At 43.4% G+C, this 144,179-nt stretch overlaps 1 protein-coding gene across 2 annotated transcripts; it reads right to left on the reverse strand.

The window, feature by feature from the left end:
* Window positions 1–25,745: 25,745 nt before the first annotated feature.
* CHRNA4 (cholinergic receptor nicotinic alpha 4 subunit) lies at window positions 25,746–95,315 on the reverse strand. 2 transcript variants are annotated; one of them, XM_039335797.1, is made up of 6 exons: window positions 94,838–95,026; window positions 83,096–83,247; window positions 61,598–61,642; window positions 59,397–59,506; window positions 48,875–50,255; window positions 25,746–26,041 (listed from the first exon to the last, which is right to left on the reverse strand). In XM_039335797.1, the coding sequence occupies exons 1-6, from the start codon at window positions 94,923–94,925 to the stop codon at window positions 25,916–25,918; spliced, it is 1,902 nt and encodes a 633-aa protein (XP_039191731.1). In that variant the 5' UTR covers window positions 94,926–95,026; the 3' UTR covers window positions 25,746–25,915. The 2 variants fall into 2 exon arrangements, with proteins under 2 accessions (XP_039191731.1, XP_039191732.1); XM_039335798.1 differs by lacking the exon at window positions 83,096–83,247 and having other exon boundaries at window positions 94,838–95,315.
* Window positions 95,316–144,179: the final 48,864 nt, after the last annotated feature.

Here is a 144,179-nt window from a genome sequence, read left to right on the forward strand (position 1 = left end):
CTTTTAGGAAAATAAATGCCTGGAAGTTCTTTGAAGTGTTTAATTAGCCGGAACCATAACAGAATGGTTGTAACTCAAGGACTACCTGTACTGGAAGATATAAGATAAGGCAAAGCAAGATAAGATAAGATGACCTTTATTGTCATTTTTTTTTTTACTGTGGTCAGAATGGCACACATAAAAAATGAAATTTAGTTGCCCGCTCTCAAAGTAAAACACATACATGACACACACCTAAAACATACTATATACAATATATGTATAGACCCACACCCCTACATATACTTAACAAATATTAAATACTGTCCATCTTGAATATATAATGGAAGGAGGACATGATTTCTAGACATGATTTGTTGGTGCAAATTTTACTTTGTTTCCTTTGGAACCCTATAATTGAAAACCTGGAGATTCATTCGGTTCCAAAATGCATTTTGTTTGTTCCACAGGAAGTCAGACTTGGTGATGCTAAACCCTAATTTACCTGTTATTAATTTTAGAACTGAGTCAGATGCTTGGAGAATATGGATGTTCCCAGCTTACACTTCACATTTACAATCACTGCTTAGCCTGCAGGAATTTTAAAATGTCATTGGAGGATTTTTCCCTTGTTCTCTTTCTCCCCTGTTCTTAGTAAATCTTCTCCGATGAAATGTTGTCGTGAGCTCAAAAGCTTGCGTAGCTGTTTGTGTTATTTTGGTGAGGCTTAATAAAGATTAATCTTGCAATGAATTTTGGTTTTTCTTCTTCTGGGGATGGGCAGAGTTTTAATGGATTTTTATGTCCCTTGGGAGCTATAATGTTAACTGCCTGGGGGCCACTAAGGAATACTGTACAAAATTATTTGACTTTATGTTGAGCAAAAGGTAATGGTCTCCCTGTCAGTTGTGTCTGAGTCTACGACACAGTGCTCCTCTCCATTTCTTTCTCCACACTAAAAAAGATGTTGAGACTCTAGAACAGTGGTGGCGAACTTATGGCACGGTTGCCAAAGGCGGCACTCAGAGCCCTCTCTGTGGGCACACGTGCCATTGCCCCAGTCCTAGACCTTCAGCTGGATTTTATAAAACCTTTTCGCTTTAGGCCTCCGCCACCGTATGCAAAAAAAAAAAAAGGTTCAATCAATCAGTCAATTTCAACTTCTTGCAAAAAAAAGATCTTGTAAAATTGGAATTGATTGATTGAACTTTTTAGTCCCACCCAGTCTGCCGTTACCACCGGCCACATCCACCCAATGGGCCACGCCCACCCAGCACCCAACGATGCATAAGTGGATTTTGGGTTGCAGTTTGGGCACTCGGTCTTTAAGAGGTTTGCCATCACTGCTCTAGAAAAAGTGCAGAGAAAAGCAACAAAGAGGATTATGGGACCGGAGGCTAAAACATATAAGGAACGGTTGCTGGAATTGGGTATGTCTAGTTTAATGAAGAGAAGGATGAGGGGGGACATGATAGTGTTCCAGTATCTCAGGGGCTGCCACAAAGAAGAGGGAGTCAAGCTATTCTCCAAAGCGCCTGAAGACAGGACAAGAAGCAATAGATGGAAACTGATCAAGGAGAGAAGCAACCTAGAAATAAGGAGAAACTTCCTGACAGTTAGAACAATTAACCAGTGGAACAACCTGCCTTCAGAAGTGGTGAATGCTCCAACACTGGAAGTTTTTAAGAAGAGACTGGACAGCCATTTGTCTGAAATGGTATAGGGTTTCTTGCCTGAGTAGGGGGTTGGACTAGATGACCTACAAAGTCTCTTCCAACTCTTGTTATTCTAAATTCTAAAGGATTTGACCGGGGGAGTCAACCTTGTCTGACAACAATTTTCTTGATCATGTGACCAGCATGGCTACATGCCAAAGGTGCACAGAATGCTCTTACCTTCTCACCAAAGTGGTACTTATTTGTCTATTTGCACTTGCATGCTTTGAAACTGCTAAGTAGGCAGGAGCTGAGGCAAGTTATGGGAGCTCAACCCATTGTGCGGAGATCAGGTCTCGAACCCGGGTTGTCGGCTCTCCAGCTGAGAAGCTCAGCATCTTAATCCCTGAGCCAATGTACCCCTACATTTAGCAAATTGACCAGATTTTTGTCTGGCCTGGTTAACATAGAAACTAATGCATTATTGCCCTGTTTGTGATAAGCAAAGATGCTTGTGTGCATCAATCCAATCGCCTATGGCAGATATGTCAAACACAAGGCCCGGGGGCCAGATGTGGCCCGCAAAGTGGTTTCATATGGCCCGTGAAGCCATCCTCGAAACAGTGAGGGAACGGCCCCCGCTGCCTTGGCCCTGGCCCAGGCCAGCCGGGGGCCATTTGTGGTGGCCATCTATGCTGAAACACTTTCAGTCTTAGCTGCACAAGGCCATCCAGAAACAATGAGGAATCAGCCCCTGCCGCATCGGCCCTGCCCCCTGGGTGCATGCTGGGGAGGTGTCACCCTTTGTGAGGAATGAAGAAATGCACCATCGCCTGGAAGTGGCCAGAAAATGGCCCTCGCCTACTTCACATATCCGGCTTGATGGGCTATAGGGGAGGGGTTTTGGCAGGCAGTGAGGCTCCTCCAGTGGACCATGCCTTGGCGCTTGCCCCGGTCCCACCCTCTTCTGCCAAAGACCCTCAGATCTGTCCCACTTCTGCCCAGCCCCCACAGGCACCCTTGACGCGAACGATGTAGAGCTGGCCACGCCCACCCAGTAGGCCACACCTACTCCATCCACACTCACTCAGTAGGCTGCACCCAGCCGGCCCCCCGAGGGCAACCGCAATGCTGATGCATCCCTCAATAAAATTGAGTTTGACACCCCTGGCCTATGGTCTTTGTGCTTCCCAGGATAAGGAACGTAACCATTTCTCCATCCATGAAAAAAGATGGCATCTAAAGTCAACACCCAAGTTATTTCAACTCTATCTTGGATTGACATTCACTTAAGGACTTCATAGCTTTAAACCTTGACCCAGTGTTAAGGACTTCTCTGCACCTTTCTCCAATTCTTCCTTTTGGAGAACTCAAACACTTTTTTTTTATAACAAGTTTTTATTGGTTTTCCAGTTTTACATTTAAGTATTTGGAAAGCAACATGGTGATTGGGTAGTCAATAGTACAATAACAAAATCTTTAGTACATATTTTAGGTTACATCATCAAAAATCCCTTCTCTATTTCCCTTAACATTGCTATGTCCTATTTAAGTTAGTAAATTTCTGCTTATAACAAGCTCAGTTAATACATTTATCAATATATTTTTCGCTTATACATATCCATGTCCTGCTTTAAATTTTACCTTAATTTTAATTACAATATTCCAATTTAACCTTTAATGTCCATAGTATTTAAATTTGGGGCAACCCAAATTTCCTTTATTTCACTACATAAAAATTATAATATCTAAAATACACATATTACTTACTTAGATATATTCTTTAAACATTTTCTATTTCTTATCTTAATACATCACCACTTACTAATGGAGTATCCTTTATTGTCTCAAATCCATCATCTGTATTCTCTGGGCTAAACAGTAGTTCGAAGCTATTTCCTAAAAGTTAATTTTCATTTCCCTTATAAATCTAAATCTTCAATATTAAGCCAATTAATCCCTTGTTTTTTTATCATTTTCCAACAGTAGTTAGGTCCAATAATCTTAATTCCCTTCATCTTAAAATCTCCCTTTAGCCCATTAGTTAAGACTTTAAGATCCTCTATAATAGGTCAAAAGACCCCATTTTTTAAATCTAACTCTAGCTTTCTTTTTATGCCAGCCAGGCTTCCATACCAATGCCTTTAGATCATCAGATAATCTCCCTTCATTCTTGTGCATGTTACTTGAATCAAGGGAGACCATCTAGTCACCAATTTTCCAGAGGAACTGGCACATTTGTAGTTGTTAAGTTGTCGCCCTGGTGGCTCAGATCCCCATATTCGCTCTAGTATATTCATCTTCAATTCAATCTGGTCTTCTTCCTCAGGTTTCTTCTGGTTAAAGTAGAAGGTCATGTCTAGTTTTATGGTGGTTGTTTGGTTGCCTAGGTTTTCAGTAAGCTGTACTTTTTGATCTTTCGCTCCCTCCATCTTGGTCTTACTTTCTTCCACTTCTGTTGTTTTTTGGGTTGTAGGTTCTTTAGTTGCAATCAGGGTTTGCTTGTCTGGATTTTCAGTACATTGTACTTGTTGGAGAATGACCATTTATATTCATTTTATTGGTCTTCATAGCCAAATCTATAATTCTATTGATGAGGACCTTTTTCCACTGTTGAAAGAAAAATCTTCATCATGGTCCAGTCCAAGCCGGGAATAAACAACATGGAGACTCCTTTAGAAAGAAGGTTGTAGTTTATTGAAGAGGAGAGCCAGGCAGAAAGATGGCTCTGGAAAAAAGTGACCACACGGAGCAGAGTGGTGGGCTTTTATACCTTCTGGGGTTCTTGAGGTTGTTTCCTGTTCCTGTTTGAGGCTTTATATTTCCTGTGTCATGTACTTTGACCTGAGTCTGAGTATGCCCTTTTGGTATTGGTGGTGGGTTAATCGTATTATGTCCTGTTTTAGAGTTTGGGTGGGGTATGTAGATTTTAATGGTCTTTGTCTTCCTAATTTCTTCAGTTTCTAGCTGGAAAGCTCCAACCTTCCTGAAAGGATTATTGAATTTGCATTTCTAAAAGCTGGCTTCTGCCTAGGGGCTGGGCTGATTTTGGGGGGCTGGTTTCTGTCCTTTTTTAAAGATCTTCTCCATCATTCCTTTGGTGAAATATATTGTTGAAGAAAAGTCTTCATCATGGTTCAGTCCAAGCCTGGAATAAATAACATGACAACTGCTTTAGAAAGAAGGTTGCAGTTTATTGAAGAGGAGAGCCAGACAGAAAGATGGCTCTGGAAGAAAAAGAAAAAAGGGGTTAGCACATGTAGGGAGTGGGTTTTTATACCCTCTGGAGCCTCTTGTTTGGAGTTCTTTCCTGTTCCTGTTTGAGGCATGAACTTTGACCTGAGTCTGAGTGTGCCCTTTGGCATCTGTGAGTTAATCCTATTATGTCCTGTCTTAGAGTTTGGGTGGGGTATGTAGATTTTAGGTGTCTTTGTCTTCTTAATCTTCTAGCTTCAACTTTCCTGAATGGTTTACATCTGCATTGCTATAGAGCTGGTTTCTGCTTGGGACAGAGACACTTGGGGCTATTAAGAAAAATTGGGCATGTTTTTCTGCCTCTTTAAGAACCTTTGAAGAAATATATTTTTCTGCCCTTTTAATATTTCCTTCTCTTGGGGGGGGTGACTTCCCACAATATTCTGCCTTTTTAATATTTCCCAAAATATTTATGCATGGGCATGGTGGTGTGGATTCTTCCCACACCACCATGCCCTCCAAAAAAGTTTGCCCTGTTTTTCCCTGGTAGTTTCTCCAAACCGCATCCTAGTTAGTCCCTTCATAAAATGCATTGTTGAAGTCCACCCATCTTAAAATTCCCAAGGTTGAGAAACACGCATCTATGCCATTATCTGCCAGAAACATCTGGAATGTACTAGGGGAAAAATTTGCACAAAAGAATGAATGGAAATAGGTTTTTGACATCCAACTCAAAACAAGGACTAAGTAACATCAAAGCCTTTCACTCTCCCAGGACTCTCCATGGCAAACCTCAAAGTGATTGTTTTGGAAAAGCAAGATGTTACCGGTCCCATTGAGTGAGAAACTGCTTCACTCACATACATCAAAAGGTTTGAGCAATCTCTGAAGGTGTCAACAAACACAAGGGATTTTAACACATTCTAGTTTTGATAAGATAGTTGTAAGGTAACCTGCATCTGATGAAGGGACTTGCAGTCACAAAGGTTAAAAGGAAAAGTTTTCCCCTGCCCAGTCATGTCCAATTCTAGGGGGTGCTGCTCATCTCCGTTTCCTGGCCGAGGAAGGCAGTATTTTCCATGGTCATGTGGCCAGCGTGACACATTTCGGTGGTATTGGAAGAAAAGTCTTCATCATGGTTCAGTCCAAGCCGGGGATAAACAACATGGCGACTGCTTCAGAAACAAGGTTGCAGTTTATTGAAGAGGAGAGCCAGACAGAAAGATGGCCCTGGAAGAAAAGAGAGTGAGCACATGTAGGGATTGGGTTTTTATACCCTCTGGAGCCTTTTGTTTGGAGTTGTTTCCTGTTCCTGTTTGAGGCTATTTCCTGTGTCATGTATTCTGACCTGAGTTTGGGTGTGCCTTTCTGGTATTCTGATGGTGATGGGTTAATCCTATTATGTCCCAAAGATCATATCCTGCTTCCCTGGGGCTGGGGCTGATGACTCTTAAGTTGGGTGAGGTATGTAGATTTTAGGTGTCTTTTGTCTTCTTAATCTTCTAGCTTCAACCTTCCTGAATGGTTTACATCTGCATTTCTACAGACCTGGCCTCTGCCTGGGGAAGGGAGACCTGGGACTATTAAGAAAACTGGGCATGCTTTTCTGCCTCTTTAAGATCCTTTGAGGAAATATATTTTTCTGCCCTTTTAATATTTCCTTCTCTGGGGGGCTGACTTCCCACAGTGGTCATGTAACCAGCATGACTGTCTACTGAGGTGCACGGTTACTGTTGCTTGCCCACCGAAATGATACCCCTTCATAATGGCTTCACAGTCACAAACAAGCCTTTTAATAGAATATTTTAGTTGGAAAAGATGCTCGGCATCTACAATATCTGTGTTTCTTTCAGAGCCATGGGAAGACACGGGGCAGAAAATAATACCATTAGTAGCATTTTCGCAACCAAAATCTTCCAAATAACACCAGAAAGACAGAAACCAAATCATAGAGCTTAGGCTATTTCACATATTCTTTGAATAAAGAAACCAACTAATGTACTATCAACATTCTGTGACAGGGAGAACAACTAATCAGTGGAACAGCTTGCCTCCACTAGTTGTGGGTGCTCCATCACTGGAAGTTTTCAAGAAGAGATTGGACAGCCATTTGTCTGAAATAGTATAGGGCAGGGGTAGGCAACCTTGGCTCTTTTATGAATCGTGGACTCAAACTCCCAGAATTCCTGAGCCAGCTATGCTGAGGGGAAAGGGAGAGGTTTCCAAGCTGAGCCAGCTGGCTCAGGAATTCTGGGAGTTGAAGTCCACGAGTCATAAAAGAGCCAAGGTTGCCTACCCCTGGTATAGGGTATCTTGACTGAGCAGGGTTATAGACTAGATAGAAGACCTCCAAGGTCCCTTCTATTGTTTTCTCACATTCATACATTTTTTCTCTTTTATCTTCAATGTCAATCTGTCCATTTCTGCACAATCTAAGATTTTCTTAATTAATTCTTCCTCCATTGGTAGATTTTCATTTTTCCAATATTGAGCAAATACTATTCTTGCTGCAGTTAACACCTGAAAAATGTTTTACAGATGGCATTTAACATTGGTGAGATTAGCAAAAATGTTTAAAAATATGTCTGGTAAGTGTTGGAAATGTAAACAAAAACCAGGTACTTACTATCATATCTGGTGGACATGCCCTAGAGCTAAAAGATTTTGGTCAAAAATACACATATGGTTAGAGAAAATAATTAAAAAACATATTGACTTTAAGCCAGAATTGTTTTTGTTAGGCATAATAGTAGGAAACTATGAGAAAGAATGCATATACTTAATTTTACATTCATACATTTCTCAAGGATTTGTCAAGTACAGACAATGGGGAAGCCAGAAGGAAGTTGAAAATAACAATCATGTGACCGCAGGACACTATCCCAGGGTAGAATTTGCTTAATAAACATTACTGGAAGATAGATAGATAGATAGATAGATAGATAGATAGATAGATAGATAGATAGATAGATAGATAGATAGATAGATAGATATAGATAGATGATAGAGACAGATAGATGATAGAGATAGAGAGATGATAGAAAGATAGAGAGAGAGAGAGAGAGAGGGAGAAGGATATATATATATATATATATATATATATATATATATATATATATATATATATGATAGATAAATTTGGTGTGCAATCCACAATTATACCAGATCCTTCACACAACTATGAATCCAAAGCATTTGGCTGCTGGGTATTAAATGGAAAGCTATGTGCTATTCTCCTTTAAATTTCATGCTGTGACTTTCAGTCCATTTCTGCAACTATCAAGATGATTGGGGGTTTCCTTCGGTCTTCTAGGAGAACATTTCTTTTCTTTTCTTTCTTTTTTTTATTAAATACAAAGAAAAAAAAGGATTAAAAACATTGAACATGGTAAATCATCTTTGACTGATATCTCAGTCCATATTGTACATTAATTACATATAATATATCTATATACCACTATACATTTCTGGTCTCTATCTCAACTTATCTCTTTACTGTGACCTCCATTTTTTTCCCCTCCATCTATAAAATTTATTCCATATTTGATAAAATTCTGTTTCTTCCTGATTTTTTAATCTTTTAGTTATCCTATCTAGTTCTGCACAATACATAATTTTCTTTATTAGTGCTTCCCCACTCGGTACTTCCACTGCTTTCCACTTTTGAGCAAATAGTATCCTTGCTGCTGTAACCACATGGATAATTAAATATATGTCCTCTTTATTTATATTTTTCTCTAGTATTCCTAATAGTAATGTCTCAGGTTTGTATTGAATGTTTTGCCTAGTCATTTCTATTGCCCATTCCCAGACCATATGCCAGTACACCTGTGCTTCTCTACATGTCCACCATACATGAAAAAAGGTGCCCTTTTCTTTTTTACATTTCTAACACATAGATGGATATCCGTTATACATTTTGGCTAATCTGGCCCGAGGGAGATGCCATCTGTAAACCATCTTATACAGGTTTTCTTTATATGATATTGCCACTGTGATTTTGTTATTTCACTCCCATTCTTGCTGCCATTGATCCATATTTATATTATATCCTAAATCTATTGCCCATGTCACCATTGTTTCTTTAACCTGCTCCTCATATAGTATATGTTCCAACAGGTGTTTATAAATATTCTTTATTTGTTTTTTCTCTGGGCCTAGCAGTATTTTATCTAACCCCATACTTGTCTGTTAATTCCCCATTCTTGCTTATCCTTCATGTATCTTGCTTGTATCTGGAGATAAGACCACCACTCCATGTCTATTCCTTGTTGTTTTAGCTCTCGTTTTTGTTTTAAATAACCTTCTTCTGTCAAGATGTCTTTATATATAATAGCTTTGTCTATCCTGTACAAATTGGGGTATGTGACTACCTAGGAGAACATTTCTGAAAGGGTGGCTTACAGTTCACAAGGGGTCAGATGGCAACAGATGGGCCACAAAATGCCACCTTTACAAATCGTTTCCAAATGGGTTTATTTATTTGCAAATTATGCTAATTCCAGAGCCACTTGGCAGTTTCTGAAGGTCTATGGAGCCCAGCTGTTATTTTTAGCTCTTTTTAATGGACTTGGCGTGCAGAGGTGTCACTGGAGATGTCACCATGTCTGAGTTCCCTTCAAATTAGCCATTCAAACATGACAATGCCATTTCCCCTCTTTCTTGACTCACAATCTGTCCAATTATGCACAAATGCAAAGAACAAATGCAACAATGTTAAGCTCCAGAAAATTAAACAAGATTAAAGCTGAAGAATGCAGGTAAGTCCTTGAGTTACTACTATTTGTTTAGCGACCTATCGAAGTTATAACAGCCCTGCAAAAGGGAGGACTTGGGACTGGTTCTCACATTTCCAGCTGTAACAGCATCCCCACGATACCATGATCAAAATTCAGGTATTTGGCAACCGCCGTGTATTTACAATAGAGAGAATCGACTTACGACCTCAACTGAGCCCAAAATTTCTGTGGCTAAGTGAATAGAATAGAATAGAATAGAATAGAATAGAATAGAATAGAATAGAATAGAGCTGGAAGGGACTTTTGAGGTCTTCTAGTCCAGCCCCCTGCCCAAGCAGAAGACCTATACTGTCTCAGATAGGTGAATGCCTAGTTTCTTCTTAAAAATCTCCCATGATGGAGTGCCTACGATTTCTGGTGGCAAGCTGTTCCACTGGTTGATTGTCTTCATTGTTAGGAAGTTTCTCCTTAGTTCCAGGCTGCTTCTCTCTTTGATCAGTTTCCAACCATTTTTTTCTCATCCATCCCTCTGGTGCTCTGGTGAACAACCTGGCCCCCTCTGCCTTGTGGCAGCCCCTCAGATACTGGAATACAATTTTGCCCTATTTTACGACCTTTAGTTAAGTGAATCGCTGCAGTTGTTAAGCTAATAACTTCCCGATGGACTTTGCTTGTCAGAAGGTCGCAAAAGGGGATCACATGACCCCCGGGAACATTGCAACTTCGTAACTATGAATCAGTGGTCAAGCATCGGAATTTTGATCACGTGACCAGGGGGATGCTACAACGGTCGCTAAATGTGAAAAACGATCATAAGTCTTTTTTTCAGGGCCGTTGTAACTGGGAACGGTCACTAAATGAACTGTTGGAAGTCGAGGGCTACCTGTACTTGCAGAATCCCGGGGTCATTTGATCACCATTTGTGACCTTCTCAGCCAGCTTCCAACCAGCAAAGTCAACGGGGGAAGCTGTGGATTCACTCCAAGACTGCATGGTTCACTTAACAATTGCAAGGATTCACCTAAAAACCAGGGCAAAAAGGTCCTAAAATTAGATGCAACTCACTGAACAACTGCCTTACTTAGCAATGGAAATTTTGCTCCCAGTTGTGGTCGTAAGCTGAGGACTATCTGTAATGCTGTGTGTTGTGATTCCTTGTCAACCAGTGGACCCGGCAGCTGAGTCTGAGGAATCAGAGGAGGAGGAGGAGGAGCCTGGAGTGACATCAGAGTCAGAGGAAGGCTCTGAGGAGCTCCAAGACCTGCAGTCTAACCAGGAGCCTGGCCCCTCTACTCGCGCTCAGGCTGAGACACAGCTGTGCTGGGAGCCTGAGTTGGACAGTGATGAAGAACAGCTGGGACAAATCCAGGATGCACAAAAGCGCAGGCAAGAGAAGCGAGTAGGACAGAGGAATGCAATGGGGCGGCTCCAGAGGCAAAGGAGAAGGCATTAGGAAGCCACGCCTTGGCTGCATAATAAAAGGGAAGGTGTGGGAGGTGCTGGTTGCTGAAGGCAACTGTTCATGTTGAGGATTGAGTTTCTGTGAACTGTATTTGTTTGCCTTGGACATTGGCTCAAGTCTGTGAATAATAAAAGGGGATTGTTTTTTTCCTGTGGTTCCAGCCTGATTGTTGGAAGAGGGGTTTCTCCCTGTGAGCTTAACAAGGACTCACGTAGGCTGGGACAGAACACTGTGTTTAAATGCTGCCACCAAGATCCTAGCGGTAGAGTCCAGCCACAGGTTTATCGCTTTAGTGAAAACCATCCTGCGGCCGTTATACTTGTTTCCAGCTTGGCACACGGAAATAGTATCACACAATCCACCTGGAGAAAAAAAACCCACAGATTGTTTGTTATGCTTTAGAGGGACGTTTTGATTTCCGGAACCTTTTCTTTAGATGTTATTAAGTGAGCTCATCCATATTCATGGGTCTCCCTGCTGCCTCAGCAACGGCCCACTTTGTTGAGTTTGTCCGCTGCAGGATGCTGAGCTAATATTTGCAGTGCTCCCCAGTAGCTCTGGGCCAGCTCGTTGTGTTGTGTTTGCTGTTACGTTGGACAAATTTCAGCAGATTGCAAAGCGAGTCTTGCCTCGCAGGGTTTAAGGACCCCATTTCGCACATCGCGTTTCTTCTCGTTTTCCACAGAACTACAAAGTTTTACTACAGTGCCATAAGAGCACTTTGGAGGCTGTTATTCCCTGGGTCTGTGTTGGGTTTATTTGCATTTAACGTATTTAATTAAAACAATTTATATGCCCCTCCCTTCCACCTCACAGCAGGGATACAGATTTCTTATCTACAGGGCAAACTAAACGGAGAAAAAGTGGGCTGCTTAATCAAGAAATCAAGTAATATCAAGAGTTGCTTTTGCTGATGAAAGCCAGGTCAGCTCCTTAAAAAATTCTTAGCGGGGTTAGTGGGTATCTTTGCTCAGCAAAAAAAAAAAAAAATGCAGTGGGAGATAAACAGGAGAGCAGTTTCTTAACCTAAGCATCCTTATGATGTGGCCTTCAGCTCCCAGAATTCCCCAGGTGCATGCCCATTTTAAAGCAGCTGAGGTTGAGGAACACACAGCAAGGAGTACAACTGTTGTGAGAAAGAATTGTTGAAGCGGGATATTGCATGAAAGCAAATAATATTTATATCGGAAATAACATAATGACCAGAAAGCTAGTCTATTAAGTCTCAGTTACTTCATCATTATCATCATCAAGTTGGAAGGGACCTTGGAGGTCATCTAGTCCAACCCCCTGCTCAGGCAGGAAACCCTATACCATTTCAGACAAATAGTTGTCCAATCTCTTCTTAAAAACTTCCAGTGTTGGAGCACCCACAACTTCTGGAGGCAGGTTGTTCCACTGATTAATTGTTCTCACTGTCAGGAAGTTTCTCCTTAGTTCTTGGTTGCTTCTCTCCTTGATTAGTAATAGTAATAGTAGTAAAGTTGGAAGGGACCTTGGAGGTCATCTAGTCCAACCCCCTGCTCAGGCAGAAAACCCTATACCACTTCGGACAAACAGCTGACCAGTCTCTTCTTAAAAACTTCCAGTGTTGGAGCATTCACCGCTTCTGGAGGCAGGTTGTTCCACTGGTTAATTGTTCTAATTGTCAGGAAGTTTCTCCTTAGTTCTAGGTTGCTTCTCTCTTTGGTTAGTTTCCATCTGTTGCTTCTTGTCCTGCCTTCAGGCGCTTTGGAGAATAGCTTGACTCCCTCTTCTCTGTGGCAGTCCCTCGGATATTGGAAGACAGCTATCATGTCCCCCTCGTCCTTCTCTTCATTAAACTAGACATACCCAATTCCAACAACCGTTTCTTATAAGCGATTGCAGATTCTGAGTGGCTTCCTTCTGTTTTGTTTCCCAAATTCATACACACGCAGAGTACATGCTCCTATATTCTGCTCCTGGTAGGATGCAGTTGCTGGATGGCTAGGCTTTGTTGTTGTTGTTAGTTGCGAAATCGTGTCCGACCCATCGCGACCCCATGGACAATGTTCCTCCAGTCCTTCCTGTCCTCTACCATCTTCTGGAGTCCATTTAAGCTCACGCCTACTGTTTCAGTGACTCCATCCAGCCACCTCGTTCTCTGTCGTCCCCTTCTTCTATCAAACTGGTCAGTCCTAGAGGAGATCAACCCCGACTGCTCTTTAGAAGGCCAGATTCTGAAGTTGAAACTCAAGTACTTTGGCCACCTAATGAGAAGGAGAGACTCACTGGCTAGGCTTAGAACAGAACAATGTGTAACCTTATCTGAATAAAGTAAAAGACTCTGAAGTCTTTTACTTCAAGTCAAAGTAAAGACTCTGAATAAAGTGACTCTCTTGCATATTTCTTTCAAAGTGTCTTCAAGTCAGTCTTGGCTCCTGGCCAGCCCACGGACAAATCACTGCAATTTTCTTGGCAATATTTTTTGGGAACAGTCTGGCATTGCTTTCTCTTCCTGAAGACTGGCCCAAAGTCACTTGTTCCTAAGGCAGGACTAGAATGCTTAGTCGCCTGGATTTTAGCCCATTGTGTTCAACCTCCGTGCAACTAAATTGGCTCACCCTGTAAATCCACACCCCCATTTCCGCTAAAGCAGTGGTTCTCAACCTGTGGGTCGGGACCCCATTTGGGGTCGAACAACCATTTCACAGGGGTCGCCAAACAACGCAGTCCGCCATTTTTTCCCCTTTTCCTTAGCTGTGCTTGTTGTTGTTGTTGTTGTTAATTGCGAAGTCGTGTCCGACCCATCGCGACCCCATGGACAACATTCCTCCAGGTCTTCCTGTCCTCTACCATCTTCTGGAGTCCATTTAAATTCACACCTACTGCTTCAGTGACTCCATCCAGCCATCTCATTCTCTGTCGTCCCCTTCTTCTATTGCCCTCAATCTTTCCCAGCATTAGGCTCTTCTCCAGTGAATCCTTCCTTCTCATTAGGTAGCCAAAGTACTTGAGTTTCAACTTCAGGATCTGGCCTTCTAAAGAGCAGACAGGGTTGATCTCTTCTAGGACTGACCGGTTTGAACGCCTTGCAGTCCAAGGGACTCGCAGGAGTCTTCTCCAGCACCATAGTTCAAAGGCCTCAATTCTTTTGCGCTCAGCCTTTCTTATGGTCCAACTTTCACAGCCATACATTGCAACTGGGAAAACCATGGCCTGGACTATACGTACTTTTGTTGGCAGGGTGATGTCTCTGCTTTTTTAGCTGTGCTACTCCCTTTTATTCTATTGGCTTTTGAAAGCCAAAAGAATAGACACTCTTGAATAGAGTCTAATTCTATTGGCTTTCAAAAGCCAATAGGAATTGTCCAGGGTTTCTCTGCCCTGCTGACCCCGCCAAAAGTCCCATTCTGCAAACGGTGCTGCACCAGTTGAGTAGTCCTCGACTTACGACCGGTTGAGTAGTCCTCGACTTATAACCGGTTGGGGGTCACAGCATTAAAAAGGTTGAGAACCACTGCGCTAAAGCAACATTGCATAGTGCACGGAATTATATCAAATGGGATAAGGAAGGGTTGGCATCTTGTGCCAAGCTAGTTGATTTGATGACTTGGTTCAGCATAAAGTGCCCGTCTAGAAAATACAGGAAGTCCTCAACTTTATGTCCTTACAACTTATGTCTGAAATGGTATAGAGTTTCCTGCTCAAGCAGGAGGGGGGTTGGACTAGAAGACCTCTAAGGTTCCTCCCAACTCTGTTATTCTATTCTGTCCATTCGTTTAGCGACCTTTCAAAGTCACAGTTGCACTGAAAAAAGTGACTTATGACTGGTCCTCACTGTTATGACCATTGCAACATTCCCATGGTCACAGGATCAAAATTTAGGCACTTGGCAACTGGCATAATTCAAGTACATGATTCAATTAGCAACTGCAGTGATTCACTTAACAGCCACGCCAAAAATGGCAGAATCAGGCCTGAGTCATTTAACAATCACCTTCTTTAGCAATGGAAAAATCTAATCCCAACTGTGGTCATAAATTGAGGACTGTCTCTAAATGAATTCCATGATTAGATTAAGTGTAATCCTTAAAATAGCAGTCAGTAATTTGGGGGGATGCTTAAAAAGTCAAGATGGCAGAAGTGGCATTTTCATCCTCTTTGTTGTGGTACATGTATAATAATAATAATAATAACAATAAAATTGGAAGGGACCTTGGAGGTCATCTACTCCAACCACCTGCTCAGGCAGGAAACCCTATACCATTTCCGACAAATGGCCGTCCAGTCTCTTCTTAAAAACTTCCAGTGTTGGTGCATTCACTGCTTCTGGAGGCAGGTTGTTCCATTGGTTAATTGTTCTAACTGTCAGGAAGTTTCTCCTTAGTTCTAGATTGCTTCTCTCTTTGGTTAGTTTCCATCCGTTGTTTCTTGTCCTACCTTCAGGCGCTTTGGAGGATAGCTTGACTCCCTCTTCTTTGGGGCAGCCCCTGAGATACTGGAAGACTGCTATCATGTCCCCCCTCATCCTTCTCCTCATGAAACTAGACATACCCAATTCCAGCAGCCATTCCTTATATATATTTAGCCTCCAGTCCCCTAATCATCTTTGTTGCTCTTCTCTGTACTTTTTCTAGAGTCTCAACATCTTTTTTAAATCATGGTGACCAAAACTGGATGCAGTATTCCAAGTGTGGCCTTACCAAGGCATTGTAAAGTGGTATTAACACTTCATGTGATCTTGATTCTATCTCTCTGTTAATGCAGCCTAGCACTGTATTGACTTTTTTTGCAGCTGCAGCACACGGCTGGCTCATATTTAAGTGATTGTCCACTAGGACTCCGAGGTCCCTCTCACAGTTACTACTATTGAGTAAATGTACTATATCTGTACATTTGGTTTTTCTTGCCTAAATGTAGAAAAGGGCTATGTGTGACCCTCCACATCATCCATTTGCCTTCCCCCCCCCCTTTCTATGCACACCATGCAAGTACACAGGTTGCATAAATGGATGTATAACTCTGAAACCTTGATTTATTCGATCTGATACAAGGAATTGCATGGCATGGAGCCCATTTTTACAATGCTTTAAGAATCTCATTATGCAAATGACATCATTTGCAAGCTGACACCATTGTACAGTTCACATAATGATGTACATTTCAATATAATTGGGAGTTAAAAATAATGGAAACCTCTCTCGGCATTAGTTGTTAAGGTAACATTTCAGATGTACATTAACTGTGGACGACCTAACCCAATTCTGGTTTTTAGCTTGTGGAAGAGTGGCCCAAAGTCTTCCTGCTTGCCTACCTGCCTACGAGTCTGTCATTCTGTCTGTCTGTCCTTCCGTCCGTATCTATCTATCTATCTATCTATCTATCTATCTATCTATCTATCTATCTATCTATCTATCTATCTATCATCTGTCATCTCTCTCTCCCTCTCTCCCTCTCCTTCTCCCTCTCATATTTATCTATCTATCTATCTATCTATCTATCTATCTATCTATCTATCTATCTATCTATCTATCTATCTATCTATCTATCATCTGTCATCTCTCTCCCTCTCCCTCCCTCTCCTTCTCCCTCTCATATCTATCTATCTATCTATCTATCTATCTATCTATCTATCTATCTATCTATCTATCTATCTATCTGACTAACTATCTAATCAAGGAGAACCAATCAAGGAAACTAATCAAGGAGAGAAGCAACCTGGAATTAAGGAGAAACTTCCTAATCATGAGAAAGATTAATCAGCGGAACAACCTGCCTCCAGAAGTTGTGGGTGCTCCAACACTGGAGGTTTTTAAGAAACGATTGGACAGCCACTTGTCTGAAATGGTATAGGGTTATGTATGTTCGCTGCCTTGAGTTACTTATCAAGTAATAAAAGACGGGATAAAAAATGAAATAAATAAAGGCAACCTCAAAGGTGGCCATGATATGATCAGGTTCTACCCTTAATTGTGTAAGCCTCCTGGAGTCACCAGGAATGAATTGGGTGGCCATATACATTTGTTTAATAAACCAAAATAAATATATCTTAGCCAAAAAGCTGAGCTGTTGGGCAAGCAGAAAAATTTTGTCCAGCAGTGTTCCAAATCTAATAATGTTATAAAGAAAAAAAAATGCTAACTTCAGCACGATAAGCCCCAGTGCATTTTGCTTAGACTCTACGAAATGTGAAATATCCAACTCTGACTTGAGATTGCAAGAAAGGGACCCATCCTCTAACAAGCAGGATGATATTTAAAGTAGGTTAATATTCAAATACTTTATTTAATATTTTGCGCATCTTAGCTCAGCATTTTCATAACCCATCATCTTAGTCATTTCGTGGCTTAAGCAACAATAGTTCGGCATCTTATTATCCTAGTATATATTCTCCCTAGTTCAGCAATTTAGTAATTCAGCTTTTAAGTACCTTAATTTGGCTCTAATATGTCCATTTATATTGTATTGTAGTTTCTTGCAGATTGCATTATACAATTTGTTTGGCAATTCTTTTTTATTTATTTTTTTCCGAACTCTTCAACATCTGCTGTGTAATTGTCTTATCATTTTGACCAAACAGCATAATAAAAGTGATTAACATCAGATTATTTGATTTTCTTGACTTTTTAAGGGATTAATGGAACTATCCCGCACACCCCAGGATAAGGAATCCTGGGAAATTACACTCTAATACAGATAGTCCTCGAGTTACAACCACAAGTAAGCCCAAAATTTCTTTGTTAAGTGAGACAGAGGTTAAGTGAATTTTGCCCCGTTTTACGACTTTTCTTGCCGCAGATGTTAAAGTAAATGACTGCAGTTGTAAAGTCAGTCGCATGGTTGTTAAATGACTTTGCTTGTTAGAAGGGGGCAAAAGGTGATCACGTTGACCCGGGGACACTGCAACAGTCATAAATATGAATCAGTTTCTAAGCAGCCCAATTTTGATCATGTGACCATGAGGATGCTGCAATGGTTGTAAGTGTGAAAAACAGTCATAAGTCTCTTTTTAACAGTGCTTTTATAACTTTGAACAGTTACTAAATGAACAGTTGTAAGTCAATGACTTATCTGTGCAGTGTTCCCCAGGTTTGGCAACTTGAAGAGGTGTGGACTTCAACTCCCAGAATTCCCCTGGCTGAGGAATTCTGGAACTTGAAGTCCATACCCTTTCAAGTTGCCAAGCCTGAGAAACGCTAGTCTAATATACCTAGATCAGGGGTAGGCAACCTTGGCTCTTCTATGACTGGTGGACTTCAACTCCCAGAATTCCTGAGCCAGCATGGCTCAGCTTGGAAACCACTCACTTTCTCCTCAGCATGGCTGGTTCAGGAATTCTGGGAGTTGAAGTCCACGAGTCCTAAAAGAGCCAAGGTTGCCTACCCCTGCACTAGATAGAATAGGGCTCTTCAAACTTGGCCCTTTTATGACTCGTGGACTTCAACTCCCAGAATTCCTGAGCCAGCATGAGGGAACTATGGCCCCCTCATGACTCATGGACTTCAACTCCCAGAATTCCTGAGCCAGCCATGGCTCAGCTTGGAAACCACTCCCTTTCCCCTCAGCGTGGCTAGCTCAGGAATTCTGGGAGTTGAAGTCCAGGAGTCATAAAAGAGCCACGGTTGCCTACCCCTGTCCTAAACTAATACAAAATGGGGGTCCCTTGCTTTCTGGGGATCCTAAATTGAGAAGCTGGGTTGATATGGACGGCAGCCCTCTCCTTTTTTAAAAAAACACACTTTCCTTTCTGGATAGGATGCAGAAAGGGGAACCCCTTGCTTATCTGAATGCTGAGGAAGGTTAATTTAAGCTGCACCCCGTTTTTGACCTCAGCGACAAATAAGGAGGCAACCTAACTTGAAGGGATCCAACACAGCAACTAGGCCAGGGGTAGGCCACCTTGGCTCTTTTATGACTCGTGGACTTCAACTCCCAGAATTCCTGAGCCAGCATGGCTCAGCTTGGAAACCTCTCCCTTTCCCCTCAGCATGGCTGGCTCAGGAATTCTGGGAAATGAAGTCCATGAGTCATAAAAGAGCCAAGGTTGCCTACCCCTGACCTAGAAGGATGTTAGGTTGGGTAGCAACACTACCCACAGAATCTCAAGATTTCATCAATAGGTTGACCCATGCATGATGATGTAAAGCAAGCTCCAGCCCTTACAGATATTTGTATAATGTTGCAACACACATGAAAAAAAAAAGGACAGAACCTGTTTAGGAGGGTGCAATCCATGTCTCGCCATTTGCCTCCTATTGATGCCCATCTCCAGAAGTCTAGGCTGGGTGTCCTGCCATGAATATCTGGTAAAGGTCTTCCACTTAAATGCAGGATTTGAACTCATGGTTGCCTGGTTTCTAGCCTGGTGCCTTAATCACTGAGACGAGGCTGACGTAGTACGGAGTTTATGCTCCATATTTCAAAGGCATCAAGATAAGACAAATGAATCCACAAAGCACAAATGGGAATTGTGCTTACCTTATTGTGTGAATAGGAGAACCAGCTTAGATTAACCAAACAATTCACCTTAATGGGTTAGATGTAGTCCCAACTAGATCAAGCCTGTTTGCAGTGAATAAGCTGTCCTCCCATCAGCCATAGTAATACAGGCAGTCCTTGACTTACAACCACAATTCAGCCGTAAGCAAGACAGTTGTTAAGTGAGTTTTGCCTGTTTTACAATATTTCCTGCAACAGTTCTTAAGTGAATCACTGCAGTTGTTAAGTTGGTAACTTATAAATATAAATAAACTCATAAATATGAGCCAGTTGCACGTGACCCTGGGGATGCTGCAACGGTCGTGTGAAAAATGATCATAAGTCACTTTTTTCAGTGCCATTGTAACTTTGAATGGTCACTAAACAATTGGTTGTAAGTCAAGGACTACCTCTAGCTGGCCACAGAGTTAAGTAAGGCAATCCCTGACCTATGATCAGTTGCTTAGCCATTGATCAAAGTTATCATAGATCCTCACAACTGGCCTGCATTTACAGAAGTGTCCTGGGATCCTTTGAAATGTATAATCTCTTTGTCAAGGTAATAATTTAAAGGCTAACCAGCTGATGTAATGTGGATGATGCAATAATAGGATTGACTCAGCAGGTGTGTGCATCCCTTTAAGAGTCTGAGTACAAAAGGAAAGTTTTTTGCTGGAGTCTTTTTCTCTTGTCCTTTCGACTGCTGTAATTGCTGTGTATTGGAGTTTGCTGAATGACCACGGGTATGCATCTTGTTCTAGTGTATATTTGTAGATAGTGTAATATAAACCATCATTTAATACAAACCACTGTGTACTGTATTTACTCCTGGGTTACCTCAGCGCAATAAAACTGTGCACACTTGGAATTGTTAAGTCTTTTTTTAAAAAAAAAAAAAAATAGATCTGCCAAGATTTAAATTTATTTATGTCTGAGATTCTGGAAAAGTTTTGGAAATCTTTGCAGGTGTAGAAGGATAGGCAGAAGCTGGGGATGAAGTCAAGAGAGGAATCAGCTTGGAGTCCTTACATTCCCACAAGCTAACTCTAACCCTTCTTGAATTCCCTTAACTCTTATCTAGGGCCAATTTAACACTGGCCATTCGTTGGCTAGATTTCACCTGTATAGGTTTGAGCAGTAAATCTTCTTAACTGGAACTTAATGTGTGGTCCTGATTCCTTCCACCTGACAGCAAGGCAGGTGAGATTACCTAAAGCAGTGGTGGCGAACCTATGGCACGGGTGCCAGAGGCGGCACTCAGAGCCCTCTCTGTGGGCACGCACGCCATCGCCCCAGCCCCGCCACTCCCTGTGGCCCCCTCCTTACCAGCAGCCCCCCCAGAGAAAAGTCACCCCAGGCACAGTCTGTGCAGAACAGCGCAGCCAAGTACATGGCAGCCGGGCAGTGGGGACAAGACTCCGCCCTTGCGCCCATCGTGTACAGATGCTGCGGGACATGGACAGAGGGTATGGCCGCCATGATGCTGCTGGGCCACCTGGGCGATCTGCTGTGGCGAGCCATGGAGGTGGTGGGTGGCCCTGCGAGCAGGAGAGGCGGGGGCAGGGCAGGGGTGAGGTGGTTTTGGGGCACTCAGTCTCTAAAAGGTTCACCATCACTGACCTAAAGATAAGATATACTGCATATTGAAATGGACCTCTGTTTTTCAATCATATCATCCATCTATCTTCCCTACTCGCCTTAATTGATTTCCTAAAAACTCACAATATTATGTGAGTTTGGGGAGCATCGTGTTCAAGGAAGACAATAAAGAATGACAGGAGATTAAGATTTCTCAGAAATCCTTTATTTTAATATTGTTTATGGAGCTTCTCTTAACTGAGAAAGGATTGGCCAAGAGTTATGAGGAATAAAAATCTGTGGGAGTCATCTTTTATTTCGGTCCCCCCCCCTTTGAAGAATCTATTTTCCATCGGGCTAACGAAATTCAACAAAAATGTAAAAGTTCACCTGAGGCTTATGCAACAAGTCTGAGCTGGCAAAACCAGGGTTGGGCATGGGAATCACAGGGAATCGTACCCATCTATAAATGTTGGGACTTTTTTTTCCCCACCAGTAAAAGTGCTTTTTAATAGAAAGGTTGTGAGGTGTTATAATAATAATAATAATCATCACCATCATCATCATCCAGTCTGAACATCTGGCTGACTGTGCGATGATCCATAATAATAATAAAGTTGGAAGGGACCTTGGAGGTCATCTAGTCCAACCCCCTGCTCAGGCAGGAAACCCTATACCATTTCAGACACATGGTTGTACAAGTTAAAAACTTCCAGTGTTGGAGCATTCACCGCTTCTGGAGGCAAGTTGTTCCACTGCTTCTCTCCTTGATTAGTTTCCATCCTTGCTTCTTGTCCTGCCGTCAGGAGCTTTGGAGAATAGCTTGACTCCCTCTTCTTTGTGGCAACCCCTGAGATACTGCTATTATGTCCCCCTCGTCCTTCTCTTCATTAAACTAGACATACCTAATTCCAGCAACCATTCTTTTGTATGTTTTAGCTTCCAGTCCCTAATCATCTTTGTTGCTCTTCTCTATATTCTTTCTAGAGACTCAACACCTTTTTTTACATCGTGGTGACCAAAACTGGATGCAGTATTCCAAGTGTGGCCTTACCAAGGCGTTGTAAAATGGTATTAATACTTCACGTGATCTTGATTCTCTCCCTCTATTAATGCAGCCTAGCACTGTGTTGGCCTTTTTGGCAGCTGCAGCACACAGCCGGCTCATATCTAAGTGATTGTCCACTAGGACTCCGAGATCCCTCTCACAGTTACTACTATTGAGCAAGGTACCCCCTATACTATACCTGTGCATTTGGTTTTTCTTTCCTAAATGTAGAGCTTTACTTTTTTCACTATTGAATTTCATTTTGTTGTCTTCAACACCTACTTCTCAAATACAACTCGATCAAAAAGTAGAAGCTGCAGCTTTGTAGCTGTAAAGATCCTGATAATAGATAAGATGACTTACTAGCATTGGGTAAGACAGTGGTTCTCAACCTGTGGGTCGGGACCCCATTTGGGGTCGAACGACCATTTCACGGGGGTCGCCAAACAACGCAGTCCGCCATTTTTCCCCCTTTTCCTTAGCTGTGCTACACCCTTTTATTCTATTGGCTTTTGAAAGCCAATAGAATAGACTCTCTTGAATAGAGTCTAATTCTATTGGCTTTCAAAAGCCAATAGGAATTGTCCAGGCTGTCTCTGCCCTGCTGAGCCCGCCAAAAGTCCCATTCTGCAAACGGTGCTGCACCAGTTGAGTAGTCCTCGACTTACGATCAGTTGGGGGGCGCGGCACTAAAAAGGTTGAGAACCACTGAGGTAAGATGATGCAGTTTTGCCAAAAAAAAAAAAAAAAAAACCCACCTGGCCTGCTTGGGAAAAGGTGACATCTACAACTATAAGAGATTATGCCAGATAGTATGAAAACGTGGAATGGGATGTCACCAGATTCTATGCCAAATTCTGGGTTGGATACCTTTTTATATTATAACTATGGGAATTCCCAATCATTCAGGTCATGGTTGTCCCAAAAGTGCTTTTTCAAAAGGCAACTGGACTTTCTTGTTTGTTGTTTTTCCTTGAAAACCTTTCGCTTCTTATCCAAGAAGCTTCTTTAGTTCTGACTGAATGGGGAGGGGGAATAAAAACCAAGAAAGTCCAGTTGCCTTTTGAAAAAGCACCGTTGGGACTTTTGTTATATCCACTATATTGATTCATTATCAACATCTCTTGTGACATGGTTCTTTATTAGTTATTCAGAGGACAGGATTATCTTTATTATTCTTATCTGGCCTCCAAAAATTCTGGATGCTCTAACACTGGAGGTTTTTAAGAGGTTAGACAAACATTTATCTGAAACACTAAAGGATTTCCTACTTGAGCAGGGGATTGGTTTAGACCAGGGCTTTTCAACCAGTGGTACGGGTACCACCTATGGTACATTGGCACCTGACAGGTGGTACACGAGCATCCTAGAAAAGTGGTAGTGGGGGAGGGGAATAAGCTAACTGGTGGCAACACCGCACAAGCCTGAGCGAGAGATGGCTGGAGCTGCAGGGCTGTCAGGGCTCAGTGGAAGCGCCAGGATCAGTGCCAAGCTCCAGCTGGAGCTCGGTGCTGATTCTGGCACATCTGCTGAGCCCAGAAGAAGCGCCGATCAGCTGGAATGTTGCAGCATCTCCAGGGTCTTGTGATTTACATTCAGATGCTTGGCAACTGATTCATATTTATGACGGTCACAGTGTCCCAGGGTCATGTGAAGTGACCAAAACCTGCTGCAACCACCCAGCAGTCGGGGGGAATAAAAACCAAACACCCCCTACCCCACCCCCGCTGCCAATCCTCAACAGAAATGCTCACAACAATGAAAACCTCGGAGTGGAGGAAGAGCGCCGCCTGGTGGGCAGGCAGGTGTCTTGCTCGGCTATGCCTTGGGGGACACTTTTTTCAGTGCTGTTGCAACTTAGAATAGTTACTAAATGAACTGTTGTAAGCTGAGGACTACCTGTACTTCATCAAGTTTTTGACACCTTGCTAGGCGACTGGTGGTACTCGGATGTTGCCATATTCTAAAAGTGGTACAATGGGTGAAAAGGTTGAAAAGCCCTGGTCTAGATCAGGGGTCCTCAACCCTGGCAACTTTAAGACTTGTGGACTTCAACTCCCAGAATTCCTCAGCCAGCTTTGCTGGCTGAGGAATTCTGGGAGTTGAAGTCCACAAGTCTTAAAGTTGCCAAGGTTGAGGACCCCTGGTCTAGAAGACCTCCAAGGTCCCTTCCAGCTCTGATATTCTATTATTCAAAGCTCACAAATTGGACCCAAATGCAATAACACTCTTCAACCCATGCTTCCCGGTAGCCTAGTACCTATTGCAGCTTGTCTATGGAGATTCTCAGTCATCCAGGTCATCGTTATCCCAAAGATGCTTTTTCACGAGGCAACTGGACTTTCTTGTTTTTCTTTGGTCGGTGCTAAAGAAGCTTCTTGGATGAGAAGCGGGACGTCTTCAAAGAAAAACAAAGAAGTCTAGTTTGCCTCTTGAAAAAGCATCTTTGGGATACCTACGGCAGCTTGCTACTCCTAAAACGTGCCAAGTTGGTTCTTATACAGCATTACTAGTCCAAGGAAAGGCATTGTTGGGATCACTTTTGATCTCTGTTTGCTGCTGAATCAACTTGACAAAGGCCTTTAGCCCACTCTGCAGAAGGGTTCTTTTACTATTGGTAGGCTCAAGTTGTGATTTGGCGCCTTCAAGTTACTCTTGATTCCTGGCAAGGCTCTGGATGATTCTACGCAGTTTTTGTGGCAACATTCTTTGGGAAGTTGTTTGACGCTGTGTTCTTCTTCCTGGGGCTGAGAGAGGATGATGGTCCTCAAGTCATCCAGTTGGCTTTGGATCTAAGGCAGGACTAAAACTCATGGTCTTCTGGTGTCTAGTCCAGTGCCTTCAGCCTCACCATCAAATTGGCTCTCACCGTAAAGATGCCCTTCAAATGTTCAGAACTTCCTCTGATGCCACCATATGTTTATGAGCTACTGTCTGCAGCTCTCTCTTGAGCTGGATGTCCCTTGCATCAGAGATGCATTTGCTGGACTGTCCCTTTCAAGCTGCAAAGAAAGCTTCTTCTGTTGGAACATTTCTGTACCTCAAAAGCTTCCTGCAAATTCAGAGTGAGCAGGTCTGCTAGAAGCATCCTAATCCTATCTTTCTTCCTGATGGATTCGTGTCTATGTACAACTTCGTCACTACCCATAATCTCATGAGGTAAGGATCTGAAAAACCTGAGCCATGTGACTCCTCTGCTCAAGGCTTCAGTGGACAGATGAGCTATTCCCTGGACACAACCCATCAGGGAACCGACCTACAAAATTTATTTTCTCTACTTTCTTCCATTACTAGAAGTTTGGGATGTTTTTCTCCTGAATCCTCAGCTTTTCATTTTCCACCGCAAAATCGCAATAATCAAAATGCATCACCTCAGTTGGCAACTCACCTTATGTTTAGTGCAAGGATGCACGCCCCAGGACATTTAGTTTAGACCCAGTACAGTTCTGGAGAACCTCAACCCGATGCCACTATTTCTTCATGGTGTTATTGGACTCTTGAGTGCCTTTATGGTTGTAGTTCCTTAAGGGAACCTCGTTGGGTTCTCAGGATTATATAGGACAACTAATGCCATCATGCAATTAGAACCAGCCCTTCCCCCCCCACCCCGACCCCCTCAAAGAGATATAGATGATGACCATGGTTTAGGCAAATGACACAATCTTGGAAGGCAATTCCGGAGCTTCTAGGAAAATAGTCATGCGCTGATGTGATGGTAAATTATGAATAGCAGCCAGCCCGAGATGAAAGCTTGGGCTTTCCAGGGTGGACTTAGACCTCTGAACTTAATCAATTCCTTTTCCAGGCTGGACTGTTCCTAAATCATCCCTGCCAGCCAAGGTGGAAGGAAAAGTCCCACTGTTCCCAGGAGGCAGACTAAGATAAACACCCAGAGGAATATTCTGTCAATGACCATTGCCACATATTTCCAGTCTTCTTTCACCTGTAGAGACAGAGAGAGAGAAAAGGAGAATCAGAAGCAAGACATTAATCAAAGATAAAGGTACTGTCCAGGCGTGACTGACTCAAGAGGGTGATGCTCATCTCTGCTTCTGAAGCCGAGGGACCAGCACTGTCCAAAGATGCTTCCGTGGTGGCCGGCATGACTATCTGCCCGGATGCACAGAAAGCTGTTACCTTCCCATCAAAGTGGTACCTATTTACTACTCGCATTTGCATGTTTCTGAACTGCTAGTTGAGCAGGAGCTGGAGCAAGGAACAGGAGGAACCCCGTCATGCTGCACTCAGTTCTCGAACGCAGGCTGCCAGCTTTCCTGCTGACACGGCACAGTTTCTTTAACCGCTGAGCCGTCGCAGCTCTAAGACATTCATAACATGGGAGAAATCATCGATCAGCTTTTTGTGACAATACTTTCAAAAGGTGTTGGATCTGTAAATCCCAGAATAGCCTTCTGCCACAGATGGCTAAACTGAATATGAGCCAGCGCTGTGATGTAATTGCAAAAAAAAGGCAAATGCAATGCAGCAATTGATGACTAAATTGGTGGACGAGCGAAATGCTGTGGACATAGCACACTTGGACTTCAGTAAAGCATTTGACAAAGTAGACCACAACCTACTTCAGGGGTGGCGAACCTATGGCATGTGTGCCAGAGGCGGCACTCAGAGATCTCTCTGTTCGTACACGTGCTACCGCCGCCAGCAGCAGGTCCATCAGGCCGCGAACCTTTTAGAGACCGAGTATCCAAAAACCGTCCCCACCCACCTTCCCTGCTCCGCAGAGCCCTCTCTGTTGGCACGCGTGCCACTGCCGCCCAGAGTAGGAGCCCCGCCCAGCACAAAGGAGGCGAAGTGGCCAACTAGCAAGCTCGAGTAGAAGTAGTAGAGCAGAGGTCACCAACCATTGTTGATTGGTGGACTGGAAGAAAAGGGAGGGGGAAGCATTTTACATGTGTGCATGTGCACATAGGACCACGAGCATGCACGCACTGCAAATGGGGCAGGGCTAGTGCCTGCATGATACTCACTATTCCTGCCCTGTTCTTGCATGATGTAGCGCCTTGTATCTGCACCTTGCGGCACAGTGGTGGCCATTTTTGCCCCTTGCAGCACAGTGGCCCATTTTTGCACCCCCAGTTTTTGTGTGCCAGAGGCAGCACTCAGAGGCGCCTCCCTCCCCCCCGAGGGCACCACAACTCTGATGTGGTCCTGGCACTTTGCAATAAATAAGTGGGTTTGGGGTTGCAGTTTGGGCACTCGGTCTCTAAAAGGTTCGCCATCACTGACCTACTTCTTGGTAAGATAGAAAAAATGTGAGATGGACAACAGGGCCATTGGACGAATTCATAACTGGGTGACCAACCACACTCAACATGTAGTCTGCAATGGAACTACATCTGGAAGGAAGGAAGGAAGGAAGGAAGGAAGGAAGGAAGGAAGGAAGGAAGGAAGGAAGGAAGGAAGGAAGGAAGGAAGGAAGGAAGGAAGGAAGCAGTGAGGTACCCCAAGGTTCTGTCTTAGGCTCTGTATTCTTCAATATCTTCATAAGCAAATTAGAGAAGAGGATAGAAGGGGAACTCATCAAATTTGCAGATGACACCCAGCTGGGGGGCACACACAACATTTGATAGAGTTTAGGCTCAAGATCAAAAGGATCTTGATAGACTTCGACACCAGACCCCATTGAATAAAATGAAATTCAGTGCTAGAAAAAGTAAATTTTACACGTAGGCAAGAAAAAAACCAAATGCCAAGGTACAGAATAGGTGTTACCTGGCTCAACAGCAGTAACTGTAAGAGGGATCTACCCCAGTTGTCCCCTCAGGAAAGTAAGACTCTTGAATCCATTGAGTTGGATCAAAAGAACTTTTACTGAGATAAATTGATGAGGACCCAGATTGTTGGGGGCAATGTAAATATATATATATATACATTGCTTACTGGTGTACACCACTTAGAGAGTGCTTGCACTTAAAGTTGTATATAAGTCTCCTAAATAAATAAATAAACAAATAAACAAATAAATAAATAAACTGGATGCAGTACAGTCAGGTGAAATCTGAAGATCCCGCGCAAAGCGTAAAGCATCTTGGTTGATTTCCCAGACCCAACCCTCCCTGACCAGTCCTCTGGCAACCAATGTGATGTTTTGAGAACACTGAGGTGCTAGGCAGGTAACAGTTCACACTCAGGGCATGGCGGCCTTGGAATCTGGCAAAAACTGACTGAGGAGGAACCCATCTCATCTTCGAAGACAGTCCCCCTCCCTATTTCCCCAGAGAGCAGAAGAAGCGGGAAAATTCCAAATATGCCATCCCCCTCCCCCCTTAGCACGATGGCAGGACACCAAACTACGATGGTGGACCTGACGGGATCTAGGAATCCTATTGGACAAGCACTCAAGTGCTGCAGCTACCAAAAAGGCCAATGCGGTCCTAGGCTGCAATAACAGAGGGATAGTATCAAAATCACATGAAGGATTAGTGCCATTATATATTCTTTTACTAAGACTACACTTGGAGTACTGCATCCAATTTGGGTCACCATGGTATGTTATAGAAAAGATATTGAGACTCTAGAACAGGGGTAGGCAACCGTGGCTCTTTTATGACTCGTGAACTTCAAATCCCAGAATTCCTGAGCCAGCCATGCTGAGGGGAAAGGGAGAGGTTTCCATGCTGAGCCCTGCTGGCTCAGGAATTCTGGGAGTTGAAGTCCACGAGTCATAAAAGAGCCAAGGTTGCCTACCCCTGCTCTAGAAAAACTGCAGAGAAGAACAACAAAGATTATTAGAGGACTGGAGGTTAAAACATATGAAGAACGGTTGTAGGAATTGGGCATGTCTAGTTTAATGAAAAGGGGGACTAGGGGTGACATGATAACAGTCTTCCAATATTTGAGGGGCTGTCACAAAAAAGAGGGGGTCAGCCTGTTCTCTAAAGCAGTGGTTCTCAACCTGTGGGTCGGGACCCCATTTGGGGTTGAACGACCATTTCACGGGGGTCGCTAAACAACGCAGTCTGCCATTTTTTTCCCCTTTTCCTTAGCTGTGCTACTCCCTTTTATTCTATTGGCTTTCAAAAGCCAATAGGAATTGTCCAGGCTGTCTCTGCCCTGCTGAGCCCGCCAAAAGTCCCATTCTGCAAACGGTGCTGCACCAGTTGAGTAGTCCTCGACTGACGACCAGTTGAGTAGTCCTCAACGTATGACCAGTTGGGGGTCGCTGCATTAAAAAGGTTGAGAACCACTGCTCTAAAGCCTCTGAAGATAGAACAAGAAGCAACGGATGGAAACCAATCAAGGAGAGAAGCAACCTAGAACTAAGGAGAAACTTCCTGATAGTTAGAACAATTAACCAGTGGAAGGACTTGCTTCCAAAAGTGGTGAATGCTCCAACATGGGAGGTTTTTAAGAAGAAATTGGACAACCATTTGTCTGAAATGGTATACGGTCTCCTGCCTGAGCAGGGGGTTGGACTAGATGACCTCCAAGCTCCCTTCCCACTCTGCTACTCTGTTCTTCTATTAATTCAGTATCAACGGAAGTGTAATTCAGAAGTCATGTCACTGTTCTATTTATTCTATTTTGGTCAGACCTGATTTTGAGAAGGAACTATGCTATAAATAATAGTCTTTCAAGATGCATCAGATGAAGAAATACAGGTAGGCTTCGACTTACAACCAGTGGTGGGATTCAGCCAGTTCACACCACTTCGGCAGAACCGATAGCTAATTTTTTGTTGCCCAGGCCCAGAATGGACTTCCGGAAGCAGCATCCACACAGAGAACCGATTGTTCACATATTTGAATCCCACTACTGCTTATGACCACAGCTGAGCCCAAATTTTCTTTCTTTCTTTTTTTTTAATAAATTTTATTTATAATATAATTAAACACAAACAAACATTGGATTTGACGTGACATTCCTGTATATACATTCTTATCAGATTATTCCACTTTTTACAATCAATTCTTCATCTCTACATATACATCTAAGTTTTATATACAATACTTGTTCTAAAATAACATATATTTCTATCTTAACATTCATCTTTAATCCCGACTGTCCTCTTCAAATTCCTCCAGCGGTAAAATTTATCCCCGGTTTCATAATAAACTGATCCACATTTATCTTTTAATATCATTGTGAGCCTGTCCATTTCCGCACATGCTAATATTTTATGTATTAACTCTTCCTCTGTGGGAATTTCCTTGCTCTTCCATTTTTGCGCTAAAGCAAGCCTAGCTACAGTCAGGATGTGTAGCAGCAGGTAGATTGTTCTCTTGTCGTATTTTTCTGTGGTTATTCCCAACAAGAAGAGTTTCCTTGCAGCTGAGCCCAAATTTTCTGTTGCTGAGACATTTGCTCCATTTTATGACTATCTTGTTAAATGAATCACTGCAGTTGTTAGTCACAGGGTTGTTAAGTGAATTCTGGCTTCCCCCGTCGACTTTGCTTGTCAGAAAGTTGCAAAAAGGGATCCCATGACCCCGGGACAACCTGCGACCGTCATAAATATGAATCCAGATGCCCAGCATCTGAATGGATCACGTGATCCCGGAGATGCTGCAATGGGTCATAAGTGTGGAAAACATTTGTAAGTCACTTTTTGAGGGCCGCTGTTATTTCAAATGGTCACAGAATGTACTATTATAAGTCAAGAACTAGCTGTAATGAAAATTTGGGGCTTATTGTGGTCATAAATCAAAGACTACTTTGTTCCTGGTGAAATTTAGGAGCAGGGAACAAACGCGAAATCATGTTGCCATAAGATATTAACAACAGCAACAAACGAATAGCCAGCCAGGGGCAATGAGCCTTTGCTTAATTTAACACATCTGTGTTACTTAACTTTCCCGAACTACCACAAGCCAATGAAACAGAGCTAATTTTTCCCTTGACTCCCACAGTGATGTTACCATGGCTCTCCCTTGCCCTCTGCATCGTTTGGAGGCTGAGAAACTATATTTAAAAAGTGGCCTCCAGCTGTTAAAACCTTAAGCTTATGAAATTCGTTGTCTCTGGTTCTCCTCCCAGCATTTGTAAATCAGGAGCAAACTAAGAGCACGCTGCATGCATTTTAGCAGGGTAATGACTTACATCACTTGGGAGGTCTGCCCCATCCTAATGTCGCAGGTCTCTCCCCTGGAATGTGTAATTATGTTTTGAAAGAAGAAAAATTGCATCTTGCTGGAATTGGGTATGTCTAGTTTAATGAAGAGAAGGACGAGGGGGGACATAATAGCAGTCTTCCAGTATCTCAGGGGCTGCCCCGAAGAAGAGGGAGTCAAGCTATTCTCCAAAGCGTCTGAAGGCAGGACAAGAAGCAACGGATTGAAACTAATCAAGGAGAGAAGCAACCTAGAACTAAGGAGAAACTTCCTGATAGACAGAACAATTAACCAGTGGAACAACCTGCTTCCAGAAGTGGTGAATGCTCCAACACTGGAAGTTTTAAAGAAGAGACTGGACAGCCATTTGTCTGAAATGGCATAGGGCAGTGGTTCTCAACCTTTTTAATGCCGCGACCCCCAACCGGTCGTAAGTCGAGGACTACTCAACTGGTCATAAGTCATGGACTACTCAACTAGTACAGCACCGTTTGCAGAATGGGACTTTTGGCGAGCTTTTGGCAGGGCAGAGACAGCCTGGACAATTCCTATTGGCTTTTGAAAGCCAATAGAATTAGACTCTATTCAAGAGAGTCTATCCTATTGGCTTTCAAAAGCCAATAGAATAAAAGGGAGTAGCACAGCTAAGGAAAAGGGGGGAAAAAATGGCGGACTGCGTTGTTTGGCGACCCCCGTGAAATGGTCGTTCGACCCCAAATGGGGTCCCGACCCACAGGTTGAGAACCACTGGCATAGGGTTTCCTGCCTGAGCAGGGGGTTGGACTAGATGACCTCCAAGGTCCCTTCCAACTTTTATTATTATTATTATTATTATTATTATTATTATTATTATTATTATTATTATTATGTCACCATCTCCTGGTGATTGGCCCAAAGTCACCCAGCCAGCTTTCATGCCTAAGGCAGAACTAGAACTCACCATCTCCTGATTTCTAGATCAGCACTTTCACCACTACACCAAACTGGTTCTCCCCTTGTAAGTATCCCAGAATTCCCCCTGTGTTTCACCTCCTGATAATCGAATAATGAAATTCATTATCACCTCATCCCATGGGCATTCCATGAAGTGCTACTGAATTGTGTGCAAATTCAGCTAACGTAATCCCTTCATTAACTACTTCTAGCCGTCTTGTAAAAACTGTAACGTGAGTACGGCCCTTAAAACCCACGCAACACTGTTTAAAAACCTTCCCTTTTTTAAAATGTCAAATGACTGAGCGATTCTACAGTTGCTATCTATTCTCAGAAAGCGGCTGATTTTTTTTTTCACCAGCAAATTCGGTATTTGCTGGAGGCCACAAGAGCTCCTGTTTTCAGGCTTCAGCTGTCTAAATCCAAAGTAGAATTTTACTTCTCCAGTTTCTCTCCAACTTATTGGGCTTTATCAGTCTCTATGTTTTTTCCCCGAGAGCCATATTAAATTAATATCAAATGATCTCTGGAGAGCAATTAAAAATCACACTGTAGTTGAAGGGAAGGGGAAAATCAGATGAGAGAAAAAAACAAAGAGCTGCTTTGAGTTCACAAGGACAGCTTAAAATTAAATTGGAGATACACAACAACTTGGTCTTTCTTCACAAACTCTAAGCCAGTGTTGAAGGAAAAGTTTTCATCATGGTTCAGTCCAAGCTGGGAATAAACAACATGGAGACTGCTTTAGAAAGAAGGTTGCAGTTTATTGAAGAGGAGAGCCAAACAGAAAGATGGCTCTGGAAGAAAAGAAGAGAGAGAGCACATGTAGGGAGTGAGTTTTTATACCCTCTGGAGCCTTTTGTTTGGAGTTGTTTCCTGTTCCTGTTTGAGGCTTTGCATTTCCTGTGTCATGTATTCTGACCTGAGTCTGGGTGTGCCCTTTGGCATCTGTGAGTTAATCCTATTATGTTTTGTCTTAAGAGTTTGGGTGGGATATGTAGATTTTAGGTGTCTTTGTCTTCTTAATCTTCTAGCTGGGGGCATGTAGAGAATGGGTTTTTATACCCTCTGGAAAGTCTTCATCACCAGTATTTCTCAATCTTGGCAACTTTAAAAAATATGGACTTCAACTCCCAGAATACCCTAGCCAGCTTTGAAGTCCATACCTTTTAAAGTTGCCAAGATTGAGAAAAACTGGGTCAGACATGTCTCATTCTATCCTACCAAATGACAGATTAACTCTTCTCTTGGATGGTTCCCAACATGTTTCTGCAGGGAGCCCCAAGGGTGCTTTTTGCAGGAGGTAACTGGACTTTCTTGTTTTATTTTGAAAATAAAGAAAGTCCAGTTGGCTCGTGAAAAAGCACCTTTGGGACAACCATGACTTGGATGACTGAGAATCTCCATAGACATCTCTGCAGGGAGCTACTCTATGGCTGACCTGTTTGGACTAGAAAGCTATGCAAGGTCTGGCATGGTTAGTACTTGAATGGGAAGCCTTCAGGTCAAGAAGCAGACACCGCAGGAATTCCAAGACAGCTACTTTATTGAAGTATTAATACCACTTTACAATGCCTTGGTAAGGCCACACTTGGAATATTGCATCCAGTTTTGGTCACATTTGTTAAGTGAATCCCTGTGTCATGGTTCCGACAGATGAAACTCTTCAAAGAACTTCAAGGCATTGTTTATCTTGAAGAATCTTTATTCGAGAAGCATAGCATTGGCACTAACATAGCCAAAGCCAAAATCTGAATTCCCCTCCCCTAAACACATAGTATCAAAACTCAATTCCCTCCTCTAATTTACAGTCATAAATCACATTCTCCAATTAGTTTGAAATGCAGACTTTCCCTCCAGTTCTCCAACTGCCAATTCTTATCATCTCTTATTTCATTAACCTTGGTTCACACACTAGGTCAACTATTGTTATATCTATCTAAACCAGTGGTTCTCAACCTTTTTAATGCCGCGACCCCCAACTGGTCATAAGTCGAGAACTAAACCGGTCGTAAGTCGAGGACTACTCAACTGGTGCAGCACCATTTGCAGAATGGGACTTTTGGAGGGCTCAGCAGGGCAGAGACAGCCTGGACAATTCCTATTGGCTTTTGAAAGCCAATAGAATTAGGCTCTATTCAAGAGAGTCTATTCTATTGGCTTTCAAAAGCCAATAGAATAAAAGGGAGTAGCTTAGCTAAGGAAAAGGGGGAAAAAATGGCGGACTGCGTTGTTTGGCGACCCCCGTGAAATGGTCGTTCGACCCCAAATGGAGTCCCGACCCACAGGTTGAGAACCACTGATCTAAACTCTCATGCACATTCCTCCCCCCAGCATCTAACTCTAAAAATAAAACATAAGAAGAAAATGGTTGCTTCTCTAAGTGTTGTCAAAGCAAAAACATCCGATGTTAGCAGGGTTGACACTCTGCAGTTGATGAATTAGTAACACAGTTATTAAGTGATTCTGGCTTCCCCTATTGACTCTGTTCATCAGAAGGTCGCAAAAGTGGATCACATGAGTCCAGAACACCGCAACTGTCATAAATGTGAGTCAGGTGTCAAGCATTTGAATGTAAATCATAGGACCAGGGGGATGCTACAACGGTTGTAAGGGTAAAAATTGCTCACAAATCACTTTTTTCAGTGCCATTGTAACTTTGAACAGTAACTAAACTAACTTTTGTAAGTTAAGGATTACCTGTATCAGGTCTATGCAACCACACAGACAGATCTTCTCCATGACGATTCACCCTTAACACCAGATTTTCCAATAGTGGATCTATTGCTACTATAACTGGATCCATCCTGCCTGCTGCTGGTCATCTTCTTCTCTTTCCCTTCACCTCCACCAAGTAGATACTAGTCCAACAAAAGTACGTATAGTCAAGGCCATGGTTTTCCCAGTTGCAATGTATGGCTGTGAAAGTTGGACCATAAGAAAGGCTGAGCGCCAAAGAATTGAGGCCTTTGAACTCTGGTGCTGGAGAAGACTCCCGCGAGTCCCCTGGACTGCAAGGCACTCAAACAGGTCAGTCCTAGAGGAGATCAACCCTGACTGCTCTTTAGAAGGCCAGATCCTGAAGTTGAAACTCAAGTACTTTGGCCACCTAATGAGAAGGAAGGATTCACTGGAGAAGAGCCTAATGCTGGGAAAGATTGAGGGCAATAGAAGAAGGGGATGACAGAGAATGAGGTGGCTGGATGGAGTCACTTGAAGCAGTAGGCGTGAGCTTCAATGGACTCCAGAAGATGGTAGAGGACAGGAAGGCCTGGAGAAACGTTGTCCATGGGGTCATGATGGGTCGGACACAACTTTGCAACTAACAATAACAACAGAATCTCCTCAGGATGGACCACTATTCTTTTAGGTGTCAACGCTGCTAATATTGAATATTCTTGCTTTGACAATATATGAAAAACTGTCTGGTATTTTTAGAGTTAAATCAGGTGACAGCGAAAGGGGAGGAGAATATAAGGAAAGCCCAGGGAAAAAGAAATGGATCTTTGCCCTCCAAGTTAATTGGAGGATGTGAATCATGACCCCCAAATAGGGGAAGGGAAATGCCTGGAATGTTATGTGCAAAGGAAGGGAAATTCAGATCTTAGCATTCCACCATGCCGTGCTGACATCTCTGTAACACTGATAAAGGCTTTTTAGGTTAAAAAAAAATGCCTGAAAGTTCTTTGAAGTATTTCGTTAATCAGACACATGGCATTAGCTTTCTTCTCCCTGAAGTTGATATTATCAGCATCATCATTTACTATGTATGCACGAGACAGCTTGGTTTCATCTTGATGAAGTGCTTTATGCCACAGGAGCCATGGAATGCTTTGTCAACACACAGCAGAGACATGATTTGTCTCAACAAGATGTTGCACATCATTCTGCCTGCCTTGACAGCCCTTCGTAATTATAGATGTGCAAATCTCGCTGTTCTGAAAATGGAATAATCTTGCGCTGCTGACACATTCTTTGACTTCCAGAGAAAATGGTTAGTTTTCCAAAGGTTCTTCCGTTATTATTGGGAAGATGGGCTGGATCTAAGCCGGTGGCTACAATGTCCAAGCAATCCCCATGGAATAAGGCAAGGAAACCTACATGCATACTCTTTTTGTAGCTATTTTTGGCATCAAATGATCATATCACCAAATGATCAGATATTAAAAAAAAAGTTATTGAGATTCTAGGCAAAGAAGAGCCACTGGATGATTAGGGAACTGGAGGCTAAAACATATGAAGAACAGTTGCAGGAACTGGATATGTCTGCTCTAATGAAGAACAGGGATGACATGATAGCAGTGTTTCCAATATTTGAGGGGCTGCCACAAGGAAGAGGGCAGTAATCTACAGTATTCTCCAAAGCACCAGAAAGCAAAACAGGAACCAATGGATGGAAACTCAGCTAGGAGAGAAGTAACCTAAAACTAAAGAGAAATTTCCTAACAATGAGAACAATTAACCTGTGGAATAGTCAGATACTAGTAGCCAAATAAAACTAGTTTAAATCTAGAAGCCCAGAGACATTCGGGTTGGGAACTGTAAAAATCTGCAGTTCACTGGTACCTGGGAAATTTAATTTGCATGAGAACATTTTTGGACTAGTTACCTTCCAGCTTTATTGTTTAGCCCCCCCCCCTCCAAAATCAATTCTTTACTTAAAGGACCTTTAATAGGCAAACTTTTTCCCTACGGCAGCCATATTTCAGTGGTATACTGATCGGGAGTGTGAAGAGATCATTTGTTAAACACATTAAAGGTTTCCAGATCAATTTTTTTAATGCCTTTTTATTCGCAAGTCCGTTTTGTAAAATTGATTGGGAATCAAGGCTAAGGGATGACAGGAAAAGGGCGAATTCCTAAATTTCTAAAAAAAAAAAAAAAAAGTACATGCAGGGAAAGGGACAGGAGTTTATCTGGGCCCCTAAGAGTTTGGAGCAAGCTTGAAAAATAAAGTCTATGAGCAGAAGATGATGTGGAAGGTTATAAAGAAAGAATGCATTTTCTTCCTCCATTAATTCAACTCAAGAGTTAATAATAAAGTTGGAAGGGACCTTGGAGGTCATCTAGTCCAACCCCCTGCTCAGGCAGGAAACCCTATACCATTTCGGACAAATGGCTGTCCAGTCTCTTCTTAAAAACTTCCAGTGTTGGAGCATTCACCGCTTCTGGAAGCAGGTTGTTCCACTGATTGATTATTCTAACTGTCAGGAAGTTTCTCCTTAGTTCCAGGTTGCTTCTCTCTTTGGTTAGTTTCCATCCATTGCTTCTTGTCCTGCCTTCAGGCAGTTTGGAGAAGAGCTTGACTCCCTCTTCTTTGGGGCAGCCCCTGAGATATTGGAAGGCTGCTATCATGTCCCCCATCGTCCTTCTCTTCGTTAAACTAGACATACCCGATTCCAGCAACTGTTTCTTATATGTTTTAGCTAAGGTGACCAACTTTTTTACAATGAAAAGGAGGACACAAATAAATTGAAGAAAAAAATATCGTTAAATAAAAGAAACATTTTATTCATTGCAACAATAATACAGACAACTTGCATGTGCAAAGTTTGCCAGCCGGGTGTTTTGGCACGCTCAGCAGCAATTCCTATTGGCTTTCGAAAGCCAATAGTGGGAATAACACAGCTCATGCAAAAGTTGAAAAAAACCCCATCAAAAAAAGGTGCCGGAACGCCATTCTGAGCATTCTATGAGGGGAAAAAAAAGCCCTGCCGATTAGTCTTCAAATATCGAAAAGAAGGACATGAAGGAGGACACTTTTTGAGGGAGGACAGAACTTACAAAAGGAGGACTGTCCTCCCTAAAGGAGGACGGTTGGTCACCTTATTTTAGCCTCCAGTCCCCTGATCATCTTTGTTGCTCTTCTCTGTACTCTTTCTAGAGTCTCAACATCTTTTTTACATCGTGGTGACCAAAACTGGATGCAGTATTCCAAGTGTGGCCTTACCAAGGCATTGTAAAGTGGTATTAACACTTCATGTGATCTTGATTCTATCTCTCTGTTAATACAGCCACTATATACTAGTGGCTTACCCTGTCAGTGTTGGCTGGTTGCAGAGAAAGCGGCATTTTGGTCTTCTGTTTCCTTTTTAGTATTTTATTGTCTGTTTTGAATGGTTATGTCAATGTGTATCTCTATATGCCTGTTGATGGCTCATTTGTCTGAGTGTCAGATTTCCAGGAATTCTCTAGCAGCTCTCCTCCCCAGCAATCAACACCCAGATAAGCAGAGATTAGCACTAGGATTAATAACAGACCAACAATCAAGCAGTAAATAATACCCCAATCAAGGACTTATCAACTCAGACAAATAACTAAGAAGACCTACCAGGAGAAAATAACACACCCACCCACACTGACAAGGCAAGCTCTGGTATATAAACAGAGAGGAAATCCCACCCTCTTCTAGCACTGGTGATGTTACCTACTGGGGTAATGAGACGTCTGCAGGCAAACAACCAAACTTAGAGAGCACTCAGGACCCTACAGTTCTCTTCCTCCTCCTCCTCCTCCTCTTCCTCCTCCTCCTCCAATCCCACTCCCCTGTAGCACTGATACCTAGTTTGGTAATGAATCATCAGCAAGAACATTATCAAGCTCAGAGACCACCAAGGATATCACAGTCCTCCCCCTCCCCCTCCCCCCCTCTTCCTCCTCCTCCTCCTCCTCCTCCTCCTCCTCCTCCTCCTCCTCCTCACAAACCCCACTCTCTTCTACAACTGATAAAGTTACCTAGTATGGCTAGAAAACCACCAAGAGAGCACCAAGGGCTCTGCAAACTGGCCATTTGTTTGATCATCACTAGCAGAAGATCTGCGAGACACTCCTTCTTTTTCTGCTCATAAACCTGAAGGTAAGGTGTGAACGTGATCTTCAGTGAAGCCTGCCTCCCTAACCACATCATCCACATATTTTTGACAGGAGCGTGGAAGAAATTTGCCAGGACCACCTTCTTCAAGGTCTTTGGTCAGAAAAGTCACATACAGAACCTGTATATGTTTACCTCATAATATTTATGTTCCAGTGGTATTCTACAGCCTCACTCCGCTGCCTACTTGTGATCTCCCGAAAAAGGATTTTGTATAGATAATCCAGTAGTTCTACAGAAGCTTTTCCTGGATTTTGCAAAAGACAGAGAGGGCTGCAAAGAGGGGATTATTAGAAGGCTATTAAAAGCCTAGGAAGGATTAAAGAGAATTATTCCAGCAAAGAGGAATAGTGGTGCCTTTGCACCACAAAGCTCTCTGTCATGGTGAGGCTAAGCCACCTACAGAGGCCTATTAAAAATACAGCAATAATATATACTTTTATTATACAGTCCCCAGGATCTATAAAATCAGGCAGAATAAAATGCAACGATAATAGCAATAATCAAGATTTAAAATATGAATAGGGCCGTATACTTACACACCAACCAGCTGGAAAATAATCAACATCTGAAATTAAAAGACAAGGGAACTAAGCATACTACCAGGCTTTTGCAAATCTTTGGAGGAGATAAGAAACAAAAACGCCAATAAAAAAAAATACACTTTGTCTTTTTACGATAGCAAATCTCTGGCACCTGAAGCAAGTTCTATTCTACCCCTAGTGACTGCTACAAGCTTTTTAAAGCTCAGATTTCACCCCTAAATTACCTCTGGGTTTCTTTTCAAGCTATTCAATTAAATCAAGAAGCAAACAACACCCCAATCAAGAAACTACCAACTCAGTTGGTAGCAAGCAAACAGTAAACAACAATCTAGGAACCATCAAGTCCACTTTTGATAGGACAAGTATATAAAATGAGAGCAAACCCCACTCCCTTCTAATATTGATGATATTACCTAGTTGGGTAATGAAACGTCTGCAAGAAAACAACCCAGCTCAGACAGCACCAAAGACCCCACAGTCTTCCTCCTCCTCCTCCTCCTCCTCCTCCTCCTCCTCCTCCTCCTCCTCCTCCTCCTCCTCCTCTTCTCCCATGCCACCCACTCCCTTCTAACACTGATGATGTTCCCTAGTTGGGTAATGAGACATCTGCAGGCAAACAACCAAGCTCAGAGAACACCAAGGACCCCACAGTCCTCCTCCTCTTCCTCCCAAACACCCTCCTTTCTAGCACTGATGATGTTACCTAGTTGGGTAATGAAACGTCTGCAGGAAAACAACCAAGCTCAGAGAGAACCAAGGACCCCACAGTTCAACCATGAGCTACAGATATTCTCTTCTATCTTCAGCTAAAGCCTTTCTCCACTCAGATCTGCCATAAAGCTGGGAGATTCTTGGCAAAGAATCAAAGAGGCCATCCAGTCTGATTTTCTGATCAGTGAAGGATGGATTCTTCCCAGTAGCGTTTTTCAAACGGGTTACACGGAAATTTTAATGGGACTCTGTGAAAGACCAGGAGGAAAATGTTCTCTTGAATGTACCTCTTTTTTTAAATCACTATAACCTTGAGGAAGGCGTTGGACTAAAAGACCTCCAAGGTCCCTTCCAACTCTATTATTCTGATTTTCTTGATTGGGGTTCCAAGATTTATTTATTTTGGTAATTAACAAGCTCCAAAGCCTGCAAAAGGTAAAAACTCTTTTGCACTAAAACCAGGGGTAGGCAACCTTGGCTCTTTTATGACTCGTGGACTTCAACTCCCAGAATTCCTGAGCCAGCCACGCTGAGGGAAAAGGGAGAGGTTTCCAAGCTGAGCCATGCTGGCTCAGGAATTCTGGGAGTTGAAGTCCACGAGTCATGAAGGGGCCATAATTCCCCCATGCTGGCTCAGGAATTCTGGGAGTTGTAGTCCATGAGTCATGAGGGGGCCATAGTTCCCCCATGCTGGCTCAGGAATTCTGGGAGTTGAAGTCCACGAGTCATGAGGGGGCCATAGTTCCCCCATGCTAGCTCAGGAATTCTGGGAGTTGTAGTCCACGAGTCATGAGGGGGCCATAGTTCCCCCATGCTGGCTCAGGAATTCTGGGAGTTGAAGTCCACGAGTCATAAAAGAGCCAAGGTTGCCTACCCCTGCCCTAAACCATCCAGTGTCTGTTTGAAGGAGAACTCATCGCTTCATGTGGAAGCTTGTTCGATATCAGACAGGCGATATAGATCAGGGGTGTCAAACTGCCAGCCTGCAGGCCGGTTGCATCATATGGAGGCTGCGCCCGCCCCACCTCCGTCAATGCCCCAAAATTCACGATACGTCACGACACGTCACATGAGGTGGCGAGTTTTGAGACCCGCAATATAGATAGTCCTTAACAACCCAAGTTGGGTCCGACAACGCTACGCAACGTGCTAGTTGAGCAAGACATCTTGTGACTCTAATTTGCAATTTCATTGCTGGCTGTCAGGCGCAAGAAGCCAGGAGTCACGTTAAGAGTTCAAAAGCACTGCCAGCTTACTTCATGCCAGCTGTACAGGTAGTCCTTGACTTACGGCCAAAATGGAGCCCAACATTTCTGTTGCTAATCGAGACAGGGGTCAAATGGGCCTTGCTCCATTTTACGAGCTTTCTGGCCACAGTTCTTAAGTGTAGTTATTACATTAGTCACACCGTTGGTAAGTGAATCTGGCTTTCCCACTGACTTTGTGGGTCAGACGTTCGCAAAAGGGGATCACATGACCCCAGGGCAGTGCAACCGTCATAAGCGTGAGTCAGTTGCCAAGCATCCAAATTTTGATCCAGTGACCATGGGGATGCTGCAATTGTTATAAGTGTGAAAAATGGTTGCAAGTCACATTTTTCAGTGGTGTTGCAACTTCAGCTGGTCCCTAAATGAGGACTACCTGTATACAACAATCTGAACTACTAAGAGTCAAGGCTGCCACAAAGAAGAGGGAGTCAAGCTATTCTCCAAAGAGCCTTAAGGCCGGACAAGAAGCAACAGGTGGAAACTAATCAAGGAGAGAAGCAACCTAGAACTAAGGAGAAATTTCCTGGCAGTGAGAACAATTAACCAGTGGAACAACCTGTCTCCAGAAGCAGTGAATGCTCCAACACTGGAAGTTTTTAAGAAGAGACTGGACAGCCATTTGTCTGAAATGGTGTAGGGTTTCCTGCTTAAGCAGGGAGTTGGACTAGATGAGGGCTTTTCAACCTTTTCACCCATTGTACCTGTCAACGAACCTGACAATGAACCTGTCATTGAACCATGACAATGACTTTTAGGATATGGCAATATCCGAGTACCACTAGTCGCCTAGCAAGGTGTCAAAAACCTGATGACCGAAAAAAAAGGAAAAAAGTGATGAAGTACAGGTAGTTCTCGACTTACAACAGTTCGCTTAGTGACTGTTCAAAGTTACAATGGCACTGAAAAAAGTGCCCCCCAAGCCACAGCCGAGCAAGACACCTGCCTGCCCACCCAGTGGCGCTCTTCCTCCTGTCCGAGATTTTCATTGTTGTGAGCATTTCTGTTGAGGATTGGCAGCAGGGGTGGGGTGGGGGGTGTTTGGTTTTTATTCCCTCCATCTGCTGGGTGGTTACAGCAGGTTTTGGTCACTTCACATGACCCTGGGACACTGTGACCGTCATAAACATGAATCAGTTGCCAAGCATCTGAATGTAAATCACAAGACCCTGGAGATGCTGCAACATTCCAGCTGATCGGCGCTTCTTCTGGGTTCACCAGAAGCACCAGGATCAGTGCTGTTTTCCAGTTGATTGATGCTTCTTCAGGATTCAGCAGAAGCACCAGGATCAGCTCCGAGCTCCAGCTGGAGCCTGGTGCTGATCCTGGTGCTTCCGCTGAGCCCTGACAGCCCTGCAGCTCCTGCCGTCTCTCGCTCAGGCTTGTGCGGTGCTGCCACCGGTTCAGCTCTTTCCCCTCCCCCGCTACCACTTTTCTAGGATGGTCGCGTACCACCTGCCAGGTGCCAATGTACCACAGGTGGTATCCGTACCACTGGTTGAAAAGCCATGGACTAGAGGACCTCTGAGGTCCCTTCCAACTCTATTTTTCTGTTATTTTGTTTTTCTGATTGACCCACATTTTTCAGGATCTGCATAATCAAGTTTTGCTCCTCCTGCTTACGCGAACAAGTTGTGAGGTGTCAAGCTTCCCATTCTAATTACAGTTAGATCATTATTTCCCACACGGGTCCCCCATACATGCCAGACACATAAGCAGTGTAGTTAATCCTCACTAAACATGTAATCTTTCCTTGTTGATGCCTATATTAAGCAAGTCCATGGGTGGTGGGGGAAAGAGAGAGACTCAAGAGCCATAAGAGTCACCAAACAACAGCAATCCCTTTGTGAGTCATTTCCAAACAAGGAATGACATTTACCATATTTGTCTGGGGACAGAGCATTTGAAGTTTTAAAATCAGTCTTTATTCACTGTAGGCAACCTGGCGCCTTCCTTCAGGTGAGAATAACAGAGTTGGAAGGGATCTCAGAGGTCTTCTAGTCCAGCCCCCTGCTCAGGCAGGAGAACCTATACCATTCCTGACAAGTGGCAGTCCCGTCTCTTCTTAAAAACCTCCAGTGTTGATGCACTTGCAACTTCTGGAGACACAAGTCGTTCCACCTTTTTTTTTTGGTATCCAACCCACAAATGCACTAGCCAGCAACATAGCTCTTCTCTAACTTGCTCCAATATGTCCTTTGGGAATACTGATCTGGATTCTGTCTCCTCTTAATGTACTCCAAAGTAGCGTTTTTCCTGTTAGCAGCATTTGAGTTCATATTAAACTAGTGAGTCAGCTAGAACCAGTTAAGGTGTTGACCTAGAAAACAGAATTCCTTCCTTCCTTCCTTCCTTCCTTCCTTCCTTCCTTCCTTCCTTCCTTCCTTCCTTCCTTCCTTCCTTCCTTCCTTCCTTCCTTCCTCCCTCCCTCCCTCCCTCCCTCATTTTTCTCCTTCCATCCTTCTTTCCTTCCTTCTCTCATCTCCCTCCCTCCCTCCCTCCTTCATCTCTCTCCTTCCTTCCCCATCTTTCTCCTTTCATCCCTTTCCTTCCATCTCTCATCTTTCTTTCTTTCTTTCTTTCTTTCTTTCTTTCTTTCTTTCTTTCTTTCTTTCTTTCTTTCTTTCTTTTTCTTTCTTTCTTTCTTTTTCCTTCCTTCCTTCCTTCCTTCCTTTCCTTCCTCCATCTTTCTCCTTTCCATCAGCTTTCCTCCCTTCTCTCATCTCCCTCCCTCCCTCCCTTCCATCTTTCTCCTTCTTTCCTCCCTTCTCTCATCTCCCTCTTTCCCTATTTCTTCTTCCCATGTCCCCCCCCCTCTCTCTTTTTTTTTACCAAGACTTCACAGGATGGTACAGCACCACCACCACAACAGAGTTTTTGTTGAAGCTCAAACTCAAAAGAAAGATCAGATTTCGAGGCATCTGTTCCACCTCAGTCAAATGAAAAGGTTTTGAACTATCTCCCTCCAGCTCATGATCAGGGCTTGGCTGACTCCCCTGCACATCACTTGCCTGGCTTTCCTGAATTTTGAAATGGCTTTTTATCTCCTCCTCCTCCTCGTCCTCCTCTCCACCTGCCAGAAAACCTGAAAGGCTGCTGTCCCCTTGCATTTTCCACTGCTGCATCGCTCTTTTCAAATTCTAGAGTCGGTTTTGTAAATTGTAGACACGAGGCATCATCAGGCTGCCTGGTTTTGTCCGCAGCTTATCTAGTAAGATAAATCCAATTAAACTCTTTAGAAAAATGAGCGGTGACGCCTGGCCTTTTCGATCCCTTCTTGGGCTTTTTCTTGGCCGCTTGCAAGGGCCACTCTCTCTGCCTCAATATATCAGTTTTATGGACAGGTTATTAGACTCAGCCGTGTTTGATACTCACTCCCTTGAGAGGATGTACTACTAGCAACAGGAACTATTAAAACGCCCTGATTTACTATGCAGCAGACCATAACCTGTGATGTTCAATTCTCATGCCAATCCCAGGTGAGTCTATAGGTATTATCCACCTACAGGTGGTCCACACTTTGTTTCAAGATCGTTCGAAATTACAACGGCATGGGAAAAGTGACGTATGATGGTTTTCTCCACTTACGACCCTTGCAGTATCCCCATGGTCACATGATCGAAATCTAGACACTTGGCAATTGGCATGTATGTAAGACACTTGCAATATCCCGGGGTCAACAACTTCTGAAGGCAAGCTATCCCATTGGTTGATTGGTCTCAACCAATTGGGAAATTTCTCCCTAGTTCTGGGTTGCTTCTCTCCTTGGTTAGTTTCCATCTGTTGCTTCTTGTCTTCCAAAGCACCAAAAGGCAAGACAAGAAATAATGGTTGGAAACGAACCAAGGAGAGAAGCAACCTAAAGCTAAGGATAAATTTCCTAATGGTATACCCACTTCACTTTGTGTTTTCCTTGCTCCCCTCTGGGAGGAGGTTTCAAAGTAATAATAATAATAATAGTAAAGTTGGAAGGGACCTTGGAGGTCATCTAGTCTAACCCCCTGCTCGGGCAGGAAACCCTACACCATTTTGGACAAATGGCTGTCCAGTCTCTTCTTAAAAACTTCCAGTGTTGGAGCATTTACTGCTTCTGGAGGCAGGCTGTTCCACTGATTAATTGTTCTCACTGTCAGGAAGTTCTCCTTAGTTCTAGGTTGCTTCTCTCCTTGATTAGTTTCCACCCGTTGCTTCTTGTCCTGCCTTCAGGTGCTTTGGAAAATAGCTTAATTCCCTCTTCTTTATGGCAGCCCCTGAGATATTGGAATACTGCTATCATGTCCCCCCTTGTCCTTCTCTTCGTTAAACTAGACATACCCAATTCTAGCAACCGTTCCTTATATGTTTTAGCCTCCAGTCCCCTAATCATCTTTGTTGCTCTTCTCTGTACTCTTTCTAGAGTCTCAACATCTTTTTTACATCGTGGTGACCAAAACTGGATGCAGTATTCCAAGTGTGGCCTTACCAAGGCATTGAAGAGTGGTATTAATACTTCACGTGATCTTGATTCTATCTCTCTGTTAATGCAGCCTAGCACTGTGTTGGCCTTTTTGGCAGCTGCAGCACACTGCTGGCTCATATTTAAGTGATTGTCTACTAGGACTCCGAGGTCCCTCTCACAGTTACTACTATTGAGCATGGTGCCACCTATGCTGTACTTGTGCATTTGGTTTTTCTTGCCTAAATGTAGAACCTTGCTTTTTTCACCATTGAATTTCATTTTGTTAGTTAGTGCCCAGTGTTCAAGTCTGTCCAGATCCTTCTGTACCTGAAGCCTGTCTTCTGGAGTGTTGGCTATTCCTGCCAGCTTGGTGTCATCTGCAAATTTGATGAGTTCCCCATCTATCCCTTCATCCAAATCGTTGATGAAGATGTTGAAGAGTACTGGGCCCAGAACAGAGCCCTGGGGCACCCCACTACACACTTCCCTCCATATAGATGCAGTTCCATTGAGGACCACTCGCTGAGTACGGCCGGTCAGCCAGCTACGGATCCATCTGGTGGTGGTTCTGTCTACCCCACATTTTTCTATCTTGTCAAGTAGTAGGTTGTGATCTACTTTATCAAATGCCTTACTGAAGTCCAAGTAAATTATGTCCACAGCATTCCTCTGATCCACTAATTTTGTCACTTGGTCAAAGAATGCAATAAGATTTGTCTGGCATGATCTATTTTTGACAAACCCTAGCAGAACTACAAATTCTGCAATAGTTTTGTTCCTTATGCCATCCGTCTTGTAAATTTGCAGGATTCTTTTTTTTCGCCATATATATGTATACATTCGAACTAGACTGTGATGTTTCTCTGTGTTATAACTGTGTATGTATGAGGGTATATGCATAATGATATTTTTTGAGAGCTGAATGCAACAAAATTTCATTTTAATGTATGCTGATTAGTGTACATTTAAAGTGACAATAAAGTTTCTATTCCATTGTATTGTATTGTATTGTATTCCATTCCATTCCATTCCATTCCATTCTATTCTATTCCATATTTTGTATTGTATTGTATTGTATTGTATTGTATTGTATTGTATTGTATTGTATTCTATTCTATTCTATTCTATTCTATTCTATTCTATTCCATTCTATTCTATTCTATGATCCCCTTTTGCGATCTTCTGACAAGCAAGGTCAATGGGGAAGCCAGATTCACTTAACAGCTGTGTTACTAACTTAACAACTGCAGTAATTCATTTAACAACTGTGGCCAGAAAGGTCCTAAAATGGGCCAAAATTCACCTAACAACTGTCTCGCTTAGCAATGGAAATTTTGGGCTCCGTTGTGGTCCTATGTTGAGGGCTCCCTGTACTCTCGGCTTTTAGAGTGCTCTTACGATCTTTTCTAGCCTCTCCTGGCGCTTTTCTCCTGCTGAAAGTCTAAACCCTGAGGTGTCCTAAGGGTCAGTTTCAGCAGCTGGAAAGACTGGGAGGCTCACCAAGAAAACGGAGCAGGACCCAAAGCTAGAAAAAATAAATCAGAAGCAGGAGGAGGCAAAGAGGTCCTTGGGCCAGGAGGCAAACATCAGCAAGGAAGCTGGCTCAGAAGGTGAAAATAGCAGCCCCATTGCCGTATTTCCAGCAGAGAGAGGGCAAAAGGCGGCTGAAAGGGCAGGCAGATGGAACCAGGCCGTCTTTGTATCACCTGCTGCCTTCGTGCGTCAAACGCTCTACCCTCATCCTGCTTCCTAAGAAATCTTCCACAGAAGAGCTGTATGTTTTGCGCTGAGAAGATATCTGGAGACCCTCACATCCTGTACATAACCTGCTTCAGCTCCTCCCCTCCGGATGGCGCAATGCAGGGCACTGCAGGCCAAAACAACTAGATACAGGCATAGGTACTTCCCTTGCACCATCGCTCTGCTAAATATCTAATTCTTGTAGATCTGTATAACATCTATATGTATCATTTACCCATGGAGTCTGGCTGTAGTATTATCACTTATCCTTCTTCTTATCTTCTTTATTGCCCTCCTCCTATTGGTGTTATTATGTTGGTTATTATTATTCGCTCCGTTGCTTTGCATGTACACTGAAAGTTTCTGTATTAAACCTATGTATAAAAAGTACAGACAGACTCGGACCAAATGTGCATGGAAGTGTTGAGCAAGCTAATGTAGAAATACAATTAATCAGCCGTGCTGGCTGGGGAATTCTGGGAGATGAAGTCCAGGTATCTTAAAGTTGTCAGGGTTTATACAGTTTCCTTCCTTCCTTCCTTCCTTCCTTCCTTCCTTCCTTCCTTCCTTCCTTCCTTCCTTCCTTCCTTCCTTCCTTTCTTGTTCCCTTCCTGTCTTCTTCTCTCCCTCATTTCTTTTTCCCATGTCTTCCTTCCTTCCTTCCTTCCTTCCTTCCTTCCTTCCTTCCTTCCTTCTTTCTCTCTCTCTCTCTCTCTCTCTCTCTCTCTCTCTCTCTCTCTCTCTCTCTTCTTTTTTCTCTAATTTATATGCTGCCCATCTCACTATCACATGACTCTTATATAAGTTTGTTTGTTTCATTATTGAACTAATTGCTGCGGGGGTCTCGTGTACACATCCCCACATTGCCATAACTTCTTTGGGGACCATATTTGAGCACAGAGAACACACACACACACCCTGACAGGATTGTGTACAACATTTCCATCACCAAAATTCATCTCCTGAAATGCATTATTCCCAACTCAGAACCTGCTGCAATTAACTAGAGTTAAAAAAAAAACAAAACATTTGCCCCCTTTCCCCCCACCTCCACCAAACATAACTTAATTTTATGTTTTGCGTTCCACCTAAGACATGAATCCTACAAGCGCTACTAAATGGTATCAAAGGCCCCGTCCATTCAGTTTTTGGCTTGCCAGGAGCAAGCGATGAGGGGGGGAAAGGAGTTCATTTTTACTTACTGAAAAATCAGCATCTTCCGCTCTCAAGTGGTCTGCGATATAATGCACGCCTTCCACGGCTAACTTCAAGGCAGGTGACATCAGCAAAAACTGTTGCTCTTTAAGCGTTTTGCTCCCTTGTCCAGAGGTGCTGGCTGATTCCTTCTTTTTACATTTACATTTACAGTGGGTGGCTTTGACTTTCGGCTGGTCCGCGTTCAGATGGCATTGTGGGGACGCTGGTGACCCACTAGATTGGCCGTTGGTCTGGGAAGCTTCTTCTTGCAAATAGCAATATTGGATGCTCTTGGATCGGTAACGTATGGTGCCTTCTTCTGCTTTTCCTGGACTGCTGTACATCTGCTGGACGCTTAGGGATCGGCCTTTGCCAATGGAGCTCGACTGAAGGTCTCCAAGGGGGTGACTGGGAGGTTGGAGGGAGGTGCAACTGGCTCGGATGGGTTCTGGGCGCAGCATTGAATACTGGCCCGAGGGTGACTTACGCGCTGGCTGAGGACTTTTTTGGTCCTCGAGGTGGGTTCCAAAGGATGATGTAGGGGACTGCTCATTGCTCTGAGGGCTGTTGGATGACGAGGTGATAAAGTTGGGTTCCACTTCCATCTCCGACCAAAACGGTTGCGAGTTGTTGGCAATTTTGTGCATGGATTCTATGAGCTTCTTGCAGTGGTCCTTGACCGTCGAAGGGCGTTTCATGAAGAGAAGACGTGGGACGATATCAAGGAAGACCCGTCGCACCCAAGCAGGCATGGTGTGGGTCCGAGGGGAACGGTGGTGGACATTCAGCACGAAGACGGTGATGATGATGGACAACGTGACAAAGATCATGGTGAAGAGAAGGTACTCTCCGATCAAGGGGATGACCAAAGAGGTTGAGGGGATGATCTCGGTAATGAGAAGAAGGAAGACCGTCAAGGACAGCAGGACAGAGATGCATAGGGTGATCTTCTCCCCACACTCAGAAGGCAAGTAGAAGACCAAGACGGTCAAGCACGAGATCAGAAGACAAGGAATAATCAAGTTGATGGTGTAGAACAGAGGGAGACGCCTGATGATGAAGGAATAGGTGATGTCTGGGTAGATCTCCGAACAGCATTCATACTTCTTGATGTTGTAGTTGCCCACAGCATTGATGATCACCCATTCTCCACTCTCCCAGTAGTCCAGCTGATCCACGTGGCGATGCATGCTCTCTAAGTCAATCTTGGCCTTGTCGTAAGTCCAGGAACCAAATTTCATGGTGCAGTTCTGCTGGTCAAAGGGGAAGAAGGTGACGTCAATGCTGCAGGAGCTTTTGTAGATGGCGGGAGGCATCCATTTAATCCGACCGTCGTAGAAGAGGTGGGCTTTAGTCAGATGGGTGACTGCAAAATCCCCGTCGGCACTGTGGGAGGTAAGGAGAAGAGAACGCAAAGTGGATTTTTTTTAGATTTTCACAAGCGCTGGAAAGCAAGACAAGAAACAATGGATGGAAATGAATCAAGGAGAGAAGCAACCTGGAATTAAGAAGAAATTTTCCTAACAGTGAGGACAATTAAATAGCTTGCCTTCTGAAGTTGTGGGTGTTTTCATCCCTGGAGGTTTTTAAGAAGAGATTGGACAACCATTTGCCTCAAATGGTATAGGGCAGGGGTCTTCAAACTTGGCCCTTTTAGGACTTGTGGACTTCAACCCCCAGAATTCCTCAGCTAGCCTCCATTTTCTTTGTTAGATTTAAGACAGGGGTCTTCAAACTTGGTCCTTTTAGGACTTGTGGACTTCAACTCCCAGAATTCCTCAGTCAGCCTCCGTTTTGTTTGTTAGATTTAAGACAGGGGTCTTCAAACTTGGCCCTTTTAGGACTTTTGGACTTCAACTCCCAGAATTCCTCAGCCAGCTTGCCTTGAAGGTAGCAAGGGAATATGTAAACAATGGGCTGTCCATCCGTAGCCCATTTTTTTCAGCCTGTCTGCCTGTTTATTTTCTGGGTCAGTCCTAAGTAAATCAAAGCACACGAGAAACCCTCTTTCTGATGATCCAGTCAATCAGAATAGAGCTGGAAGGGACCTTGGAGGTCTTCTAGTCCAACCACCTGCTCAAGTAGGAGACCCTATACCAGAGGTCTTCAAACTTGGCCCTTTTATGACTTGTGGACTTCAACTCCCAGAATTTCTCAGCCAGCTCTATTCTGATTGACTGGATCATCAGAAAGAGGGTTTCTCATGTGCTTTGATTTACTTACGACTGACCCAGCAAATAAACAGGCAGACAGGCTGAAAAAAAATGGGCTAGGGATGGACAGCTCATTGTTTACATTTCCCTTGCTACCTTCAAGCTGCCTCGGTCCAGTCAACATTCTTTACTGAGATATTCATCAAAGCCATAACTATGCTGAATTATCCTGACTGCCACCATCACTTTCAGCTTTTGTGTTTCCAGTGAGTTACAGCCATGGCCACATCTTCCCTTAACAGGAGAAATATTGGTCAGCTAAAAACAAAAGAGATCAAAACGCTGACTAAGCTGATCGCTGGGGAAGCCACAAAATTGGTGGTGATTTTTTTTCCCCCTGGGTCGGAAGCACTGTAATGCTGTGGAAATTTTCATAATTTATTCCCAACCATAGTGGGAAATTACTGCCAAAGCAAAGCACAAGCACAAAACACAAACACACACACATGCACACACTTCAAGTTTTGCACAGCCCTAGCTCACAATTATTTTGTTCGTGCTATGTGTGATGTTGAGGCAAATTTTCCTAATTTATTCTCATCAACAGTGGGAAAGCTCTGTGAAAACAAAGCACAAACACATAATGGGAAATTACTGCCAAAGCAAAGGACAAACACAACACACACACACACACACACACACACACACACACACAGACTTCAAGTTTTGTACAGCCCTAGCTCACAATTATTTTGTTTGTGCTATGTGTGATGTTGGGACAAATTTTCATGATTTGTTCCCATCAACAGTGAGAAAGCTCTGTGAAAACAAAGTGCACACACACAGTGGGAAATCTCTGCCAAAGCAAAGCACACATACATACAAACACAAATACACACAAACATACACACCAACACAAACAGTTTCCTGGCCTGTTTTCGCTTCGGCTTTGTATGATGCTGCGGTGCAAAGTTTCATAATTTATTCCCATCCACAATGGGGACCCAAAACCTCCACAAGTGCCGGTCTAATTACCCACCCTTGACAGAGGCGGCAGATTTCCACTTCAAGTGACAGGCGCGTCATGCTTCTAGACCTGTGGATGCTTGCTTTTTTTTTTTTTTTTTTAAGTCACTGCCTTTTGAGATAAAAAGGGAAAGCCTTCCAAGAGATGGGGATGGCGCCATGTTGCAAACTGCACCCTCACAACGGAACATTTTAATATATTTATGGGGCATAAAAGCCATCAAATATTTCTGAAAACATTTCACAGACGGCACCACGCTTCTTCTACAGCTGACCTTCTAAAGGTCTTCTTAACCTATGGGGGATTCAACAGCAGCTGCTGCTTACAAACCCATTTGTAAATGACTGCAAAGGATAAAATGTATATTAAGCTCTTCCTGATAATTAAATTCCCCCCCCCCCAGTCCGCCCATCACCACGACGCTGACACGTTTTCAGAAAAGGCCGGATCGGCCAGCTTATTACTTATATGTCACACCAAATTTATTGATTGACAAATTGTGTTCATTTTCATCGCTTCCAAATGCCACACGCAGTGCCTACAACCTGGGCGAGTTAATTATTCAGTCTGTTTATAAGTAAACGAAATGTCTGCCTAGTCACTTGCTTAGGAGAAATTAAATCCTGTTCGTTATGCGGGGAGGAGGACCTTTTTCTGGACAAGTTTGTGAAACGGAACCACAACTGTCCTTTTTAAAGGGATGGTAGAATGGCCGCAAAAGAGATGTGTCAGAAAATGCGACTTATAACAATGTCTGAGGTAATCCTTGAGTTACAAACATAACTGAGGCAAAAATTTCCATTGATAAACAAGACAATTATTAAGGGAGCTTTGCCTCATTTTACGACCTTTCTTGCCACAGTTGTTAAGTGAATCACTGCATAACTTAATAACTGCAGTGATTCCCTTAACAACTGTCAAATATAGTATAATGGGCAAAACTCATTTAACAAATGTTTCGCTTAGCAACAGAAATGTTGAGCTGAATTGTGGTCATAAGTCGAGGACTACCTGTATCGTAGTTAAATTAAGGCTTCCCAAAGAAACAAAATTATTTTTGTGAGCACAGTACCAAAAGTTCACAGATTTGTATGGAAGAGGCAAAAAAGGATTGATCCATTTGGTTATTGGGTATTTAAACAGCCAGATCTGGGCAACTTCACCACTTTCTGATTTTGTGAGGTTTACCATATAGCCAAATGTTTTAGGCAAATATATATTCAGCATGATAAATAAAAAGAAACACAGTGCGGCAAGTGGATTTAGAAGCTGTTTTTAAAAATTGGCAGAAAAATATTCTGCAGCTGAATATATACAGAATGCTGACTTCTGAGCCAGTTAACGCCAACTGGATATCTTTCTTGGTTTAGGAATTTATTCTCAGGATAGCAAATATTGCTTCAATGTACTGAAAAAAAATATTTTTTTCTCCAGAATGCCTATATTTTACAGGGGTGTCCAATCTTAGCAACTTTAAGATCGGTCAACTTCAACTCCCAGAATTCCTCAGCCAGCCAGGATAGCTGGGGAATTCTGGGAGTTGAAGTCTTAAAATTACCCAAGTTGGACCCTCTTGTGTTAGAACAGGGGTGTCAAACTGCCGGCCCGCGGGCTGGAATGCATCATAGCGAAAACGTGCCCACCCCATTGCCGGCAATGGCAAAAAAATCGTGATACGTCGCAACATGTCACGTGACATTGCGAGTTTGACACCCCTATATTAGAACATTTAAATCTGGCCATGGTTAATTGATAGGGTCAACTTATGGGTAAGAGGGGCAGCATGGAAATGTAATAATCAGGCCCACAGAGTGAAGAAGAAGAAGAAGAAGAAGAAGAAGAAGAAGAAGAAGAAGAAGAAGAAGAAGAAGAAGAAGAAGAAGAAGAAGAAGAAGAAGAAGAAGAAGAAGAAGAAGAAGAAGAAGAAGAAGAAGAAGAAGAAGAAGAAGAAGAAAAGAAGAAGAAGAAGAAGAAGAAGAAGAAGAAGAAGAAGAAGAAGAAGAAGACAAGGGGGACATGATAGCAGTATTCCAATATCTCAGGGGCTGCCATAAAGAAGAGGGAATTAAGCTATTCTCCAAAGCACCTGAAGGCAGGACAAGAAGCAACGGGTGGAAACTAATCAAGGAGAGAAGCAACTTAGAACTAAGGAGAAACTTCCTGACAGTGAGAACAATTAATCAGTGGAACAGCTCGTCTCCAGAAGCAGTAAATGCTCCAACACTGGAAGTTTTTAAGAAGAGACTGGACAGCCATTTGTCCGAAATGGTGTAGGGTTTCCTGCCCGAGCAGAGGGTTGGACTAGATGACCTCCAAGGTCCCTTCCAACTTTACTACTATTATGAAGAAGAAGAAGAAGAAGAAGAAGAAGAAGAAGAAGAAGAAGAAGAAGGAGAAGGAGAAGGAGAAGGAGAAGGAGAAGGAGAAGGAGAAGGAGAAGGAGAAGGAGAAGGAGAAGGAGAAGGAGAAGGAGAAGGAGAAGGAGAAGGAGAAGGAGAAGAAAGAGGAGAAGGAGAAGAAAGAGGAGGAGGAGGAGGAGGCAGGGACTTATGAGTTTTGTTAGGAAGTCTTTTCTTTAGTGTAAGGAGTCCTCAACTTATAACCATTTCTTCAGTGACCGCTCAAAATGGCAAAGGCACTGAAAAAAAGTGACTTATGACCGTTTTCCATACTTACAATCCTTGCAGCTTCCCTATAGTCACATGATCAAAATTTGGGTGCTTGCAAGCTGGTATGTATTTGTGACGGTTACACTGTCTCGGGTTAAGTGACAGTAAGGAATTATAGACTTAAATGAATCCGGATTCCTTCATTGACTTTGCTTGTTGAAACTCAGCTGGGAAAGTTACCAAGGGTGATCACATGCCCGGGACAGGTACATTGGTGCCACTGTAACTTTAAATAGAACAGAACAGAACAGAACAGAACAGAACAGAATAGAAAATATAGAACAGAATGGAATGGAATGGAATGGACCGAAACGGAACGGAACGGAACAGAACAGAAGAATGGGATGGGATGGGATGGGATGGGATATGGAATGGAGTGGAGTGGAGTGGAGTGGAGTAGAGTAGAGTAGAGTAGAGTAGAGTAGAGTAGAGTAGAGTAGAGTAGAGTAGAGTAGAGTAGAGTAGAGTAGAGTTGGAAGGGACCTTGAAGGTCTTCTGGTCCAGTCCCCCACTTAAGCAGGAGAAACTATAACCAGTGATGGCGAACCTTTTAGAGACCAAGTGCCCAAACTGCAACTCAAAACCCACTTATGCATCATCGAGTGTTGGGTGGGTGTGGCCCATTGGGTGGGTGTGGCCAATTGGCTGGGTGGGGCCATTGGGTGGGCGTGGCTGCAGTGGTAACGGCAGACTAGGTGGGACTAAAAAGTTCAATCAATCAATTCCAACTTTGCAAGATCTTTTTTTTTCCCACAAGAAGTTGAAATTGACTGATTGAACTTTTTTTTTTTTTTTGCACACGGCGGCAGAGGCCTAAAGCGAAAAGGTTTTATAAAACCCAGCTGAAGGCCTAGGACTGGGGCGATGGCGCGTGTGTCCATAGTGAAGGCTCTGAGTGCCGCCTCTGGCACCTGTGCCATAGGTTCGCCACCACTGATCTATACCATCCCAGACAAGTGACTGTCTAGCCTCTTCTTAAAAATATGGTTGTTAAGTCAAGGACTATCTGTATCCTTATGTTTTTTTTGAAGAATCGCCTGCCAGAGATTTCTGCCAGACCACTGCAGCACCAGCATATACAAAAAAATAAAATAAAATTATGTTTTGGTTTACTAAGGTGATTCCATTGATTCAAAGGGGTAAGAAGCTTGGCTGGCCCGTCATCCAAACGATTTACTGCAGATTAATGCTACTTTGCCAAGAAATCTCACTTGAAGCAGGTTGCAGATGGAATAATTAAAAATAAGCACTCCATCAGAGTGGACAAGGATTTGGAGGGAGACCAGGTATGTCTGGGAAGAATGCCTCTCTAAAAGCAGGGGTCTCCAAATTTGTCAACCTTAAGACTTGTGCAGAATTCCCCAGCCAGCATGGTGAACGTTTTAGAAGGATGTCCAATCTTGGTACCGTATATTCCGGTGTATAAGGTGACCCGGCGTATAAGACGACCCCCGACTTCGACGCCGAGTCGCATGCCTAGAAAGTCGTCTTATACGCTGGAAACTATTGTTATTTCCGTCATATAAGACGATCACGCCGAGTCGCATGCCTAGAAAGTCATCTTATACGCCGGAAACTACCATTATTTCCGGCGTATAAGACGATTGATGCCGAGTTGCATGCTAGAAAGTCGTTTTATACGCCAGAAACTACCGTTATTTCCGGCGTATAAGACAACCCCCGAGTTCAGCGCCTATTTCAACGCTCTCAAAAGTCGTCTTATACGCCGGAAAGTACGGTAATTTTAGGATCTGTGGACTTCAACTCCCAGAATTCCATAGCCGGCCAGGGTGGCTGAGGAATTGTGGGAGTTGAAGTCTACAGGTCTTAAAGTTACCAAGTTTGGAGACCCCTGCTCTAAATGGAATAGGACAACTTGCTGGGGCCAACTCTCCCATGGGACAATTCAACAATTCAATCTGTCTGTCTGTCTGTCTGTCTGTCTGTCTGTCTGTCTGTCTGTCTGTCTGTCTATCTATCTATCTATCTACCTATCTATCTCCCTCCCTCCCTCCAATGGTGAGATTCAAATATGTGAACAACTGGTTCTCTGTGTGGATGCCGCTTCCAGAAGTCCATTCTGGACCTGGGCAACAAAAAATTAGCTACCGGTTCTGCCGAAGTGGTGCGAACTGGCCAAATCCCCCCACTGCTTACAACCATTGTAGCATCCCCATGATCACGTGATCAGAATTCAGAATTCAGACACTTGGCAGCTGGCATGTATTTATGACAGTAGCTGTGTCCCGGGGTCATGTGATCAGTTTTTGTGACTTTCCCAGCTGGCTTCTGGCAAGCAATGTCAAGATTTGCTTAACGACCGCATGATTCACTTAGTGTCTTGCTTAGCAGTGGAAATCTGGGGCTCACTGGTGTTTGTAAGTTAAGGATTACTTATTAAGACATTCCCCACTGGGAGCAGAAGTCCACATGTATAAAAAGTTGCCCAGGTTGAGAAACACCAGTATAAAGCAACTTCTGATCCTTCTCTTCACCGTTGGGTACATGTTGAGTTCCCAGGCAAATCCACCTTTCCAATTAATTTCACAAGGGTGAGCAGCTCTGTAGAAGTCTGTGCAGAATTTGAGAAGGGTGAATAAAATGACAAAGGTTGGGTTGTTTTGTTTTTTTTCAAATTCAGAACGAAGCAGTCCTCGTCCCCAACCTCCCTCTGCAACATTTAACAAAATACCGGTTGTGTTTCATCACAGCAAAATTCAAAAGAGCAGTCGTGTTTTGCTCCAACTTCGAAACAAAATTTTGGCATCCACAAGTTTGTTTTGAGCTCACCTCACTGCTAAGGTTATCTTCTGTGTCTCAAACACTCAAAATATTGGCACGGGATGGCGATTTTCAGTCTTTTAGAAACCATACAATTCAGTTACTCATAATTAACTAATGATGCATTGGAAAATCTCCATGATGCTTTAAAACCCTTTGTCTGTTCATTATATTTTATCTCTAATTATTCTTTAAAATAATATTTCACCAAAAAACAAATACATCTCACCCCACCCAAAATATTATCATTTAATATGGTCAGACTTTGTTCTAAGGTCAGAAGGAAACCGCATTGTGGGACAATTTGCTTAAGTTTCAAGCTCAGAATGTCAAACAGGCTATTTCAAGGGCAGAATCTTCGACATTTTATCCTTTCTTCCCCTTCCTACAGCTTCTTCTGTGAAACACAATATTGATATCACTTTTTTCCTTTCTTACCGGTGGACGAGAATTTCCCTACACAAAGACTTATAGATGTAAGAGACAACACCATTTTCTCATTTGCACCCAGAAGCAAAATATATTTCATAATTTACATTGAGTCCAGTGGTTTTCTTGACCCATCTTAAGTCCTCTGGTTGAAGAGGTCTACCAGTCCATGGTCTCTAGCAAATTTCCTTTCTAGAGTTCCTGAATCTATCTGTCCGTCTATCTATCTATCTATCTATCTATCTATCTATCTATCTATCTATCTATCTATCTATCTATCTATCATCTATCTATCTATCTATCTATATCATCTATCTATCTATCTATCTATCTATCATCTATCATCTATCATCTATCTATCTATTTAATCTAATCTATCTATCTAATCTATCTATCATCTATCTCATCTATCTATCTATCTCTCATCTATCTCTCATCTATCTATCTGTCTATCTATCTATCTATCTATCTATCATCTATCTATCTATCTATCTCATCTATCTATCTATCTCTCATCTATCTTTCATCTATCTGTCTATCTATCTGTCTATCTATCATCTATCTATCTATCCTATATCATCTATCTATCTATCTATCTATCTATCTATCTATCATCTCTCTCATCTATCTAGCTCTCATCTATCTCTCATCTATCTGTCTGTCTGTCTGTCTATCTATCTATCTATCTATCTATCATCTATCTATCTATCTATCATCTATCTATCTATCTATCTATCATCTATCTATCTATCTATTATCTATCTATCTATCTATCTATCTATCTATCTATCTATCTATATCATCTATCTATCTATCTCTCATCTATCTATCTATCTCTCTATCTATCATCTATCTATCTATCTATCTATCTATCTATCTATCTATCTATCTATCTATCTATCTATGTCCACCTTTGTTATCTTTTTAAATAAATAACTCAAGACAGTGAACATATCCAATATACCTTCTGTCTCCTATTTTTCCTATAACAACACCACCACTGTGAGGTAAGTTGGGCTGAGAGAAGAGTTACTGGCCCAAAGTCACCTAGCCGGCTTTCCTGCTTAAGGCAGGACTAGAACTCACAGTCTCCTGGTGACTGACCCAAAGTCACTCAGATGGCTTTATCTTTCTATTTGCACTTACTAGATTTTCCTACATGATTTGTTTTATTTTGACAAGATTTCTGTCTATAAAGGAAATTGCTTAGATGTTTCTCAACCTTGACAATTTTAAGGCATGTGGACTTCAACTCCCAGAATTCCACAGCCAGCAATGCTGGCTGTGGAATTCTGGGAGTTGAAGTCCACATGCCTTAAAATTGTCAAGGTTGAGAAACACTGGTAGAGAATCTCAATGTGTCCTTCTTGGTTACTGGAGCCCGACCTCTGCAGAAATGCTTTGTGTTTCCAGGAAGACAAAATAAAACCACAGCCCTAAAGGAAAGACGCTCAGCATATGCTCTTACTTGTTGTAAAGTACTATGTCCGGTCTCCAGATAAGCTCAGATGGGATTCGTATCGACGTAACATTCTCATATTCTTCAGGATCCCAACGTAACTTGTAATCATGCCACTCCTAAAAGGCAGGAAATACCAGATGAATAATTAGACCCCCGCCCCCAAAAAAGAAAGCAATATTAATGATCAAATTCTGAAGTCAGAACTGAAGAAGCTTCTTGGATGAGAAGTGAAACATTGTGAAAGAAAAACAAAGGAATTCCAGTTGAATTTTTGAAAAAAGCACCTTGGGGACCACCGTGGCCTGGATGATTGAGCCTCTCCATAGACATCAAACTTTGAACACATTTTATGTCAGGCATATAGGAGCAAGGAGAATGACTGCATCCATGTTTCTCATGCTTAGCAATTTTAAGACATGTGGATTTTATCTCCCAGAATTCCCCAGCCAGCGTGAGAAATATTGACCTATACTACAGGTAGTCTCATTAGTTGAAATATAACAAAAGCTTTTGGAATCTGGGGACAGGATTTATTCTCAATTATCGCTCAGAAATCCCTTCACCTGGAGGTTGTGAAAAGAGACCATTAGGTTATATTCTGGTTTCCTCTGAACATATGAATGAGGTCACCTCCTGGAAACCCTTATAGGAATGTACTAAGTGGGTTAGTTGAAGGGAGGAGGAGGAGGGGGGAGGGGGGAGGAGGGGGAGGGGGAGGAAGAGGAAGCCATGGAGGGGGTGGAGAGGGAGGAGGAGGAGGAGGAAAGGGAGAAGAGGAGGGGGAGGAGGAGGGGAGGAGGAAGAGGAAGGGGAGAGGGAGGAGGAGGAGGAGGGAGGGAGAGGAGGAGGAGGAAGAGAGGGAGAGGAAGAGGAGGGGAGGAGGAGGAAGAGGAGGGGGAGGCAGAGGAGGGGGAAGAAGAGGAAGCAGTGGAGGGGGGGAGGAGAGGGAGGAGGAGGTGGAGGAAGGGGGAAGAGGAGGGGAGGAGGAGGAAGAGGAAAGAGGGGAGGAGGAAGAGGAAGAGGAAGGGGGAGGGGGAGGAGGAGGCAGAGGAGGGGGAAGAAGAGGAAGCAGTGGAGGGGGGGAGGAGAGGGAGGAGGAGGAGGAGGAAAGGGAGAAGAGGAGGGGGAGGAGGAGGGGAGGAGGAAGAGGAAGGGGAGAGGGAGGAGGAGGAGGAGGGAGGGAGAGGAGGAGGAGGAAGAGAGGGAGAGGAAGAGGAGGGGAGGAGGAGGAAGAGGAGGGGGAGGCAGAGGAGGGGGAAGAAGAGGAAGCAGTGGAGGGGGGGAGGAGAGGGAGGAGGAGGTGGAGGAAGGGGGAAGAGGAGGGGAGGAGGAGGAAGAGGAAAGAGGGGAGGAGGAAGAGGAAGAGGAAGGGGGAGGGGGAGGAGGAGGAAGAGGAGGGGGAGGAAGAGGAAGCAGTGGAGGGGAGGAGGAGGAAGAGGAGGGGGAGAATGAGGGGGAGGAAGAGGAAGCAGTGGGGGAGGAGGGGGAAGGAGGAGGTGGAGGAAGGGAGGAAGAGGAGGGGAGGAGGAAGAAGAGGAAGGAGAGGGGAGGAGGAGGAGGCAGAGGAGGGGGAGGCAGAGGAGGGGAGGAGTATGAGGAAGAGGAGGGGAGGAAGAGGAAGCAGTGGAGGGGAGGAGGAAGAGGAAGAGGAGGGGAGAAGGAGGGGGAGGAAGAAGAAGCAGTGGGGGGAGGAGGGGGAGGAGGAGGAAGGGGGAAGAGTGGAGGAGGAAGAGGAGAGGGAGGGAAGCAGTGGGGAGGAGAAGGGAGGGAGGAGAAGGAAGGAGGAGGAGGGGGAGGAGGGGGAGAAGGAGGAGGAGGGTGGACTTCAACTCTCAGAATTTCCCTCAACAGCCATAGTGGTTGTGGTATTCTGGGAGTTGAAGTCCACATACCTGGAAATTGCCACGGTTGGGAAACGCTGGATTTATTTGGAATTTTAAGAAGTTTATGAGACAGCTTTCAAAAACAAGAGCCAGACTGTCTGGACCAAGTCTTTTTAATACCCATTTACATAAAGGTAAATGAGCAGGAAAATTTCTGGATATTTCATGTCATTCCTCACCCTCAAAAAGGGTGATATTTGTAGAGGGAAACTCCTCACCATCCCTCCCTCCACCCACATTTATGCCTCCTTCTTTCTGAGCTAAGTAGGAGCTAGATCTCTGGAACGTGGGGGGGGGGGAATAAGGACATCTTGGTTGACTCACTTGTTTTACCCAAACATTGGTGGTCATCATTTGGTTCTTTTCATCCTGAAAAACAAGAAAAACAGAATAGTTGTAAGAAAGCCACCAATATTCCCCAAAGCTCTATAAGCTTTTGCTGATGCTGTAATCTCACTAATATCTGCAGTAGGAAATAGGCGGTCCTTGGTGATCTCTGAGCTTAGTGGAATTTTTACACACGTTTCGTTACCAAACTAGATAACATAATCAGTGTTAGAAGGTGGTGGGGGCTGGATTAACACTAGGCTAAAAAGCAAGCCATAAATAACAACCCAATCAAGGAACTACCAAGGACATTTCTACCAAGACTGACAGGACAAACCGCTTGTATATAAACAGAAAGCAAACGCCACTCCCTTCTAAAATTGATGATGTTACTTAGCTGGGTAATGAAATGTCTGCGAGACGTTTCATTGCAAGCTCGGAGAACATTAAGGATCCCATAGTTCAGTCTTCTTTCGGTACTAAGATATCAGTCAAAAACACAGATGTTGCCAATGCTTAGCAGAATCTGTATTCCATGGTCCAATCGAACATCTTGATCTTACACAGCTTTTTAATTGCTTGCATAACTCCAGCTCTAGACCTGGGTGCAACTCTCATTGTTGCAGCTGGTCACCTCCAACTAGACACTTTCAAATACACTGGATTGTAAACCCCATCACTCGCAGACAACATTTTAAGTAGCTAGGAATAATGGGAGTTGTAATCCAAGGACCCAGGGGAGAATGGCTCGCTGAAGTCATCAAAAGAGGTCCAGCATTCATCGATCAAGATTTTTAAGAAGAGAGTGGACAGCCATTTGTCCGGGTCAGGAGGAGGAGGAAGAGGAGCTGAGCAGAAGGAGAAGATGAGGATGAGGATGAGAGGGAGAAGGAGGAAGGAGAAGGAGGAAGGAGAAGAAGGAGAAGGAGAAAGAGAAGGAGAAGGAGAAGGAAAAGGAGAAGGAGAAGAAATTCTAAATCAAAGAAGATGACTAAGGAACACTTTCTGCTTAATGAGACTTTGGGAGGAGGAAGAGAAGGAGGAGGAGGAAGAGAAGGAGAAGGAGAAGGAGAAGGAGGAGGAGGAGGAGGAGGAGGAGGAGGAGGAGGAGGAGGAGGAGGAGGAGGAGGAGGAGGAAAGAGAAGGGGAAGGAGAAGGAGAAGGAGAAACCTTCAGACCCAAGAGGAGATAAGGCCCAATGAAAAACCGGGCATTTCCCCCCCTCCCAAAGCCTTTTGTCATTCAGCTAATAAAAGAAACACTCCACTCCAAAATTCACAGAAATCCACTTGTCCTTCGAAAGAAACTTCTAATGCAAAATTCGCCTTTGTCAGACTGAGTGAGAAGCAGAGGAGAAAAATTATTTCTGAGTCCGTGTTTATACAGTTCATTTAACACATGCATATCTTATGAAGTCTGCCTCCTTTTCTCTCCTTCTCGCTTGGTGATGCATAAGTAGACGGTCTCTTCCCCTTTCCACGCATTCTCTCCTTGGAGATAGTCCACTTTTCTTACAGGTTAGCTCTCCGATGCCTTTGTTTTGTTTTGTTTTGTTTTGTTTTGTTTTGTTTTAAGGGCTAACAATGCAGAGACCTAATCTGTGAGCTATTAATATTCAAAGAGCCTTCTGGCTCACAGTAAGAAATTATACTCTGGACGAGCTAATTCAATTGTCTTAGTCCATCGCTCAGGCTGGGCGTATAAAAAAATAATAAATCGATAAGCCGCAGATAATGGTCTTGAATCTTCTGAAGTTGAGCTGAGCTCACGGCCTCTCGAAAGCAGATTAGCAGCTATGGTTTCAGAAGGACTGAATCACTGGATCATTTTATCTAGATCAGAGGTACCCAACCTTTTGGGCACCAGGGACCAGTTATGTGGAGAGGGGCTTTTCCACGGACCGGAGGGGGCGTAGTTTTGTGTGCTGCCTGCATCCCGCGGATGGGGCTTTCCTTGTTTGTGCGGACCGGTTGCTGGCATGCCGCGGCCCGGTACTGGTCCATAGCTCGGGGGTTGGGGATCCCTGATCCAGATCAGGTTTTTTTCCAGTTTACAAGCTCCTAATACATGTAGTCCTTGGCTTATGGCCACAATTGACCCCAAAATTAATAATAATAATAATAATGATGATGATGATGATGTCCGAAAAGTCATGGGAACACAGGGTGGAAAGAATTGTTGAGAATGAGAGAGTGAAGATCTTGTGGGACTTTCAAATACAGACAGATCACCATTTGGAACAGAACATACCAGATATCACAGTTGTAGAGAACCAAAGCGTATAGCTGATTGATATCGCTGTACCAGGAGATGCCAGAGTCAAAGAATAAAAAACTGGAAAAAAATACAAAATATCGCGACCTGGGCATCGAAACTGTGCGATCGTGGATGAAATGTGTGAAACAGTGGTACCCATTGTCATCGGGGCATTGGGAACTATGTCCAAAAACTTTGTAAAATACATCAAGAAACTGCAGCTTCCTGCAATAACTCCAGCAATGTTACAAAAAACTGCGCTACTCGGAACATCTTATATTTTAAGGAGGTACCTGGTTGATACCTAGGATGCTGGTAGCAACCCATGTCAACCATCAGCGCCAGCCAATTTGAATGTTCAGTTGGCTGAGTTCATGTCTAATGAATAAAAGATAACAACAACAACAACAACAACAATAATAATGGTGGTGATGGTGGTGGTGGTGGTGGTGGTGGTGGTGATGATGATGATGATGATGTTGGAAGGGATCTTGGAGGTCATCTATTTATGTTGCTAAGCAAGACAGTTAAGTGAGTTTTGCCCCATTTTATGACTTTTCTTGTCACAGTTGTTAAGTGAAATGCTGCACAGTTGTTAAGGTAGTAACCGGGTTGTTAAGCGAATCTGGCTTCCTCATTGACTTTGCTGGACAGAAGGTCGCAAAAGGGGATCACATGACCCCGGGACACAGTGACCGTCATAAATGTGAACCAGTTGTCAAGTGCCCAAATTTTGATCACGTGACCCTGGGGATGCTGCAATGGTTGTAAAGTGTGAAACACGGTCATAAGTCACTTTTTTCAGTGCCATTCTAACTTCGAACAGTAACTACATGCATTGTTGTAAGTCAAGGACTACTGTGCTTAACCAGTCTCATCAGCTCGAATCTACTTGTTCATTCCCGCTAATTCTCCCACCCATAGTTGGCCTACTATAACCCTCTAAAGGTGAGCACAATGGCAATAGCAATAGCACTCGGACTTATATACCGCTTCACAGTACTTCACAGCCCTCTCTAAGTGGTTTACTGAGTCAGCATCTTGCCCCCAACAATCGGAGTTCTCATTTTACCTACCTCCAAAAGATGGAAGGCTGAGTCACCCTTGAGCCGGTCAGGATCGAACTGCCGAACTGCAGGCAGCCGGCAGTCAGCAGAAGTAGCCTGCACTACTCCATTTTAACCACTGCGCCACCAAGGCTCTTTTATAATCTGAAGAGTCCAGTCCCAATGATCGGAAAGAATTAGCAGGAAGAACATCCTTGCCTAGTTATCTCTTATTTTTCGATAACAAATCTGGAGAAAAACTGTAATGTTTCTTTCCTTCTTAACACAAAGTCAGTCAACACGTTGAAGAAACCTTAGCCACCATGAACAGGAATCATCGAATCATAAGGCTGGAAGGGACCTTGGAGGTCTTCTAGTCCAACCCAATGCCCAATGCAAGAGGCCTTATACCATCCCAATCAAATGGTTGCTCAGTCTATTTTTGAAAGCCTCCAGTGATGGAGGACCCACAACTCTGGAAGGCAAGCTATACCACTGTTCTCGCTTAATTGTTCTCACTATCAGGAAATATTGCTGTAATTCTGGTTTAAGCATCATATGGTTTAGAACTTGAATCACTGTATTTAACTCAATTTTTGCTATAATGGAATGGAATGGAATGGAAAATAAGAATAGAATAGAATGGAATGGAATATAAGAATAGAATAGAATAGAATAGAATGGAATGGAATGGAATGGAATATAAGAATAGAATAGAATAGAATAGAATAGAATAGAATAGAATAGAATAGAATAGAATAGAATAGAATGGAATGGAATGGAATGGAATATAAGAATAGAATAGAATAGAATAGAATAGAATAGAATAGAATAGAATAGAATAGAATAGAGGAATGGAATGGAATGGAATATGGAATGGAATGAAATATAGAATAGAATAGAATAGAATAGAATAGAATAGAATAGAATAGAATAGAATAGAATAGAATAGAATAGAATAGAATGGAATGGAATGGAATGGAATGGAATGGAATGGAATGGAATGGAATATAAGAATAGAATAGAATAGAATAGAATAGAATAGAATAGAATAGAATAGAATAGAATAGAATGGAATGGAATGGAATGGAATGGAATGGAATGGAATGGAATAGAATAGAATAGAATAGAATAGAATAGAATAGAATAGAAATATTATTTATTGGCTAGGAATTTGTCTCCAGTGCTTAAGCTCTCAGTGTACATACAAACAACAAAGTGATACGTCATAGATCATAAATCATAAGATACCATCATAAATGATAATATCCAAACAAGAAGTGATCAATCATAAGATACCAATAAGAGAAGGTAGTAGGAAAGATGAGACGATGAGAAAGATGAGAAGATGAGAAGGCTAATGCCAACACATCCTTACTACATGGGTAAATATCTTTCGGCATAAGACAGTGCTGTGGAAATTAGGTGTTTAGCAGAATTAGCCTCTCTTTTTAAGTACAGGCCATCCTTAAACAAGGGTGTCCTTAACCTGAGGACTTGCTCTACATGGTTTCTAGAACCATTTTATCTTCAAGATTCCGGAAGCAAGAACTATGTCATAGATCCTAGTGCATCTTTCGTCTTAGATGCTCTCATTGTAGAAGCATCGATCCACGCATTTCTTCATAATGTAAGAAAGTCCATCTTGGGGAATGTACCAGAGCATACATCTGCATCAATTATTCAGGACAAGTCAACTCTTAACAACTGCAGCCTGGTTTGCATTTCTCGGGTTGACTTCATTTCCCACACAGGAGGAAATGAGAGACGACCGTTTCCCACCATCTCTGATTTAATTGTAAACGATGACCTCTTTGTCTCTGGGGTGGTCTTTGGATATCCATCGTTTGCTCCTTATTCGTGCTTTCTTCAAGAACGGAGTGGTTTGGTTTCGTGGTGTCTCCCTTCCTTTCTCGGCATGTACGAGCTTCCTTGAAACTTTTCAGGGTTGTGCAGAAACCAACCGCAAATCTCCTGCTCTCTTTTAACCTAAACAAATCTATTTGCAAAATGTATCTCAAGAGGAACGCCCTCATTGTGCAAAGAGAAGCCTCTTCACCTCTGCCGAATGACTGCTGGGAAAAGGAACGAAGATTCACCTGTTTCATTCTGCTAACAGGCAGAACACAAAACATAGAATAACAGAGTTGGAAAGGGTCTTGGAGGTCTTCCAATCCAACCCTCTGCTCAAGCAGAAGATCCTATACTAGTGATGGGGAACCTTTTAGAGACCGAGGGCCCCCAAACTACCACCCCCACCCCTGTCCTATACTCCGCTGTGCCCACAGGACCACCCACCACCTCCACGGACTGCCACAGATCACCCAGGCAGCCCAGCAGCACCATGGTGGTCATGCCCTCCGCCGGTGCTCTGCAGCATCATCTGCGTGCGATGGGGTGCAAGGGCGGAGTCTTGTCCCCGCTGCCTGGCTACCATACCCTTGGCTGCGCAGCATTGTGTGGGCCATGCCCGGGGGTGACTCTCCTCCGGGGGGTGCTGGTGAGGAGGGGGGCATGGGATGAGGCGGGGCTGGGATGACGGTGCATGTGCCAACAGAGAGGGCTCTGAGTGCCGCCTCTGGCACGCGTGCCATAGGTTCACCATCACTGTCCTATACCATTCTGGACAAATGGCTTGTCCAGTCTCTTCTTGAAAACTTCCAGTGATGGAGCACCTGCAACTCCAGGAGACAAGCTATTCCATGATTTAATCCAGGGGTCCTCAAACTTGGCTGGCTGGGGAATTCTGGGAGTTGAAGTCCACAAGTCTTAAAGGGGCCAAGTTTGAGGACCCCTGGTTTAATCATTCTCACTGTCAGGAAATCTCTCTTTGCTTCCAAGTTGCATTTCTCTTTTACAAGCTTCCACCCATTGCTCCTTGTCCTGCCCTCAGGTGCTTTGAAGAATAACTCAATCTTCTCTTCTCTGTGACAGCCCCTCAAAGTACCAGAAGACAGTTATCATGTTCCTTCTAGTTCTTCTCTTCGATAAGCTAGACATAGCTAGCTCCCTCAACCTTTCATCATGTGATTTAGCCTCCAGCCTCTTTGTGATCTTGTTGTTCTTCTCTGCACACTTTTTGGGGTCTCGGCATCTATTTTGTATTGTGGTGACCCCAATTGGATGCAGTATTCCAAGTGTGGCTTCACTAGTGCAATATAAAAGCGGTACCATCAGCTTGTGTGATCTTGATGCTATCTCTCTGTTGATGCAGCCCAGGACTGTGCTGGCTTTTTTGGCAGCTGCAGCACACTGTGAGCTCATAGTTCCCACAATACTAACTTATGTTTAAGTATATTTACCCATGTAGTATGGCTGTATTACTTTTATCCTTCTCATCTGTTCCACTACCTTCTCTTATTGATATCATTATTATGATTATTATTATTTTGATATATGATTACTTTATTGTTTTGCATGCACACTGAGAGCTTATGCACCAGAGACAAATTCCTTGTGTGTCTAATCATACTTGGCCAATAAAGTATTTTATCTTCTATTATCATAGTTAAGCGGTGGTCCACTAGGATACCTAGATCTCTCTCATGGTTACATATAAACGAAATTACATGCTTCCTTTAAAAATATTTATCCTAAGGTGATTCCTAAGGTGATGTCAAGATGTTTCTGTGCACAATGCCAGCTACTCAACGTATGCCAATCCTGCCTTCCTGCATTTTACACCTTGCCACTATGTGTTGGACTGTCTCTAAGGCCTCTCTGCATAGTCTACACTTTGGATCAGGTGTATAGTATATATACTATACATATACAAAAGCAAAATATCTCTATTTCTCTTTCTGGTTTCCAGCATATACAACAACATAACAAAGGCCAGACTAGATTAAGTGTCTCCTCCTCCTCCTCCTCCTCCTTCCTCTCCTCCTCCTCCTCCTTCTCCCCCCTTCCTTCCTTCCTTCCTTCAACTAACCCACACAGTACATTCCTATAAGGGTTTGCGGGGGGGGGGGTCTCATTCATATATTCAGAGGAAACCAGAGTATAATCTGTCTCTTTTCACAACCTCCAGGTTAAGGGATTTCTGAGCGATAATTGGGAATAAATCCTGTCCCCAAATGTTATGGGGGAGATGTAGATACTTAGGGCTCTGTGTCTTTCTAATCCCATCAGCTCCAAGCTTCCTGGCTCCAGTCTTTCTAAAAGGATTATCAAATCTGCATTTCTACAGAGCTGGTTTCTGCTTGGGGCAGAGAGACTTGTGTGTGTTGGGAGGGGGGTGTGTTTCTGCCTAAGATTTTCTATTATTCCTTTAAGAAAATATATTCTATTTTTTTTAATATCCCCCAAACTATTTCCTTCTCGGGGGGGGGGGGTGCTGTCTTCCCACAAAACCGTATTTTAAATTCCAGAATTGAGAGAAGCATAGCCTGGATATCGTAGATCATAAGATTGGAAGGGATCTTTAAGGTCTTCTATCCAGCCCTCTACCCAAAGCAGGATCCCCACACAGCCTTCTGGGCAAATGGAGATTCTGTTAAAGTCCAAATGGAGCACCCATGACTTCATCAGAAAGGCTGTTCCATTGCTTCATAGTTCTCACAGTCAAGACATTCTTTCTTATTTTGCATGCTCTGTCTCTGTGGATTTTCCACTCGTTGGTTTTTGTCTTATCCTCAGGGGCGGTAGAAAATAAACCCATGCCTTCTGCCCTATGACATTACTTCATAATATCAGAAGCCTTCCGTTGGCCTTCTTTTCGTTAAGCTAAACATACCAAGTTCCTTTAACTGTTCTTTCTAGGATTTAGCCTCCAAGCCCATTACCATCTTGGTTACCCTTCTTTCCACATCTTGTTTTGTATTGTGCTATCCATAAATACCAACAGTATTATAGATGTGGTCTAACAGTGCAATATAAACTGGTGATTTTTTAAAAAAAAAATAAATCTTGATTACCTCTATTGATGCAGCCCAAAACTGTGTTGCTTTTTTTTAGCAGCTGTAGCACATTGCTGGCTCATCCTTAATCTATGGCCTACCAAGACCCCCAAATACTTCTCATAAGTATTACAAGTAGTCCTGAACTTACATCCATTCGTTTAGTGACAGTTCAAGGTTACAACCCCACTGAAAAAAGTGACTTATGACCGGTTTTCACACTTATAACCGTTCACAGCATCGCCATGATCACATGATCAAAATTCAGAACACTTGGCAACTGGCATGTACTTATGACAGTTGCCTTGTCCCGGGGTCATGTGATCACCTTTTGTGAGCTTCTGACAAGCAAAGTCGATGGGGGGGAGCCAGGTTCACTTAACAACCATTTTACTAAACAAACCTCCAGCAGCTTTATTTCATGACCGTACCGTACTTCAGAATGCAGGTGGTTCTTGAGTTACAACGGTTCATGTAGTGACCGTTCAAAGTTACAACGGAACTGAAAAAAGTGACTTATAACTGTTGTTCGCCCTTACAACCATTGCAGAATCCCATATAATCAAAATTCAGATGCCTGGCAACTGGTTCATATTTATGAGGATTGTGGTGTCCTGGGGGGGTCACGTGATCCCCTTTTGTGACCTTCTGACAAGCCAAGTCAATGGGGCAGCCAGATTCACTTAACAACCATTTTACTAACTTAACAACTGCAATACTTAACAACAACTGATTCACTTAATGTTTGTGGCAAGAAAAGTTGTAAAATGGAGCAAAATTCACTTCACAACCCTGTTGCTTAGCAATGGAAGTTTTGGGCTCAATTGCAGTCATAAGTTGAGGACTTCCTATATCTCTAAATCAGATACCATCTATCTTGTACTGAGTAGAGTAGAGTAGAGTAGAGTAGAGTAGAGTAGAGTAGAGTAGAGTAGAGCTGGAAGCAACCTTGGAGGTCTTCTAGTCCAGCCCCCTGCTCAAGCAGGAGAACTTATACCGTCTCAGATAGGTGGGTGTCCATTTTTTTCTCCAGTTGTGGAGCGCCCACAATTTCTGGGGTAAGCTATTCCATTGATTAATTGTCCTCACTGTCAGGAAGTTTCTCCTTAATTCCAAGTTGCTTCTCTCTTTGGCCAGTTTCCAATCATTGTGCATCTGTTTTTTTTTTCTGCCTAAATGGCATCTCTATCTCTCTTTTTATTTTACTAAACCCTATTTCCTTAAAGCATACTGTGCAACTTTTGTCGATAAGGAAGTTTTAAATCAATAGGAGATTGAAAACAAAGCAATAGAAAGAAGAGCAAAGAGAACGTCCTCAATGGTCATTAAGAGGTTGAGCTATTCACACAAGACCGAATTCGTGAAGATCTGTGCATTTGATAAAAGTCTTGAAGGAAAAAAAATTAAACAGTCTATGGCTGTTATCAGACCAATCTTGGTTTCCTTCAGAGAGATTTAATCTCTTCACGGGTAGATAAATTTCCAGTAATGTTGCGTTTGCTTTGGAATAAAAATAGACAATTGGCGATGGAAATTCAAGGTTATAGAAGCAACAAGAATAAAAATATCGAAACAGATTCGTCCTTTTTAAAAACCCAAGTCGGCCATAAATAAAGCAAGGTTAAATCATAAAAGGATTTTCTTCTTAGCTAAATATGCAACAAAATATAGCAGGGTAAAACACAGAGATATGAAATTTCCATAACCGCTGTTCAAGTGGGCAGTTTCAGCTGGACTGTTAAATAAAAAGTGACGAGAAGTCCTAAGGCAATCTTCTCCTTGGCATTCTAGGTTTTTTTATATATGGAACCAGAAGAACATTTACAAAATACAAAAACACTTCATGGACTTCTCTTAGAGGACCAACAGATCAGATTTCGTGGGATCTTTTAGCTTATTGTTATCTTGCAGACATTTCGTTACCCAACTAGGTAACGTTATCAGTGCCCGAAAGGAGTGGGGTTTGCACTGTTTACAGGTAGTCCTTGACTTGCAATCACAGTTGAGCTCAAAATGTCCATGGCTATGCAAGACAGTTATTCAGTGAGCATTTCCCATGTTATGACCTTTCTTCCATCATTGTTAAGTGAATCACTGCCGTTCTTAAGTGGGTAACATGATTGTTAAGTGAATCTGGCTTCCCCATTGATTTTGCTGGTCACAAGTTCACAAAAAGGGATCACATGACCCCGGGACATTGCAACCGTCATAAATTTATGCCAGTTGACAAGCATTTGAACGTTGACCATGGGAAGGCTACAACAGTCATTCAGTGTGAAAAATGGTTATAAGTCCCTTTTTAGCAGTGCCATTGTAACTTCAAATGGTCACTAAATGAGGAGCAACTCAGAACTAAAGAGAAATTTCCTGACAGTTAGAAGAACAATAAGCCAGTGGAACGGCTTGCCTCCAGAAATGATGGGTCCTTCATCAATGGAGGTTATTAAGAAGAAAGAAGAAATGTAAAAAAGATGTTGAGACTCTAGAAAGAGTACAGCAACAAAGATGATTAGGGGACTGGAGGCTAAAACATATAAGGAACGGTTGCTGGAATTGGGTGTGTCTAGTTTAACGAAGAGAAGACAAGGGGGGATATGATAGCAGTCTTCCAATATCTCAGGGGCTGCCATAAAGAAGAGGGAATTAAGCTATTTTCCAAAGCACCTAAAGGCAGGACAAGAAGCAACAGATGGAAACTAATCAAGGAGAGAAGCAACCTAGAACTAAGGAGAAACTTCCTGACAGTGAGAACAATTAATCAGTGGAACAGCCTGCCTCCAGAAGCAGTAAATGCTCCAACACTGGAAGTTTTTAAGAAGAGACTGGACAGCCACTTGTCCGAAATGGTATAGGGTTTCTTCCCTGAGCAGGGGGTTGGACTAGATGACCTCCAAGATCCCTTCCAACTTTACTACTATTACTATTACTATTACATAAATTGAACAATCCTTTGTCTGAAATGGTATAAGGCAGTGGTGGCGAACCTATGGCACGGGTGACAGAGGCGGCACTCAGAGCCCTCTCTGTGGGCACGCGCGCCATCGCCCCAGCCCTAGGCCTTCAGCTGGGTTTTATAAAGCCTTTTTGCTTTAGGCCTCTGCCACCGTGTGCAAAAAAAAAAAAAAAAAAAAAAGGTTCAATCAGTCAATTTCAATTTCTCGCAGGAAAAAAAAAGATCTTGCAAAGTTGGAATTGATTAATTGAATTTTTTAGTCCCACCCAGTCTGCCGTTACCACCGCGGCCATGCCCACCCAATGGACCATGCCCACCCAATGGACCATGCCCACCCAATGGGCCACGCCCACCCAATGGGCCACCACACCCACCCAATGGGCCACACCCACCCGGCACCCGACGATGCATAAGTGTGTTTTGGGTTGCAGTTTGGGCACTCGGTCTCTAAAAGGTTCGCCATCACTGGTATAAGATCTCCTGCCTTGAGCTGGGGGTTGGACTAGAAGACCTCCAAGGTCCCTTCCAACTCTGTTGTTCTGTTATTCTATAAAAAACAAGGCCAGTAGGAGGACGCTGCAACAGCTCCCATGCTGCCCTCCAGTTGTGCTCAAATCCCATCATCCCCAGCCAGCACAGTGCTTGTGAGCAGGAACTATATCTAAAGGCAGGAGATTAGCAACTGTGCTACCTTACGTGAAGATTTAACCCAGTGGAGGCCTGTGTTTAGAATTCATTTTAGATATGTACGTAATATTATTTTATTATTCAGGGAATAGTGGATAAACATAGCCTGCGGGGAAAACATAAAGAAAACAATTCAGCACTGTCCATTTAGTTAAGAAACATGATGTTCCGCAAGCTTTAAGTGGAAATTATTTTTTTACTTAGTAAGCAGCAATGTTATTTGATGACTTTTTGGAGAATGAATTAGAGATAGAGGTTCACTGACCACAATATTGGCACCATGTTTCCTAAAATGTTTCAGGTTAGAGACATAATGCTGGAAGGGAACTCAGAGGTCTTCTAGTCCAAACCCCTGCTGACCTTATATACCATCCTGGTCAAGTGCTTATCTAGTCTATTTTTGAAAGCCTCCAGCGATGAAGCACCCAAAACTCCAGCTGGTAAGCTAGTCCACTGATTAATTGTTCTCACTGTCAGGAAATTTCTCCTTATTTCTAGGCTGGATCTCTCTTTGATTAGCTTCCACCCTTTGCTTCTTGTCCTGCTCTCTGGTACTATAGAGCAGGGGTCTTCAGACTTGGCCCTTTTATGACTTGTGGACTTCAACTCCCAGAATGCTGGCTGAGGAATTCTGGGAGTTGAAGTCCACAAGTCATAAAAGGGCCAGGTTTGAAGACCCCTGCTATAGAGAATAAGCCAATCTCCTCTTCTCTGTGACAGCCCCCAAATACTGGAAGACAGTTATCCTGTCAGCCCCTAATCCTTCTCTTTGACAGACTAGACCAGGGGTAGGCAACCTTGTCTCTTTTATGACTCGTGGACTTCAACTCCCAGAATTCCTGAGCCAGCATGGCTCATCTTGGAAACCTCTCCCTTTCCCCTCAGCATGGCTGGCTCAGGAATTCTGGGAGTTGAAGTCCACGAGTCATAAAAGAGACAAGGTTGCCTACCGCTGGACTAGACATATAGGTAGTCCTGGACTTAGAACCATAACTGAGCCCAAAATTCCCATTGCTAAGGAAGAATTTGTTAAGTAAGTTTGTCCCATTTTACGACGTTTCTTCCTGCAATTGTTAAGTTAGTAACATGGTTGTTAAGTGGCTTCGCCACTAACTTTACATGTCAGAGACTCACAAATGGTGATCACATGACCCCCCCAGGACATTGCGACCGTCATAAATACAAACCAGTTGCCAAGCCTCCAAATTTTCATCGTGTGTCCATGCGAATGCTGCAACGGTCGTAAGTGTGTGATGAATGGTCGTAAGCCTGCTTTTTCAGTGCTGTTGTAAGTTTGGTCACTAAACAAATGCTTGTAAATTGCGGGATTTCCTGCCTTTAGCTCCCCAACTCTCAAAGTTAAGTACAATGACTACCAAAATGAGTAAAGTTCGCCGTATTCTCCTATTTTAAAAAGTTTGTTTTTACTGGCTTCTGGAAAAAGAAATGACATTGACTTTTTGCCATTCTGAAAAGAAAAAAATATAAAATTCAAATCTCCATAGCAACCTCAAATAAAGAATGCTGGGTCTTGCCCCCACCTCTAAGATGTGGGAGCAAGGTGCCTCTAAGCTTGGGCCTATGAATCATAAATTCCTCCAGTGGTTTTGAAAATTGGGTAGAAGTAACTCTTTAAACCACAGCAATAATTGCTGCCGACTTCAACCACACCGTTAGAGTGTTCCTAAACACGCCATAACCCCGTAAATGTTTAATAATGGTTGCGTTAAATCAGACTCTCCCAAAACGTGAGGCGTGCCTCACTTGAGGAAGTATAGACAAGAGTTCCAAGGGGGTGAAGAAACTTTTAATTGTATCTGGTTACAGTAAATCCACCTTTGCCAAAGTTTTGTTGCATTGTTCTCAGAGTTCATTTTGGCATTTGGATTTTTAGGAAATTAAAATTCTACTCAAGAGAGGGGTGATGGCAGAAGGTTTATGAACCCCAGCATTAAACAAAGATTGAAAAATGCAAAAACGTAGTCCAAGGGATAATTTTCAATGTATTCATTTTCTATATAAGGGTTTCTCCATCTTAGTCCCAAAGGTGTTTTTTTCTGAATAGAATAGAATAGAATAGAATAGAATAGAATAGAATAGAATAGAATAGAATAGAATAGAATGGAATGGAATGGAATGGAATGGAATGGAATGGAACGGAACGGAACGGAACAGATCAGAACAGAACAGAATAGAATAGAATATGGAGTGGAGTGGAATGGAATGGAATGGAATAGAATAGAATAGAATAGAATAGAATAGAATAGAATAGAATAGAATAGAATAGAATAGAATAGAATAGAATAGAAGCTGGAAGGGACCTTGGAGGTCTTCTAGTCCAGTCCCCTGCTCAAGCAGGAGAACTTATACCGTCTCAGACAGGTTATTGTTTAATATTTTCTTAAAAACTTCCAGTGATGGAGCGCCCACGGTTTCTGGAGGCAGGTTGGTCCACTGGTTGATTGTCCTCACTGTCAGGAAGTTTCTCCTTAATTCCAGGTTGCTTCTCTCTTTGATCAGTTTTCAACCGTTGCTGGAATTGACTTTGTTTTTTCCTGAAGATTTTGTGCATCTCCCCTAAGAAACTTCCTATTTTTTTCCTGCCTTTTTCTTCTGTGTCTTCTGTGTCCTGCAAAATTTACCTCATGATGTCCCTGTGTTACTGACTATCTTGTGTTGTTTCTTTCTGGATGACAACAAAGACTGCTGTAAATTTTAATATTAAATATATTTATAGATATAAAACACTACAAGTTTGCATTTGGGTCTCCGATTTCGTCTGGATAGATGCTGCACAATTCCATGACATTATTATTATATAAAAGTAAAAAGTACTGCACTGAAAAAAAAAACCCAGAAGTCGCCACTTTCCCCCCCCCCCCTCTGTGCTCTTTTTCTTTCTCTCAGTTCTCTAACTTTTGTTTTTCCTGCATTATAAAATAAAATGAAGCTTAATAAAAATTTATGGCAGAAGGGGAAAAAAAAGATGAAAATGAAGATTATTTTCCAAAAGCCCTCAGACTTTCTCGGAAAAATCTTCTGAGAGTTTTCAACCCTTGGAATTTCCTAACAATGCTCATATGGTAATTGTCCAGCAGAGTCCATGACGTAGATAATCATATTTAAATTTAATAACCATATTTTTAACAGCATTGTGCAACTTTACTAAATCACTTGGCAACAGTAATATCTGAAGACTGACAGATCCTGAAGTCTAACAGATTCTGCATGAATATTACACTATTCTACGTATTCAGTTCACAAATAATGTCAGAACTGAATCCAGCCCTAGCCATCCATCAAGAAACCAACACACTTTTGTTGTTGTTGTTGTTAGTTGCAAAGTTATGTCCGACCCATCGTGACCCTATGGACAATGTTCCTCCAGGCCTTCCTGTCCTCTGCCATCTTCTGGAGTCCATTTCTGCTTCCGTGACTCCATCCAGCCACCTCATTCTCTGTCGTCCCCTTCTTCTATTGCCCTCCATCTTTCCCAGCATTAGGCCCTTCTCCAGTGAATCCTTCCTTCTCATTAGGTGGCCAGAGTCCTTGAGTTTCAATGTCAGAATCTGGCCTTCTGAAGAGCAGTCAGGGTTGATCTCCTCCAGGACTGACCGGTTTGATCGCCTTGCAGTCCAGGGGACTCGCAGGAGTCTTCTCCAGCACCATAATTTGATTTACAACAGTTCGTTTAGTGACTGTTCCAAGATACAACAGCACTGAAAAAAGTGATTTACGGCCGGTGCAGCATCCTCATAGTCATGTGATCAAAATAGGGAAGCTTAGCAACTAGCTCATATTTATGACGGTTGCAGTCATAAATGTGATGTGATCCCCTTTTGCGACCTTCTGACAAGCCAGATTCACTTAACAACCATGCTATTAACTTAACAACTGCAATGATTCACTTAACAACTGTGGTAAGAAAGGTCATAAAAGGGGGCAAAACTCACTTAACCACTGCCTCGCTTAGCAGAGGTAATTCTGGGCTCAGTTGTGGTGACTAAAGTCGAGGACTAAATGTAGAAGAAACACAACCAGATAACTAGAAAGATCAGAGTTTGCAAAAAGAATTAACGTGAAAGATCTCTCCACTACGTCCCCAAATTAAGTGTACAGTCGAATCTAACTATATAGGTCTACAATACATTGGTTTATTAGAACTGAAGAAACAAACAAACAATCTTGGTTCTTTTGGATATCCCCACAAAGGAGAAGAAGTCAAATTGCAGAAGGAAATCAGTCAATTTCAATCTCACTTTGCCTCTGTTTTTTTGAATGAGCTTCATTCACCCTGCAGTGATTATAGCAATTCTGTACAGACACTCTTTCTACCTGTTTTTTTTTTCTTCCCAACTAAGAGAACAACGCTTGCACGCGCGTTTATGTTACTCAACCTCTTATGCATAATAAATGACAATGCAACTTTGTGCAAAGATCAATGGAGCAGACCTTCAGAAGGAATACTTGGCTATTTCAAGGTTTTCCTCCCTCGTGCACCATTAAACACACACACGCAAGCACACATGCACTAGGACTATAAGACAGTCGGTGGAGTACCAAAAGCACCCCATATTATATCCTCCATCATCCTCTCCTCTCCTCTCTCCCTCTCCTCTTCTCTCCTCTCCTCTCCTCTCCTCCCCTCCCCTTTCTTTTTCTCCCTCTTCTCTCCCTTTCTTATTCCTTCCCCTTTCCTTCTGCTCTCATTCATTCTTCTCTCCTTTTCTTATTCCTTTCCATTCCCCTTTCCCCCTCCCCTTTCTCCTTTCCTTCCCCTTCCTCTTCACCTTCACTTTCACCTTCCCTTCCCTTCAGCTGTCCTTCTATCTCTCCTCTCCCTTTCTTATTCTCTCCCTTCCCTTCCCCTCCCCCTTCCCTCTTCTTCTCCCTCCTCTCCAAAATCTTCATTTACACCAAATTTACACAGGGAAGCCAGGTTTTCTACACTCCCTCCAGAAATAGTTTAATCACAGCAATTACACCACTGTGATTAATCTGAGCGATTGGTCGCCCCAGCTGACGTCACCATGCCCCGTTAGCCTTACCTTGGCAGCAGCAGCCAAGGTAAGGCTAACGGGGCAGCGGCAGGCACAGGGAGGGTTTCTGGCACGCATGGGGCCTGGCGGGTGCCTTACCTGCCTGGGCTGGGCCAGCTGGTGGCCCAGCCGATGGTCGCCCTGTGCCGTCGCTGCCTCTTGCCAGCTAGGCCTCGGCCGGCGCAGGGAGCGGCACCACGCATGTGCGGCGCTCCCGGGCAGGGAAAGTCCTCGACTTACGACCAGTTGGGTAGTCCTCGACTTATGACCGGTTGGGGGTCGCAGCATTAAAAAGGCTGAGAACCACTGATCTAAGCCTTGAAAATTTCACTGGAGATTTCTGTATTCTCGTGTTTTGTTTTGTTTTGTTTTGTTTTGAATTTCAGGAAGCCCAAACTGTTCTGAAATGAAACCGCTGGCTGCCAGCTTCCCAGGCTCATGCATTACGCATGCAGTCTCATTTCTGTTGTGTGATTAATCTGCAGCCTTCACTTGAAAGTCCATCAGCAATCCATTCCATCGATTCTCAATTATTAAAACAATTCTGCCAAGTCTCCAAAACTTTTGGGGAGTGACTGGGCTCGTTTGAACTGAGTCGCTATCAAGGGCCCTCTCACAAAATGGCTGCCCTGGACAACGTGGAAACAGACACTTACTAGAAAGCAAAGCAGTCAAGTTGTCCCCCTCAAGTCCTTCTAGTTTCCCACAATGACAAAATTGAACACGTCACACATTTTTTTTCTGTCTGGTGGGCAGTTTTATAAAACAAACTCCCAGCAGCTTTATTTCATGACAGTACCGTACTTCAGAATACAGATGGCTCTTGACTTACAACAGTTCATTAAGTGGACGTTCAAAGTTATAACGGTACTGGAAAAAAGTGACTTATGATCATTTTTCACACTTAACGACCGTTGCAGCATGATCAAAATTTAGGCATCCGGCAGCTGGTTCATATTTATGATGGTCGCGGTGTTCCGGGGTCATGTGATTCCCTTTTGCAAATGTCTGAAGCAAAGTCAATGTGGGAAGCCAGATTCACTTAACAACTGAGTTATTAACTTAACAACTGCAATGATTAATATTATAACTATGGCAAGAAAGATGGTAAAATGGGGCAAAACTCACTTAACAAATGTCTCACTTAGCAACAGAAACTTTGGGCTCAATTGGGGTCATACGTTCGTACCTCTTTTTTTGACAATATTTTATTAAATTTTATCAGGGTAAGGGAAGACAAGGATCATTATAGGTAGTGGGATTTGGGATAGGGTTCAGGGGAGGGATTAGGGTGGGAATAGATACAACAATGGGGTTGCCCCCAATAACATTCCACACTTTAGCAAGCAAACTATCGTCCAGATACAAGTATTCAACAGAGTTAATTAATGTAATAATAAGTAACTGTCGTCAACAAAAATAGCAAAAATTATAAAACATATCAATTAATCAAAAAAGAAAGCCAATCATCTTAATCAATTTCACAAACAGTTTTCGTTAACTCATTTTGCTAAACATTGATAAAAATTTTTCCCATGTTTTAAAATAAACCTGAGTCTTCTTTCTCTTTAATCTCTAGCATTAATCTGTCCATTTCTGCACATTCTAGGATTTTCCTAATTATAATCTCATCAGATGGTACATCTTCATTTTTCCAATATTGGGCAAATGCTATTCTCGCAGCTGTCAATATATGTACTATTAAATACTCGTTCACTTTCCCGTAGTATTCCTAACAAGAACAATTCTGGCCTAAATTCTGTCTGTATTTTGGTCATCTTTTCCAGTCATGCATGAATCTTAAACCAAAATTTTTTTGCACTAGGTAGGACATACCCACCAGATATGATAATAAATACCTGGCTTTTGTTTACATTTCCAACAGTTATTCGAAACATTTTTTAAACATTTTCGCTAACCTTACTGGTGTCATGTGCCATCTATAATAAGTTCGCACCTCTTAATACAGTGTTTCTCAACCTTGACAATTTTAAGGCATGTGGACTTCAACTCCCAGAATTCCACAGCCAGCAATGCTGGCTGTGGAATTCTGGGAATTGAAGTCCACATGCCTTAAAATTGTCAAGGTTGAGAAACACTGTCTTAATACAAGGTGAACCAAATGTGTGCCTCTTCTCAATTACAGAGAGCAGCCTCCAGTTGTATTTTACATGTACAAATGTTAATATAAGAATTGATCTCCTGGATCAGCTTGCGTTTCCTGGCAGGAGCCAGCTACGAACCTTGGATAAATTCCCAACACGAAAACTCATCCTCTTATATTTAGAACATAGAACATACAGGATCCCTGGAAGGGATCTCAGGGGTCTTCTAGTCCAACCCCCTGCTCAAGGCAGGAGACCTTATACCGTCCCAGACTAGTTTAGGTAAACCTCCAGCTTATTTCTGTAAACCTCCAGTTATGGAGCACCCACAACTCCAGTAGGCAAACTGTTCCATTAATTAATTGTTCTGACTGTCAGGAATTTTCTCCTTAATTCTAGGTTGGATCTCTCCTTGATAAGCTTCCGCCCATTGCTTCTTGTCCTGCCCTCTGATGCTTTGGAGAATAAGTCAATTCCCTCTTCTATGTGACGGCCCCTCAAATACTGGAAGACACCTATCATGTCCTTGAGGTCCTAGTGCAGTGGTTCTCAACCTTTTTAATGCCGCGACCCCCAACCGGTCGTAAGTCGAGGACTACTCAACTGGTGCAGCACTGTTTGCAGAATGGGACTTTTGGCGGGCTCAGCAGGGCAGAGACAGCCTGGACAATTCCTATTGGCTTTTGAAAGCCAATAGAATTAGACTCTCTTCAAGAGAGTCTATTCTATTGGCTTTCAAAAGCCAATAGAATACAAGGGAGTAGCACAGCTAAGGAAAAGGGGGAAAAAATGGCGGACTGTGTTGTTTGGCGACCCCCGTGAAATGGTCGTTCGACCCCAAATGGGGTCCCGACCCACAGGTTGAGAACCACTGTCCTAGTGGATGATCACTTCAATATGAGCCAGCAGTGTCCAGCAGCAGCCAAAAAAGCTAATACAATCCTGGGTTGTATAAACAGAGGCATAGAATCAAGATCACGTGAAGTATTAGCACTGCTTTATAAAACCCTAGTGAGACCACACCTGGAATACTGCAAGAACCTTTGGTCACCATACTACAAAAAAGATGTTGAGACTTCGGAAAAAGTTCAGAGAAGAGCAACTAAGATGATCAAAGTCCTGGAGATTAAAACATATGAAGAATGGCTGCAAGACTTGGGTTTGGCTAGTCTAAAGAAAAGAAGAAACAGGGGTAACATGATAGCAGTGTTCCAGTATTTGAGGGGCTGCCAAAAAGAAAAGGGGATCAAGTTATTCTCCAAAGCACCAGAGGGCAGGACAAGAAACAATGGTTGGAAACTGATCAAAGAGAGAAGCAACCTGGAATTAAGGAGAAACTTAACAGTGAGGACAATTAACCAGTGGAACAGCTTGCCCCCATAAATCATCACTGGAGATTTTTAAGAAGAGGCTAGACAGTCACCTGTCTTGAGATGCTATATGGTCTCTTGCTTGAGCTGGACTAGAAGACCTCCAAGGTCCCTTCCAGCTCTATTCTATTCTATTCTATTCTATTCTATTCTATTCTATTCTATTCTATTCTATTCTATTCTATTCTATTCTATTCTATTCTATTCTACAATCTGTTTATTCTATTCTATTCTATTCTACTCTATTCTATGTCACCTCTAATCCGTCTTTTTGATAGACAGCACATACCTAGCTACCTCAACAGTGCATCATACAGTTCAGCCTCCAGATCTTTTATCATCTTTGTTGTTTTTCTTTGCACACTTTCTAGGGTCCCAACATCTTTGAAAGCGTGCAGCTTTCAATCTTCAACCTAGCCATAATTCTACCGATGTGTTCCTTTTTAAAAACACACTAAATTACAAGATGAATTCTGTTTATTCTTAGTAGGAAGATACTTTCAATCATTTTCTTGCCCCCCAAAAATTCAGGCCCCAAAATAAAAAAAATCTGGCAGTAGGGGACCAAGTTGAACTTGATTGATCTTGGAAGCTAAGTAAGGTCAGATTTGATAAGTACTCAGATTGGGAATAATCTACTAGGAAGCCTGAAAAAAAAAAGTGTCTTAGAAGGAGACAGTAGCATTCCCACAACACTGCCAAAAATCTACATAGATTCTACCAAGAATCCAATTCAATCAGAGCCAAACTTTATTTTTTAATAGTACTTTTTGGGGGGGAAATACTACATTGTGGATGTTGCGTTCATCAAGACATTGAATTGTACCAATTCTAGAGTGATATTCTAACACTCTAACAATATTCTTTGGCAACTTGAGGATGTGTAGACTTCAACTCCCAGAATTCCCTGGCCAGCCTTGCTGGCTGAGGAATTCTGGGAGTTGAAGTCCACACATTTTCAAGTTGCCCAAGTTGAGATATATTGCTTTAATTAATGTTCTGATCCTCATGTGCTACTTCCATGTTGGATTTCTGGTTTTTGTGAGAAGGTGCACTTAAAAATTAAAACTTTTGAGAAGAGAGATCATTTCTCACCACGCTAACCAAAGAGCCTCCCAGATTTAATTCCAGCCATACTTACAACATCTATAAGCTGAGCAATGGACAATCCAAAACGCACGATGACCACATCAGAAATATTAGCCACTGGCCTAGACCATTTGTTGTATCCAGAGAACAGTTTCTTCAGGAGACGTTCTTCAGCATGCACCCGTGTTTCTACGTGGCCAAAGGCTGTGGAGAAAAGAGAAATCCATAGGATCTATACATGACACAAATCTTAATATTTGAAGAGCCGAGGTAAGCGCAGCAGTTAGGGTGCAGTACTGCAGGCCACTTTAGCTGACTGTGTTCAGCAGGTCAGCGGTTCAAATCTCACCGGCTCAAGGTTGACTCAGCCTTCCATCCTTCCGGGGTAGGTAAAACGAGGACCCAGATTGTTGGGGGCAATGTAAATATATATATATATATATATATATATATATATATATATATATACATACATACATTGCTTACTGGTGTACACCGCTTAGAGAGTGCTTGCACTTAAAAGCGGTATATAAGTCTCATAAATAAATAAATAAATAAATATAGCTAGCAGAATAATAGAAGAAGACAGCTGGTAAGAGACCTTGGAGGTCTTCTCGTCTAACCCCTGCTCAGGCAGGAAATCTATACCATTTCAGACAAAGCCTCCAGTGATGGAACACCCACAACTTCTGGAGGGAAGCCGTTCCACTGGTTAATTGTTCTCACTGTCAGGAAATTTCTCCTTAATTCCAGGTTGCTTCTCTCCTTGATCAGTTTCCATCTGTTGCTTCTTCTCCTGCCTTCAGGTGCTTTGGAGAATAAGCTGACCCCCTCTTCTTTGTGGCAGCCACTTAGTGATGGCTTCAACTGAAGCGATGTGGCAGATACTGATTTAATTTACTACTACTATTACTACTACTACTACTACTACTACTACTACTACTACTAATAATAATAATAATAATAATAATAATAATAATAATAAAGTTGAAAGGGACATTGGAGGTCATTTAGTCCAGCCCCCTGCTCAGGCAGGAAACACTATACCATTTCAGACAAATGGCTGTCCGGTCTCGTCTTAAAAACTTCCAGTGTTGGAGCATTCACCGCTTCTGGAGGCAGGTGGTTCCACTGGTTAATTGTTCTAACTGTCAGGAAGTTTCTCCTTAGTTCCAGGTTGCTTATCTCCTTGACTAGTTTCCATCTGTTGCTTCTTGTCCTGCCTTCAGGCGCTTTGGAGAATAGCTGGACTCCCTCTTCTTTGTGGCAGCCCCTGAGAGACTGGAAGACTGCTATCATGTCCCCCCTTGTCCTTCTCTTCATTAAACTAGACATACCCAATTCCAGCAACCATTCCTTATGTGCTTTAGCCTCCAGTCCCCTAATCATCTTTGTTGCTCTTCTCTGTACTCTTTCTAGAGTACAGAGAATGCTTCTCCTTTCCATGTGTATTGTTTTTCTTTTTTACTTTTTTGGAAGCGGTTCTACATTCTGGTTATTCAAAAGAAAGCAGCAACTTTAAGCTGAAAAGTAGGCTGGATTCCGATACTGTACTAAGTACCCAACTTAAACACATTTTGAAATCATTGGGGAAACTACTCCTTATGATAAACACGGCTTGTCACATTTCTTTTATTTATTTATTAGACTTGATTTATTAGATGTATTAGACCCTGACTTTATTATTTTATAAGTAACCTAAGGCAGTGAAAATACACAATACTCCTTTCCCCCTCCTATTTTCCCCACAACAACCCCCTGCAAGAGAGAGAGGGACTGGCCCAAAGTCACCCAGCCAGCTTTCATACCTAATGCGGCCACTAGAACTCACCATCTCCTTGTGATAGGTCTAAAATCACCTAGCCAGTTTTCATACCTAAGGTGGGACTAGCACTCACTGTCTCCTGGTGATTGGCCCAAGGTCACCCAGTCAACTTTCATGCTTAAGGTTGGACTAGAACTCACAGTCTCCTGATCTCCAGCCTGGCGCCTTAATCACTACACCAGGGGTAGGCAACCTTGGCTCTTTTATGACTCGTGGACTTCAACTCCCAGAATTCCTGAGCCAGCCATGCTGAGAGGAAAGGGAGAGGTTTCCAAGCTGAGCCATGCTGGCTCAGGAATTCTGGGAGTTGAAGTCCACGAGTCATAAAAGAGCTAAGGTTGCCTACCCCTGTACTACACCAAACTAGCTCTCTTTTTAAAGGGGAAAGTGAGATCTTGATGGATTCAATATTGGGGAACCTGTTACTAAGCCATAAGAGTGGCTTATTTTGTTTTGGCTTAGTGTGATGTCTGATCCTTGCCACCTTGTCTTATTCAACAAACCATGGTTTAAATCAGTGCTTTAAAAAAAAAGGTGCCAGAACTCACACACGTCATACAACCCGCCTTGCCTACCCTACAAGGTTCCATCCAAAAAAGGTGCTGGAACTCCGTTCTGGGCGTTCTATGAGAAAAAAAGCCCTGGTTTAAATAATCTTGGCTCAATGAAACTATGTTAGCTGCAGGAAGTGATCCCAGATAGATACAAAGCTTACAGAGTTGAATAAACTGGTTATTGGCAAGGGTGCAGCTATGGGAAAGGTCTCAGAAAGGTCGGCGGCAAAATCATTAAAACGATGCATGCCGGCTGCTTGCGTGTCGAGTCCGATGCATGCGTACTTCATCCATACTGGTTGTGGTGGCGCTGCTCAGCTTGTAGCACTGCTCAGCTTCTGATTGGTTGTGTGGTCGCTGCGCTGAGTGCTTACTGTGGGCGGCAACCGTTATGTTTCGTTACACAACTAACGTGTGTGGGTGTGTGTATAGTGATTGATTACGTGCGAAAGGTAAATGATTTCTTTATTTTAAAAAACCGTTGGCGAATTGAAAATCTTTTTTAAATGTTTAGTGTAAAAGTGTGACCCCAAATTTAAAAATGAAAAAAAAAATACTAATTACTTCACAACCACTGCTAAGAACTGAATATATAATTATTTTAATAAAAGATTAATGTGAGTTCCGGCACCTTTTTTCTTACAAAAAAAGCACTGGTTGCAAGTGTGAAATAAAGTGGGTCAAAGTGGAGAGTCTGCCAAATAATACACACACACAAACACAGCTCTTGGACTAAAGCTTTTCTCCTTGGCCAATTTCGTGTTTTCCTGACAGGGAAGAATCCATTCAGAACTGCCAATCTGAAGTGCTGTTATCTGAACCAACCAGGAAAATAACACAATTTCCGTTGTTCAAATAGCCGCTGAAAAGCAACGCAGGGTCCAGACAGGTGCTTGCCTTGTTCTGGAAAGATCCATTCAGTGCTTGTCACTCTCTGCAGCACAAAACAGTTGTGGCTACTGACACTGGCAGTGGATTCAGTGAGTGTGAAGCTGTAATGGGGAAGCAGTGCAACTCCTAACTTACAAAAAGCTGGTTTGGTGCAACAGAGTCAGAGTTCACCTAGCTTTAGGCCCATATAATCCATCTTTACTCACCCACCCCAGAAGGAAATTGTGACACGGGGCATTTTGGCGAGGTTTCCAAGCTGCAGCGTTTGATTGGGAACCAAATATTGGGAGCCCCTTACAAAAATCCACTCTCAAGACTCATCAAATATGCCGAAAAGCTCATGCAACATAAAGAGAGAATCACGGCTAGATCTATATTGACCCTAAGTGAACATGGCTTTGCAAATGGGAAGCGGGAGGCAAGTGACAACATCCCAAAACAGCTGGCCAATCTAGGGAGAATCAAGAAGGATTTCCAACGCAGGGTTCTTTTGACATAATTGCCATTCTCAGTCCATCTCCCTCCCTCCCTCCCTCCCTCCCTCCCTCCCTTCCTTCCTTCCTTCCTTCCTTCCTTCCTTCCTTCCTTCCTTCCTTCCTTTCTTCCCTCATTACTTCTTCCCATGCCCCCCTCTCTTTCTTTCTTTCTTTCTTTCTTTCTTTCTTTCTTTCTTTCTTTCTTTCTTTCTTTCTTTCTCTTTCTTTCCTTTCTTTCTTTCCCCTTCTTCTTCCTTTCTTCCTTCTTCCTATCTGTTTCCCGTCTCCTTCCTTCTTTTAATCTCTCTTTCCTTCCCTCTCTTCTTCCTCCCCTTTTTCCATTCTCCCCTCTCCTTCCTTTCTTCCCTTGTTACTTCTTCCCATCTTCCTTTCTTCCTTCCTTCCTTCCTTCCTTCCTTCCTTCCTTCCTTCCTTCCTTCCTTCCTTCCTTTCTTTCTTTCTTTTTTCTCCCCCTTCTTTTCCCTTTCTTCCTTCTTCCTATCGCTTTCCCATCTCCTTCCTTCCTTTTCATCTCTCCTTCCTTCCCTCTCCCCATTCTCCCTTCTCCTTCCTTTCTTCTCTCATTACTTCTTCCCATCTCCCCCTCTCTCTTTTTCTTTCTTTCTTTCTTTCTTTCTTTCTTTCTTTCTTTCTTTCTTTCTTTCTTTCTTTCTTTTTCTCCCCTTTCTCCTTTCTTTCTTCTTCCTGTCTCCTTTCCATCTCCCCTTCCTTCCTTCCTTCCTTCCTTCCTTCTTTCCTCCCTCCCTCCCTCCCTCCCATTTTTTTTCCAGCAAGAGCACCTTCTGAGTCAGGGCTTGAAAAGTTGGTAGCTACGGCTGCCCTGCTAATAAAGGAACTCTCTGAACTGCCTTTCATTGGGTGGGGGGGAGGGAGGGAAGAGGGAGGGCAGGAACAGGACAATGTAAATAAATATTCAAAGCCCAGCCTTGTCTTGCTCAGAAACTGCCAAGGCCACACATTCCCTTTCTGCTGCCTTAAAAATGAAAAGCATCAAAAAAAAAAAACCCCAACCCCACCCAAAAAACCCTCTCCCACCCTTCAGAATGAGAATTCAGTTATCTGTACCAAGAAAACTGAACACAGAAGGAGAGAGAAATCAGAAGGAATGAGGTAGACTCTTTTTTCCAACTCCTAATAAGCTTCTGATAAATACCTTCTAATAAAATGTGTTAGTTGTGGTCGCTACCCATGAGTAAGGAAGGGGGGGCGACTCCTACAGAGAGGAGGGAGGACCATCGTTGGGCAGAGTATGCCCAGGAAAAGCCATCTCATTAACGCTGATGAGATTACTCCAGAGGAAACAGACCCCAGGCCCCAGGGACCATCCTCACTACAGCTGTTATTGCCGCATCAGCAAAGCTTGGACAGGTTACATTAAGAGACTAATGGAAGGGGGAAAGAGAAATAAATAATGTCTGGAAAAATCAAAGAAATCTTCCTAGGCTACTACAGGCTCAAATTTGGTGATGGCAACACAGCTCAGAGGATAAAGCCAAGGGTTACCTCGAGCCATTATCCATCTCCATCTATCTATTCTGCAATTGTTTTTGAAGATAAAGACCCTTGCAAAAGAGCTATATTTTTCTGAATATTCCAAATATACAGGGATTATAGGATGATGGATGCTAAAATGTATGAAGAAAGGTTGCAGGAATTGGGTATGTCTATTTTAATAAGGGGTACCTTGCTCAATAGTAGCAACTGTAGCCGAGGTGGCGCAGCAGTTAGAGTGCAGTACTGCAGGCCACTTTAGCTGACTGTGTTCAGCAGGTCAGCGGTTCAAGTCTCACCGGCTCAAGGTTGACTCAGCCTTCCATCCTTCCGGGGTAGGTAAAATGAGGACCCAGATTGTTGGGGGCAATGTAAATATATGTATACATTGCTTACTGGTGTACACCGCTTAGAGAGTGCTTGCACTTAAAGCGGTATATAAGTCTCATAAATAAATAAAAATAAATAAAAATAAATAAATAAACTGTGAGAGGGATCTCGGAGTCCTAGTGGACAATCACCTAAATATGAGCCAGCCGTGTTCTGCAGCTGCCAAAAAGGCCAACACAGTGTTGGGCTGCATTAACAGAGGGATAGAATCAAGACCACGTGAAGTATTAATACCACTTTACAATGCCTTGGTAAGGCCACACTTGGAATACTGCATCCAGTTTTGGTCACCACGATGTAAAAAAGATGTTGAGACTCTAGAAAGAGTACAGAGAAGAGCAACAAAGATGATTAGGGGACTGGAGGCTAAAACATATAACGAACAGTTGCTGGAATTGGGTATTTCTAGTTTTATGAAGAGAAGGACGAGGGGGGACATGATAGCAGTGTTCTAATATCTCAGGGGCTGCCCCAAAGAAGAGGGAGTCAAGCTATTCTCCAAAGTGCCTGAAGGCAGGACAAGAAGCAACGGATGGAAACTAACCAAAGAGAGGAGCAACCTGGAACTAAGGAGAAATTTCCTAACAATGAGAACGATTAATCAGTGGAACAGCTTGCTAGAGGTTTTTAAGAAGAGACTGGACAGTCCTTCATCTGGAATATACAGGTCTCCTGCTTGAGCGGGGGGGGGGGTGGACTAGAAGACCTTCAAGGTACCTTCCAACTCTGTTATTCTGTTCTGATGCAAATCATCCTTGAGAAGTTCTTGGTGCTCTCTGAGCTTGCTTGTTTTCTTGCAGACATTTCATTACCCTAACTAGGTAACATCATCAGTGCTAGTAAGGAGTGTGGTTTGCTGTAGGTTTATCTAGTGTCTTGCCTGCCTGGGTGGGTGGAAGTGATCTTAGGGCAGAGGTCTTCAAACTTGGCCCTTTTATGACTTGTGGACTTCAACTCCCAGAATTCCTCAGCCAGGCACACCGGCTGAGGAATTCTGGGAGTTGACATCCACAAGTCATAAAAGGGCCAAGTTTGAAGACCCCTGTCTTATGGATTCTTCAATTGGGCTGTTTACTAATAGCTCTTCTTGACTGGGGTCTTGCTTACTTGATTGTTGGTCTGAAGTTGACCTTGGAGTTAATCTAGGCTAGTCTGAGTGCTGATTGCTGGTGGAGAGTGGCTAAAGTCTTTTTCTCCTGTCTGTAGATGTTGTTAACGTCTATGTGTCTGTTGATGGCTGATTTGTCAGCGTGCCAGGCTTCTAGAAACTCCCTGGCATTTTGGGATGTGGCCTGGTCTAGGATGGTCACATTTTCCCAATTGAAAGTGTGGTTAAATCTGTCCGTATGTTGTGAAATTAGAGAATTTTCATCATGCCTTTTGACTGCCAGTTGGTGCTCACGGATGCGTTCGTACAATAGGGATAAACCCTGTTAAGGGAAATCGGAAAAATAAAAAAAGGGAAAAAAAAGAGGGCGTTCAAATCTTCCCTTCTGATAGGTTTGCAACCAAAGAGAAGCATCTCAGTCTGCATTCACAGGACATGTTTGCCTGGGAAGATGGGAACAATGGATGTTATTCAGGGTTAGCCAAGTTTAATGATAATGATAATGATAATAATAATAATCCATAATAATAATAATAATCCAGAATCAGAAAAATATCATTTGCCTGTAAGCAAAAACTGGTGGGATCATAAAATAGAGAAAGTCATAGAAAATGATAAAACTGAACTGCTCTGGGACTTCAGAATTCAAACAGACAAGCACCTGCAAGATAACACCCCAGACTTAACAATTGTCGATAAGAAAGACAAAAAAGTCTGGATAGTGGACGTGGCAGTGCCTGGAGATAGCAGAATAGAAGAGAAAGAACTGGAGAAGATAACAAAATACAAAGACCTACAAATAGAAATAGAAAGACTGTGGCAAAGCAAGCAAGGGTAGTACCAATAGTCATAGGCTCCTTGGGTGCAATCCCAAAACAACTGGAGCACCACTTGAACACCATTGGCATTGACAAATTCGCTATTAGTCAATTGCAAAAGGCAGCCTTACTAGGAACTGCTTCCATCCTGCGACGATACCTGTAATACCATCAAACATCCACATCTGCCTATCCCAGGTCCTGGGTAAGGACTCGATAGGTAGACAAAATGCCAAATCCAGTCTGAACATCTGGCTGACTGTGCGATGATCCATCCATAATAATAATAATTATTATTATTATTATTTATTTATTTATTTATGAGACTTATATACTGCTTTAAGTGCAAGCACTCTCTAAGCAGTGTACACCAGTAAGCAATGTATATATATATATTTTACATTGCCCCCAACAATCTGGGTCATAATAATAATAATAATAATAACAACAACAACAACAATAAAGTTGGAAGGGATCTTGGAGGTCATCTAGTCCAACCCCCTGCTCAGGCAGGAAACCCTATACCATTTCGGACAAATGGCTGTCCAGTCTCTTCTTAAAAACTTCCAGTGTTGGAGCATTCACCGCGTCTGGAGGCAGGCTGTTCCACTGGTTCCACTGGTTTGGGTCACAGATTAAGAATAAACCCTGCACTCTTAATATGCTCTTTGCCTGTGGGATACCTTTAGGTCTGAAAGGGAAGTGGCTTGCTTCTCAACCCCAAATGAATTCTGCACATGCTCTGGGGTAGGAGGTTTTCCTCAGCTGCTCTGTAGTTTTTGAGGGGGGAGATCAGCATCCACCCAACAAAACAGACTTAAAAAAAAAAGTCAGGTAGTCCTCAGCTTACGACCACAATGGAGCCCAAAATTTCCATTGCTAAGAGAGATAGCTGTTAAGTGAATTTTGCCTCATTTTGCGACCTTGCTTGACACAATTATTAGGTGAATCACTGCAGTTGTTAGTCACACACCTGTAAAATGGATCTGGCTTCCCCACTGATTTGGCTGGTCTGAAGGTCATGACCCTGGGACACTGAAAGAGCCGTAAATAGGAACCAGTTGCCAAGCATCCAAATTTTAATTACCTGACCATGGGGAGGCTGCATGGGTCATAAGTGTGAAAAATGCTAATAAGTCACTTTTTCCAACGCCCTAGTAACTTCCAACGGTCACTAAACAAATGGCCAAGGACTATCTGTAGTTTTATTGTAAAGTGATAGTAACAGAAACTCCTAAGTTTGAATGTGTATCCCTCCTCCCGTCCTTTATCTCCCTGTGAACCAGGGAGGGGCTTAATCTGAGACACTTTGCCAAATTACTTCCTTGGCTGGGGTTGAGGCCCCTCTGGTCTGTCTGTTGCCTTGGTAAGAGACCCTCCCCTTCAAGGTCATTCCCCCTACACCAGGGGTAGGCAACCTTGGCTCTTTTATGACTCGTGGACTTCAACTCCCAGAATTCCTGAGCCAGCATGGCTCAGCATGGAAACTTCTCCCTTTTCCCTCAGCATGGCTGGCTCACGAATTCTGGGAGTTGAAGTCCACGAGTCATAAAAGAGCTGAGGTTGCCTACCTCTGGCCTAGCCTAGGCCACTTTATGACTCGTGGACTTCAACTCCCAGAATTCCTGAGCCAGCTGCGCTGAGAGGAAAGGGAGAGGTTTCCAAGCTGAGCCATGCTGGCTCAGGAATTCTGGGAATTGAAGTCCACGAATCGTAAAAGAGCCAAGGTTGCCTACCCCTGACCTACACTAAGTGAACTTTACAGGAGTAAAGTTTTTTAATTACCTGACCATGGCCATCCTCTGTTGCAGGAGATTTTTGCCAACCACTGCTGGCTGTTTAATGAGGAGAAGGATGAAGGATGACGTGATAGTAGTGTTCCAATATCTCAGGGGCTACCCCAAAGAAGAGGGAGTCCAGCTTTTCTCCAAAGCACCTGAAGGCAGGACAAGAAGCAACGGATGGAAACTAACCAAAGAAAGAAGCAACTTAGAACTAAGGAGAAACTTCTCGAAAGAACAATTAACCAGTGGAACAATCTGCCTCCAGAAGTGGTGAATGCTCCAACACTGGAAGTTTTTAAGAAGAGACTGGACAGCCATTTGTCTGAAATGGTATAGAGCAGGGGTGTCAAACTCAATTTCATTGAAGGCTGCATCAGCATTGCAGTTGCCCTCGGGGGGGGGAGGCTGGGGGAGGGGTGCGGCCTACTGGGTAAGTGTGGATGGAGTGGGTGTGGCCTACTGGGTGAGCATGGCCAGCTCTACATCATTCGCGTCAAGGGTGCCTGTGGGGGCCTGGGCAGGAGTGGGACAGATCTGAGGGTCTCTGGCAGAAGGGGGTGGGACCGGGACAAGCACCAAGGCATGGTCCATTTCTTCATTCCTCACAAAGGGTGACCCCTCCCCAGCATGCACCCAGGGGACAGGGCCAACGCGGCAGGGGCTGGCTCCTCGCTGTTTCCAGACGGCCTTGTGGAGCTAAGACTGAATGCATTTCAGCACTGATGGCCACCACAAAATTGTACATTGGCTTCTGTCCGGCCTGGGCCAGGGCCAAGGCAGCGGGGGCCGTTCCCTCACTGTTTCCAGGATGGCTTCGCAGGACACATGAAACTACTTCACGGGCCGCATCCGGCCCCCGGGCCTTGTGTTTGACATGCCTGAGTAGAGGGTTGGACTAGAAGACCTCCAAGGTCCCTTCCAACTCTATTATTATTGTTGTTGTTGTTGTTGTTGTTGTTGTTATTATTATTATTATTATTATTATTATTATTATTGAGCAAAGATTGATGCAGCCTAACCCACCTAGTGAATCTGAACATCTCTAAGCTTTCCTAAGCGAAGATTGATAACTATGGCAAACTTACTAATTGTCCGAAGAATCCCATGAGTAATACTCGTAAACTAATGAGTACATTTTAAATTGCTCTCCAACTCACTGTCTCACCCCTTCTTCCTCGGTGTGTACTTGAAATTACAATGAATCAGAGCTATTGATGGGAATTCATTTCACCTCCGTGGCCTCCACCTCAAATGCCAAAGGATGCTACTATAAATTGCCTTGCAGGGTGGGAAACCTAGAATCAATACCCCCCCCCCCCAAAAAAAACCCTCTGGTTGATTCTAGGCTGGTCTACTATAGAACCGGATCTCTGGCTAAAAGTCAATGTGCCACATTCACACAACACACCGAACCCTCACCCATAGTCCGAGTGTGCACCCTCCTCCGAATCCTAGTTCAGCTGGCCAAAACAGCTGCACCGCAAGCTAAGCCACAGGGGGGAAGCACCAGAAATCAGGGTTAGGGTGAATCATTGTTTAGCACACTGTCTGCAAAAAGCCACCTCATTTTTTTTTTTAATGCGATGGTTATGAATACAGCGGAGATGGTTCCCAGTTTATCATTATTCAAGAGGGGGGTAATTTTTATTTATTTGGTCTTAAATTCATGGAAAGTCCTTCTGGTTATGCCAGACGAAACAGGGCTGCCAGGTGTGAATGGCACAGAACCATCCCTCCTAAATGCCTTGCTAGGATACGGAGCTACAGGATGTCCTTGGCTGAGCCACTGGATCTCCGGATCTTCCTCTTAAGGATAAAAATGGGAATTCCCCCCCCCTCCCCTTGCAGGGAACACTGTTTTCCTTCAGGAAAAGCCCTGCACGCATGAGGTGAGACGCATCATGAACAGGAGAGAACCTAGTTCTGGTTTCTTGATGAGCAGCTGGGGTGACCTTGGCTCAGTCTTCTCTCTGTCTCCAGCCAGCCCACCTCGCAGGGCTGTCGTTATGATCCCCATTGCGAAGAGCAACAGGGATGGGGGAGGCTGGATGGGGAAGGAGGAGAGAAATAAGTAGCAAAGCGCCTTTTTTAGTGCCCGGGGACCTTGGACAGCGCCAGACACCATTTTTAACCGGTTTTGTCATTTTACGTTCACACGACGCGCTTGCCCCGGGGTCACTTCTAACACCTCTAGCGAGTCACACAACGTGCGAAGCTTGGACGTTTTAACCTTGATTTTAAAAAAAACGTCCATCCCGCGGGACTCAGTTTTGTTCCAAGCCGCCGCCCCACCCCTCGGCCGGCGCGCCGCGCGGGTTGTGTGAACGCTCCCAACACGAATGTTAGGACACGGGGGCGGGGGGGGTGAGAAGAAGAACCAGGAGAGGGAGATTTCCCCACACACACACACACACCTTCCACGCCGCCCCTTCTTACCGGGAAAGAAGTTTGCGCAGAGCAGTAAAAGCAGCGGCTCCTGACTCGCGAGGAATCCCATCGGGGAGCGCCCCCGACGCCGAGCCATGCCTCCCGGCCCGCGTCAACGCAGCAGGTCCCGGAGCGCCGGCGTGGCTCGCCGCGCCCTCTTCTTGCCGCGATCCCGGAGCATCCTCGCCTGCCCGACCCACCGACCCACCGACCGACAGCCCGACGCCGGGATCGCCTGCTTGCGCCGCTCCGGAGGGCGGGAGGGCGGAGGGGCGCGCCCGGCGGGGACTTCGGAGGGCTCCGACCGCCCAGCCAAAGAGGAACGGCGGGGCTCGGCGGCGGCGCAGAGCTGTGGGGAGCCGCCAGGCGCTTCGGGGGGTTTCTGCGGCTCTCGCTCTCTCCGCCGGGGTCTCGGAAGTGCGTCCGGGCGAAGCGAAAAGCCGGGCCGGAGCTGCGGGCGAGGAGCGGGACAGGGCGGGAGTGTGTGTGTGAGTGGGGGCGGGAGGGTCTAGCTGCGCATCTCGCCTGGCGGGACCGACCCTCTGCCGGGAGAGGGAGCGGAGGAAGAAGCCCGGGGGAGGGAGGAAGAGGGAAGGAGACGGAGACGGAGGAGTCGGAGGAGATGAAAGAGAAGAAGGGGAAGTAGAGGAGAAGAAGAGGAGGAGGAGGAGGATGAGGAGGAGGAGGAGGAGGAGGAGGAGGAGAAAGAGAAGAAGGAGAGGAGGAGAAAGAAAAGGAGGAGGAGAAGAGGAGAAGAAGAGGGGGACAAAAAAGCAGAAGAGAAGGAGAAGGAAAGGGTGGGAGAAGAAGAAAGAGGAAAAACAGAAGAAGAAGAAGAAGAAGAAGAAGAAGAAGAAGAAGAAGAAGAAGAAGAAGAAGAAGAAGAAGAAGAAGAAGAAGAAGAAGAAGAAGAAGAAGAAGAAGAAGAAGAAGAAGAAGAAGGACAAAAAGGAGAAGCAGAGGAAGAGGAGGAAAAGGAAAGAGGGAAGAAGGAGAAGGAGAGGAAATAGAGAAGGAGAGTAAAAAGAGAAGGAGAAGGAGAAGAAAAAGGGAAGAAGAAGGAGGAGAGGAAGAGGAGAAAGGAGGAGGAGAAGGAGAGCAGAAGGAGAGAAGGAGAAGGGAGAGAGAGAAGAGAGAAGCGAGAGATCATGGCAGGCTTTGCCAAAGCAGTTTTCTCCCTGTGGGGAAGAGCAACTGCAACTCCCATCATCCCCAACTGGGAGGGTGAGAGTGATGGGATTTGGGGTCCCACATTCCTGTGACTGAGGTAGGATGTTCGGAAAACTGCACTGGAGGGGAGGTGTGAAAGGGGTACACTTTCCCCTCTCCGATTTGTTACACACTACAAAACCTGGCAGGATTTATGCAACCTTAGCTAAGCAGAGTTAATGCTGGTGAATATCTGGATGAGAGACCAAGAGGTAAGCCCAGGGCAATGACAAATCAAACCCTTTCATAGTTTGGGCAATAAACCAATGAGGGATGCATCCAGGAGTAAAGCTCACCGGAATATAATATTTATGTGTATCTTTTTTGAAACCTTGACCCCATTCCAGCGGCTGCATTCACATAACACTTTACCTGATTACTGTGTTCTGGGTTTACACAGTTACTCTGAAAGTATGCTAATGAAAAAATTGAATGGATCCTTGCTTCCCATTAATTTAGGGCAGTGTTTCTCAATCCTGGCCACTTGAAGAAGTGTGGACTTCAACTCCCAGAATTCCCCAACTAGCCACGTTGGCTGGGGAATTCTGGGAGTTGAAGTCCAAACATCTTCACAAGGCCAACTTCAGAAACACTGATCTAGGCCCTAGGGCAGGGGTAGGCAACCTTGGCTCTTTTATGACTCGTGGACTTCAACTCCCAGAATTCCCGAGCCAGCCATGCTGAGGGGAAAGGGAGGTTTCCAAGCTGAGCCATGCTGGCTCAGGAATTCTGGAAGCTGAAGTCCACGAGTCATAAAAGAGCCAAGGTTGTCTACCCCTGATCTAGGGTAACACTCACTAAGTATACACTGTTCAAATACAACCATAGTTTTTCACTTAACATGTTTAAATAAGCCACATACACACAGCTATAATGGACTTTTTTCTTAAAAACTTTTTTCTTAAAAAAAAAAAAAAAGATGCAGTACATCTCTGCACCAGGACCATGGTTCCCTTTTTCGATCAGCCTTTGATTATCCAGGACTTAAAGATGGCACCATCCCTAACAACCATTATAACAATGCTTATGTAGCCATCTTCTAGGCTGAATTGTAGCTATTGGACACCTCTTTCCCTGTGAAGACCCCATTCCACCCTGAAGGGGTGGGGCATCATCGGGGTCAGAAATATTCATGAATTGTGGGAGTTTCTGCAGGATACGGTCCAAAATTTCAAGATGGTGAACACGATGATGTCATCAAAACTCTGCTTGCATGAGACCAGGGGTCTTCAAACTTGGCCCTTTTATGACTTGTGGATTTCAACTCCTAGAATTCCTCAGCCAGGCAAGCAGGATGAGGAATTCTGGGTGTTGAAGTCCACAAGTCATAAAAGGGCCAGGCAAGCTGGATGAGGAATTCTGGGTGTTGAAGGCCACAAGTCATAAAAGGGCCAGGCAAGCTGGCTGAGGAATTCTGGGTGTTGAAGTCCACAAGTCATAAAAGGGCCAGGCAAGCTGGATGAGGAATTCTGAGTGTTGAAGGCCACAAGTCATAAAAGGGCCAGGCAAGCTGGCTGAGGAATTCTGGGAGTTGAAGGCCACAAGTCATAAAAGGGCCAGGCAAGCTGGCTGAGGAATTCTGGGAGTTGAAGGCCACAAGTCATAAAAGGGCCAGGCAAGCTGGCTGAGGAATTCTGGGAGTTGAAGTCCACAGGTCATAAAAGGGCCAGGTTTGAAGCCCTCTGCATTAGACACATAAAAGTTGTTGAACTAAATCCAGGACTAACTGTAGTAGGTTCACCTGCCTCCCAAGGTCATTCTCACATATCCTTACGGAGGGCACATGTCTGGGGAGAATTTGATAGTGGATCCAACCGTATCATTTAGTTTAGTTTATTGTGTTTCTCAAATGTATTATATCTACACATTGCACAAATTTGATTGAGAAGCTTCCTATATTTTTCATCTCCCCCATTCCTCAAATTCTTTCCAATTAAAAAATATATATCCAGCCCCCCCCCCAAAAAATGAATAGTTTTCTTTCCTTTTTTTAACTCAGTAGCACCAGAACGGTCATGTACGAGCAAATCTGTATATAGCATCCGCCTTAAGAATAACTCAGTGCTGGTTATTATTAACACTATTAAGCTTAACCTCCGGGTTAATTGAGAAGTTCTTCCTTTCGTTCCAATGGGTTCCTCTGCACCATTGATTGGATAAATGTGTCAGTGGCATTCACGACAACAGGACAAATCTTATGCGGCTCTAAAAGCGAAAGGGATTGGAAGATGGGTGTCTCCTTAAGAATTTATAGGCAGTCATCAACTTATGACCAATTAATCAGTGGAACAGCTTGCCTCCAGAAGCAGTAAATGCTCCAACACTGGAAGTTTTTAAGAAGAGACTGGACAGCCATTTGTCCGAAATGGTGTAGGGTTTCCTGCCCGAGCAGGGGGTTGGAATAGATGACCTCCAAGGTCCCTTCCAACTTTACTACTATTATTATTATAATGGAGCCCAAAATTTCTGTAGTTAAGCGAGACAGCGGTTAAGTGAGTTTTGCCCCATTTTACGACTTTTCTTGCCACCGTTGTTAAGGGAGTCACTGCAGTTGTTAAGTTAGGAATACGGTTGTTAAGTGAATCTGGCTTCCCCCTTGAGATTGCTGGCCAGAAGGTCACAAAAGCGGATCACATGATCCCGGGACACTGCAACCGTCATAAATGAGAGTTAGTTGCCAAGCATCCGAATTCTGATCCTGGGACCATGCGCATGCAGTGACGGTCGTGTGAAAAACGGTCATAGGTTACTTCTTTCGGTGCCGTTGTAAGTTTGAAAGGTCACTAAATGAATCGTTGTAAGTTGAGAACCAGCTGTAATGCTTTTGGATCTAGGGCTCAAAGGTTGCCACGGTTGCCACAATGCAACGGATTTGCCTTCAGTTGCTTAAATTACGTGAAAAGGAGCCTCAACTTCGTTCCGGTCTGGACTACTGCAATGTGCTTCACATGGGGCTACCCTTGAAGACCACTCCGAAGCTTCACCAGTCCAGAAAACTGCAGCTCACATTTCAATGCAGCTGCTCAGAAAATGGAAGCTATTTCTAGGATCATGCCATGGGACCCAGCGACACAGTGATCGGTACTCCTTCCCTAATCTGAGATTTGCAGTGGCTGGATGGACACTGCAGAATTCTTGCAGTTGGTGATAAGGGCGAATGACCCCAGGGGCACTGCTGTGGCCGTAACTTCAAGAACTGGTCATAAGTAAAGAAGATATGATATTAACAAATGTTTATTTTTAATTAAAAAAGTTTTTATTTGCCATGTATTGATACAAAATACAATTAAATTCCTAACCATTGGTACCGCCTGCCCATTCCCCCCAGGCTGCGTCCACCCTCTCTAATCCTTCGCCACTTCCCTCCTCTTTCTCTCCTCCCCTCCTACTCTCTTCCCCTCCTCTTCTCCTCTAACCATCCTACTTCCTCCCTACTCCTTCCTCCCCTCTCATCCCTCTCACACACATGAACGCAGCATAGGGGGAATGCCTAAGCGTTCACCATGTCTATATTATCATTACCCACCCACTCACCCACCCACCCACCCTCAACCCTCCCCCCCCTCGCTTCCCAGAGCAGAATAAAGGGTTATTATTAAGAAAGTTAACAATAATAAAAAAGAAAAAAGAAAATAAAAGAGAAAAAAAACATCATACTTAACCTTTAACTCCCCTTAAATTAATTCATATAAACAAATCTCTACAACAGTTACTATAAAATTTACTCATAAAATAAATGAAACCTTATAGTCCCATATTTTTTCTGAATATAAACTATCCATCTTCTCCATACAATAATATATCTTTCTTGTGTATGATCCTTCAAATAAGCAGAAATTTTTGCCATTTCTGCAAAGTTAGAAACTTTAAATATCCATTCCTCTAAAGTAGGCAATGAGTCCTTCTTCCAATACGAGCCTACTAATAACCTTGCTGCAGTTAATAAATTCAACATTAAAGTAGTTTCTTTGTCATTTAAATCCACAATGATACCCAATAAGAATAATTGAGGGGTGAACTTTATCTTCCTTTTAAAAATCTTTTGAATGTTCCACCAAATCATAATCCAAAAAGCAAATGTTTATTGATTATGTTATGGAAAAAGGGAATGGGGAGACACCCTAAGTGTTAATTATGTATTTAGAGTAACAGTATGGAAGATAATAACTGAAATAGTAAAGCTTTATACAGGATTTGGACTTATTTAGATGAAATGTTACTGATTAAGAAAAAAAAGAAGGAATGTTATTAATAAATGAATATTGATTGTGTTAATGGGAAAAAAAGGTATGGAGAGACATTTGAAGTGTTAATTATGTATTTATGATAAATATATTAACTTGAATATAATATACTACTAAAGGGAATAGAGAGGAGTGCATTTTTTTTTACATGATTTAATTTGATCTTTACGAGTATGATTTTCTATTTGGACAATTGATTGCCCTGCCACCACAGTGATTCTTAAGCACTGGTTTGCAAAATGAAAAAACTAATAAAACTTGTTTTTTTTTTTAAAAAAAAGAACTGGTCATAAGTAGCTTTTGGGGTGTTCGCCTTAACAGTCATTAAGCATCCTGTCGTAAGTCAAGGACTACATGTATTGGCTCCCAGTGGGCTGGTTATAGGGGTTCAACTTATTCTCCAAAGCACCTGAAGGCAGGACAAGAAGCAACGGATGGAAATTAATCAAGGAGAGAAGCAACCTAGAACTCAGGAGAAATTTCCTGACCGTTAGAACAATTAATCACTTGGAACAGCATGCCTCCAGAATTCGTGGGTGCTCCATCGCTGGAAGCTTATAAGAAGAGACTAGACCAGTGGTTCTCAACCTGTGGGTCGGGACCCCATTTGGGGTCGAATGACCATTTCATGGGGGTCGCCAAACAAGGCTGTCCGCCATTTTTTCCCCCTTTTCTTTGGCCACGCCCCTGGTATCCAGTGATGTACAAGTGGTTGGGGGTCACCACAATATGGGGAACTGTATTATGGGGTCGCGGCATTAGAAAGGTTGAGAACCACTGGACTAGACGGTCTCGTCTGAAATGGTATAGGTCAAAGGTCTTCAAACCTGGCCCTTTTATGATTTGTGAATTTCAACTCCCAGAATTCTTCAGCCAGACATGCTGGCTGAGGAATTCTGGGAGTTGAAGTCCACAAGTAATAAAAGGGCCAAGTTTGAAGACCCCTGGTGTAGGTTCTCCTGCTTGAGCAGGGGGCTGGGTTAGAAGACCTCCAAGGTCCCTTCCAGCTCTATTTATTCTAAATCAATTAAGGAGAGAAACAACCTGGAATTAAAGAGAAACTTCCTGACAGTTAGAACCATCCATAGTGGAACAACCTGCCTCCAAAAGCTGTGAATGCTTCAACACTGGAAGTTTTTAAGAAGAGACTGGACAACCATTTGTCTGAAATGGTATAGGGTTTCCTGCTTGAGCAGGGGGTTGGACTAGATGATCTCCCAGGTCCCTTTCAACTCTGTTATTTTGCTATTCTGAAGTATGGAAGGCTTGCCATTAATGCCTTTTGAGTATTATTTTTTTTCTGCTTATTTACTTGTTCATTTAAATGATTTATAGAGTTACTTTTCTCACCACTGAACTGCAGTTTGTTAGATAGGTTCCAGGATTCAAGTCTGTCAAGATCCTTTTGTATCTTGAGCCTATTTTCTGGAGTGTTGGCTATTCCCCCTCAGCTTCGTGTCTTCTGCAAATCTGATGAGTTCCCCTTCTATCCCCTCATCTCAGTCGCTTATGAAGACGTCAATCAACTTATTAATTTATGAATAATTAATCAGTCCACTGAACTGCATTATGAAGGTCAATTTGGAATGAATATTATTGTAACACTGTGGTTCCCAGATTTACTACAGCGCTAAATATATCAAATTATAGTTATATAACATAAATATATATTCATATGTATAGAGGTGTATAATATTATACACATATTATAAATATAATAAATATAAATAGCATTCTTAAGAACTGCCGTTCGTGAGGGAACCTTTTGTTTAGCCAATGAGGCTAATTGTAATCTTATTTTTTAGGAGTGGATCTGATGTTTTCTCCATCAGGAAAAAAAAGGGGGGGGGGACAAAATGCCTTTGGCAGTTCAACAAGAAATGGAAGCAGTTATTGTTGCCGTTACTGGATTTTTCATCACTCTAAAAACAGACAAACATCTCTCGTTATATTCCCTCTGGAAAAATTGGCAAACCAGACATTATTTGAGTTTCTGGTATACTGGTCTCTGGAATGCCACTTCGATCTCCTCAAAAGACTCCCTTCCCTCCTAAACTCTGCTCACATTCCTGCTCTGCCTTTGTCCTGCTACTGTTCCAGAGAAAGATAACCCATTTACAATCTTTTTTTTTTTCCTTTTCTTTTTTTCAGGAGCTAGTTCTCCAAAGTCCGTAGAGCAATCTAAAAGGACAGGTCCAAGTCTTTGCTCAGCATTTATTTATTTATTTCAGGTCCAGATCAAACAGTCATGGTTCCGACAGACGAAACTCTTCAAAGAACTTCGAGGCATTGTTCACCTTAAAGAATCTTTATTCGAGTAGCATAGCATCGGCACTAACATAGTCGAAGCCAAAAATTGGATTTTCCCCCTCCCCTGAGCACATAGTATCAAAACACAATTCCCTCGTCTAATTAGCAGTCATAAATCACATTCGCCAATTAGCTTGAAACGCAGGCTTTCCCTCCAGTTCTTCAGCCTCACCAATTCTTATCGTTGTCAAGACTGCTAACATCGGATGTTCTTGCTTGCCATATGAAGAAGCAAACATGTTTTATTTAGCCTGCATATCACTTCTAGAGTTAAAGCAGACAATACTAGCCTAGTGGATGGGAAAATATGCTAGTTAACCATAACAATATCTCAGCACAGCATTGCCAAGGTCAGCTGTAACAGGAGGCTTACGGGAGGGACAATTCACACTTCACACTAATTGGAGAATATGATTGATGACTGTGAAATGAAGGAGTGAGTTATGTTTTGTTACAGGTGATTGGGGGAGGGAGGATTCAGTTTTTGGCTTATTTTTGTATGTGCCAAAGCTATGCAGAAATAAAAGGATTCTTTAAGGTAAATAAGCCTCAAAGTTCTTTGAAAAGCTGCTTCTTTTCGGAACCATGACAATCATCTCTTATTTCATTAACCTTGGTTCTCACACTAGTCCAGTATATTATGTCTAGCTAAACGCTCCCCCCCAGCATCATCTAACTCTAAAAGTAAAACATAAGAAGAAAATGGTTCCATCTCTAACTGTTGTCAAAGCAAAAACAGCATTGACACAAACCTTAAACTGACCAAATATGGGCTTTAGAAGAAACGCATCATTTTCGATGCATTCTATAATCAACAGGCCAAGAAAAGATTCTGGGCCTCTTCACATTCACACAGTTGTGTTGTTATCCACCAAAAACTCTCACTTGCAGAATGGGACAACTCACCCATGGACAACTCGCCACTGGACAATTCAACAACTCAACCATTCAATTTAATTATTTAAAATAATTAGGACGTTATTTTAATTTTTGTCGTTCTCATTTCATTCTATCCCTCCTTTTGCATCCTTCCTTTAATGGTTCTATTCCACCATTTCTTTGCTAGTAGTATAATGCAGAAGGTTAGCTATGGCGAGTTAGTTGTAGTGAGTAGGCTGCAGTGAGGTGGCTGTTGTGAATTGGCTGCTGTTTGTTGTGGCGAGTTGGATGCATTAAGTCACTGGTTATTAAGAGTTGATGTGGACTTGATGACACATAATCAATGCATCAGACCGATCAATAACTACTCATTCCACGTTGGCACAGAGGTTTGTTTTTGGGAGAGTCCAAAGTGATGTTTTTTTAGAATAGAATAGAGCTGGAAGGGACCTTGGAGGTCTTCTAGTCCAGCCCCCTGCTCAAGCAGGAGAACCTATACCGTCTCAGACAGGTGAATGTCCAGTCTCCTCTTAAAAATCTCTCACTATATCAAGTCACTAAGTGGGATAGGTAATCTAACCCAGTGTTTCTCAACCTCAACCATTTTAAGAATGGATTTCAGAGTAATGCTGGTACTATAGCTGACGTTCCACACTTCTTAAAATTGCTGAGGTTGAGCAACACAGTGTTTCAATATTTAAGGCACTGCCACAAAGAAGAGAGGGTCAACCTTTTCTTCAAAGCACCTGAAGGCAGGACAAGAAGCAAAGGATAGAAACTAACCAAGGAGAGAAGCAACCTAGAACTAAGAAGAAATTTTCTGGGAGTTAGAACAATTAATCAGTGGAACTACTTGCCTCCAGAAGTTGTGAATGCTCCAACACTGGAAGTTTTTAAGAAGAGACTGGGCAGCCATTTGTCTGAAATGGTACAGAGTCTCAGTGAGGCTGGCTGAAGATTTCTGGGAGTTGAAGTCCACAAGTCATAAAAGGGCCAAGTTTGAAGACTCCTGCACTAGACCACCTTATTTCTTCCCAAGCCACAGAAGTGCTGTTGTGCCCCACCTTGTTCCCAAACACACACACGTGCACACAACAGAGACACCCATGACTCATGCTTAATAAATCTGGAGTTCACAGGTTCAGCGTGGGGTTAATCCCATAAATAATTCTGATTAAAAAACAGGGACCCCCTCCCCCCCTCTGTAAAAACCTCCATCAGGAGCTTGTCACTTGCGGAAGAGATGGATTTAATCTCTCTTTGCTTTTTCCCTCTTGACCCACAACATTTGCATTCGATGGTAGCTAGGTGGGGATCTGAGGACTGAAAGAACATATTTTACCACAGTGATTTTATACCTTGAAATGACCTTTCAAAATAATTTCGCCTTGTCTCTTCTGCTTTATCGTTCCCAAAGGATTCCCCGTGTATAGACCGAAGACTAATTTCAACACAACATCTCAATGGGTTAGAATTCACAGTGGGTTTTCTCCTTCAGATACACACTTTTGAAAGCATTTAAGTTGCTCCAGAAATCCGGGGGGAGGGGGAGAGAGGATAGAGGAATTGAGCACGTCTAGTCTATCAGAGAGAAGGACTAGAAGTGAACATATGAAGGTGAAAACCATTCTTCCTATGAAAACATATGAAGAACGGTTGCATGGATTGGGTATGTCTAGTTTAATGAACAGAAGGACGAGGGGGGACATGATAGCAGTGTTCCAATATCTCAGGGGCTGCCACAAAGAAGAGGGAGTCAAGCTAGTCTCCAAAGCACCTGAAGGCAGGACAAGAAGCAACAGATGGAAACTAATCAAGGAGATAAGCAACCTGGAACTAAGGAGAAATTTCCTGAGAGTTGTTGTTGTTAATTGCGAAGTCGTGTCCGACCCGTCACGACCCCATGGACAATGTTCCTCCAGGTCTTCCTGTCCTCTACCATCTTCTGGAGTTCATTTAAATTCACACCTACTGCTTCAGTGACTCCATCCAGCCATCTCATTCTCTGTCGTCCCCTTCTTCTATTGCCCTCAATCTTTCCCAACATTAGGCTCTTCTCCAGTGAATCCTTCCTTCTCATTAGGTGGCCAAAGTACTTGAGTTTCAGCTTCAGGATCTCCTGAGAGTTAGAACAATTAATCAGTGGAACAACCTCCAGAAGTTGTGAATGCTCCAACACTGGACATTTTTAAGAAGAGATTGGACAACCATTTGTCTGAAATGGTATAGGGTTTCCTGCCTGAGCAGGGGGTTGGACTCAAACAGGGGTCTTCAAACTTGGCCCTTTTATGACTCGTGGACGTCAACTCCCAGAATTCCTCAGCCAGCATGCATGGCTGAAGAATTTTGGGAGTTGAACTCCACGAGTCATAAAAGAGCCAAGTTTGAAGACCCCTGGACTAGAAGATCTCCCAGGGTCCCTTCCAATCACATTATTCTAGATTCTCTTTAAATGTTTCTCCAAATTCTTGGGTTGAATATTGGACATTGGTGAGAGAAATCTACCTGCAACATGTCTCCATGTTTATTATTTTTTTATTATGTATCTGTTTATTATTATCCCACCACAAGCGTGGAGGACTTCTTAGAAGCTTCCCGATCTGCATTTGTGCTGAAATCTCAAACAACAAACTGGTTCCTATTAAGTTCTCCCAGAGCGCTGAAAATCAAAAGCATGTGCTGCAAAGTTCAGAATTTAGCAATCTCGGCTACAGGTAGTTCTGTTTTATGACCACAATGGACCAATTGTGGGGGTTGTAAAGCCCATCACCATATGACCAGAGCCATTTTTACAACCTTTTGTGCAACAGTTGTTAAGTGAACATAGTGGTCATTAAGTGAACCCATTGTTTGCTGTGGGATGGATTTAGCAAAAACCAGAAGTAAACGTCTGTTTTCAGCAAAATCATAAATAATGGTCACATGACCACAGGATGCTAGAAAAAGCCATAAATGCAGGCTGGCTGTTGAACACCTGAAATGCAGCCATATGACCACAGGTGGCAGTCACAATCCTGGAAGTGGGTGGAAAGTACCATTTATTTCGTCCTGTCAACGCTGCTAACATCGGATGTTCTTGCTTTGACAATATATGAAGATGCAGCCATTTTCTCTTTAACCTGTGTGTTACTTTTAGAGTTAGAATTAGATGATGCTGGGGGGGAGGGGGAAGAATGTGTATGGGGATTAGTTAGACATAACAACATTGCAGTAGAGTATTCTTCAAGGTTGTTTGAAATAAGAGATGATAAGAAATGGCGGGTTAAAGAACTGGAGGGAAGGTTTGCATTTCAAACTAATTGGAGAATGTGATTTATGACAGTTAATTGGAGGAGGGAATTGTGCTTTGATACTATCTGTTTAGGGGAGGGGAATTCAGATTTTGGCTTCGACCATGTACGTGCGGATGCCATGCTACTTGAATAAAGATTCTTTAAGGTAAACAATGCCTCAAAGTTCTTTGAAGAGTATCATCTGTCGGAACCATGACAGGTCCATTGTAACTTCAAACAGTCGCTAAGCAACTAGTCGTAAGTCAAAGACAGCCTATATGTTTATACCAGTGGTTCTCAACCTGTGGGTCGGGACCCCATTTGGGGTCGAACGACCATTTCACGGGGGTCGCCAAACAAGGCTGTCCGCCATTTTTTCCCCCTTTTCTTTGGCCACACCCCTGGCACCTGGTGATGTATAAGTGGTTGGGGGTCACCACAACATGGGGAACTGTATTATGGGGTCGCGGCATTAGAAAGGTTGAGAACCACTGGTTTATACAATGTGCTAAATCAGATCAGTTAAGCCTAGAGAGTCTTAGTTAATGATTGATTAGGCTTGTTTTGATTGGAGTTTTGTAGCTCATATGTTGCTAAAACTGGGACCATTTGGTTCACTCCTATTTCAGTTTATCATATGAACAGGAATGCAGCCAAAGACGAAATTCTCTCTCTTGCACAATGAATCCATTTTTAAAAATGTCAACTTAAAACAGCTTCCCATTTTTGAGAGCTATGTGAAAGCATTACGTTACAACCCGTATATACACCGTCTCTAATTTTGTTTTGTTCTTATATATTTTTCCTCAATTGTATGCTGTCCAAAGTCTACAGATTGGAGTGGGTGGGAAAAACTTTAAATGAACGAATCTTCAAACATCCCTGCTTGCTTTAGCGATCATCAGAACTATTTACAATCCACATATTGGGGAAAGGGGAAAGATAGAGTGCACTAGAATTTAAACAAGTTTTGAAAACTTTATGAAGTTGAAGAAATTGAAGAGATCATGGTAAAAATCAGATAAATATGTATGGAGTGTATGTAGAATTTAGGCTAAATTCTGACTAAAAATAGACATTAAGGAGATAGCCTAAAGCACTGCTTTTCAACCTTGGCAATTTTAAGATGGGTGGTGTCAATGCTGCTAACATCAGATGTTTTGCATTGACAACAGATGGAAATGTAGCCATCTTTTTGCTTTTGCTTTTAGAGTTAGATGATGCTGAATGAGAGTTTAGCTAGACATAACAACACTAAACTTAGCGTGAGAATCAAGGTTATTGAACTCAGGGTTGATAAAGAATTGGCAGGCTAGAGAGCTGGAGAGGAAGCCCACGCTTCAAGCTAATTGGGGAATGTGATTTATGACTGTTAATTGGAGGAGGGAATTGTGCTTTGATACTATGTGCCCAGGGGAGGGGAATTCAATTTTTGGCTTCGATTTAGCAGTGCCGATGTTATGCTAGTCGAATAAAAGATTCTTTAAGGTAAACAATGCCTCGAAGTTCTTTTGAAGAGTTTCAACTGTCGGAACCATGACAGGTGGACTTTAACACCCAGAATTCTCCAGGCAGCTTTGCAAAGCTTTGCTGGCTGGGGAATTCTGGAAGATGAAGTCCACTCATCTTAAACTTGCCAAGGTTGAAAAACACTGCTAAAGCATAATGGAAAGATGTAGATAGGGACGAAAGCATCATTATCCAAAATGTCAGAACCAGACGCTCATTATTAATAATTGTTACTTCTTTTGTTAGAAGTTAAAAGATCTCTGATAGGACCTCTCCTTTTTTAGAAACCCAACTGCCAACCAGACTTAGAATAAACATGCAATCCTAACACTTAGACTAACATCTCACTGGCCCCTTCAAAGAACAGGAATCCCCTTTAGAATAAAGGGAGACACTAGAGGTGGAATCTACATATCTCAAAGTGATCTTCCTTTCTGGATTTCACACACACTTCAGGATCAAAGCCCAAATTAGGAGCATCCCGAACTGCGCATCTGCACAGGAAGGACACATGTTGAAACCAGCTAGGCTGCATTAACAGAGGGATAGAATCAGGATCATGTGAAGTATTAATACCACTTTATAATGCCTTGGTAAGGCCACACTTGGAATATGGCATCCAGTTTTGGTCACAACAATGTAAAAAAGATGCTGAGATTCTAGAAAGAGTACAGAGAAGAGTAACAAAGATGATTAGGGGACTGGAGGCTAAAGCATATAAGGAACGGCTGCTGGAATTGGGTATGTCTAGTTTAAGGAAGAGAAGGACAAGGGGGGACATGATAGCAGTCTTCCAATATCTTAGGGGCTGCCACAAAGAAGAGGGAGTCAAGCTATTCTCCAAAGCACCTGAAGGCAGGACAAGAAGCAACAGATGGAAACTAATCAAGGAGAGAAGCAACCTAGAACTAAGGAGGAATTTCCTGACAGTTAGAACAATTAACCAGTGGAACAACCTGCCTCCAGAAGCGGTGAATGCTCCAACCCTGGAAGTTTTTAAGAAGAGACTGGACAGCCACATCCAAAATGGTATAGGGTTTCCTGCCTGAGCAGGGCAGGACTAGATGACCTTCAAGGTCCCTTCCAACTTTTATTATTATTATTATTATTATTATTATTATTATTATTATTATTATTATTATTATTATTAAATCGCTGGACTCCATTTCCTCTGTAGCTGCCCTCAAAAACAAATCTCTTTGTTCTTGGGAATAAAATGAATCTCCTTTCTCACAGTGTACCTGGATTTCATTTTTTATTTGTTCTTGTGCCACCTCGGCTCATGGAGTCTCTAATTATTCTTCTAACACATGATCATAATACAATTTTTACAAATATTTTGGTGACTAGTTCAGGAGAAAAGCTAAGATTTAGTCTCATTATAGCTTATGTCCGATACATACATCAGAAACACTGTAAGCCAGGTTCTCAACAAAAAAAACCTTACTGAAAAATTTAGAGTGAAAAACGATAATTTCCCTAATGATCCCTGAGTGTCCTCCCCAATCAATAAAACAGATGAGTAAATCAGGTGTATTAGGTCCAAAGTAATACGTTTACCCTGAATTTTTATCCTTCACATTGCCAAGGATGAAGGTTGCCTTTTGATTGAACCAAGGTCCAGGACTTATTGAAAATAAGAAATAATGCAACATTTCGTGTCACTTTAGCTGCTTATGGGCACTGTGGTCTAATCTATGTGCCAAGACAAAGGTTGGTCTCTTTGCAGGCTGATCAAAACATCCTCAACCTAAAACTCATTTTTACCGTTCAACCCTAAACGCTATTGATTTATTTGAAGGAGCTGAGAAATCTAACAAGGAACTTTACTGAAAAACTGAGGAGAGCTGGGATATCTACTACAGCTTTCTGATTTATATGGGGAGGGGAAGGAGAATGGGACTTACAGCTAATGCTGCAAGTGGTCCTCAATCATCATTACTAGCCAAAGAGCCAATCCAGTACAAAATCTCTGGTTTGATCGATAAAATATCTCCCCCTCCTCCTTTGAGGTGGTTTAAAAAAAAATCTCCTTTCAACACGGTTCAGAACTGTAAGTTAAAATCAATCTAATTTACCTATTTGGAGTAGAGGTAGTCCTCACATTACAACTGTAATGGAGCCTCACGATAACTCATGATGGTCCTAAATCAGGCCATCCCTATGATGGACCAGATTGTATAACCTTTTTTTTTTTTTTTTTTTTGCAGCAGTCATTAAGCAAACATTTAGCTGTCATAAAATGATTACTGCAGTTGTTTTACGTTTTACATTTTACATAAGCAGTTTGCTGAAAACTGGAAATAAATGCTGGTTTTCGGCAAAACTTAAAATATTTTATTTTTTTACTTGTTTGGTAAGCCGTCCAGAATCACCTTATAGGGGAGATTTAATCAATCAATCAATCACACGTGGTCATCGTGGTCACCATGATGTAAAGTTTTGGTCACCATGATGTAAAAAAGATGTTGAGACTCTAGAAAGAGTACAGAGAAGAGCAACAAAGATGATTAGGGGACTGGAGGCTAAAACATATAAGGAAAGGCTGCTGGAATTGGGTATGTCTAGTTTAATGAAGAGAAGGACAAGGGATAGCAGTCTTCCAATATCTCAGAGGCTGCCCCAAAGAAGAGGGAGTCAAGCTATTCTCCAGAGCACCAGAGGGCAGGACAAGAAGCAACGGATGAAAACTAATCAAGGACAGAAGCAACCTGGAACTAAGGAGAAACTTCCTGACAGTCAGAACAATTAACCAGTGGAACAACCTGCCTCCAGAAGCGCTGAATGCCCCAACATTGGAAGTTTTTAAGAAGAGACTAGACATCCATTTGTCTGAAATGGTGTAGGGTTTCCTGCCTGAGCAGGGGGTTGGACTAGATGACCTCCAAGGTCTCTTCCAATTTTTATTATTATTATTATTATTATTATTATTATTATTATTATTATTATTATTATTATTACATGATTGTGGGACACTGCAAATGGTGGCAAATGTGGGCTGACTGCTGAGAGCATGAAGTGTGCTTATGTGACCATGGGGGAGGGAGGGATGACCATCAGAACTTTGAATCTGGGTCGTATGTACTCTTAGCAAGGTTGTTTGTAACCTTGAATAGTTGCTAAGCAACCACTCATAAGCTGAGGACAACCTGTGCAATCTGCCCAAATAAGATTCTCATCAGGTTCTTAGAAAGAAATAAGGCAAGGATTCAGACTCTTGGTCTGTCCATCAGCAGGGTAACTGTCTGGAAGCTGAACAGACTGGGATCAAATTGGTTCCGTGGTGTGATCTTATGGGAGATGCAACTGGGCAATGGCTTGAGATGCTACTGATTGCTCCATTCTAAGCTTTCTTCTCTCTTCCTTCCAAATCACATGATCCAGAGTGCGTGCGTGCAACGCACCCTATGTTTCCCAATACATGTAGATGCACATAAATGCAACCCATCTATCGCAACACAAAAACGCTAAGGGGTGCATAAAGCATTATTTTATTACAAAGAAAACAGAACAACAGAATAATGGAGTTGGAAGGGACCTGGGAGGTCTTTTAGTCCAGCCCCCTGCACAATCAGGAATCCCTGGCCTATGCTATTTCAGACAAATAGTTGTCCAATCTCTTATTCTACTGATTAATCTAACGATCGGAAAATCTAACGATCGGAAAAAGTTCTAGGTTGCTTCTCTCCTTGATTAGAATTGAATAGAGCTGGAAGGGACCTTGGAGGTCTTCTAGTCCAGTCCCCTGCTCAAGCAGGAGAACCTATACCATTTCAGAGAGGTGAATATCCAGGTTCCATCCTGGATATTCTTGTCTTGGCTTCTGGTGCTTTGGAGAATAACTTGACTCCCTCTTCTTTGTGGCAACCCCTGAGATATTGGAAAACTGCTATCATGTCACCCCTTGTCCTTCTCTTCATTAAATTAAACATGCCCAATTCCAGCAAGCGTTCTTCATATGTTTTAGCCTCCAGTCCCCTAATCATCTTTGTTGCTCTTCTCTGTGCTCTTTCCAGAGTCTCAACAAATTTTGCGTAACACCTGGACCCAAACTGGATGCCGCATTCTAAGTCAACCCAGATATCCCCTGTAGGGCCACTGCTGGTTAAAGGGACGGAGTGAATTTCAGAAGCAACTTTTTTTCCTCTCATCTCGTTTGGAAAAGACTTTGGGAGCTTGTTTTGCAAAAAGCTACATGCACTTTGAAAGTCTTCAGGGGCAGAGCAGATGGAAAGGTGCTATTCGCAAAACATGAACGTGTCATTTTTCGAAAAAGCTAGTCGGTTCGCTTCTTATCAAATTTCAGCACAACCTCATTTGTCATTTGCAGAAGCGGCTTTCCAGCTGACCACTAATTTGTGAGGAACAGCAAAGATGGCAGGGTGGGAATTCCCTATGTGGTTTGCTTGATAAAAGAGTCAGTCAGGCTTGTAGGAGACTGTGCTCAGTCAAGGATGTAACATGGTCCTGTATTATATTTATGCAGCAATTCGCTGGGTAAATTTTATTTACTTCTTCTTAGAGACTCTGGTAGCAAACAGACCATGGGAAGAATTCAATAAAGATTTTCAAGAAGTCAGGCCCAGTCTGTTTTTTTTCCCCAGAGCTGATTTATTTTCTTTCTTGGCAGGCTTGCTTTGAGTAATATTCAAGTACTTGCTCTTCACTAAGATTTCTCAGAAACTGTGTTCATTTGAGCATCCCAGCTTTCTTTCACTCTCTTTGTACCCTATATCACTGTCACAATTCCCCCCCCCCATTTTTCTTGTGATATTGTGGATAGGGCAAAATAAATATGGTGGTATAGAGGAAAAATAAAACCAACACAGGTTTTAAGATAGAAAAATGTGGATTAGACAGCATCACCACCAGATGGACCCATAGCTGGCTGACCAGCGGTACTCAGCATGTGGTCCTCAATGGAACCGCATCTACATGGAGGGAAGTGTGTAGTGGGGTGCCCCAGGCTTCTGTTCTGGACCTAGTGCTCTTCAACATCTTCATCAACGATCTGGACGAGGGGATAGATGGGGAACTCATCAAACTTGTAGACGACACCAAGCTGGCAGGAATAGCCAACACTCCATAAGACAGGCTTAGGATCTGGATCTGGACAGACTTGAACACTGAGCGCTATCTAATAAAATGAAATTCAGTGGTGAAAGAAGTAAGGTTCTACATTTAGGCAAGAAAAAACAAATGTACAAGTATAGTATAGGGGGTACCTTGCTCAATAGTAGTAGCTGTGAGAGGGATGTCGGAGTCCTAGTGGACAATCATTCAAATAGGAGCCAGCCGTGTGCTGCAGCTGCCAAAAAGGCCAACACAGTTCTGGGCTGCATTAACAGAGAGATAGAATCAAGATCATGTGAAGTGTTAATACCACTTTACAATGCCTTGGTAAGGCCACACTTGGAATACTGCATCCAGTTTTGGTCACCACAATGTAAAAAAGATGTTGAGACTCTAGAAAGAGTACAGAGAACAGCAACAAAGATGTTCAGGGGACTGGAGGATAAAACATATAAGGAACGGTTGCTGGAATATGTTTAGTTTAATGAAAAGAAGGACGAGGGGGGACATGATAGCATTGTTCCAGTATCTCAGGGGCTGCCCCAAAGAAGAGGGAGTCAAGCTATTCTCCAAAGCGTCTGAAGGCAGGACAAGAAGCAACAGATGGAAACTAATCAAGGAGAGAAGCAGCCTAGAACTAAAGAGAAACCTCCTGACAGAACAATTAACCAGTGGAACAACCTGCCTCCAGAAGCGGTGAATGCTCCAACCCTGGAAGTTTTTAAGAAGAAACTGGACAGCCATTTGTCTGAAATGGTAGAGGGTTTCCTGCCTGAGCAGGGGGTTGGACTAGATGATCTCCAAGGTCCCTTCCAACTTTATTATTATTATTATTAGGTAAGTCCTTGAGTTTTGACCAAAACTGAGCCTCACGTTTTGGTGGCTAAGTGAGACGGTTGTTAAATGTGTTTTGCCCCATTTCATGACCTTTCTTGACATAGTTGTTAAGTGAATCACTGCAATTGTTAACTTAGTAACGCGGTTGTTAAGAGAATTCGGCTTCCCCATTGACTTTGCTTGTCAGAAGGTCGCAAAAGGAGATCACGTGACCCAGATTTGCTTAACAACTGCACTGATTCACTTAACAACCATAGTAAAAAAAGGGCGTAAAATTGGGTACGATTCACTTAACCACTGTCTTGCTTAGCCACAGAAATTCTGGTTGTGGTCATAAGTTAAGGGCTCCTGTATATTTTTCCTCCCACCTCTTGAATTCATTGACATCACCAGAATGGCGTCCTTGGGATCACTTCTTATCTTTACCATATGCGAAAAAGCAAACATTTGAATTTTGCATGCGATAAAGTTAATGCAACCAGGAGCAGGCAGGTTGAGAGAAAGTCTTTTTTTAGAGTAAAATTGCTTTGGGTGAAATTCAATTAAATGTAGGCAGAAATCTTGGACGACAACTTCTAAGGCTTGAGAAGAAATAGGAAGGAACTCAGTTGTGCAAAGTTCAGCTTTCCGGATCAACCAGGATTGAAAATGTGTTCTTTTCTAGCCGAAGGTTATTAGGATATTTTATCAGAGGCCCAACTTTTCCGAATAACCAGCTTAGAGGGGATCGGGGGAGAGAGCAACGCATTTCAGTCTCTTTAATGCCTCATCATTGATTGAAACTTCTTAATTACGACAATCAGATCGTAAGGGTGGAAGAAAAAATATTACCAGGAGTATGACGCATTACATTAGAGCATCTCGGCTGAGAAATTAATTTTTCACCTTGCGAAGAGTGACTAAATATCCTGCAGTTGGACAATTGGCGTCAAATCCTTTGGGGTATAATTTATCACAAATTAATAAATGAAGGAAGGATCGGCTCTCCACCGTGATCCATTACGACTTTGTCGCACCTCATAGCTCATCCACTGATTGTTCCCTGTTAATCACTGTCCAAAATTGTAATTTCCTTTTTTTTTCCCCTCTCTCTTTTCCTTTCTAATTCCCTTCTGGCACATAGAAGCGCAAGGATAAACCCTTTTCTGTTAATTGGAGACTCCGATTCCTGATGGCATGAAAATTTGCCTTTGCGTGAAAGTGCAGCTCCCCAGTGTTATTAGATTCACTACAAGAATCCATTACCATCATGGCCAGCATGGCTGAAAATCAAGGATAAGAGGTATTGTAGTCTAATGCATCTGAGGAGCACTGTCTCAGGTACAGGACCTCGTTGACCAACAAGGTAAGGGGTAGGCAACTGTGGCTCTTTTATGACTCGTGGACTTCAACTCCCAGAATTCCTGAGCCAGCATGGCTCAGCTTGGAAACCTCTCTCTTTCCCCTCAGCATGGCTGGCTGAGGAATTCTGGGAGTTGAAGTCCATGAGTCGTAAAAGAGCCAAGGTTGCCTACCTCTGGCCTAGACCAGAGGTCGCCAACCTTGGCAACTTTAAGACTTGTGGACTTCAACTCCCAGAATTCTTGAGCCAGCATGGGGAAACTATGGCCCCCTCATGACTCGTGGACTTCAACTCCCAGAATTCCTGAGCCAGCATGGCTCAGCTTGGAAACCTCTCCCTTTTCCCTCAGCATGGCTGGCTCAGGAATTCTGGGAGTTGAAGTCCACAAGTCATAAAAGAGCCAAGGTTGCCTACCCCTGGGCCGCTAGACAGTCACTTTTCTCAGATGGTATAGGTTCTCCTGCTTAAGTGGGGGGCTGGACTAGAAGACCTCCAAGGTCCCTTCCAGCTCTATTCTATTCTTGTTAATAATGTGTGAGCCACAAAACTCTTGCAGTCTCCCCACGTAAATTTTCCAGTATATTTGGGCTACAGCTCTCCCAGCTACCCATTGGGCCCAGCAATCTATCTCCCATAATGGCACACCAAGTAATTATGGGAAGCACTCAAGCGGGACATTATGTATCTATATTCAGAGACATGCCTATAATGATATAACTGTCATCCTGACTAGGAGTCATGGGCAGTTTCAAGTTGCTTGGTTAATTCCCATTTATTGTGGCAAATTCCATTGTTTGCTCATGATTGAAGAAGATTTTCATCTGGGCAGATTCCTAAGCATCAGACAAGAATAAAGAGGGTTCACAATAGTCCAACATCTGGAATTCAATCCAAGTAACAACAATTCTGTTTTCAAGGAAAACATCTGGAATTGCTTTGAAGTCCTGAACCGTATTGATGGAGAACCATCCATAAGGAATGAAACCAAAGAAGTTGTTAAAGAGGTTAAGATTCTCCAGAAAATAATGGAGGGCCTTTATGTAAAGGTAGTTCTTGCCTTACGACAAGAATTGAGTCCAAAAATTTTGTTGCTAAGCAAGACAGTTGTTAAAGTGTGTTTTCCCCAACTGTCTTTCTATCCACAGTTGTTAAGTTAGTAACACAGCGTTAAGTGAATCTGACTTCTCCGTGAAAGAATAGAATAGAATAGAATATCTTTATTGTCATTGTGTAATTCACAATAAAATTAAGTGCTGTCCACAGTGCACATTACACACAAGTAAAAAACAGAAGAACATACATTATATACACATATCCTTCACATTCTATTCACCATTGTGCTGCCCTAATATTGCACTCCAGTGTTGCACTATGACTATACAGTAGTATTTAATATGGTTACAGCTCTGAGATAAAAACTATTTTTCAGCCTATTTGTCTTTGCTTTTATTATTATATTATTATTAGATGAGAGAGAGAGAGAGAGACAGAGACAGAGAGAGACAGAGAGAGATCACATGATACACTAGTATAGATTGACACAGGAATCACAACAGCTTCATTGTAGATAGATCTGGCAGAATAATTTAGCTCCCAGTCTTCCCTGATCAAACCCCCTTGCAATTTTCTGGGAATTGTAATTCTGAGAAGCTGGAAGGATCCGTTGTGTTGAACCCTCTAGTCCAGTGGTTCTCAACCTTTTTAATGCCACGACCCCCAACTGGTCATAAGTTGAGGACTACTCAACCGGTCGTAAGTCGAGGACTACTCAACCGGTCATAAGTCGAGAACTACTCAACTGGTGCAGCACCGTTTGCAGAATGGGACTTTTGGCGGGCTCAGCAGGACAGAGACAGCCTGGACAATTCCTATTGGCTTTTGAAAGCCAATAGAATTAGATTCTATTCAAGAGAGTCTATTCTATTGGCTTTCAGATGCCAATAGAATAAAAGGGAGTAGCACAGCTAAGGAAAAGGGGGGGGAAAATGGCGGACTGCGTTGTTTGGCAACCCCCGTGAAGTGGCCGTTCGACCCCAAATGGGGTCCCGACCCACAGGTTGGGAACCACTGCGCTAGTCTAATATTTCTCAACTTCAGTGACTTTGTATGGACTTCAACTCCCAGAATTCCTGGTAGTCCTCGACTTACAATCACAACTGAGCCCAAAATTTCTGTTGTTCAGCAAGACATTTGTTAAATGAAATTTGCTCCATTTTGTGATCTTTCTTGCCACAGTGGTTAAATGAATCATTGCAGTTGTTAAGTTAATAACAAAGTTCTTAAGTGAATCTGGCTTCCCCCCTTTGACTTTGCTTGCCAGAAGGTCGCAAAAGCTGATCACATGACCTTGGGACACTGCAACCGTCATATGTACATGCCAGTGGCCAAGCGTCTAAATTTTGATCACATGACCCTGTGGATGCCGCAAAAGTCGTAATTCTGAAAAAGGGTCACAAATCACATTTCTTGCTGCCGTTGCAACTTTGAATGGTCACTAAACAAACTGTTGTAAGTTGAGAACTACCTGTACTTCCTAGAGAATTCTGAGAGTTGAAGTCCACACTTCTTAAAGTTGGAGTCTATCTAAGGAATCTAAATTTTGACTTCCTAGACCAATGTTTCTCAACCTGTGAGTCGGGACCCCATTTAGGGTCAAATGACCATTTCACGGGGGTCACCAAACAACGCAGTCTGCCAAATTAGACTCTTGAATAGAGTCTAATTCTATTTGCTTTCAAAAGCCAATAGGAATTGTCCAGCCTGTCTCTGCCCTGCTGAGCCCGCCAAAAGTCCCATTCTGCAAACGGTGCTGCAAACTGTCTGCAGCGAAGGCGAGCTGTCTGGAAGCTTCCACCCCTCCCTGCTGAGCAACTACTAAAAATGTAAATAAAAGAGGGCCAGGGGTGGGAGGTGGGAGGCCAGCGGATGCAGGGAGGGTTGCTGGGCCACGTGGGGCCCAGTGGGTGCCTTACCTCCCTTGGGCTGGGCCAGCTGGTGGCCCAGCCAGTGGTTGCCCTGCGCCGTCACTGCCCCTTGCCAGCTACACCTTGGCCGGTGCAGGGGGCGGCACCACGCATGCGCAGCACTCCCAGGCAGAGAAAGTCCTCGACTTACAACCGGTTGAGTAGTCCTCAACTTATGACCGGTTGGGGGTCATGGCATTAAAAAGGTTGAGAACCACTGTCCTAGACCGAGAGTTGTGTAGCTTTCACTTGAATACATACCAAGGAGGTGTGGGAGATGAAAATATAGCCCCCTCCTCATATAATAAGATCGGGCTAGAACAAAGCTGAAATAGGCCCCCACAGAAGTGATTTGAAGCTTTAACTTGAACTTTATGCTGTTTCTCAATAAGGACATACTATTTGTAATCTGCTGAGCTTTGTGCAAACTGAAATTGCAAAGTAGATAGTTCTGTGTATATTTGGAACACGAGTATTGTAATCGCGGGAAAAGAGGAAATGAAAGTAGCTGATGGACGCGGGTTCCAATGTACACAGGTATATGTGGAAAGTGTCAACACTGCTCATACTGAATCTTCTTGCTTTGACAAAATATGCAAACTGTCTGGTATTTTTAGAGTTAATTCAGATGACAGAGAAAAGGGAGGGGAAATAACAAAAGCCAAGGAAAAGGAAGGGAAGTGAATCTCTGCCCTCTGGGCTAATTGGAAGATGTGACTTGTGACTGCAAGATAAGGGAGGGGTTTAGCAAGAAAAGTTAGATGCCAGCAAGAGGAATTCAGATTCTGGCATAAACCTCCATGATGTGCCGTGAATTTGTAACAGTGGTAATAAAGGCTTTGGGATAGACATGCTTGGAAGTTCTTTGAAGTGTTTCATTAGTCGGAACCATGGCAGAAAGTTATGTTCAGCAGAAGGTCAGCAGGAAGTCAGCAGACCATCTGACTAGAGTCTTAGAACGAGAAAGGGTATAAAGCAGTGGTTCTCAACCTTTTTAATGCCGTGACCCCCAACCGGTCATAAGTCAAGGATTAAACAACCGGTCATAAGTCGAGGACTAAACAACCAGTCGTACATCAAGGACTACCCAACCGGTCATAAGTCAAGGAGTTTCCCTGCCCGGGAGCACCGCACATGCATGGTGCCGCCCCCTGCACCGGCCACGGCGTAGCTGGCAAGCGGCAGAGACGGCGCAGGGCGACCACTGGCTGGGCCACCAGCTGGCCCAGCGCAAGGGAGGTAAGGCACCCACTGGGCCTCACGGGCGCCAGCAACCCTCCTTGCGCCCGCCAGCCTCCCACTTCCCACCCCTGGCCCTCTTTTACTTACATTTTTAGTAGTTGCTCAGCAGGGAGGGGTGGAAACTTCCAGACAGCTCGCCTTCACTGCAGACAACTTGCAGCACCGTTTGCAGAATGGGACTTTTGGAGGGCTCAGCAGGGCAGAGACAGGCCTGGACAATTCCTATTGGCTTTTGAAAGCCAATAGAATAAAAGAGAGTAGCACAGCTAAGGAAAAGGGGAGAAAATGGTGGACTGCATTGTTTGGCGACCCCCGTGAAATGGTCGTTCGACCCCAAATGGGGTCCCGACCCACAGGTTGAGAACCGCTGGTATAAAGGGTTGGGACTGGACCTGATTGATTTGCCATTGGCCTATAGCTGTCCGTTTGAATCTGCTATGCCATATGGGAAAGACTGAGGGCAAGAGAAGAAGGGGACGACAGAAAAGAAGGTGGCTGGATGGAGTCACTGAAGCAGTAGGCGTGAGCTTAAATGGACTCCAGAAGATGGTAGAGAACAGGAAGACCTGGAGGAATGTTGTCCATGGGGTCGCGATGGGTCGGACACGACTTCGCAACTAACAACAACAACAATGCCATATGGTCCTCATTGCAATGGGTTATTAATGTAAGTGATGTTGCGTTATTATTCTTGCAATGTTTCAAATTATTAGCAAAATAAACCTCTCAATCTTAAAGTAAGAATTATTGCTTTGTGCTGCTGTCTCTTGTCTTTTTCACTGGGTTTTTCCATGACAGAGGGAAACTCATGACGTCTCTGGATTATTGCTCCCACCAAATGGATTCCAAGGGCATTGCTGTAAATTAATGACTTACGAGTCCAGTTCTTTGTCTTTCCACAGGTTGAGCTTCTCTTTCATTTTCCCAAGAATGTTTTCTGAAAAGCCAAGTAAGGCAAGGAACTTGGCAGGCATTGAAAGAGATGTCTGCAGCATATATTACAGCCTATGGCAGTGGTGGCGAACCTATGGCACGGGTGCCAGAGGCGGCACCCAGAGCCCTCTCTGTGGGCACGTGTGCTGTCGCCCCAGTCCTAAGCCTTCAGCTGGGTTTTTTACAGCCTTTTCGCTTTAGGCCTTTTTTTGTACAAAAAAAAAAGGTTCAATTAATCAGTCAATTTTAACTTCTCACAGGGAAAAAAAAAGATCTTGCAAAGTTGGAATTGATTGATTGAACTTTTTAGTCCCATCCAGTTTGCCATTACCACTGCAGCCATGCCCACCCAATGGGCCACACCCACCCAATGGGCCACACCCACCCGGCACCCGACAATGCATAAGTGGGTTTTGGGTTGCAGTTTGGGCACTCGGTCTCTAAAAGGTTCACCATCACTGGCCTATGGGCTCTAGGTTGTCTTTTCCTATTGCTAACACTCATCTGCAACCATTTTCCACACAACTCCGCTAGCTTTGCATCTAGTTGCCTGGGTATTTATAGAACACTTTCCATGCTGCAAGTCCCATTGTGATACAGTTGTTTATTTAATGGGTCTGGGTGTCTGCAAAACTGCCGATTCTCACAGCCTTACAGCCAAAACTACAAAGATACGGTTGGATGTGATTATTCTGCTGGTTTCCGCCTGCCAATGAAGCACCCCCAGACCTGCTTGGTGCAGCAAAACCACTCATGAGGAGAGCATTAATAAGGAAATATTAGACACAATGGTGAGACCGATAAATATTTATTCAGGCAGAAAGCACAGTCGTTCGCCAAAACTATCTCCTTGGAATGTGGCAAAGGTTCCTCCAAGCAAAAAAGCTCTAATTGTGAATTTTCAAGCATGTATCCACTGCGGCATAGCTTTTTTGGCCTTCTGAAACAATTGCAAAAAAAAAAAAAAAAAAAGTAAATCTCCAGTCCCAAATAGTTTATTTATGAGGTGCTAAACAAAAATATTCCTAACAGTAAAATTAAAAAAAAAAATAGAGCAGTACAGCTTTTTCCTTTGATGAGATTGTCTCAACGGAATAAGACTTGGAATTCATACAGCAATGGCTTGGAGAAATAATTAGTCATGAAGCAATTATTAAACCTGGATTATTAGTCATGCTAGTTTTATGGATCCTCCGTGTTGCAAGACTAAACTGTGTTAAATTCCAATGACTAAAATCCTGACTATTCAAACATAACATGTGGGTCTACCTATGTCAGTGCCAATAAAAAATGGAAGTGGGTATAATAATAGGTGTAATAATACCTAGAATCATAGAATCACAGAGCTGGACAAGATGTTTTAAGTCTTCTGATGCAAACTTCCAAGGCAGGAACCCTTATACCATTGTGGGAAGTTTTATATGAAAATATATTTTATTCCTTATATTGTCTCCATTTTTTCCTTAAATATTAACAGAATCCACAATGGACTGAGAATCAGAGTGTCTACTAAATAATTGACAGTCAAGCTGAAACTAAGTTAATCAAGTCAAAATAGCAAACGGGGGGAAATCTTTTACTCAAATTTCCTTAAACCCCCAAATAAATTACTCAGACCTAATTCACATAATTAACAATTAATCAGTAATCAGCAACTAATCAGTGGAAAAGTTTGCCTCCAGAAGTTGTGGGTGCTCCATCATTGGAGGCTTTTAAGAAGAGACTGGACAGCCATTTTTCTGGAATGGTATAGGGTTTCCTGCCTGAGCAGGAGGTTGGACTAGAAGACCTCCAAGGTCCCTTTCCATTCCGTTATTCTATGTCAGTGATGGCGAACTTTTTAGAGACCAAGTGCCCAAACTGCAATTGAAAACCCACGTATGCATCGTCGGGTGCCAGGTGGGCATGGCCCATTGGGTGGGTGTGGCCCATTGGGTGAGCGTGACTGTGGTGGTAACGGTAGGCTGAGTGGGACTAAAAAGTTCAATCAATTTGGAGGCCTAAAGCGAAAAGGTTTTATAAAACCCAGCTGAAGGCCTACGACTAGGGCAACGGCGCACGTGCCCACAGAGAGGGCTCTGAGTGCCGCCTCTGGCACCCGTGCCATAGGTTTGCCACCACTTCTCTATGTTCGATGTCCAAGACACTTTCTCAAACTACATTTCTGGCCCAGATTCTGGTTTTGATTGGCACTCTTCACGTTTTTCTTCCTACTGACCATTACAGCAAGGTTCTATATGAAAGAGAGGGAGAAATCTAGGAAAGCTTGAGCAGTGGGCAAAAATGAATACAAGTAGTTTTTGACTTATAACCATAACAGAGTTTAAAATACCCATCAAAAGTCATGATTTTAATTGGAAGCACAATTGAGTTACAATACCTGAACACATTGAGCTTGATTTGAAAAAAAGTCAATAGGGGATTTTAAAAAAGCCCACAAGAATCAGCTAATTAATCCCGTGGCCCATCTAGAGGCCATTTTGTAAATAACCACTGTTAAACGAGTAATTATCACTTGTGTATCTTTTAATTTTGGGTTTTTTTTCTTCTGCAAAACAAAAAACAATCTTCACAGCCTTTCCCATTTCTCCTCATACTCCCTTCTGGTTCTTAGGATCATTTCAGAAGTTCTTTTTTTCTCATTAATCAAAACTTGGTTTTGTCTTGATTATTCACCGAAATCAAGCGATGGGGAGGACATGATGCAAAAGGATGCTTCTAAAGATAAAAAAAGAAAAAAGACAGTCATATACACCAGGGTTTCCAAACCTTGGCAACTTGAAGACATATGGACTTCAACACCCAGAATTCTCCAGCCAACCATGCATGCATGGCTGGGGAATTCTGGGAATTGAAGTCCACATGTCTTTAAGTGGCCAAGGTTGAGAGAGCCTGATATACAGGTAGTCCTTCACTTACACCCACAACCGAGACCAGACTTTCTATTGCTAAGTAAGGAAGTGCTTAAGTGAGTTGTGTCTGATTTTATGACCATTTTTGCTTTGGTTGGTAAGGAAATCACTGCAGTTGTTAATTGAATCGTGCAATCATTAAGCAAATCGAGCTTCTCCCAATAATAATAATAATAATAATAATAATAATAATAATAATAATAAAGTTGGAAGGGACCTTGGAGGTCATCAGGTCCAACCCCCTGCTCAGGCAGGAAACCCTATACCATTTTGGACAAATGGCTGTCCAGTCTCTTCTTAAAAACTTCCAGTGTTGGAGCATTCACCGCTTCTGGAGGTTAATTGTTCTAACTGTCAGGAGGTTTCTCCTTAGTTCTAGGTTGCTTCTCTCCTTAATTAGTTTCCATCCATTGCTTCTTGTCCTGCCTTCAGGTGCTCTGGAGAATAGCTTGACTCCCTCTTCTTTGGGGCAGCCCCTGAGATATTGGAACACGGCTATCATGTCCCCCCTCGTCCTTCTCTTCATTAAACTAGACATACCAATTCCAGCAACCATTCCTTATATGTTTTAGCTTCCAGTCCCCTAATTGATTGTGCTTGTCAAAGGTCAGCTGGAAAGGTCACATTATGCCAATCATATGACCCACCCCCAGGGACGCTGGAACCATCATAAACACATCCCTGTTGCCCAGTGCCTGGATTTTGATCACATGGCCGTGCGGATGCTGCAAAGGTCATAAGTGCGAATGCCGGTAAGGTAACTCACTTTTCTCAATGTCGTCTTAACTCTGAATGGTTGCTAAAGGGGTGTTTGTAATTTGTGAGCTACCTGTACACCACAGATGAAAAAGATAGAGATGCCAGAAGGCTAATGATACTTGTATTAATATTTGCCATTGTTCTAAACCAACGAGCCTGCCAACTATTAAAGGAGAGAAGAGAAACAAACAAATGGGATAGATCCATTTAACTTCCTGTCCCAGGAGATCCCAGCTGATGGGTTTTGGAACTAAATAAAAGACAACTCTCTCTCCAAGGGGGTCTTAGGTTTCATTGCGAAGCTTCGTAAAGAGCTAAATTCAGCCCGTGTCCTTGCCTTACAAAAGGACAAATGATTTCCAGTTCCTTCGCAAAAGAAATCAGAAAGGGATCAGCTGACTAAGGTTTGACACTTATCTATTCAGAGGCAGGGATTTGGGATCTGTTTCACAGATGGCTATCAAAGGTAAGGACCTGGAGGATCATCAGGAGCAGGGATCAGAGCTAAAAAACAGAATTTGAGACCCTAAAAAGAGTGGAGAGAAGAGCAACAAAGATGATTAGGGGACTGGAAGCTAAAACATATGAAGAACAATTGCAGGAATTGGGTATGTCTAGTTCAGGAGAAGGCAACCTTGGCTCTTTTATGACTCGTGGACTTCAACTCCCAGAATTCCTGAGCCAGCATGGCTCAGCTTGGAAACCTCTCCCTTTCCCCTCAGTGTGGCTGGCTCAGGAATTCTGGGAGTTGAAGTCCACGAGTCCTAAAAGAGCCAAGGTTGCCTACCCCTGGTCTAGTTTAATGACAAGAAGGATGAGGGGTGACATGATAGCTGTGTTCCAATATCTGAGGGGCTGCCAGAAGGAGGAGGGGGGTGAAACTATTCTCCAAAGCATCTGAAGGCAGGACAAGAAACAAGGGATGGAAACTGATCAAGGAGAGAAGCAACCTAGAACTAAGGAGAAATTTCCTGTCACTGGGAACAATTAACCAATGGAACGACTTGCCTCCAGAAGTTGTGGGTGTTCCAGTACTGGAGATTAAGAAGCGGTTGAATAAGGGAAGCTTTTGGTTACCCAGATATAACTTGTTTTGAAATTATAAATGATGGGGATATTTTGAATATGGATGGGAAATTAAAACTGAAAAAAGCAAAAATAGGATACTGACTGAATAAATGGATATTGAGTGCAAATGCAACTAAGATATAATAATAATAATAATAGTAGTAGTAGTAGTAATAGTAAAGTTGGAAGGGACCTTGAAGGTCATCTAGTCCAACCCCCTGCTCAGGCAGGAAACCCTATACCATTTCGGACAAATGGCTGTTCAGTCTCTTCTTAAAAACTTCCAGTGTTGGAGCATTCACCGCTTCTGGAGGCAGGTTGTTCCACTGGTTAATTGTTTTGGTTAGAATTAATATGTTTTGGTTAGAAAAGATATTTTGAATTGATATCATTGATACTATTAGAAAACTGTAATGAACGCTGACATTTAACTGTATATTTATTAACAACAATAAGAATTGTATTTGCTTAATGTGAAAAATGTTTATTACTGGAAGAAGAGAGAATGTATTGGATGGCGTAATATTGGATTTAGCTTGAAGGAGCTTATATGTACCACAGAATTACTAATGGAGCCAGTCAAAACGTTGTCTATTAAGCACTTGTTTGTAAAAATAGAAAATTAATAAAATATTTATAAAAAAGAAAGAAGAGATTGGAAAGCCATTTGTCTGACATGGCATAAGGTTTTCTGCTTGAGCAGGGGTTGGACTAGATGACCTCCAAGGTCTCTTCCAACTCTTATTTTTCTGTTATCTGTTTCTGTTATGGTTTGCTGAGGAGCAGAGCCTTGAAGGGAGACTCAAAGCCACACTACATGTTACACTTACAACTATGAAAGTAGCCCTATCAACAAAAGCAAGATTTTTTTTAAAGAGTTGAGATGTCCTAAAAGTCAGAAAGTTCATTTGAGAGACTTCTTTGTCATTTTTTTCATTGCATCAGACAACAATAGTTTTCTCAGCTAAACATGCATTTAATTGTCTAAAACAAATCACATCAATATCAGAATTAACTGTACAGCATGCTAAAATTGTATTGATTAAAATAGAAAAAAAGCATATTATTGGATTGAGTTGCAGAGGATTCTTGAAATGGTTTAAACATAACGAGGATGCACTTTTTATTAGTATCGTTTTATAAAACCCTAGTAAGACCACACCTGGAATACTGCAGCCAATTTTGGTCACCATATCACAAAAAAAGATGTTGAGAGCTTGGAGAAAATTAAGAGAAGAGCAACTAAGATAATTAAAGGCCTGGATAATAAAACATGCGAAGAACGGCTGCGGGACTTGGGTTTGGCTAGTCTAAAGAAAAGAAGAAATAGGGGAGACATGATAGCAGTGTTCCAGTATTTGAGGGGCTGCCACAAAGAAGAGGGGGTCATGTTATTCACCAAAGCACCAGAGGGCAGGAGGAGAAACAATAGTTGGAAACTGTTCAAAAAGAGAAGCAACCTGGAATTAAGGAGAAACTTCCTGACAGTGAGGACAATCAACCAGTGGAACAGCTTGCCCCCAGAAATTGTGGGTGCTCCATCACTGGAGATTTTTAAGAAGAGACTAGACAGTCACTTGTCTGAGATGGTATAGGTTCTCCTGCTTGAGCAGGGGGCTGGACTAGAAGACCTCCAAGGTCCCTTCCAGCTCTATCCTATCCTATCCTATCCTATCCTATCCTATCCTATCCTATCCTATTCTTCATTCCAGATAAAAACAGAAATTCTTCCAGACTGAACCTGGATTCTGTCATCTTCTCTTTCTATTGCCTAAAAAGGATTTTCTGGCGTAGAACTCATTGATCTGAAACCTTTTCCAAAGTCCCAGCAAACGTACAGTGCTAGTCCAATGTTGCTTTATTTCAGATAGTTTAAAAAAGGGGTTTTTTTTCTACATTCTTTGGCAGCAAAACCAGAATACAGAATCATCCAACTTCAAATCTTACGGCAGGATCTCATCCTGTAAGAAGTGAGAGACAATAATCTTGACTTCAACCTCACAGAAGGTAATTTACCTTTAATTAGAGATTAAGAACATTCCTGCTGCCTAATCTCTATGGAATTCAACTCTAATCATCATTTGTTGTTGTCAAACAATTACAAAGATTCAATAGGTTGTGTTGCGTCCTTGGCGGGAAAGCAGACACGAGAAGCAGCTGGAGTTCTCAGTTTCTTTTATTCAGCGTTCAGCTTACAGGAAGATGGCTTCAGCCTCGCCCAAACGCCTCGCAGCCTCTTATATAGGCAACTCCCGGGTAAATGGGTTACTTTTCCCGCGCCAGCACCCGCGCATGCGCACGGCGCTGGCGACAGCCTGTCTGGTCCCGGGCAGCTTTGCACCTGCCCGGGACTGCCTGCAAACGCCCGAGCCGTTTGCAAAGGCTCGGGACATAACACCCCTTTCCCCCGGGCTAAAACTACTACCAACATACAACATTTATTTTATATGACATTTTGCTCCCCAATGTTCCCACTGTTTACTGGCTTTTGCTTTGCCAGCAATGTTATGTAGTCTTCTAGGTACTTGGGAGATTTCTTTGCTCTCTGTGACCTTCTTAGCTCTGGATTACTGGCATAAGTCCCCTGACTGGAGGGAGGCGTGAGCCTTTTCTCTCTATTGTGCCCTGGTGTCTTCCAAGGACTGTGCCCCAATGCCTGGCCTGCTCGCTTGCCCACCGGGCTCGTCAGGCCAGGGCTTCTGTTGCTTTGTGACCTGGTTGACCTGCCTAGCTGTAGACCCTCGGGCCCCTTGAAGTGATAGCCGCTGCTGGGCGTCTCTGTAGGACCTCCTAGGTCAGTCCAAGACCTGTCAGGAGGCTGTCCATTCCCTGAACCCCATTCTGTGTTCGGGCTCGTGTGGGTTTCTGTACCTTCCCAAAACTCAGGTGTTCCCTGATTTTGTGCTAGGGTTGTTGTAGTCGGGACTTGGTTCCTCGACTAGCTCTGTGTATGTTTGACCCCCTGTAGGATTTGGGGTAAGGTCAGGCCAACCTTGGGGATTGTGTGCCAGCTCTCTTGCGGGGAATGATTTGTTGGGATGCCCCCGGGTATCCTCCGTGACTGGAGTGCTGTGTGATGTGTGTGGAAAGTGAGTATGCCCCCGGGGTGACTCCCTGGCTGGAGTAGGCGTGGATGCCTGGTAGTTAGGTAAGCTCATGGAATTCTTGTTCGGAGCTCTCGCGGAACCCTGGGATGGGCCGTTTGTGGCTCCCTCAGTGGAGATGGGCAGTAGCTCGTGCCCTTCCCTTTGCTCCAAAGGGTCCCCCTCCCCCCCTGGAAAAGACCCAGGAGTCTCAGCAGAAAAGTCTCGCCTAGAGCGAAGTTGGTCGATGTGCCGACGCAGGACACGACCGTTGTCCAGGGCAACCTCGTAGGAGAGAGGACCTGTGATCCTGGACACAGAAGCGGGGACCCATGTATGACCAGGCCCTTAATTGCGAGCCCAAACCGGGGCACCCACAAGTAGTTGTCTAGGTGCCCTAGGATGTGAGGTAGATGAAGGCAGTCTGTCCGGATGCAACCGGTCAAGTCTAGTAGTAAGTTGGCGCCCCCAACGAAGTTCAGCTGGACTTCTACCTGTAGAAGTGGACGGTGTGGTGCGATAAGAAAGGAGAAAGTCAGCCAACCTGTGATGCCAGTCCCCGTAGGTGAGTCTCTTCAAGGCGTCCTTTGCGATGCGCACCCTGCGTTCAGCCATACCGTTGGTGGACGGGTGAAAAGGCGCAGACGTGGCATGACGAATCAGGTTTGCCTGTAAGAAAGCTTGGAATTCGGAGGAGGTGAATTGAGGGCCGTTGTCGGACACAATGACATCTGGCAGCCCGTGTGCAGCAAAAATCCCCATCAGTACCTGAATAGTCTTTGCAGTGGTGGTGGATGAGACAGGCACAACCTCAAGCCATTTTGAATGGCTGTCAACAAGGACCAAGAAGAACTGGCCCTGAAAGGGCCCAGCGTAGTCAATGTGCACCCTAGACCATGGGGACTGTGTTTCCTCCCATCTATGCACAGGAGCTTGGGGCATCTCTGGGCGAGATCGTTGGCAGAGGTGGCATGCGTGCACCTTAGCCTCAATATCTTTATCTAAAGCAGGCCACCACAAGTGGCTTCGTGCAAGAGCCTTCATACGGACAATGCCAGGATGACCTCGTGGAGGGATTCTAAGACCCTAGTCCTCATTGAGGTGGGAATGACAACTCTGTTTCCCCAAAGCAGACAACCCTGAGAAAGGGACAGTTCGTTTCTTTTGGACCAGAAACTCTGAAACTCAGGACTAGGGCAGTGCTCAGGCCACCCGGACAGGACCCAGGAGCGAACACGTGAAAGTGTGTGATCTGTACCGTTTCAGCGGTAACATCCCTGGCACTAAGAGGGAGCTCGGGCAAGGCTTGGATTGATAGAATGTTGACAGCTGGCGCGGGGTCAGCTTCTACTACTGGCAGAGGCAACCTACTGAGGCCATCAGCATGGCCCATTTCTTTCCCAGGCTTGTGGAGTAATGAAAAATCATATGCAGACAAGAAAATAGACCACCTAAGCATTCTAGGGGAAATGATGTGGGGAGTCTGCTTACGTGTGGTAAACAGTCCCAGCAGAGGCTTATGGTCAGTGAAGACCGTGAAATGCCTGCCATATAGAAAATCGTGGAATTTTTTAATTCCAGCAACAACAGCCAGAGCCTCCCTGTCTATCTGAGCGTAGTTGCGCTCGGCAGAAGACAGTGTTCTGGAGTAGTATGCAATAGGAACCTGAGTTCCATCAGACCTGAGGTGACTCAGGACAGCTCCAACCCCGTAGGGGGATGCATCACAAGCGATGCACACAGGAAGAGACTCGTTGAAATGTGCAAGAACACTGTTAGAAGTGAGCAAGGCCTTGACTTCTTTAAAGCAAGCCTCATGTGCTTGTGACCACAGCCACACAGCTTGTTTGTCTAGTAGCCTGTGAAGAGGCTCAGCTACACTAGCTTTATGTGGAAGAAAAGAATTGTAGAAATTCAGGAGGCCTAGGAAGGCCTGAAGTTCGGCCTTAGACTTTGGCCTGGGTGCTTCTAAAATAGCAGTTAGTTTGGATTCAGCAGGATGAATCCCAGCAGCATCAATTTTGAATCCCAGAAATTCAGTAGAAGGCACCCCGATCTTGCATTTGTCTTTTCTGAGCTTGAGGCCTGATTCCCTGAATCTTAACAGGACAGCCCTAAGTCTTTCAGCTAGAATGTGTGTGGAGTCTCCTGCAATCAAGACATCGTCAAAGTAGGGGCAGACCCCTGGTATACCTCGTAGTGTGTTTTCCATTACGCTTTGGAAAATCCCAGGAGCGACATTTACTCCAAACTGTAGCCTTTTTACTTTAAAGGCTCCCCTGTGGGTCACAATGGTCTGAGCTATGGCAGCATCATCATCAACAGGCAGCTGTTGATATGCTTGAGCTAGGTCAAGCTTTGCAAAAACACGCCCCCCCTTGAGAGAGGCCAGGATGTGACTGACCACAGGAACAGGATAGGCATGTTGCTGCAATGCCTTATTGAGTGTGCATTTGTAATCAGCACAAATGCGAATGTCCCCATTTGCCTTTAGAGGCGTGACAATGGGGGTCTCCCACGGGCTGGAATCAACAGGTTCTAGGATTCCCTGTTGGATTAGTTTGTCTAGTTCAGTGTCAATCTTACTTTTTAAAGCAAAAGGGACCCTTCTTGCTTTAATCCTAATGGGAGTGACAGTGGGGTCTAGCTTTAAGGACACAGGTGGTCCTTTGAATGTGCCCAGCTGGGGGCTGAAAACATCTGCAAATTCTTTGCAGACTTCCTGTAGGTCGAGTGTTTGTAAGCTGTTGAGTCCTGTGACGTGTATCCCCAGGGCCTCAAACCAATCGAGTCCTATGAGACTCGTTCGTTCACCCCCTACTACTAATAAGTCTAGTGGACCTTCAAAACTCTTGTATTGCACGTTAAGGGTGGCCTCCCCCTTAACACACACTCTTGAGTTCTGAAAATCTGTTAATACAATATCAGAAGGCCTTAACTTGGCCTTAGACCCACTACTGGAACAAATCTTCCTAAATGTATGCAATGAAATGATGGACAGGGCAGACCCTGTGTCTAGTTCCATAGATAATGGAACCCCTTGTAGCTTCACGTTGAGTGACAGCTTTTTCTTCATGGGCTTGTGTGTGCCTGTTCTACAGATGCTTCTTCGCGCAGCGCAAAACCCTACCCTATTCTGGCTGGGGAATCTGGTACCTTTCAGGCGTTCTTCTTGGGGTTGTGCCTTTCGTCGGCTCAGACACACAGCTGCAATGTGCCCTGGTTTGCCGCATGCCCGGCAGGTAGCGGAGCGGAACTTGCAGTCGGTTCTTCTGTGGCGACCTCCACAGCCGATGCACTTGAGCGGAGCCGAAGAGCTTCTCTTCTGGTTCTCTTCCTTCGCGGGGTGTAGACGGTCGACTTCCTCGTCCGGATCCTCCTCGGAGTTTCGTCGGACGTCTTCCTGGTGCACGGACGCACCCTCTGCACTGGTTCTGAGCGGCCGCATGTTTTTGATGGCGCCGCCTGCTGCTTCTTCTGCGGTGACTTCCCTTAAGGCGTCTTGGAAGGATAATTCTTCCTTTGCGAAAAGTCGCTGTTGTAGCTCGCGATGCCTTAACCCGCACACGAATCGGTCCCTCAGTCGTTCCTCGAGGTCCTTGAACTCGCAGGGCTTGGCGGCCTTCCGTAGCGCGGCGATGTATTCCTTGGCTGTTTCACCGGACCGTTGATCCCTCTGCTCGAAGGTGTGGCGCCATGAGATAACGGACACCTTGGGGTGGAAGTGCTCTTTCAGCAGCTTCTTCAGGTCTGCGTAGCTTACAGACTCTACTGGAACAGGTGCTGCAAGATTTTCTGCGATTTCGAAGGCGTCTTGGCCGCAAACGCAAAGCAGGGTGGCGGCCTTCAAGCTATCTTCCCTCACTTGGTTTGCCTTGAAGTAGTTCTCCATTCTGGATACGTAGGACTCCCACCGCTCTGGATGTGAGACGTCGAATTCCGAAAGCCTTCCGATTTTCGCCATCTTCGGATCTTCAGGAGACGGGTCTATCAGCCAGCCTACCCCCGAATGCGCACCGGATTGGCGGGCAGCTGCCGAGTCGACGCCGTTCCTCTTCCGCCGCTCAGGACTCCTTGGGTAAGCTTACACTTCTTCCTTTCCAGGTAGTGCAAGGCATCCCACCTTCGTCGCCAGTGTTGCGTCCTTGGCGGGAAAACAGACACGAGAAGCAGCTGGAGTTCTCAGTTTCTTTTATTCAGCGTTCAGCTTACAGGAAGATGGCTTCAGCCTCGCCCAAACGCCTCGCAGCCTCTTATATAGGCAACTCCCGGGTAAATGGGTTACTTTTCCCGCGCCAGCACCCGCGCATGCGCACGGCGCTGGCGACAGCCTGTCTGGTCCCGGGCAGCTTTGCACCTGCCCGGGACTGCCTGCAAACGCCCGAGCCGTTTGCAAAGGCTCGGGACATAACAGGTTGCTTCCCTACTCCCACCTCCCCCAAAATACAAAGCTAACCAGCACCAGTTTGCTGGCCTGATCTGTTTTGTCGCCTATGAAAGCTTTGTTTACAATGTCTCTGTTGGCCAACTTAACCTGGGGAGAGAGACAGCTGATAAGCAATTAAATACCAAGTAGGATCTTCAGAAGGGCAAAATATTTGTGTTGCAGCAAACAGAGCCAAGAGTCAGAAGCGCTTGATCAACTTGTAGACTTACAGTGGAGGAGTTTTCATGACCTAAACTTAAATAGAAAACTACCTGTATTTGTGTAACAAACAAAACGGAGGCTGGCTGAGGAATTCTGGGAGTTGAAGTCCACAAGTCATAAAAGGGCCAGGTTTGAAGACCCCTGTCTTAAATCTAACAAACAAAACGGAGGCTGGCTGAGGAATTCTGGGAGTTGAAGTCCACAAGTCATAAAAGGCCAAGTTTGAAGACCCCTGTCTTAAATCTAACAAACAAAATGGAGGCTGGCTGAGGAATTCTGGGAGGTGAAGTCCACACGTCATAAAAGGGCCAAGTTTGAAGACCCCTGGTGTAGGGTTTCCTGCGTGAGCAAAGGGAGTGGACTATAAGACCTCCAAGGTAGATTCCAACTCTGTTATTCTGTTACATGAGTAACTGGAGCCAAAAGTTATTAGATTTTTTTTTAAAAAGTCCTGCCTTTATTATTTTTATAAATAACTCAAGGTAGTGAACATACTAATGCTCTTACTTTCTCCTATTTTACCTCAGCAACAACTCTGTGTGGTGGGTTGGGCTAAAAGAGAGGGACTGGCCCAAAGTCACCCAGATGGCTTTCCTGCCTAAGGCAGGATTAGAACTCACAGTCTCCTAGTGATTGACCCAAAGTCAATCAGCCGGCTTTCGTGCCTAAGGGACTTCGAAGTTCCCGTCCAACTCTGTTATTCCATTATTTGTTTCTGTTATTGTTTGCTGAAGAGCAGACTCATACCCAAGCTCCATGTTACAACTATGACAGCAGCAGCCCTATCCACAAAAGCAGATCTTTTTAAAGAGTTGAGATGTCTTAGATCAGGGGTGTCAAACTCAATTTCATTGAGGGCCGCATCAGCATTGCAGTTGCCCTGGGCGGGGGGGTTGCATGTGGCCAGGGTGGGTGTGGCCTACTAGGTGGACGTGGAGGGAGTAGGTGTGGCCTACTGGGTGGGCGTGGCCAGTTCTACATCATTTGCGTCAAGGGTGCTTGTGGGGGCCTGGGCAGGAGTGGGACAGATCTGAGGGTCTCTGGCGGAAGGAGGTGGGACCAGGGCAAATGCCAAGGCATGGTCCACCGGGGCAAATGCCAAGATGGCCACCACAAAATTGTACATTGGCTCCCGGCCAGCCTGGGCCAGGGCCAAGGCAGCAGGGGCCGTTCTCTCACTTTTTCCGGGATGGCTTTACAGGCCACATGAAACCACTTCGCGGGCCGCATCCGGCCCCCTGGGTCTTGTGTTTGACATGTCTGTCTTAGATGGCAGAAAATTTCATTTGAGGGCCCCCCTTGTCATCTTCCCACTGCACCAGACATCAACATTTTGTTTTCTCAGCGAAACATGCATTTAATTGTCTAAAAAAAACAACATCAGAGTTAATTGTACAGTTAATTGCCTCTGTTAAAATAGAAAAAAAAGACATATTATTGAATTGCCTTGAAGAGGATTCTGGAAATGATGTAGTTAAATGATGATGCATTATTTGTAGGTGGCTTTCATCCTTAAGGTGGGATTAGAACTCACTGTCTCTTGGTGATTGGTCCAAAGTCACCCAGCTGGATTTCATGCCTGAAGCAAGACTAGAACTCACTGTCTCTTGGTGATTGGTCCAAAGTCACACTGCTAGATTTCATGCCTAAAGCGGGACTAGAACTCACTCTCTCTTGGTGATTGGTCCAAAGTCACCCAGCTGGCTTTCATGCCTGAGGCGGGACTGGAACTCACTGTCTCTTGGTGATTGGTCCAAAGTCACCCTGCTAGATTTCATGCCTAAAGCGGGACTAGAACTCACAGTCTCTTGGTGATTGGTCCAAAGTCACCCAGCTGGCTTTCATGCCTGAGGCGGGACTAGAACTCACTGTCTCTTGGTGATTGGTCCAAAGTCACCCAGCTGGCTTTCATGCCTGAGGGAGGACTAGACCACAGTCTCTTGGTTTCTAGGCTGGTGTCTTAACCATTAAACTGATTGATTGATTGATTGATTTCAGGAGCTCAATTATTCACAATTTCAATACAATAAGAACATGTGAAATCTGAAACGACACTACACCAAGATGACATCCATATGTCACCCTCTCCCTTCTCCAAACACATTCCAGGCAAATTCTGCTTTTATGAATTCCTGGAGGATCATTAGGTAGGCTCTAACTTTGCCTTAAGGAGTGGCTATTCTGCAATATTGATGCTACAGCAAAACCCTGGAGCAGGGGTAGGCAACCTTGGCTCTTTTATGACTCATGGACTTCAACTGAGTTGAATTCCTGAGCCAGCCATGCTGAGGGGAAAGGGGAGGTTTCCATGCTGAGCCATGTTGGCTCAGGAATTCTGGGAGTTGAAGTCCACGAGTCATAAAAGAGCCAAGGTTGCCTACCCCTGCCCTGGAGCCCTGCATCCTTAAAATCAAGAATAGGAGACTACTATCAGATCTCTCTGTTTAGTATATATTAGGTGGGTTGATTCTACCCTACATGGACAAGCCTGAAGGTACCAGGAGTCAGAGGTGACAGGAGATTTATCATTTCTCAGATGCTTAATATAACCTGGTTATGCCTCGCTGATAAAAGGCCAGTTGGGAGTTGGGAAAGTTAATATTCCAGTTGCAAAATTATGGAATAATTGATTGTGCTTAGTTTGAAATGGGGGCCTTGACTTGCTCAACCATGCAAGTAGTTGATTCCACATTGCAAAACATGAAGTGAAATGTTGATTGGCATCTTGCTGAGCTAACACATTACAGTAACAGAATAACAGTTGGAAGGGACCTTGGAGGTCCTGTACCCCTTTTTGGGATGATGTGATGATGACACTTAGCTTTAAAGTATGTGCTTGTATCATATAAGCATTGTACCCCACCCGAGTAGTTTTTTACTTTTTTTCTCTCCATGCATTTAAATCTTTATCATTGTTTCTCATCATTATTAACCCAAAAGGTTTTCTAGACCAACCCCCTGCTCAGGCAGGAAACTCTATACCATTTTAGGCAAGGGGCTGTCCAGTCTTTTCTTAAAAGCCTCCTATTGCAGAGCATCCATAACTTCTGGAGGCAAGTCGTTCCACTAACGAATTGTTCTCATTGTCAGGAAATTTCTCTTTAGTTCTAGGTTGCTTCTCTCCTTGATTAGTTTCCATCCATTGCTTCTTGTCCTGCCTTCAGGTGCTTTGGTGAATAGCTTGATTCCCTCTTCTTTGTGGCAGTCCCTCAAATATTGGAACACTCCTGTCATGTCACCCCTAGTCCTTCTTTTAAGAAGAGACTAGACAATCATCCATCTGAGATGGTATAGGTCAGTGGTTCTCAACCTGTGGGTCGGGACCCCATTTGAGGTCAAACGACCATTTCACGGGGGTCGCCAAACGCAGTCTGCCATTTTTTCCCCCCTTTTCCTTAGCTGTGCTACTCCCTTTTATTCTATTGGCTTTTGAAAGCCAATAGAATAGACTCTCTTGAATAGAGTCTAATTCTATTGGCTTTCAAAAGCCAATAGGAATTGTCCAGGCTGTCTCTGCCCTGCTGAGCCTGCCAAAAGTCTCATTCTGCAAACGATGCTGCACCAGTTGAGTAGTCCTCGACTTACGACCAGTTGAGTAGTCCTCGACTTACGACCGGTTGGGGGTCGCGGCATTAAAAAGGTTGAGAACCACTGGTATAGGTTCTGCTTGAGCAGGGGGCTGGACTAGAAGACCTCCAAGGTCCCTTCCAATTCTATTCTATTCTATTCTATTCTATTCTATTCTATTCTATTCTATTCTATTCTATTCTTTCAGTTGAAAAGACCGCAGCTAATCTCTATAACATACCCTTTAAATAGCACAGCTAAGGTTTTCTTCGTGATTGACTTAAAAAAAAAAAAGAAATCATTTCCTGGGTCAATTTTTCCATAGGCACTGACACTTCAATTAATTAACAAGATCAAGCAATAGATTGGCCTGTTTAAAATATCTATCTCTGCTGTTCTTCACTGAAGTTTTGTTTGGAGGGAGTAACTGTGGCTGGTTTTTCTTAATTGCACAAATGAATTAACATCACAACAACACTCTAGAAGCATGCAAAGAATGCTTGGAGAGAGACCCAGACTCTTCAAAACTTAGCAAACCCAAAGACCATTAATCATTGTATTTTCAATGCAAATGCACACTGACGCTACCAAATCAACATTGGATTACATTTAGTCCTTGGCTTACAACCATTCATCTGGCTATTGTTTGAAGTTCCAACTGAAAAAAGGGACTGGCAATAGGTCCTTGCACTTACAACCATTGCAGAATTCCCATTGGTCATGTGAACAAAATTCAGACATTTGTCCATCAGCCAGTATTTACGATGGTTGCATAGGGAGCTGCCCCTGAAAAGCTTCCAGAAGCTCTAGTCGGTGCAAAATGCAGTGGCCCACATGGTATTGTGCAGACCCCGGTGTGCACATGGATCACCTCTCCTACAGGAGCTGCATTAGTTGCCGATTTGCTTCCGGGTGCAATTCAAGGTGGATCAAAGCATTAAAAATGGCGTTTCCCCAATGGTCCCCAAAGTATATTGTAGATGCTGATAGCAGAGTCCTCAGCCCAGCAAGATTTTGTTAATTGGTGTTGTTGGAAGAAAAACCAGGTCCAGTTCCAAGTTGGGAACAAAATGGAGGCTGCTTTTGAAAGAAGGTTTCTGTTTAATTGATGAGTAGAATCAGCAGCAGCATGTAGTTCTGGGACAGCTGACCAATGGAGTTGAGAGTGGGTGGGTTTTTGTACCTTCTGACTGAGATGCTCCAGGTGGTTGTGCAATGTAGTGAGCCTTGTGTCAATGCACCTGAAGGCAGGACAAGAGACAACGGGTGGAAACTAACCAAAGAGACAAGCAACCTAGAACTAAGGAAAAATTTTCTGACAGTTAGAACAATTAACCAGTGGAACAACCTGCCTCCAGAAGCTGTGAATGCTCCAACCTGGAAGTTTTTAAGAAGAGACTGGACAGCCATTTGTCTGAAATGGTATAGGGATTTCTGCCTGAGCAGGGGGTTGGACTAGATGACCTCCAAGGTCCCTCCCAACTTTTATTATTATTATTATTATTATTATTATTATTATTATTATTATTACCTTTTATTCAATAAACATGAACCTCAGTCAATTGAACATTTAAATTGGCTGGCGCTAATGGTTGACATGGGTTGCTACCAGCATCCTAGGTGTCAACCAGACACCTTAAAATGTAAGATGTTCCGAGTAGCCCAGTTTTTTGTAACATTGCTGGAGTTATTGCAGGAAGCTGCAGTTTCTTAATGTATTTTGCAAAGTTTTTGGAAATAGTTCCCAGTGCCCCAATGACAATGGGTATCACTGTTACATGTTTCATCCATAATCGCGCAGTTTCAATGGCCAGGTCGCGATATTTCATAATTTTTTCCAGTTCTTTTTCTTCCCTTCTGGCATCTCCTGGTACAGCGATATCAATCAGCTGTATGCTTCGGTTCTCTACAGCTGTGATATCTGGCGTGTTGTGCTCCAAATGGTGATCTGTCTATATTTGAAAGTCCCACAAGATCTTCACCCTCTCATTCTCAACAACCTTCCATCTTATGTTCCCACGACTTTTCGGACACAGGCAAGTCGTATTTTTCACACAATGCCCAGTGGATTAATTTAGCAACTTGGTGATGTCTAGCTTTATAATCAGTTTGCGTGATTTTGCTGCACTCACAGATTAGATGTTATTGTTATTATTATTGTTCTTGTTGTTGTTCTTGTTCTTGTTGTTCTTCTTGTTGTTCTTCTTGTTGTTAATCCCATTATGTCCTAAAGGTCATGTCCTGTCCTTAGAATTTGGGTGGGGAAATGTAAATTCTTAATCCCGTCAGCTGTAGGGGCTGATGGTGTTTTGTTTATGAATAGATTGGCCCAGTCTTTCTGATTCAAAATCTCCTAATGACTGGCCTTGAGGCTTTTCCCCTATAGCAGGAAAACTGGGCAGCTTTTTGCTTTTTGTTAAGATTTTTTCTCCATTTTGCCTTCAGAGAAAATATTCTATCCTGCCTCTTCTAATATTCCCCCAATTATTGGGGGGGGGGTGCTACAGTGTGAAACAATAAAGAGCACCTGTCATTCTTGATTTGGAGCCTCCATATTTACTCTAGAATTCAGTCCTGGTATTGTTTGGTGGTCTGCTTGAAGTATCAAACAACCTTGCTTAGCCTGGGGTGCGAAGGAGAATCAGTGGCTAGGAGCAAACACCTACTAATGTAGTCAATTCTATTGGAAACTACAAATGTAACATCAGGCTTAAAAGGGAACATCAAACATAAATACATGTGGAGAAAACTACAGAGATGACCTGGAAGAAGATATGCATAGACCACTAGTTAAACATGACTGAAGGCCAAGCAAAGAAAACAACCTTTAAAAGAAGCTTGGATTGATGCCCCTGAAGTAGAAAAGTAAGGAAAGTAGAAAAAAAAAACTGTTAGGCTTTTCAAGTTTCTGTTACTATAGCCACAATCAATATTTCTCAACCTTAGCAACTTTAAAAGGTATAGACTTCAACTCTCAGAATACACCAGCCAAAATCTTTACTGGATTTGGTTAAGGTAAGGTGACCAACTTTTTTACAATGAAAAGGAGGACACAAATAAATAGGAGAAAAAAATATTGTAAAATCTGGCTCAGCCCATGGAAGGTCAACCGCCCGCTGCGCCCCCACCCACAGCCGCCCTGCCGGCACCGCTGCCCTGCTGTGTAGAGCGGGCCCAGCGACTCCCAAAGCACCAGCCCGCCAGCTCCGGCCCCGGGGGACAGCCTGCCGTCGACACACCCCGTCTGCAGCCGCCCTGCCAACACCACCGCCGACCCTGCACAGCCCCATGTAGAGAGGGCTCCACGGCTCCCACAGCACGGGGGGCAGTAGTCACTGCCGCCCCTCACACCCCCGCCCACAGCACCCCTGCTGCCCCTGCCTCTTGCACCTGCAGCCATTATTGTCCTAGCAGAGCCGAAGATCAAGAGAAACTTACTGCTCCAGTCTCCTCCAGGTATCTTCGGAACTAACTAGAAGATGGTGTAGTTGGGTAGCAGGGAGGGGTGCAAAGTTCCTGCCAATTCGCCTTCACTGCAGACAACTTGCATGTGCAAAGTTTGCCAGCCGGGTGTTTTGGCGTGCTCAGCAGCAATTCCTATTGGCTTTCAAAAGCCAATAGGGGGAGTAGCACAGCTCATGCAAAAGTTGGAAAAAAAAACATCAAAAAAGGTGCCGGAACGCCGTTCTGAGCGTTCTATGAGGAAACAAAAGCCCTGCAGATTAGTCTTCAAATATCAAAAGGAGGACATGTAGGAGGACACTTTTTGAGGGAGGACGGAAGTCACAAAAGGAGGACTATCCTCCCTAAAGGAGGACGGTTGGTCACCTTAGTTAAGGGTGTCATGGGAATACAGATAGAGAACTGCTATATTTAACCTTGCTTTTCCAAATCTCTCTCTGCAGGTTTTAGGACTGAACTTTAATAAGATGGTTGCCCCCCATTCGGGTCTGAGCTGGAAGCCAATGAAGAACACCAGTCATGAGGTGCAGGTTTTGTTTCCTTTTATTGAAGCGCTCCAGCAAAAGGGGCCCCAACCAGCAAAATGCCAGGACCCAGAACAAAGAATTAAGAAAGCTTTATACAATTTCACTAAAGCAGAAGGTGTGACAAGGCAGGATATATAAGAAATATCATCTACAGTAATAAATATGTTAGTAATGATCTAACAATTTGTCCTATGGGTTTCTAGCCATCCCTATCCCTAAAACATGGCCAATGAATGCTCCGAGAGTTATCTCATATACATTTTATTTGCTCCAGACTATCTCTGTTCCTAACTTCTAGCTGAGGTCTACAGAATGTGTTACTCTTATCAATCCTCTAACCACCTAGAACACGGGCGTCAAACTCTCCATGTCATGTGACATGTTGCAAAGTATATCAACTTTTTTTGCATTGCCGGCAATGGAGTGGGCGTGGCTTTGGTATGATGAAACCGGCCCACTGGCCAGCAGTTTGACACCTCTGACCTAGAAGTATTTGTTCTTGCCAGATAGGCTCCACAATTACGGGCAGGGCTTTTTTTTCTCATAGAACGCCCAGAACGGAGTTCCGGCACCTTTTTTGGATGTAACCTTGTAGGGTAGGCAAGGCGAGTTGTATGACATGTGTGAGTTCCAGCACCTTTTTTTTTAAGAAAAAAAAATCACTTATTACAGGCATCCCAAATTTCTTTCAAGTGCATGCCATAGCCTTGTTTAGTTTTAGCAGACAGCCTATCAAGATAATACCTGGTGGTTCTTAACATTTATGTATGTGCAAATCACCTCAGCTTGAGAATAGAAGTTTCTGGAGAATTCTGGAACATTTCATTTATCTTTCAAATTACACCTATGGGCTCTTCTAGCGGTGATTGGGAAATTTTCTGAATGTTTAGTTTCCAGATCTTGAGAACAATCAGATCGATGATATGTGGGAATGAAACAGAATATTCCTGATGTCTATGGAAATTCTCAATCATCCAGATCACAGTTATCTCAAAGGTGCTTTTCCCAAAATGAAAGTGGACTTTGTTTGAAAATGTTTCGCTTCTCATCCAAGAATCTTCAGTTTTTCTGAAGAAATGAAGAAGCTTCTTGGATGAGATGGGAAACAATTTTAAAGAAAAAAAAAACAAGAAAGGAATATTCCAGAGTTTTCCAGAATGTTCCAATCCTGGAAGTTCAGTGAAAAACAGCCCTTTTTGCACATACCTCTTAAAGTCAAGTGATTGAATCTGCAGAGAAACATTCATAATCAACAAACAGGTAAACATTTCAGCTCCATATTTGAAATTTGTGTTCTGAGCAACATTTGGCTTGCATTCTTAGCCTTTGGCAATATTTGATGGCTTCCATGCCCAGCAAAATTTGAATATTTGATTATATTTAACAACGAGCTAGGAACGTGTTTTGGTATTTGCTAGTAGTGCACAAGTTTGTGCAGCTTCTCAGAGATCAGTCAGAATTCCCTGCACATTTCAAAACCACAAGATGCTCAATATGAAAAAGAAACACAGCCGATTTACTTTTGGCATGTGCTTGAGGGATACAAACACATCTGCGGAATATTGCTTTATAATATTGCTGGAAGAAAAAAAAATTACAGTTGAAATATGAGGCCTACCCTGAACAAATTAACCATCTCAATCCATCCGGGATAAATTTCAGTAACAGTTCTAATAAAGAGGAACTGTAATTACTGATTTCCAGCTCGGTAGAACAGTGTTTTTTTCAAATTTTGGCACCTTTAAGGTGGGTGGATTTCAAATGCCAGACTTCTAGAAATTGCACAGACAGCATGCTGACTGATCAGTTTGGGGAATTGAAATTCACCCATCTTAAAAGTTGCCAAATTTGGAAAACACTGTTCTACCATCTGGGAACCAGCCGTTACAGTTCCTCTTTATTAGAAGTGCTACAGTTAGTCCTTGACTTACAGACACAATTGGACCCATAATTTCTGTTGCTAGGTGAGGCAGCCGCTAAGTGAGTTTTGCCTCATTTTACAACCTTTCTTGCCAGTCATTCAGTGAAACACTGTAGGTCAGTGCTGGCGAACCTATGGCATGGGTGCCAGAGGCAGCACTCAGAGCCCTCTCTGTGGGCACGCGCGCCATCGCCCCAGTCCTAGGCCTTCAGCTGGGTTTTATAAAACCTTTTCGCTTTAGGCGTCCGCCACCATGTGCCAAAAAAAAAAAAGGTTCAATCAGTCAATTTCAACTTCTCACGGAAAAAAAAGATTTTGCAAAGTTGGAATTGATTGATTGAACTTTTTTGTCCCACCCAGTCTGCCATTACCACCGCAGCCATGCCCACCCAATGGGCCATGCCCACCAATTGGCCGCACCCAGCCAATGGGCCACACCCACCCGGCACTTGATGATGCGTAAGTGGGTTTGGGTTGCAATTTGGGCACTCAGTCTCTAAAAGCTTCATCATCACTGCTGTAGGTGATCTCAGGGGCTGCCAGAAAAAACAGGGAGTCAAGCTATTCTCCAAAGCGCCTGAAGGCAGGACAAGAAGCAACGGATGGAAACTAACCAAAGAGAGAAGCAACCTGGAACTAAGGAGAAACTTCCAGACAGTTAGAACAATTAACCAGTGGAACAACCTGCCTCCAGAAGCGGCGAAAGCTCCAACACTGGAGGCTTTTAAGAAGAGACTGGACAACCATTTGTCTGAAATGGTATAGGGTTTCCTGCCTGAGCAGGGGGTTGGACTAGATGACCTCCAAGGTCCCTTCCAACTCTGTTATTCTATTCTAAATATCAAGGATAGACAGGATGCTAAAGAAGTTCTTAAGAGTTAACGGGGTTGTTAAGTGAATCTGGCTTCCCCATTGACTTTACTTGGCAGAAGGTCGCAAAAGGGGATCACATGACCCCGGGACACCACAACCATCATCAACATGAGCCAGTTGCCAAGCATCCAAATTTTGATCACATGACCATGGGGATACTGCAAGAGTCATAAGTCTGAAAAACAGTCATAAATTACCTTTTTCAGTGCTGTTGTAACTTCCAATGGTCAGTAAATAAATGGTTGTAAGAAGTGGGTTATCTGTAGCCTTTAAGGGACTTCAGTAATCACTGATATTTTGCCTGTTAAGCCTATCATGAGTACTTCAGCACTGTCTAATTCCTAACTCGATAGGAGGAAATATTGCAAGAGTAGGGAATGTGTTGTCTAATGGTATGGATTATTTTTTTTTCTTTTCTGTGTTATTTAAATTTTATTTATTTATTTATTTATTTATGAGACTTATATACCGCTTTAAGTGCAAGCACTCTCTAAGTGGTGTACACCAGTAAACAATGTATATATATATTATATTTACATTGCCCCCAACAATCTGGGTCCTCATTTTACCTACCCCGGAAGGATGGAAGGCTGAGTCAATCTTGAGCCGGTGAGATCTGAACCGCTGACCTGCTGAACACAGTCAGCTAAAGTGGCCTGCAGTACTGCACTCTAACTGCTCCACCACCTCGGCTCTTATATATAAATCTTGGGGCTAC

This window comes from Crotalus tigris, unplaced genomic scaffold (genome assembly GCF_016545835.1).
Source record: "Crotalus tigris isolate CLP2741 ecotype Arizona unplaced genomic scaffold, ASM1654583v1 scf7180000017659.2616968, whole genome shotgun sequence".
In the NCBI taxonomy this organism is placed as follows: Eukaryota; Metazoa; Chordata; class Lepidosauria; order Squamata; family Viperidae; genus Crotalus; species Crotalus tigris.

Coding starts and splice junctions, on each gene's coding strand:
- CHRNA4 (XM_039335797.1), bottom strand. CDS start 94,925: ATGGCTCGGCGTCGGGGGCGCTCCCCGATGGGATTCCTCGCGAGTCAG. Junction 61,643..83,095: donor TTGCTCAGCTTATAGATGTT/GTAAGTATGGCT, acceptor CTTGTTTTTCAG/GATGAAAAGAACCAAATGAT. Junction 50,256..59,396: donor GACATAGTACTTTACAACAA/GTAAGAGCATAT, acceptor TACCTCCCACAG/TGCCGACGGGGATTTTGCAG.